The sequence below is a fragment of the Onthophagus taurus genome, chromosome 3 (genome assembly GCF_036711975.1).
Source record: "Onthophagus taurus isolate NC chromosome 3, IU_Otau_3.0, whole genome shotgun sequence".
Lineage (NCBI taxonomy): Eukaryota > Metazoa > Arthropoda > Insecta > Coleoptera > Scarabaeidae > Onthophagus > Onthophagus taurus.
In genome coordinates, this window is record NC_091968.1 from 23,911,668 (window position 1) to 24,037,584 (window position 125,917).

Genomic DNA, 125,917 nt, shown 5'->3' on the forward strand with positions numbered 1-125,917 from the left:
TATGTTTTCTCCAACAATATCTTACCTTTCTTTCGCAGTACTTAGACCTGTCAGTAATATCTAGTCTTCAGAAAGCAGTATTTAATCTCCACAAAGCAATTTTGGTCTTTAGAAAGCAGCATTTAGTGTTCCAGACGCTGTATTTAGACCTGTCGGCAGTATCTAGTCTTCAGAAAGCAGTATTTAGTCTTCTAGAAGCAGTATCTAGTCTTCTGACAAAGTTATGTATGTTTTCTCCAAAATATTTTATCTTTCTTTTGCAGTATTTAGACCTGTTAGTGTATCTAGTCTTCAGAAAGCAGTATTTAAACTCCACAAAGCAATTTTAGTCTTTAGAAAGCAGCATTTAGTGTTCCAGACGCTGTATTTAGACCTGTCGGCAGTATCTAGTCTTCAGAAAGCAGTATTTAGTTTTCTAGAAGCAGTATCTAGTCTTCTGCCAAAGTTATGTATGTTTTCTCCAAAATATTTGATCTTTCTTTTGCAATATTTAGACCTGTTAGCAGTATCTAGTCTTCAGAGGGCAGTATTTAGTCTCCACAAAGCAATTTTAGTCTTTAGAAAGCAGTATTTAGTGTTCCAGACGCTGCATCTACTCTTCTGCCAAAGTTATGTATGTTTTCTCCAAAATATTTTATCTTTCTTTTGCAATATTTAGACTTGTTAGCAGTATCTAGTCTTCAGAAAGCAGTATTTAGTCTTCTAGAAGCAGTATCTAGTCTTCTGCCAACGTTATGTATGTTTTCTCCAACAATATCTTATCTTTCTTTTGCAGTACTTAGACCTGTCAGCAGTATCTAGTCTTCAGAAAGCAGTATTTAGTCTCCACAAAGCAATTTTAGTCTTTAGAAAGCAGTATTTAGTGTTTCAGACGCTGTATTTCGACCTGTCGGCAGTATCTACTCTTCAAAAAGCAGTATTTAGTTTTTTAGAAGCAGTATCTAATCTTTTACCAACGTTATGTATGTTTTGTTCTTGATACTGACAGCAACTTCTTTCTGGGTGTCTATCATCATCTTTTTGGGAGCCTGTAACTTTGCTGTTGTGCTTATCCTGCATTGGCAAAGTTTCCGTATTGGTGATTTCCTGTGCAATAACAAGACTATCAATAAGTATTGCCATGAAAAATTATGTTTGGTTTTTCTGGAATATTTTCTTTATTATCATCTGTACATATAAATAGAAATTCACTATGTTTCGATATTTCATAAATACTTTCTGTTTCCTGATGGGTATCTACGTTTCTGCCGCATATTTTGCCATTCATCAGAACTTGAAAATTCGTCATTGATATTAATAGTGTATTGACGACTATTTACTATTTTTTTTTGTCCGTCAGATACCAATGTTTTATTCGATTCGGCTTCGAATATCGTCAGACGACCTAGTTTCAACAAATTAAGCTACAATTAATGCAATATTTTTTTTATTCGAATGTAGTACCAACTTGACAGTGGTACAGCCAAAGCTGGATATTTGGTAACTGTCCGGTATCTGACTAAATTTCGTTCCACTACTAGTTGAGTCCATTCCAAATATTTCCAAACAGTTGTATTAGAAGATTAAATTGAATAAGGAATAATTGGATTTATTTTTAGCTTGGTCGTCGGATCTCTTGGGGTTCCTTCTCCGTTGTCGCGATCGCGACAACAACCGGGGCGGCTTCTTCACATCGCAGAGGGGCGCCCAAATATGGCAAAACGCACACACATCGAAAGAAGAACTCAACGAGCTCGTCGGTGGAGGAGAGGAAAGGAGACGAAGAAACGGGCATAAAATGCGCGTAAATTTGACGGACAAGGGGAGGCAAGCGTTTGACGATCGGACCAATCGCTTCTACCAGATGCCGTCGTGGCAATAGAATAGAGACCTAGGGGGGCGCCCCTCTTCTTCGTTGCCCACCTTTACCAACAAGTTCGTAAGACAAGACGTACGACCGCCGCCGTACAGCATTTCTGGAGTTCTTGCGCGCTCTCCTCAAAGACCATATCGGGTACCGGGCTTTTCTACCACCACCATCGGGGCAAATACTCTTTTTACAGAGACGTATCTTAGATGAATCTAAAACATAATGAAAGAAAAAAAATTATTTCACTAACTCATAAAATATAAATTTATTTGAATCAATTTCTTGATGATTAATTTAAAATTTTGTATTTAAAAAAAAATCATTTAATTATTATATGATTTCTTAAAATAGATTCGTCCCTGTAAAATGTTAGCAGTTCCTAGCAGACTGCTTGGCTCTGGCGGTTGTCGTCTTGTATGCGGTGAGAGAGAGTTGAGGCACACACGGTGCAGAAAACCGAAGAGACGGGGCCGATGGACGTCGGACGCGTCCTGCATATTGAGAGGCGCTCTCAAGACGTTTTATGGCATCGGTGATTGTGAGAACCGGCCTGAAAAACGACGGTCCGGACAGAAATTAACAGCCCCAACGTGCATTACCATTGTCTTCTTATTACCGCGAGAGGCCACTTCGTACTCCCGGAGTTATTTTTACAGGGGATACGCGATAGCGCGCCAATCGCGTCGGATAAATTTAAAACGAAACGACGACGAAAGAACGGAAAAGAAGAAAAAAATGCTACGACGACGACGTCGACGACAATACATAAAAGAAATTACCACGGCGAGTTCTCACTCTCTTTCCGATCCGTGCGGACTTTCCCGGAATTCCCCCGACCTCCCTTTAACGAGTTTAAATTTTCTATCTAAAATCCGTTTCATTTAGGCTTCATTAACCGAGACCACACAGAGATGACGTTGAAATAAAACAAAGTTTCGGGGCCCCCTTGAAATAATGTCAAAATTAAATTGGCGGTTCTTCGCCATTCGCGGCACGTTCATTTCACGTCGGGAACAATGATCGTTTCGGTTATCTGGCCGACGACGATGTACATTTCGGATACGAATCGACCGTCGGATAAAAATTCGAGTCACATGCCGTTCCGGTGTAAATTTTTCGAATATGACGACCAGATGTACTATTTATCCGTCGGAGAGGCGCGGGGATCGACGCCGTCGGAATTCGAGACGCGAAGACTCTTCCAGATGGTCAAACTCCGACAACTTTGCGGACTACGAGACGATCCGACGACGACGGACAAGAGACTTTAAGGAGACAACGTGAAACAACGTTAAGAATTAAGATGGAGAAAATTAAAATAAGTTACCATCGCGGATTAACTAAAAATAAGCATCAAGATTTTATTTGTTATGGGATAAGAAGTAATAATAAGTAGACCTTAAAGTTTTTTTAATAAATAAGTTTATATACTTGGTACCAATTTCGACATACAACCAACTCTTTTTTTACACGGTCTTTTTTAACACGATTCACCAACACATTTCTTTGTTATAACACGAATCCCAAAAAAAATTTTTAATTCTAATTTTGACAGCGTCTTACAGAAACTTATGTATACAGTAACAAAATACAATGGGGGAATACCGTGGTCAGAAGTCGGTCGGTTTATGCCCACATGTTTATAACTTGGTCTACTACGGGGGATACCAGAATTTTATGATCAAGAAGAAGCTACTGAAATAAATGACCGGCGAGACGATAGCAACAAACCGCCCAGCAACAAACTTTTTCCTTTATATTTCCACCTACTTCTAGGGCCCATATCTTTGTTATTTAGAAAGATAGCGGAAAACTAAGCACACGGTTGGAAAGCTTGGTCGTTTCTCTATCTTAAACCGACTTTTCGTCCGCCGATATGTTGATAATAAGAGCAAGAAAAAATAAGAAACGCGCTGTCAATTTACCTTAAAATTACCAAACTTCACGGCCTTGTGCAGCCGTTAACAGATGGAAACTCAATAAATGGCTTATATATTTGGAAAGAGCTGACCTTGGACTATCTTATTCCGAGTTTTCGTCCGCCAATATCTATCAGCGTCTGTAAGAAAAACCCACCTGAAAAAGCCTCTACCGATAAAAACACGCAAATATTTCTTGCACTAATAACTTTCCTATTTGACAGGGAGAAAACTTTACAACAATATTCAGCTTATGGGAAATTTCCTGCTCTTTCCAACGATGTGTGACACACCGTGATCACACGTTTGCACAATCCTTTTTTCTGACTATGAACTACCTAAACCACGAATTTTTGCCGCGGCTAAACCACGCTTAGGTCAATAACTAACTCTCTTGTATGACGGGGAGAAAACTCTAGAACTATATTCATCTTATGGGAAATTTTCTGCTCTTTCCAACGGTGTCCGACGTACTTCGCTTACGCGTTTGCATACGCGTTTTTTAAATTGATGAACTGAGTTAAAATGCAAAGTTGGTAACGTTACCAGATTCAAAACCATCAAAACACAATTCAACGAGTCTAAAATCACTCAAATTCTTCCAGATTCTGATAAAATAGGTGTAACATGAAATAATCTTTCCTTTTTGAACAGTTTAACATGTTTCTAAACGTAAAACTAAAACTAGAACTAACACTAGCACTATCACTAGAACTAACACTAGACCTAGAACTAGAAACTTTCGGGTTCGCTTCCAACTTGTTTTCTGAAGAAGGTTGCAACATGGCACCCGAAACGTCAAAAATTTTTTCAAAAAACGCACGGCTCAACCCGAAAGTTTCTAGTTCTAGGTCTAGTGTTAGTTGTAGTGATAGTGCTAGTGTTAGTTTTAGTTTTATTAACACCGGCCGTGAAACCCTTCGTACTTATATGTTTTTAAACGGTTTTAAATAAATTAAGAGTGAATGAAAAATTATCTGTCAACATGAAATGAAGTTAGGATTCTCTCTCAGGTAAAACTTTGTTCCAATTTTTCCTTCATCATATAAGAAAGTTAGGTTAAGAAGTGATTGCGTTCTGCTACCTGTAGGTTGTCTTTCAGGTGCGTTTCTTTTACAGACGCTGGCAGATATTGACGGCGTCTGTAAATGAAAATTCGAAATAAGACAGGCCAAGGTTAGCTCTTTTCGAATATGTAAACCATTTGTTGAATTTCCTTCTAATAAGGGCTGCAAATTTGTCGCTATTTTTCTAGATAACGAAAATATTGGACCGAAAAGTAGACGGAAATACAAGGGGAAAGTTTGTTGCTGGGCTGAAAAACGATTGTGCAAACGTGTGATTGAGATGTGTTATATAGAGATGTGTTGAAAAGAGCAGAAAATTTCCCATAAGATGAATATAGTTCTAGAGTTTTCTCCACGTCATATAAGAGAGTTATTCACCCAAGCGTGGTTTAGCCGCGGCAAAAATTCGTGGCAGCGCGACGTTTCTTATTTTTTTTTGCTCTCATTATCAACATATCGGCAGAGGAAAATAGCGGTTTAAGATAGAGAAATGAGCAAGCTTTCCAACCGTGTGCTTAGTTTTTCGCTATCTTTCTAAATAACAAAGATATGGGCCCTAGAAGTAGGTGGAAATATAAAGGAAAAAGTTTGTTGCTGGGCGGTTTGTTGCTATCGTCTCGCCGGTAAATAAATGTACAAATGTGCATATACACTCAGCAGCAGAAGTCTGCGTACAACGAACGTAGTATGCTTTAAGCGGTAAAAAAATAGTAATAATCTAATGCGATAAACTTCAACTCATATTTTTGCTGTATTATGTAATTTATTAACAAACTGTAAGTTAATAAAATATAAACATTACTTAATAAAAAAAAATTAAACTAAAAATACTTCAAATAATGCCTATGCAAAAATCTGCGTACAGATCAAGGCGACTTCTATAAAAAATATATTAGTAGGAGGTCGGATAACCCTTACGTTATTATGGTGCCTGGTAGTTGATGACTTAACCTTTCGAGTGCACTGTGGGGTTAATATGACCCCACGACTTATTATTTTGTGTGTATTTTCTAAACTATTAAATCTTTTATTTAATAAATTTTTATAATCTTCTAGACTATAATGCTCTATATGTATCTGTAATGAATTTAAAATTTATGCGTTTCTAAAGGACAAAAAAAATTGATTGGGGTCATATTGACCCCACAGTGCACTTCTTGTACCTTTTTGTCTTAGGAAATTTCTTTAAATACTTTGAATTTGGAGCCGTCTTTAGCTTGTATTTACACAAAGGGGAAGTACCTATCTATACATTACTACTTGTGTGAATCCCCGGCCTTCCTACTTTGCTACATTCAACTGTATAGCTTCATCACAGAGCCACAGAGGTTCATCAGTTTGTTGTAAAACGCGAACCTGTACGGTAGTTCCTAACTTTGTCGTATCAATACGGAAGTTGTTTCAAAAGTCAAAATGAGTCACAGACGATAAATGGTTAAAACTATTAGAAGATGAAAATTTTCCACCGATGGATTTTAATTGTCAAGAATTTAGTGAAGACGAAGATGAAAGTGACGAGGAAAACTCAACTTTTAGTGAACATGATTCTAACTCTGAAAATGATCTAAGTGAGGTTGACGACAACCTGGAAAACGAAGCAGAAAATAATCATTTATTTATGGGGAAAGACGGTAAAACTAAATGGAATAGTTTTCCAAAGCCAACATCACGCACAAGGGCAAAGAATATAGTTTTACACCTGCCTGGTCCAAAGAGAGCTGCTAAATCGGTAGTGAAGCCTCAAGATACATTTTCATTGTTTTTTGATGGTGACATGGTAGATAAGATAGTCAAGTATACTAATATAAAAATTGAAAGTGTTCTAGAAAATCGTGTAAATTTATGTAGCTATGAAAGAAGAACAAACCGAGAAGAAATATATGCAGTGTTCGGTTTACTCTTTATTTGCGGAGTTATGAGATCGTCTCATCTGCAACTCCATGATCTATGGAATACATCATACGGACCAGCCATTTGTCATGCAGCCATGAGTGAAAGGCGTTTCAAATTTTTGTTGGGCAACCTTCGATTTGATGATATTACAACCAGAAACATACGTAAGCAAGGTAATAAGTTGGCAGCAATAGTCAATCTATGGGAAGCATTTATTGTTAATTGTCAGAAACACTACATTATGAGTGAATACGTTAAACCTACTTTTATTCTGGAAAAATTTATGCCGGCAAAGAAAATAAAAAACGCGCAAAAAACCTAGCGCATGATGTAGTCATGAATCTTACCGTTCCAATTCACAATACTGCAAGAAATATCACAACGGATAACTGGTATACATCTATACCCTTAGGAAAAAGTTTGTTGCAAAAAAAATTAACACTGGTTGGTACTTTGAAAAAAAATAAGGTCGAAATTCCCAAAGAGTTCCAAGCAAACAAACAACGAGCTGTTCATTCTACATTAGAAGGTTTTTCAGAATTGGGGAAAATGGTGTCGTATGTTCCCAAGAAAGGCAAGTGTGTGATCATTTTTAGTACAATGCATGATGATAGAAGCAAACTGGAAGCTGAAAATAAAAACAAGCCTGAAGAAATCGAATTCTATAATAAATCAAAGGGAGGCATAGATACAATAGATAAATTGTGTGCCCCGTACACGACTCAAAGAGGATCACGACGCTGGCCTATGGTAATTTTCTATTTTATGTTGAATGCTTGCACAATAAATGGTCAAGTAATCTTCAGAGATGTTAAACCTGATTATTTCAGAGATACTTCACATTCTAGACGATTATTTATACGTGAAATAGGTGAAGGTTTGGTGAGAGCGCAACTTCAGATAAGGTCCGGTATACCAAATTTGCAACCTTTGGTAAAGTTAAGTCTTGCGCGCTGTGGATTTGAAGTTCCCCCTAGACAAGAACAAAACCTTGATCAACCAGGACCACCAGCAAAACGCAAAAGATGTGCCTTATATTCACGGCAAGATGATAAAAAAACGAACCTTTATTGTTCTAAGTGTAAAACTGCAATATGTAAAAATCATTCTTATATTATATGTTCTAATTGTCATAAATAAAATATTTTTTATCTATAATGTAAAATAGACCTTAAACATTGTTCTTATAATTTGGTTTTCTCAAATAAAGTTTGTTCCTAAATAATAACAACATTCTTTACATGGGGTCATATAGACCCCGTTGTGCACTCCGTGTGACTCAAAAAGACTGTGCACTCGGAAGGTTAATGAACACCTTAACTAAAAACGGATTTAATATACAAGGGTATGCTGATGACCTGGTAATCACAATCCGAGGTAAATATGATTCAATCATAACTCAGTAACTACTACTCACCAGTACTTGGTGCAGAAGCAATGGGCTCAGCATCAATCCCAATAAAATCGAAATAGTCCCTTTCACTCGGAGAGGGAAGCTACAAATAAAAGCACCCTCCATTGAAAGCAGAACTATTAACCTCAAAACAGAAACTAAATACCTAGGGGTAATACTTGACAGTAAACTAAACTGGAACTCACACTTAGATAAGGTGAGGAAAAAGGCCATCATGGCAAACCAGATCTGCCGCAGGCTCCTAGGAAGGAACTGGGGTCTCAAACCACGAATGGCTCATTGGGCCTACGTAGCACTAATCAGACCCATGGTCGCCTACGCCTCATTGGTTTGGTGGCCAAAAACAAAACATAAGACAGCTCAACAACAGCTGGCACAAATCCAGCATGTCTTAACATAACGGGTGCAATGAGATCCTGTCCGACGGCTGCTTTGGAAGCCCTATGTCTAAATCACCTGATTGAAATTAAAACGGACCTCATACCGACGGAATACAATTTCAACCAACCGTATAAGGTCATATTTAGAAGCTGGGATGATTGGGCGAAGGGTCTAAAAAGAGGAGCCCTAGCCTGGTACACCGATGCTTCAAAGACAGTAAGATCTGGAGTAGGCATGGGCATCAGTAGACCAAATAGCCACATCAAATTGCCCCTCAGCTCGGCCTTAACAATTTTCCAAGCAGAAGTTCTTGCTATAAACTTCTGCACCGCTTTGAACCTACAGAAAGGACAAAAAGGTGCATCCATAAACATTTTCACAGACAGTCGGGCCGCCTTAAAGGCAATTCAGGCCTACACGTGTGGCTCCGCACTGATCAGAGAGTGTACCAACAACCTGAGAGAATTCGCTAGGGGCAATGATGTTACCCTATGGTGGGTTCCAGGTCACAGCAACATTGAGGGCAATGAGAAAGCCGACAAGCTGGCTAAAGAGGCAGCAAACACGCCCTTCATTGGACCCCAACCTGGATGTGGACTACAAAAAAGCCACCTAAAACAAACAATCAATAACTGGGAGGCTTCAAAGCTGGAAAGAACTTCCAGGTCACAGACAAGCGAAGAGTATGATAACTCCGTCGCAAAACAAAACCAAAGAGGTTTTATGCCTCAGCAAAGGGGATCTAAGAACGCTCTCAGGCTACCTGACCGGCTATGTGCCCCTAAAATACCACCTCTTCCACATTGGACAAGCTGAGGATCAAACTTGTCGACTATGCAACGACGAGTCAGAAACTGCTGAACATATACTGTGCAATTGCGTCGCAACAACATCTTCGGTAAAACTCCCCTGTTACCTACCGACATAAAGGTTCAAGACCTCAGGACAATACTAAGGTTCATTAAGGACCTACATTTGCCTTAAACCTTTGGAGGGCTAAAGTTACAATAGATCTTATAGGTCGCGGTAACGAGAGGGGCCGCTCTCCTCAGCCCGGCAGCAATAATAATAATAATAACCCTTACGTATAATGACCTCCCTGGATTGTACTAATTTCTTCGTGTCATCCCTAGTGATTTTTGCCCATTCATCAATCATAACACTTTTTAGCACTTCCTTCGATGTGCGAAGGAATCCTGCGTTCCAATAAATCCCACGAGTGTTCAATCGGATTTAAGTCCGGTGACTGTGGGGGTGTTTTCAATTGTTTTGGGGTGTTATTAGCAGCCAAAGTTTGGTATTGTGGGCACAATGTTTAGGGTCGTTGTCCTAAACCCAAGGTGTCGGTGCTTGGCTTCAAATTTTCCTTTAAAATGTTTATATATAGTTTATGGCCCATTGTGGATGTTATAAATGCCCCCAAACCATCACTCCACCACCTCCATGTTTTACAGTAGCTTTTAAGTTTTGAGGATCAAGAGCAGTACCGGGTTTTCTCCACACAAGTAGTTTTCCTTTAATGCCGAAGATGCAAAATTTACTCTCATCTGTAAAAAGAATCTTCTCAAAGAACTCTATAGGCTTACTTAGGTGTTCTTTAGCAAAGGCGATCCACTTGTTTTGATGTACATCTGATACAAATGTTTTTTTTCGTGCAACGTGACTGGTAGTTGGCCTTTGATAATATTCTTCTCACTGCATCTTTGCTGATTGTCTTATGAAACTGTACGTTTTCTGCTATTTTTGTTGCTGTTAGCCTAGGTTCTTTTCGTACCTGCTGCACAATGCTTCGCTCCTCTCGGTATGTTAGAAGGGATGGTCGACCCGTTCGCGGTCGTGAGACGTAGTTTCCAGTGTTTTTGTAGTTATTAATGACTCTCTGAATAGAGGAATGTGATCTGCCTACAGTTGCTCCTATTTCTCGTTCTTGTTATGTAATAACGCATCTGATGATAAAATGTTAAAGCCTTTGTTAATCCACAAATCTCTTATGCCACGAGCAATAAGAGGTAATAACATTAAACAACTTCCAGTCCATTTCATCGCGAATAAAAAGGCATGAATGACGGCTGATCTGTTTACACTTGGTTCAACAACTGCTTTGTTCCTGAAGTCCAGAAATATATGGAAGAAAAAGGTTTGGAATTCAAAATACTTTTGCTCGTTGATAATGCACCCAACATCCAAATATTCAATTGCTATTTTTACCGCCTAATACTACCTCGATGATTCAGCCACATTGGAAGAAACACTAATTAATTTAAGTTTATTGCTACCAAATCAGCAATACATTCCACAAACAATTAAATTTTAACCATACTACAATTACATATATCACATTACAATACAATACATTTTATTTCCTATCCTACCCCTCCCCATCTCCTCCCCGCATCTCCCTACGCTGCCTAGTCGCCACCACCTCCCTCATCCATTCTCTTCCCTCTGCCCCCTCCCCCAGCACCTGCTTCCAGCCGATCACCTCCTCTCTTAGCTCGTCACACTCCCTCAGTAGGTGCTCCAACGACTCCCACTCCCCCCCACATAGCCTACAACCCCTCTCATCATCTCTCATCCAATACCTATTCGCTCTCTCCTCATTGCCGCATCTGAATCTTGCCACCATCCTCTTCCCCTCCTCATCCCCCTCCACCGACAGGTACTTCGGCAATCCCTCCGTTATTATTTCCTCGTACTTAGGGTTGTACCTGCTCTCCCTTATCTGCCCCCTTCTTTCTTGCCTCTGTACATCTCTGTCCCTGCTCTCCAGCTCTTTCCACATCTCAATCCCTTCCCTCCTTCTATCATCTACCGCTTTCACTGAGTACCCCACCCTTCTGAAATATTCCTCCCTCCCTCGTTGCCCGTAACCCCCTTTCCCTGCCTTAATCTCTTTCCAGCACTCCCCCAAAATTTTACATTGAGACCTCCCTTCAACCCTCTCCTCAAAACGTACCGCCCGTTTACCCGCCTCCACTCTTAACTTATCAACCTTCACCTCTTCTCTGACTATGTACTCCGGCGTCTCTTTTGCCAACCCCAAAACCCATCTCCAATACCTAGCCTGTACGCCTTCCAACAGCCCTTGCTCTTTCCACCCCCAAAGCTCCGCCCCGTACATCATAACACTTCTAATCAAGCACTCGAATATCATCTTCCTTTTTTCCATATCCCTTCCAAATAATCTCTCTCCCCACCCCCAGACCTGCCCCATCACCTTATTCGCCTTCTTTGCCATTGCCCTCACATGCGCGCCTTCCTTGTTGTCCTCTCTAAATCTGTACCCCACATTGGAAGAAACAAATTTGACTGTTTTGGAAGCATGGAGAAAGTTAAATCCGAATATACAAAACTAGAGCTGAAACGTCTCACACAAATGAGGACTATAGAAATGAGAACCTTAAAAAGTATAAAAGGCATTACAATCTGGGACAGAGTAATGTTGATATAACGAGAGTACTCAGAGTACAGGACGTGATGAGATGGATAAAAAGTAATGTGCAAAAACCCAAAGATCAGGAACCAAGCGTCCAGTTGGAAAGCTGAACATCCTTATCATAGGAAGGAACGAGACAAAATCACCAGAACTAGGTCCTACAACAAGAAGAAGAAGACGATTTATATGCTAACGATTGATACTCAAGCAGTTATTTGCATAGATACAAGATAAAAAAATTTTTTACTAATGATTTTCTTAACTCTTTCACTACTAATTGATTTTTTTAATGGTGCATGAGTAAAGGCTAGGCGTTTAAAGTCAAATACAACAGATGAGACAAAGTCTTCAGTGTATTCAAAAATATTACCATTAGATTGTTTAGAGAGTCGCAACATCCAGAAAACATTCCGTCAAAAAGAAAACGAAGGAAACAAAATTTCCTCTGTCCGAAAATAATTGCTACATTTGAGTTTAACTTTTGTCCGAGAATAGTTGCTACACTTTGTTTTATTTCAAAGAAAGGCAAGAAATAAAGATTTAGGAAGCAAAACTATACGACTTATTTAAATTGAAAATACAAAAAAAAACAATAATTTAAACTATTTATTTGTAATACTTAATTACTGCTATTATTTAAATATTCTTGAGCCATTTTAATAAAATTTAATAGACAATAAAGTCCAATTAGAATGATTGCGTCTTAATTTCATTTTGTTTAGGTGTTTTAATTTATAACTATTACACCCTTTATGTAATAATGTACACTCCATTGCTTTTTGCAGTGAAATAAATACATTATCTAAAGTTTCTCTGCTTATACTCCAGTAGGATTTTTTCACTGCTTCAATTAATTCATCGATATTTCTTTATGGTAGTTGATGCTGAACTGATTCTATGGAATTGAAAAAACCTAAATCCAACACATTCAAATCGGAACTGTTGGGTGGTTGCGGTTTTAATAGTTAGTGAAGAATCGTTACTGTACAGATGTAGCTTTGCATTATCTTGTTGAATGTATATTGTGTTTTTCTTAGAACCAACTTGTCCCGTATTGCAGGAATTAAATTATGAAGAATCATTTTCCTTATTTCTTCTTTGTTAACAACTTCCATAGCTTTGGTTACCAAAGTTCCCTTTGGTCGATTCTTGCTGTTTCTCTTAGCTGGAGAAGAAGATGCAAATGGCCAAATTCCTAACAATCCATCAAAATACGCTTTTCTATGAAAATCCCAACGTGGACGAGCAACTGCTGCCATAAACATCACCTTTGTAATAAATCTTTTACTCTTACAAGGTCTATAAAGCTGTTCTTCTTCGGGAGTTATATAAAAGCTTCTTTTAGTTTTGGTTATATAGAACCTTTGATTATAGATAATATGGATTGAGCCAACGAGAGAGATAGCTTGCGCAAGGTGATCGAACCGAGATAGACATAGAAGCGTACTGCCGTATAATGGGTGTACTGATAGAAGTGAGATAGATATAGAAGCGTACTGACATACAATATATCTATCTTTGTTACACTTTCACATTATCGCTTTCCATCTGCGTCTATTCACCTTGAGCAACATTTTTGTTAGTAGATATATTCAGTTAGCTCAATCCATATTATATATAATCAAAGTATAGAACCATTTTTCGTCAATATGTATAGATTGTATAAAAACTTTAAACAAAATTCAATTCGTCGCTTTTTATTTTCTTCAGTTAACAATGGTTTAACAAACCTGGTGATTCTTTTTATTTCCTTTCCTTTCTTTAATCTGTCATGCAATGTACTTTTTGGCACCTTACATGCGTAAGCTAATTAATTTAATGGTAGTTCGTTTATACAAAGGAAGAGAAGAAATGTTTGCAATTTGCTGGCTATAACCTTTGACTTTCCGTCCACATCTATTTTTAAGGGAACCAACATTAATGTTAGAATTGTTATTTTTAGCTCGTAACCACAATTTGGAGATCGTTGAACGACGGCAAGAAAACTGACATTTTGTAATAAATAATGTAAGATTTGCTTACGTTGGTCGTTGTTAAACTTTCTACACTTTTTGCCAGCTGTTTGAATGTATTCCGAAATATTTTTGTCCATTTTGAATGTATAGCGGTTAAATCGCTCAAAAAGTCAAATTTGACATAAGGAAACTAATTATCACAAAACAAGTGCAATAATTAAGTAGGTTTTGGTCATGGCACACTTTGATTGTTATATTGTCTACCTTATGTATCTAGATAAATCGCTTGTGCATTTCATATTTACAATAATTTTTACATTAAACTGAAATGTAGCAACTGTTATAGGACAGAGGAAGTATAAATTTATGTGAGATAAATAAAAATAAAATAGTGAGAACTGCTCAAATACCTGGAATCTCCTTTATTGATTTGATTCATGATGATATTTTCTCTTTTAACTTGATGCAGCTTAAAACATCCTGGTTTTTACCAAAAAAAACTTTCTTGAAATAATATTTTACTTGACAGATGATCTTTATTTTCAAGAGTATCTAAATAATAAAGAAAAAATCTTTCTATAAAATATTATTTAATGATTTTCTTTCCATTTTATGTTTGATGTAAATAAAATTCGTTTTCGCACTTTAAATGGATTTATTTTTATTATTTCTCTACCGGTTTCGCTATTTGTTGGCATCATCAGGAGAATACGTCAATGGTTACAAAAGTATCTTACTTATTAGTAATTATATTTACTACTAGAATTTTGTAAAATTATTGTTAATTATAATTTTTTTAGGTTAATCCTCTCTAATCATAATTTTACAAAAAAGAAATGCCCAGTAACTTCTTTAGTAAGATGCTTTTGACGTATTCTCCTGATGATGGTATAACAAATAGCGAAACCGGTAGAGAAAAATAAAAATAAAAAATCCATTTAAAGTGCGAAAACGAATTTTATTTACATTTCTATAAAATAATTGAGGGAAAAATCAATGTTAACCCACAAATCTTTCAGAGAATTTTAACGAGATGATAAAAGTGTCCCTAAATATATTTTACAAAATCTTTGGATATCGTTTCACAACTTTAATTCAAAAAAACATTTCAGTTTATTCAAAGATCTTGGTCTGTAATTGGAAGTAAAAGGAATAATAAAAAAAAAAGTTGACCTACCGGATCGGGTTCGGTCTCTTTTCGAGAAATTCGCCTCAAAAAGAAGAAGAAAAATCGTACGAGGTGTGTTTCCAGCATGTATATGACGAATTAATTAGCTGCAGGACGGTCTCGGTTCGAATCGAAAACTCTTTTTCGACGATCGTTGCGGTTGTCCTCCCGAAAAAAAGAACATAAAGAATAAAAATAAAATAAATTAAAACGAACTAAACGGATTGAGACGTTCCGATGAAAAATTTCGGGAATTTCGTCGGCGTCGCCGTCGTTAATCGACCGTTTGTTTCGGTTTTTGTAGATTTCTGTTAAAAACTAACCCGAAATTTAAAAGTTCGTGGGATTATTTCGTATTAACTTAATAATTTTATCATTACTTACCTAAATGAGACTGGTTATAGGATCCTAAATAATAAAAAAAATTTTTATTATTAATTATTAATAAATAAACTCAATTTAAAACAATGGCACAAATAAATAATTCCACAAATATTAAAATATAAAAAAAAATTACAAACTTCCGATATCATTAAATCTTTTAAGTTTCTCAGGAAACGGATCTTTATAAAGCACCGGATCCGCGCGAAATTCCACCGATTTTAACGGCATTCGTCCAAAAGCTTTCGCAAATCGATCGACGCATTTTGAACGTTCGATCATGTGTCCTAAATCGGCTGATAACATCTCGTTATTAACACATTCGGGGCATTTAAATTTTTTCCTCGGCGCCACCTAAAAAATGATTAAATAATAATTAAATCTAAAATTAATTTTAATGTTCTAACCTTAATGGGAGGTTTATTTGTAACATTAGCCACCAAAAAATTCATTGCGATATCCTCACAATTCATATGATCGTCAACCCAATCTTTAACTTCAGAAGGCATCGAAGTCGTGTATAAATAATGCCAATATTTATGTAAAAAAGCGGCTCCAGTTAACACCATCGATATTTCATTAGTCCATTCGGATTCGTATTTCCACGATAACGTGGTGTTATCCCAAATGTGAGTTCGCGATGGGTAACCTAAAAAAAAATTATAATCTAAATTAAATGTTGAATATAAAAATATGAATCTGGTTACAACTTTGGTGACGTCACCATCGTTTCGCACGCGGTTGGTTGAAATAAAAATCAATAAAAGGTGATGAGCGAGATGCCACGAGAAATCTTATGCGCTAGAAGAAGAGATTCGAACGATGCACGTTTGTGCTTTCTCGTAAACGTCACCAAAGCTTTTATAAAGGGGATTTTGAATTTTAACATTAATTATTGCAAAAATTAAACAATTTTAGGATCTGAAAATGTTTCCTCTTTCCTTCTATTTTTACATAGTTTAGAGATAGACAAGAAAAGCATTCGCGAGATTCAATAAAGAAGCTCGATAAATTGGAGAATTAATACACACGGATGTTAGGGATATTTTGTGTGAGTGAATTTAGGTTGGTAGTGTGGTGTGGAGGTCGAAGTGGTTCCCGCGTTCGAGTAGTTTCGAAGACGTCAGAAAAGAACAGGTTCGGATAGGATTGAGAGAGTAGTTTCTCAAAAACGAAAAGTTATTTTTCAAAACGGGTTGGTTCATTGGAAAGAAGACACTTTCATTAACATTTTGGGAAATTTTCAAACTCATATTCCAAGAAATCGATTTTATACGAATTTTTAAAACTTAATCGACAAAAATTGCAAAATTCGAAAAAATTGTCAATTACTTCAAAAATTTATTTCTCAAGAACTAAAAGTGATTTTTCAAAACGGCTTTTTGCATTAAAAAGAGGATACTTTAATTAATAATTACTAATATTTCCACAAGGATCCTTCAAGAAATTAATTTTATAGAGCATTTTGCAACTTATCGATGAAAATTGCAACATCATAAATTTTATCAAAACTTCAAATATTGTTTTCTCAAAAACTAAAAGTTATTTTTCAAAACGGGTTGGTTCATTGGAAAAAGGGCACTTTTATTAACATTTTGGGAAATTTTCATACTCATATTCCAAGAAATCGATTTTATACGAATTTTTAAAACTTAATCGGCGAAAATTACAAAATTCGAAAAAATTTTCATCATTTCAAAAATTTAATTCTCAAGAACTAAAAGTGATTTTTCAAAACGGCTTGTTGCATTAAAAAGAGGATACTTTAATTAATAATTGGTGATATTTCCGCAACGATCCTTTAAGAAATTAATTTTCTAGCGAATTTTGAAAATTATCGATGAAAATTGCAACATCACAAATTTTATCAAAAGTTTAAATATTGCTTTCTCAAAAACTAAAAGTTATTTTTCAAAACGGGTTGGTTCATTAGAAAGAAGTCGCGAAGTGATTCCCGCGTTCGAGAAGTTTTGATGACGTCAAAAAAGAACAGGTTCGGACAGGTTGAGAGGTGAATAAAAAGGGTTGGAGTTAAACTAAAACTGAAATACCTTTAATAATGTATTGTTGAGGAAATCAACGTGCAAATCCTTATAATATAATGATAGGATATTGTAATGGTGGTTATAGATTAGATTATGGAATTACTGAACTAATGAAATAATCAATGCTAGAGATGTGATATTTGATGAAAACTTCGTGGGATTTTAAGAGAATTCGTAATAATGAACAAATTGAAGAAATAGTTGTTACAAGGGAAAAAGTACATACAATAAAAAGGGATAATGTAAAAAACCTGATTGAATATGAAGATAATGAAACTACGACAGAGAAACGCACTAAATCTGGTCGACAAGTTAAAATACCTAAACACTTTTCAGATTACGAATTATACAACATTTATAGTTTAAATGTAAACGCTGAAGATCCTGAAACATTTCAAGAGGCTGTAAATGAACAAAAATGGCAATAGAAAACGAATTAAATTCATTAGAAAAACTAAAAACATGGGAAGAAAGAAAGCTATAGAAACAAAATAGATGGCACAAATAAAGCAAGATTAGTGGCCAGAGGATTTCAACAAAAAGATGAAGATATTTATAAATTTATATATGTCCCAGTGGCAAAAACAAGTACAATAAAAGTAATGTTAGATCATGCAATAAAAAAAGGATGGAATATCAGACAATTGGAGCATTCCTGAACAAAATACTCGAAAGGTGAAAATACTGAGGTTGAATGATAAATTAACGTCAAAATACCTGAAACTCCTCCAAAAGCATGGAATACAAAATTCAACGAAGTTGTTTTAAAGTACAAGTTGAAACGATGACTTTATGATTGTTGTTTATAAATTGATAAGAAAATATGGTTCTTAGTTTATGTTGATGATTTATTGATAATTGGAGAAGATATAAATATAGAAGAAATGGTAAATAAATTGAAATTAGTAAATGTGAAGACATATTTAGGAGTAAATATAGTGCATATAGATAAAAGTTTAAATATAAATCAAACAGATATGATTAACTTATATGATGTTTAAAAGGAACTAAGGATTTAGGCCTTAATTAATTATAAGTTAAATAGGACAAGCAATAACTTGATTGCTTATACTGATTCTAATTGGGCAACTGATAAATCAGATAGAATCAGATAGAAAACAGAAATTTGTAGCTTTATCAGCTGCAGAATCCGAATTCATGGAGAGATTATTTCAGCACAAGAAATAATTAGAAGATTTTGATGGAAAAGCAAATGGAGTTATGCACTGCGACAACAAAAGCACAATTTTTATGGCAAATTCGTTTGAAAATTCGCAGAGGTCTAAATATATTGATAACAGAAATTATTTTCTTAAAGAATTAATAAAAAATAAAACTATTAACATGCAATATGTACCTACTGTTGAAAATGTAGCAGACATCCTAACAAAACCTCTACCAAGACATTTATTTATTAAACATAGAACCAAAATCTTTTTAATATTAACAATTACAATCGTTAATTATATAATCCATAGTTAATATAAAAAGATGTCGGAATGAAAAAGTATCCGAATGATTCTAGTTGTTGGTCTAGTGTTAGTTCTACTTTTAGTTCAATAAAAATATACAATAATCTAGCGCTGCATAACGAATAAAACTAGAACTAACAGTAACTACAAAGCTGCGAAAAGCCGGATATTCGGCATCCTCTTCGGCTGGATATCCGGCATATCTATCCGGCCATTATGGTTATAATTTCTGGTGAATTTTTGAAGTGAACCCTATATTGCCACATTATTGCGATATTTGAATAAAAATGAAATTAATAAGAAAGCTGGTAAGATATGTCAACTTATGTGGATTCAAGATACAAAATGAATTTTTTTGATGCTGATTTAACTAACGAAGCAACTCTAAAAAGAGGATACTTTAATTAATAATTGGCGATATTTCCACAAGGATCCTTTAAGAAATGAATTTTATAACGAATTTTGAGAATTATCGAAAATTTTATCAAAACTTAAAACATTGTTTTCTCAAAAACTAAAAGTTATTTTTCAAAACGGGTTGGTTCATTGGAAAGAGGACACTTTTATTAACACTTTGGGAAATTTTAATCCTCATATTCCAAGAAATCGATTTTATACGAATTTTCAAATCTTAATCGGCGAAAATTGCAAAATTCGAAAAAATTGTCGATTACTTTAAAAATTTATTTCTCAAGAACTAAAAGTGATTTTTCAAAACTGCTTTTTGCATTAAAAAGAGGATACATTAATTAATAATGGGTGATATTTCCACAAGGATCCTTCAAGAAATGAATTTTATAGCAAATTTTGAAAATTATCGATGAAAATTGCAACATCGAAAATTTTTTCTAAACTTCAAATATTATTTTCTCAAAAACTAACACATAGCGACAGTTCTGTTAGTAATCAATGTGATGATGAATTACAAGCGAAGAGAAGAAAACTAGACGAAACTGCAACAAGAGATTTTATCATATTAGGATTGTTATAATGAGGTTGCTAATGATAAATAAAGTTGCATTCAATGAACTTGATTATTATCTGCACTGTCCAACACCTAAAAGAAATACTAATTCCTGTTCCACCACTAATATATATACAGGGTGTCAGATAAAAAACGCCCCAAGCTGTAACTCTGTCGTTTACATTCCGATTTTCCAACGCCATCTTCAATTTTAAGCAATAATCAATTTTTGATTTTCAAATTGCTCGGTATGTTTTGTATGTAATTGAGCGGGAGCGTCAAGGAAAACTCGGTTTTAACGTGGCATGTTTTATTATTGGGCCACGAATTGTTTATAAAATATACGAAGGAAACCTTTGCGCTAATCGCTATTGTTGAAAGAAGCTTTGTCAGATATTTTGGATGATATCTGTTATTGGGTTAAATAATATTTATTTTCAACACACAGAGCTCCCGCTCATAATGCGCAGTTAGTGAGCCGAATTTCCTGGTAGCTGGCCTATACACGCATGGTCCAACGCGATGGCCAGCAAGATCACCCATTTATCTATTTTGAACTTCTTTTTATGGGGATATATCAAGAAAGGCGTATATACTATTTAGAATTGAACTAAATTGAAATGGAAAATTGCTGTAAATGATGCTTTTGATATTTACAGCAACATCCCTAACTATTCTAAATGCAATTAAATGCATTACTGAACTTTGTGAACAATGTGTGCATCAAAATGGTAGCAACTTTGAACAATTCTTCATGTAATATAGCAGTACAAATATTATAGTATTTTTAAAATTCTGTTTATTCCGGTATCCTAGCAACGCGATCACTTAATTTATCATATACGCCATCTATCAATAATTTATCAAGTCATTTAATAATAATATTAAATATTAATAAAAAATGTGAAATAATTCTAACTTTTGTGTAAAACAAATATAAATTAAATAGTTTTAAATAGTCAGAAATATTTTTTTTAAATTTTTAGTTCTAATTTACAGGAAACTGTAAATTTAACTTCTTCTACGACATTAAAAAAGTTTATTTTTAACTTTATTTTAAAACAATAAGAATTAGACCTGTCAAACCCTATATTTTTGTAATCAGAAAAAAATAACGAATTTAATAAGCAAATAATCAGTGGTTATTACCATTTAAAACAACGAAAATTGTCATATCTCAAAATCTAAAACAGAAAAATTTTTTTTGACTACGTCGTCAAATTCGCTGTAAAAAAGTGTCCATATAATGTCATAGTTATAATACTCCACCTATAATAGTAACCAAGATAATTGCATTTGCTGGTTTTATGATATTTTCAATTTTGGCCTTTAGGGGAAAAACAAAAGACGATAGCGCTTTAAGGCTTTTAGCATTAGCAGTTTCTCGAAAAACGAGATCATGACATGTAAGCTACTTTTCTTCTAACTCTTATTGTTTCCCACATAGCCTATTACAATGCAACAAACTCTTCTACAAGCTTTAACAAGCTCTTTAAGCATAAATAATTAAAACATTAAAAAGATAAATTAATTTGTACCGATTAATCTATCAGGAAATTCTCGCCAAACTTCATAACCAAACTCCAATTCATCAGCTGTCAACATAACAATATCATCATCAATGCTTAAAACGGCTTCAGTTTGGATTTCTTCATAAGGATAAAATCGATTTGAAAGTTTATTCGCTCGCGTTTGAATGATTTTCAGCGGTTTTTGTATTTGAGGGAATGATGACACTAAAATTAAAACATCCATGATTATTAAAAATTATTAAAAATAAGTACTAACAAGATGGTGGAGATTTTCTTTGATTATTCCAAACAACGATAACCTTCATCAAACTAGGAACTTTAGCCAACTTCTCAATGAGCACAAACAAACTTTGAACTCGATCATAAGTCAAAATAACCGCCGTAAATCCTTCGTTCCTCGGCGCTGTTATCGGCAAAAACAAAGGATTCGTTAACTTCTCTTCAGGTGACATATTCCAATCGTCATAAACTCGCCCCCATTGGGGATAAACCCGGTCTTGAATCACATCCAAAACCGTCCCAACAATCTCTTTAATCCCCTTAAAATAACTCCGATACAAAAAAAGAACTTGTTTCCTCATTCTTAATCGCCTCTCCTCGGAAATATTCGCCAAAACATCCATTAACCCCCGAATATGTTCCTCCATTATAAAAACGGCGGCTCGTTTCCAATCAATTACGTTATGAAACGGCATCACAACTCCGTCTTCGACTATAACGGGAACACAACCCGCAGCCATCGCTTCTAAAAGCACCAATTGTCCCATTCGTTCGCCACGAAAAACCAAACAAAATTTGCTTTTTTGTAAAATTTGTGGATAACGATATTTGTGTTGAGTTTCAACGTCGCAACGGCGAGTATAATTTTTATCTTCTCTGCATTCGTCTAAAATGAGAAGATCGTTGGAATGGAGTAGTTGAAGATCTTGAAGTTCTTGAGCGAAATATGGATCAATCGATATTTGAGTTGAAAGAACTAACCAGTCCCTGAAAATAAAATATTTTTAGAATTAATGGAAAAATTCAAAAATCATCAAGTAAAACCAATGTAGTTTTCCATTGGTTAGGATAGACCCCAAATTCCAGAGAACAATTAATAATATGACACAAATATGGAACAATAACAAGGCAACACAACAACAACATTTTTACACTAATACCATCACACCTTTCATTTTTAGAGGAAAGTACAGCTTACTAGAAATTACAATTATAGAATTGTATATAAGATCTGCATCACCAAGGCTGTTATTTTGAGAGGATAGGAAAAAATTGTTAATGGAATCAGCACCGCCAATGTTACTAGGAATGCCACTAGTTTTATTTTTACAAACTCCCAAAGACTTAAAGTCACCCCATAGTTTTTTTGAATTATTATGCCTAAATGCGTGAGATAAAAAGGCTTTCTTTTTACGTTGGAGTGCAATATTGGTGAAGTTACGTAGTTATTTGTAGTAAGTAAAATCAGAAGGTGAGTTAGAGAATTTAAATTTATTGTATTTCTCAATCTCATAAGAAATTTAATGTTGTCCGTAACACAAGGGAATTTAAAAAAAAAGATTAATAATAAGATAATTAAAAAAATCAACTTTATCGTTAATATTCGGCAGGTGCAAAAATTCCTGCCAACGAAGTGCCCTCAGCTGATCCAGAAAAATTTCAAAGTTAAAGTTTCTGAAGTCTCTATAAGTAATGCTTTTAATTATAGAACGATGTAAATCAAAAGACAACAAAGATAAGTGAGTGATCAGCATGTTATGTTTTAGAATTATATTAATTTTAGATTATATTAACAATATTAATATAATTCGTGAGGAATGTAATAATATTTCATCCGAATTGTGGTCGCAGTGCGTAAAACACGTGAAAAATGTCGAAGATTTGTATCGATATCTCTTAGGATTTCAGAGATACAGGCTGTTTTTCAGAAAAGGGCATTTGAAAATCTGAAAAGTTTCTAAGTTGTATATTTCAAAGAAGACTTAAACGAGATATATATTTTTGTAAAGGAAATTTTATGTTCTCGTCGAATTTGCAAAAATATATAGGGGGTGTTCCATTTAAAAAAAACATATTTATGTCAATAACTACTAAAATATTGCTTTGAGGGAAACCTAACATATTCCATCGAATTCTACATAAAAAGTTGCTTTGGAAATGTTTTAGGAAGATTTATCAATAAGAAAAAAGTTATGACTACTTTTCGAAAAACACCCTGTATTTCTGAAATCGTAAGAGATATCGATATGAGGTTTTCGCCATTAAGTTTCTTATAAAAATCAAGCCTCAGACACTGATATCATTTTTCCTCTATCTCTTATAAAAAGAGGAATTTCCCTTTAAAAGTGTCCAATTTGGCCCACCCTGTATGTACAGCGTTTTATTATTAGTGTTGACGATTCTTCTGATGACAACAAATTAGAATGCACGAAAAGTGACAACTATTATGACACTGATGAAGAATCTTGAATTAACGACAATCGCCGGTTAAAAATGTTAAATGATTCATATTTAAATAAAATAAAAAAATTACTGCCACTACTATTTCTGAGAGTCATAAAAACCACCAGAAAAATCGGAGACTATATATATATATAATTCATGTTGCGAGTCATAAAGGTATATAAAATGTAGGTATTTAAATAAAATAACTTCTTTCTCGCTATAAAAAATTAATATATTCAGAACTGATTTCGGCTAATAAGCCATCATCAGCTGAATTGTCAGATAAAATAAAAACTTAAACATAAATTAAATCGACTGTCAGTTCATTCGTCTTTGTGGTGTAGTTTTCTTGTTATTTTATCATTTTTACATAAAATTTTTAATTTATGTTTAAGTTTTTATTTTATCTTTGACGATGCCTTATTAGCCGAAACCGGTTCTGAATATATTATTTTTTTATAGCGAGAAAGAAGTTATTTTATTTAAATACCTAAATTTTATATATATTATGTATAGTTGTCACACCCGATTCAAAAAAAGGAGCATCTACATTTAAAATCACAAAGTCAATCAATGTGTTGTGATAATTTGTTGAAGGCTAAACTGTTTAATAGTAGAAATGAACCGACTGGTATAACAGTCATTCATATCTAAGCCATTAATGTTAAAATTCCCATGCAGACAAGTTGCAAATGTCTCTCAAGACGGTTAAACCTGAATGATTCTAGTTCTAGGTCTTGTGTTAGTTCTAGTGATAGTGGTAGTGTAAAACTAGAACTAACACTACACCTAGATCTAGAAAGTATCGGGTTTAATATAATCTTCGTCTGAAGACGACTTTGTCTGCTCCATGCCTAACATTTGAGAAATTCACAATAGTTTAAATGTAAATTAACCTTTACTCAAAGTGGAATGAATCGAGTGTTATAGCAGCAATTTTTAAATCTATAATGATGAGACAGAAAGATATCACTCAACAGAAGAATAGTTTCAGTAAGTAGTTTTCAGCCAGTAGTATTGTAATGTCCAAGCACTTAGTAGTGTTTTTGCAGCAGTATATAGTCTTCTGAAAGTATTAAATAGTCTTTGCCAACAATATCTAGCTTTCTTCAAGCAATTAGTAGTCTTTCCAACAATATTTAGCATTCATTAGTAGTCTTAGAAGCAGTATTCCGTCTGTCCAAGTAGGTCAAAATCTTGAACAGCAGTGTTTAGCGTTCTGGAAGCAATAGGTATTACTTTGAAAACAGTATCTAGTCAGTAAGTGGTCTTTTTCTGCAATATCTAGCATTTTAAAAGCAGTAGGTAACTTTTTGAAATAGTATTTCCTCTTTCCAAGCAGTTTTCGGTCTTTTACTAGCAGTATTTAATCTTCTGATAGCAATCATTACTCTTTTGCCAACAGTATCTAGCATTCAGGAACCAATAAGTTAAAGAGGAGGGTAGGGCATGGCTAACCCAACCCGGAATTTACAACCCACCCTCTGCTCCATGCCCAACCCGAAACTCAAAGTGGAATTTCTACATAAAATTCTGAAATAGATCAGTAAATTAGGTGGATCCTGGGTGACAAAGAATCGAGTGTTGTAGCAGCAATTTTTAAATCTGTAATGGAAGGGACACAGAAAGATATCACTCAACAGAAGAACAATTTGAGTAAATAGTCTTCAACCAGTAGTATTGTAATCTCCAAGCACTTAGTAGTGTTTTGGCAGCAGTATATAGTCTTCTGAAAGTATTAAATAGTCTTTGCCAACAATATTTAGCATTCTCAAAGTAGTTAATAGTCTTTTGGAAACAGTATCTTGTCATTCCAAGCAGATCATAGTTTCTCCCATCAGTATTTAGTCTTCTCCAAGCAGGTCGTAATCTTTTCTAGTAGTATATAGCGCTCTGAAAGCAGTAAGTAGTCTTATGGAAGTAGTATCTCGTCTTTCCAATCAGTTTGTAGTTATTTGTTAGCACTATCTAGTCTTCTCCAAGCAGATTGTAATTTTTTCCACCAGTATCTAGCATTTTGGAAGCAGTAGGTACCTTTTTAGAGAGCATATCTTTTCTCTCCAAGTAGTTATTAGTCTATTCCAGTAGTATTTAGCATTCTGACAGCATTAGGTAGCTTTTTGGAAAGCATATCTCTTCTTTCTAAGCAGTTATTAGTCTTTTCCAGCAGTATCTAACATTGTGGAAGCAGTAGGTTGCTTTTTGGAAAGCATATCTCTTTTGTAAACAATTATTACAGTCTTTGGAAGCAATAAGTAGTCTTGGAAGCAGTATTCTAAACAGTTATTAGTCTTTTCCAGCAGTATCTAACATTGTGGAAGCAGTAGGTAGCTTTTTGGAAAGCAGATATCTCTTGTAAACAATTATTATAGTCTTTTGAAACAATAAGTAGTCTTGGGAGCAGTATACTAAGCAGTTATTAGTCTTTTCCAGCAGTATCTAACATTGTGGAAGCAGTAGGTAGCTTTTTGGAAAGCATATCTCTTTTGTAAACAATTATTACAGACTTTGGAAGCAATAAGTAGTCTTGGAAGCAGTATTCTAAGCAGTTATTAGTCTTTTCCAGCAGTATCTAACATTGTGGAAGCAGTAGGTAGCTTTTTGGAAAGCATATCTCTTTTGTAAACAATTATTACAGTCTTTGGAAGCAATAAGTAGTCTTGGAAGCAATATTCTAAGCAGTTATTAGTCTTTTCCAGCAGTATCTAACATTGTGGAAGCAGTAGGTAGCTTTTTGGAAAGCATATCTCTTCTTTCTAAGCAGTTATTAGTCTTTTCCAGCAGTAGCTAACATTGTGGAAGCAGTAGTTAGCTTTTTGGAAAGTATATCTCTTTTGTAAACAATTATTACAGTCTTTGGAAGCAATAAGTAGTCTTGGAAGCAGTATTCTAAGCAGTTATTAGTCTTTTCCAGCAGTATCTAACATTGTGGAAGCAGTAGGTAGCTTTTTGGAAAGCATATCTCGTTTCCAAACAATTATTAAACCCTTTGAAAGCAATAAGTAGTCTTGGAAGCAGTATTCCGCCTGTCCAAGTAGCTCAAAACCTTTAACATTATACAATATGCTAGATATTAAAATATTTTAAAATTATACAATATCTAGCATTTTAAAAGCAGTAAGTAGCTTTCTAAAATAGTCTCCTCTTTCCAAGCAGTTTTTAGTCTTTTACTACTAATATTTAATCTTCTGATAGCAATAATTTAGTCTTTTGCCAACAGTATCTAGCATCAGGTATAGATTTTAGTCTATCTTTACTTTATAGACAATAAACAACGACATTTTAACATGAAAATCTAAAAAACAACCGTATTTCACCCGAAAATATGCGTTTTAACCAAATGTCGTGTAAAAATACATAATAATTAGGTTAGCATGGTCTTTGGAAACTTTAAAGTGATTTTTTGGTATTTAATTAAATTTAAAGCAAATTAAACATTATGAAATAAATAAAATTAATTTACCTTTGATTATGAACATTTTTGATTTCACCCAATTTAGCAAAAGGGCTAAATACTGGTAAAGAGACATCAAATCCATATCGAAAGGTGTAACTATCAAAATCAGCACCTGCAATTAAAGCTTTTCCAGTATTAATCTCGAGAGTAGTTGAAAAATCAGGAAAAACTCCAGCTAACATATTAAAAATGAGGTGATTTACCCCATTTCCCCAACTAAAACATAATAATAATAAAATTAACCTCACTTTTATTTTTTTTATTTATTTTTAACTTACTGTGATAATGTGGCTAAAACTTTCGATGTTAAATTAACTCTTAATCTCTCCTGGCTTAAAGTATCAATAGCAGGAACGAATAAACAAGCCTCATAAGGATTAGCAGTGTAATATTTTGACTCAACTATAGTTTCAAGTATTGTAAAATACTCTTTCGACATTGTTTCGGTGACAGGAATTCCTTTCTCATCAGTATATTTCTTCAAAGGATACACATAAACCGTGATTCTATCATGACCAGTCATTCCACATTTATAGATATTAAAACAATCCCAAAAGGTACACTTCGAATTCGTCGGGGCCGCTTCATCTTGCCCATTGGTTATTATCACTTCAGGGGCTGATTTTAAATTGTACAGATTCACCTTTTTATATTTCGTCGTCCCATCTGGAAAGTCGATAAATTGTAATGAGATTGTAATAAAGGAAATAAGAAGGATTATAAAGAAGAAAATGAAAAATTTTTTGTAGAGGGTGAAATCGTGGGATGAGATTTTTAAGGGTTTTGATTTAATTGGAATGGTCATTATGATTACATTTTATAATTTAGAGGTTCAAATTGGGGGTTTTTATGGATTTTAATGAGTTTTTTTATAAGGATAAGTAAATGACGTTTGACGTCACTTTTTGAGGTTATGTTAGGTTAGGTTTAGATTTTATTTATTTAATTATTTTTTTAATGCGTAATTAATTAATTTTGATAATTTAATATGTTTTAAATTAATTATTGTATATAAATTTATTATTATTATTATTAATTTATTTTTAGTTGTATAAATAAGTTTTGATGTATTGTTGGTTGCGGCTTAACCCCACTTTTGTTTAAAATAATTATTTTAAATTAATTCCTTTTAATGTTTAATTGCAAAATATTAATAATAATAATTAATTGTAGTTAAAATGGTTTTATTAATTGTTGTATATAACTTTATTATTACGGGTTAATTTATTTTTAGTTGTATAAAAGAGTTTGATGTATTGTTGGTTGCGGCTTAACCCCATTTTTTTTAAATAATTATTTTAAATTAATTTATTTTAATGTTTAATTGCAAAATAATAACAAAAAATTGTAGTTAAAATGTTTTTATGTTTTTATTTTTATTAGTAATTATTAATTAATTACAATTTGTTTTTTTATAAGGAAAAGTAAATGACGTTTAACGTCACTTGTTGAGGTTGTGTTAGGTTAGGCTTAGATTTTATTTATTTAATTATTTTTTTAATGCGTAATTAATTAATTTTGATAATTTAATATGTTTTAAATTAATTATTTTATATAAATTTATTATTATTATTATTAATTTATTATTATTATTATTAATTTATTTTTAGTTGTATAAATAAGTTTGATGTATTGTTGGTTGCGGCTTAACACCACTTTTTTTAAATAATTATTTTAAATTAATTTATTTTAATGTTTAATTGCAAAATATTAATAATAATAATTAATTGTAGTTAAAATGATTTTATTAATTATTGTATATAACTTTATTATTACGGGTTAATTTATTTTTAGTTGTATAAAAGAGTTTGATGTATTGTTGGTTGCGGCTTAACCTCACTTTTTTTTTTAAATAATTAATTTAAATTAATTCATTTTAATGTTTAATTGCAAAATATTAATAATAATAATTGTAGTTAAAATGGTTTTATTAATTATTGTATATAAGTTTATTATTACGGGTTAATTTATTTTTAGTTGTACAAAAGAGTTTGATGTATTGTTGGTTGCGGCTTAACCCTTTTTTTTTAATTAATTATTTTAAATTAATTTATTTTAATGTTTAATCGCAAAATAATAACAAAAAATTGTAGTTAAAATGTTTTTATGTTTTTATTTTTATTAGTAATTATTAATTAATTACAATTTGTTTTTTTATAAGGAAAAGTAAATGACGTTTGACGTCACTTTTTGAGGTTGTGTTAGAGGATTAGATTTTATTTATTTAATTATTTTTTTAATGCGTAATTAATTAATTTTGATAATTTAATATGTTTTAAATTAATTATTGTATATAAATTTATTATTATTATTATTAATTTATTTTTAGTTGTATAAGAGTTTGATGTATTGTTGGTTGCGGCTTAACCCCACTTTTTTTAAATAATTATTTTAAATTAATTTATTTTAATGTTTAATTGCAAAATATTAATAATAATAATTAATTGTAGTTAAAACGGTTTTATTAATTATTGTATATAACTTTATTATTACGGGTTAATTTATTTTTAATTGTATAAAAGAGTTTGATGTATTGTTGGTTGCGGCTTAACCCGATTTTTTTTTTAAATGATTATTTTAAATTAATTCATTTTAATATTTAATTACAAAATATTAATAATAATACTTAATTGTAGTTAAATTGTTTTTATTAATTATTGTATATAACTTTATTATTACGGGTTAATTTATTTTTAGTTGTACAAAAGAGTTTGGTGTATTGTTGGTTGCGGCTTAACCCCATTTTTTTTTAAATAATTATTTTAAATTAATTTATTTTAATGTTTAATTGCAAAATAATAACAAAAAATTGTAGTTAAAATGTTTTTATGTTTTTATTTTTATTAGTAATTATTAATTAATTACAATTTGTTTAATACTTTTGATGCCAACGCTATTTTAGATGTGTGTACAATGTAATGCAAAAGTTAACTTTTTAAACATAATTTATGTCACAATAAATTTAAATTTTGCAATAAATTTTCTAGAAAATAACAAATACGGCTTTAAATTTCAATGAATTTAAATAAATAAAATAAAAATCACGTACGAGGAATATTTTAGATTTAAATTTAGACTTTAGTTTTTAATAAAAGGAATTAAAGTTGTTTTAATAAAAGAATTTAATCTCGCATTTTTAGTTTTTCTTTTAAAATATACAAGCAAAGGTTGTAAAATTTGGAATGTTAAGTGTTTTGAGTGCAATTAGTGTTTAAAATGCCAAGAAAACCACTTTTTTTTTTCAAGTTAAACTCAAGTTGTGTCAGCAAGTTAATTTTTGAATTAAAGTTACAAAAAGAGTCATGGAAACGAATGTAATTTTATCAGAAAAATCGCCGAAAAAAACGGCGAACATTTTTTCGAAAATCCTTTTTATGTGAGTCAAAAAATAAGCATTAATTTTAATCTAAACAATTTTTTTTAACAGTTGGTTAATTGAAATAATTAAAAATGGCAATAAAAACGGATTATCCTCATTAAACGATTTATATACCCTCGATAATTCCGATAAATCATCGAATCTCGGCGATAAACTCGAAGATTTATGGTTAAAAGAATTTGAAAGTGCCAAAAAATCAAAACGAAAACCCAAATTAATGCGGGCTTTGTTAAAAATGTTTTGGAAAAACTATCTCTTTCACGGATTTTTAATGTTTCTCCATATGGGAGTTCTCCGTATTTTTCAACCGATCATAATCGCCGTATTAATCGAAATTTTCAACGAAAAGAATCAACAAAATCAATCTTTGATTATTTACGGAGCTTCTTTGGTTATATTAACCGTTTTAATCGCCTTTATTAACAATCACAGCAGTTTAAATTTAATGAAAACAGGAATGCAAGTTCGAATCGCTTGCGGATCGCTAATTTATCGAAAAGTAATTATTTAATCTTGTAGAGCATAAAAAATCCTTTATAATGAGCCCAAACTCGATGGGGTTATCTCAAAAAATAACCGAGATATCGAAATTAATAAAAAAATAAACAATTGACGATCGCGTTTTTTAAAATGATCGTATCTCGTTTGTTTTTTGAGATAACCCCATCGAGTTTGGGCTCATTTTAAAGGATTTTTAACGGGGTTGAAGAATTTTTATTAAAAAAGTTTAATTAATATATAGACATTAAAGTTGAGTCAATTAACTTTAAATGCACACGTTTCTGGGCAAATAATAAACATACTTTCGAATGATATGAATCGATTTGAATACGTGACGGCGGCTTTACATGTGATTTGGATACTTCCAATTAAATTGTTGTTAATTAGTTATTTTATGTGGGATGAAATTGGAATTTCCTTTTTGTCTGGAATTTCTGGGATGATGTTAATGACGGTTTTTATACAAGGTGAGGTATTATTTGATAAATGCAGTAAAACCTCGATGTAACGGACCTAGTTAGAACGCATTAAAAATTAAAAGAATGTTTTTTGAACTGTTTCTCAAGTATAAGGAAACAGAAAAAGCTTGTTGGTGTGTGTCAAAATAATATTAATCGATTGGAAACATCTTGTATATACTTGAGGAAAACGAATAAAGTTAATGGCATTAAAGGGGATGTTTTCCAGAAACTTTAAAGACTTTTGAGTATGAGAAAGCTCGATTGGTGTGAGTCAAAATGGTTCTAATCGATTAAAAATTTGATTAAGATCATTAAAGAGAAAGAGAAAATTAAAAAATAATGATTTTGATTATTTTTGAGGTGTTTCTAAGATACCAGGATATGGAAAAAAATTATTTAAGTGTGTCAAAATGGTTTTAATCGATTAGAAACAACTTGTATATACTTGAGAAAAGCGAAAAAATTTTATAACATTGAAGGGTATGCTTTGCAGAAATTTCAAAGACTTTTAAATATGAGAGAACCCGATTGGTGTGTGTCAAAATGGTTCTAATCGATTAAAAACATCACTAGAATGATTATGGAGAAAGAAAAAATTAAAAAAAATTGATTTTGATGTTTTTTAAAATGTTTCTAAGGTACCAGAATGTAAAAAAAAGATTATTTAAGTGTGTCAAAATGGTTTTAATCGATTGGAAACGCCTTGTATATAACATTATATACTTGAGAAAACCAAAAAAAGTTAATAACATTAAAGGGGATGCTTTCTAGAAATTGCAAAGACTTTTGAGTATGAGAGAATCCGATTGGTGTTAGTCAAAATGGCTCTAATTGGTTAAAAACATCACTAAGATACTTAAGGAGAAAGAAAAAGTTGAAAAAAATGATTTTGATATTTTTTAAAGTGTTTCTAAGATACCAGAAAATAGAAAAAGCTGATTGAAGTGTGTCAAAATAGTTTTAATCGATTGGAGACGTCTTGTATACACTTAAAGAAGGCGAGAAAAGTTAGTAAAATTAAAAGGGATGTTTTCCAGAGATTTCAAAAACTTTTGAATATGAGAGAACCCAATTGGTGCGAGTCAAAATGGCTCTAATCGGTTAAAAATATCACTAGAATAATTATGGGGAATGAAAAAAATTAAAAAAAATGATTTTGATGTTTTTTAAAGTATTTCTAAGACACTAGGATGTAGAAAAAGATTATTTAAGTGTGTCAAAATGGTTTTAATCGATTGGAAACGCCTTGTATATAACATTATATACTTGAGAAAACCAAAAAAAGTTAATAACATTAAAGGGGATGTTTTCCAGAAATTTCAAAGTCTTTGGAGTATGGCTATAATTGGCCAAAATGGCTATAATGGGTTAAAAACAGCACTGAGATACTTAAGGAGACAGAAAAAGTTGAAAAAAATGATTTTGATGTTTTTTAAAGTGTTTCTAAGATACCAGGAAATAGAAAAAGCTGATTGAAGTGTGTCAAAATAGTTTTAATCGATTGGAGACGTCTTGTATATACTTAAAGATGACGAAAAAAGTTAATAACATTAAAAGGGATGTTTTCCAGAGATTTCAAAGACTTTTGAATATGAGAGAACCCAATTGGTGTGAGTCAAAATGGCTCTAATCGGTTAAAAATATGACTACGATAATTAAGGTGAAAAAAAAGTTTAAAAACAAATGATTTTGATGTTTTCTGAAGTGTTTCTAAGACACCAGGACATAGAAAAAGACTATTTAAGTGTGTCAAAATGGTTTTAATCGATTAGAAACACCTTGTATATACTTGAAAAAGACGAGAGAAGTTAATAACATTAAAAGGGGTGTTTTCCAGATATTTTAAAGTCTCTTTAGTATGAAAAAAATCTAGGTTGGTGTTAGTCTAAATGGCTCCAATCGATTAAAAACATCACTACGATAATTAAGGAGAAAGATAACTTTAAAAACAAATGATTTTGATGTTTTTTGAAGTGTTTCTATGATGCCAGGAAACAGAAAAAGCTAATTGAAGTGTGTCAAAATGGTTTTAATCCACTGGAAACACCTTGTATATACTTGAGGAAGACGAAAAATGTTAATAACATTAAAAGGGATGTTTTCCAGATATCTCAAAGTCTTTTTAGTATGAAGAAACACGGTTTGGTGTGAGTCTAAACGGCACCAATCGATTAAAAACATCACTACGATAGTTAAGGTGAAAGAAAACCTTAAAAACAAATGATTTTGATGTTTTTTGAGGTGTTTCTAAGACACCAGGAAATAGAAAAAGCTTATTGAAGTGTGTCAAAATGGTTTTAATCGATTGGAAACACTTTGTATATACTTGAGATAAGCTAAAAAAGTTAATAACATTAGAGGGGATGTTTTTTAGTAATTTTAAAGAGTTTTGAGTATGAAAAAACTCGATTGGTATGAGTCTAATGGCTCCAATCGATTAAAAACATCACTACGATAATTAAGGAGAAAGAAAACTTCAACAACAAGTGATTTTGATGTTTTTTGAAGTGTTTCTAAGATACCAGGAAATAGAAAAAGCTTATTGAAGTGTGTCAAAATGGTTTTAATCGATTGGAAACACTTTGTATATACTTGCAAAAAGCGAAAAAAAGTAATAACATTAAAAGGAATGTTTTCCATAAATTTCAAAGACTTTTAAATTTGAGGGAAATCGATTAGTATGAGTCAAAATGGTTCTAATTCATTATAGACATCACTAAAAGAAGTAAAAAGAAAGAAAAAATCAAAAAAAATTGATTTTGATGTTTTTTGAAGTGTTTCTAAGATAGCAGGAAATAAAAAAAACTTATTGGTGTGTGTCAAAATAATATTAATCGATTGGAAACATCTTGTATATACTTGATAAAAGCGAAAAAACATTTCGGACACTTTCTTTCTCTGATTTTAATGCGTTTCATCGAGGTTTTATTGTATTTTTTTTAAAATAATCCTTTTATAAGCAATTTTTTAGGTTGCTCGGGAAAATTATCATCATATTTTCGAAAAAAAACCGTAATTAGAACCGAAAATCGTTTAAATTTACTGAAAGAGTTCTTAGCTGGTATCGTAACGATAAAAATGTCATCTTGGGAGACGCCGTTTAAAAAATTATTAGTTAATTCTCGAATTAAAGAATCAAAATTTTTAATTTTTACGTCATACATGACTGCGTTATATGAAACTTGTATTTTAATCGTGGAAAAAGTAGCCTCTTATTTTACACTAACCTGTTATTACTTCTTGGGGCATCAAATAACATCAGATAAAGTGTTTTTCTTATCGCAATGCCACAACGTTTTGCAAATGTCCATGGCGGTTTTCTTTCCAATGGCGGTTCAATTAGGTGCTGAATGTAAAGTGTCTATTAAAAACATAGAAGAAATTTTAATGTTAGATTCCAACCAAGAAAGTGCCGAAAAAATCGACAGTTACAAAGAAATTAAAAACACAAAAAAAATAAATAACCCAAAAATAATTTTAAAAAATGTTTCAACAAACTCAAACGGATTTACATTAAAAAACATCAACTTGGAAATAAATCCAGGGGAATTAATTGCGATAATCGGCCCGGTTGGATCCGGGAAAACAACGTTATTAAATTTATTTCTAAAAGAACTCACCCCCAAAGAAGGTGAGGTAGAAATTCCCGAAAATATTTCATTTTGTTCTCAAACCCCATGGCTGTTTAATTCATCAATTAAAAAAAACATCATTTTTAACCAACAATTCGACAAAACGCGTTACCAACAAATCTTAAAATTAACAACATTAAACAAAGACATCGAAAACCAAAGTAATCGAGATAACACTTTCGTCGGAGAAAAAGGGATGTTTTTAAGCGGTGGCCAAAAATCAAGAATTAATTTAGCCAGATCTATTTATAAAGAATCGGATCTTTACATTTTTGACGATCCATTTTCAGCTTTGGACGCGCAACTTGCAAAAAGCGTGTTTGAAAAGTGCGTTTTAAAATTTTTAAGGGGCAAAACACGCATTGTTGTTACGCACAATTTGGAGATTTTGAAAGATTTTGATAAAATTGTTATTATGAGTGAGGTACTATAAATAATTTAATTATTATTAATGTTATTAATTTGCAATTAATTTTAGGGTGGAATAGAAACTCAAGGAAATTACTCGGATTTATTAGCATCGAGAAACGATTATTTAATTTCTTCTTTACAAACTTTAAGGAGGCGATCTACTATTATAGATATCGATGTTAAGATGAGCAGAAGAAAACCATCACTAATTTCGAGGCTATCATCATTATCGCTTTTGGTAAGAGCTTTTTAAGAAATATATATCATGAAAATTAAAAAAAAATATATTTGGATGATTTTTGAAATCGTTTCAAATGTGCCAAAAAACAGAAAAAGCTTGTGGGTGTGTGTCAAAATTGTATTAATCGATTAGAAACACATTGTATATACTTGAGAAAAAAGAAAGAAGTTAATAACATTAAAGGGGATGTTTTCCAGAAAGTTCAAAGATTTTTGAATATGAGAGAACCCGATTGGTGTTAGTCAAAATGGCTATAATTGGTTAAAAACATCACTAAGATACTTAAGGAGAACGAAAAATTTGAAAAAAATGATTTTGATGTTTTTTGAAGTATTTATAAGACACCAGGAAATAGAAAAAGTTTATTGAAGTGTGTCAAAATGGTTTTAATTTATTAGAAACTCCTTGTATATAGCGAAATAAATTAATAACATTAAAGAGGATGTTTTTCAGAAATGTCAAAACGTTTGAATATGAGAAATCTTGATTGGTCTGAGTCAAAATGTTTTCAAAAGTTTGTTAGTTTGTGTTCAAATGGTTCTAATCGATTAAAAACATCTCTAAAATAGTTAAGGAAAATGAAAGAATTAAAAATAAAAATGTTGTTGTTTTTGAAACTGTTTCAAATGTGCCAGGAAATACAAAAAACTTATTGGTGTGTGTCAAAATGGTTCTATTCGATTAAAAACATCTGTAGAACAGTTAAGGAGGATGAAAGAATTAAAAAAACCGATTTTGATGTTTTATAAAATTGTTTCAAATGTACCAGGAATCAGAAAAGGCTTATTTTTGTGTGTCAAAATGGTTCTAGGCGATTAAAAACATCTCTAGAAAGGCTGAGGAAGATGAAAAAATAAAAAAAAATGATTCTAATACTTTTTGAAATTGTTTCAAATGTGTCAGGAAATAGAAAAAGCTTGTTTGTGTGTGTCAAAATGGTTCTAAGCGATTAAAAACATCTCTAGAATAGCTGAGGAAGACGAAAAAATTAAAAAAAATGATTCTAATACTTTTTGAAATTGTTTCAAATGTGTCAGGAAATAGAAAAAGCTTGTTTGTGTGTGTCAAAATGGTTCTAAACGACTAAAAACATCTCTAGAATAGCTGAGGAAGATGAAAAAATTAAAAAAAAGGATTTTAATGCGTTTTGAAATTGTTTCATATGTGCTAGGAAATATAAAAAGCTTAATGGTGTGTGTCAAAATGGTTCTAATCGATTAAAAACATCTCTAGAACAGTTATGGAGGATGAAAGAATTAAGAAAACTGATTTTGATGTTTTATGAAATTGTTTCAAATGTACCAGGAAACAGAAAAAGCTTATTGATGTATGTCAAAATGGTTCTAAGCGACTAAAAAAAGATTTTAATGCTTTTTGAAATTGTTTCATATGTACTAGGAAATAGAAAAAGTTTGTTGGTGTGTGTCAAAGTGGTTCTAATCGATTTAAAACATCTCTAGAACAGTTATGGAGGATAAAAGAATTAGAAAAACTGATTTTTATGTTATTGAAATTGTTTCATATGTACAAGGAAACAGAAAAAGCTTTATATTTTCGAATATTTCTGTACATTGATGCATCTGAGAGCAAAAGTATCAGAAAAAGCTTATTGGTGTTTGTCGAAATGACTCTAATCAATTAAAAACATCTCTAGAACATTTAAGCAGGATGAAAGAATTAAAAATGTGCTTTTGATGTTTTTTGAAGTTGTTTCAAATGTGTCAGGAAATACAAAAAGCTTGCTGGTGTGTGTCAAAATGCTTCTGGACGATTAAAAATATCTCTAGAAAAGCTGAGGAAGATGAAAAAATTAAAAAATATGATTTTAATGCTTTTTGAAATTGTTTCAAAAGTGCCAGGAAATAGAAAAAGCTTTATATTTTCGAATATTTCTCTGCATTGATGCATCTGAGAGCAAAAGTGTCAGAAAAAGCTTATTGGTGTTTGTCGAAATGACTCTAATCAATTAAAAAAATGATTTTGATGTTTTTTGAAGTGTTTATAAGACACCAGGAAATAGAAAACGCTTATTGAAGTGTGTCAAAATGGTTCTAATTGATTGGAAACTCCTTGTATATACTTGAGAAAACCGAAAGAAATTAATAATATTAAAGAGGATGTTTTTCAGAAATGTCAAAAAGTTTGAATTTGAGAAATCTTGATTGATCTGAGTCAAAATGGCTCCAAAAGTTTGTTGGTTTGTGTTCAAATGGTTCCAATCGATTAAAAACATCTCTAAAATAGTTAAGGAAAATGAAAGAATTAAAAATAAAAATTTTGTTGTTTTTTGAAACTGTTTCAAATGTGCCAGGAAATACAAAAAACTTATTGGTGTGTGTCAAAATGGTTCTATTCGATTAAAAACATCTCTAGAACAGTTAAGAAGGATGAAAGAATTAAGAAAACTGATTTTGATGTTTTATAAAATTGTTTCAAATGTACCAGGAATCAGAAAAAGCTTATTTTTGTGTGTCAAAATGGTTCTAGGCGATTAAAAACATCTCTAGAAAAGCTATGGATATGAAAAAATTAAAAAAAAAGATTATAATGCTTTTTGAAATTGTTTCAAATGTGCCAGGAAACAGAAGAAGCTTGTGAAAGTGTGTCAAAATGGTATTAGTCGATTGGAAACACATTGTATATACTTCAAAAAAAAAGAAAGAAGTTAATAACATTAAAGGGGTTATTTTCCAGAAATTTCAAAAATTTTTGAGTATGAGAGAACCCGATTGATGTTAGTCAAAATGGCTATAATTGGCTAAAAACGACACTAAGATACTTAAAGAGAAAGAAAAAGGTGAAAAAAATGATTTTGATGTTTTTGAAGTGTTAATGAGTTACCAGGAAATAGAAAAAGTTTATTGAAGTGTGTCAAAATGGTTCTAATTGATTGGAAACTCCTTTTATATACTTGAGAAAAGCGAAATAAATTAATAACATTAAAGAGGATGTTTTTCAGAAATGTCAAAAAGTTTGAATATGAGAAAACTTGATTGGTCTGAGTCAAAATGGCTCCAAAAGTTTGTTGGTTTGTGTTCAAATGGTTCCAATCGATTAAAAACATCTCTAAAATAGTTAAGGAAAATGAAAGAATTAAAAATAAAAATTTTGTTGTTTTTTGAAACTGTTTCAAATGTGCCAGGAAATACAAAAAACTTATTGGTGTGTGTCAAAATGGTTCTATTCGATTAAAAACATCTGTAGAACAGTTAAGGAGGATGAAAGAATTAAAAAAACCGATTTTGATGTTTTATAAAATTGTTCCAAATGTACCAGGAATCAGAAAAAGCTTATTTTTGTGTGTCAAAATGGTTCTAGGCGATTAAAAACATCTCTAGAAAGGCTGAGGAAGACGAAAAAATTAAAAAAAATGATTCTAATATTTTTTGAAATTGTTTCAAATGTGTCAGGAAATAGAAAAAGCTTGTTTGTATGTGTCAAAATGGTTCTAAACGACTAAAAACATCTCAAGAATAGCTGAGGAAGATGAAAAAATTAAAAAAAAGGATTTTAATGCGTTTTGAAATTGTTTCATATGTGCTAGGAAATACAAAAAGCTTAATGGTGTGTGTCAAAATGGTTCTAATCGATTAAAAACATCTCTAGAACAGTTATGGAGGATGAAAGAATTAAGAAAACTGATTTTGATGTTTTTTGAAGTTGTTTCAGATGTGTCAGGAAATACAAAAAGCTTGCTGGTGTGTGTCAAAATGGTTCTAGACGATTAAAAATATCTCTAGAAAAGCTGAGGATGATGAAAAAATTAAAAAAATATGATTTTACTGCATTTTGAAAATGTTTCAAATGTGCCAGGAAATGCAAAAAGGTAATTGTTGTGTGTCAAAATGGTTCTAGGCGATTAAAAGCACCTCTAAAAAAGCTGAGGACAATGAAAAATTAAAAAAAATAATTATAATGCTTTTTGAAATTGTTTCAAATGTGTCAGGAAATAGAAAAAGCTTTATATTTTCGAATATTTCTCAACATTTATACATCTGAGAGCAAAAGTGTCAGAAAAAGCTTGTTTGTGTGTGTCAAAATGGTTCTAAACGACTAAAAACATCTCTAGAATAGCTGAGGAAGATGAAAAAATTAAAAAAAAGGATTTTAATGAGTTTTGAAATTGTTTCATATGTGCTAGGAAAAACAAAAAGCTTAATGGTGTGTGTCAAAATGGTTCTAATCGATTAAAAACATCTCTAGAACAGTTATGGAGGATGAAAGAATTAAGAAAACTGATTTTGATGTTTTATGAAATTGTTTCAAATGTACCAGGAAACAGAAAAAGCTTATTGATGTATGTCAAAATGGTTCTAAGCGACTAAAAACTTGTCTAGAATAGCTAAGGAAGATGAAAAAATTAAAAAAAAAAGATTTTAATGCTTTTTGAAATTGTTTCAAATGTACTAGGAAATAGAAAAAGTTTGTTGGTGTGTGTTCAAATGGTTCCAATCGATTAAAAACATCTCTAGAACAGTTAAGAAGGACGAAAGAATTAATAAAATTGATTTTGATGTTTTTTGAGGTTGTTTCAATTGTGCCAGGAAATACAAAAAGCTTATTGGTGTGTGTCAAAATGGTTCTAATCGATTAAAAACACCTCTAGAAAAGCTGAGGAAGATGAAAAAATTAAAAAATATGATTTTAATGCTTTTTGAAATTGTTTCAAAAGTGCCAGGAAATAGAAAAAGCTTTATATTTTCGAATATTTACCTACATTGATGCATTTGAGAGCAAAAATGTTAGAGAGTAAAGTGTTAAGGGTACAATTTGCAACAACTTTTGTTCTAAAAGATTTTCTGTATTATGTTCTGAATACCGATTTTCTTTTATACTCTTCTAATTTTCGTATTTTCGAATATTTCTCTACATTGATGTCAAAATGGTTCTAATCGATTAAATACATCTCTAGAACAGTTAAGGAGGCTGATAGAATTAAGAAAACTGGTTTTGATGTTTATTGAAGTTGTTTCAAATGTACCAGGAAACAGAAAAAGCTTATTGATGTATGTCAAAATGACTCTAATCAATTAAAAACATCTCTAGAACAATTAAGCAGTATGAAAGAATTAAAGAAACTGCTTTTGATGTTTTTTGAAGTTGTTTCAAATGTGTCAGGAAATACAAAAAGCTTGCTGGTGTGTGTCAAAATGGTTCTAGACGATTAAAAATATCTCTAGAAAAGCTGAGGATGATGAAAAAATTAAAAAATATGATTTTACTGCTTTTTGAAATTGTTTCAAATGTGCCAGGAAATAGAAAAAGCTTATTGGTGTGTGTCAAAATGGTTCTAATCGATTAAATACATCTCTAGAACAGTTAAGGAGGATGAAAGAATTAAGATCACTGATTTTGATGTATTATGAAATTGTTTCAAATATACCAGGAAACATAAAAAGCTTATTGGTGTGTGTCAAAATTGTTCTAGACGATTAAAAACATCTCTAGAATATTAATTAAAAGAATTAATTAAATTTAGCCAAATTATTTTTTGTTTTATCTTAAATAAAAATAGACTTAATTGTTTCAGAGCACATTATCTGAAACTCAAGAAGACCTCGATGAAAAAACCACGAAAGAAGTAACACTAAAACAAGGATTTTTACCATATAAAGAATATTTAAAATCAACGGGAGGATTTATTCCAATAACAATTTTAGCATTCTTAATGATTTCGGCTCAAATTTCAAGTAGTTTGTTTGATTATTTCATAACAATTTGGTAATTAAGTTAATAAATTTAACAAATTAATAAATAACTTAATCTAAATTTATTGTTTCAGGGCAAATTCGTCTTACTCAATCATCTCAAACACCGATTTCACCTACTTTTACATCTTCACCTTTTCAATCCTTCTCCTAACACTTTTAACAACAATACGATCATTTTATTTCTTTAAATTATCCACAACAGCCGCAAATAACCTTCACACCTCATCAATTGAAGCGTTATCAAAAACTTCGATTCAATTTTATGATGAAACCCCATCGGGAAGAATTTTAAATCGTTTTTCGAAAGATGTAGCAACAATTGATACCATTTTACCTAGGGTTGTAATCGAATCATTACAAATTTTTTTACAAACAATTGGGATTATGGTCATGATTTGTTTGTGTAATTATTATTTGGTTGTTGCGGTCGTTGTAATTTTTGGGATGTTTGTGAAATTTCCCGTTTGGTATTTGGGAACTTCCAGGAAAATTAAGCATTTAGAAGGGATTGCAAAAAGTCCGATTTTATCGCATTTAGCTACTACTTTAGATGGAATCGTAACTATAAGAACTTTTAGAAGTGAGAGGGAAGTTGTGAATCAATTTGATGGACACCAAGTTAATTTTTTATCTTTTTTTTTGTATCAAATTAATTATAAATTAATTTTAGGATGTTCATACATCAGCAATGGTCTTAATGTTAACTTGCTTGAACGCGTTTAATTTATGGTTGGATTTATTGGCGGTGATTTTTGTATTTTTCATCGTTTTTGGATTTATTATTTTATCTCAAGGTTTATTAATCATTATAAATTAAAATTAGAACTAACACTAACGCTATTTTGGTTTCTGGTGTATTTTTGATAACTTCAAAAACTTTTTTTTTGATGCTTTAATCTTCCTTAAGTATTCTAGAGGTGTTTTTAATCGATTAGAACCATTTTGACACACACCAATAAGCTTTTTCTATTTCCTGGTATCATAGAAGTACTTCAAAAAACATCAAAATCGTCTTTTTTTTACTTTTTCTTTCTCCTTAACTATTCCAGTGGCGTTTTTAATCGATTAGAGCCATTTTGACTCATACCAATCGGATTCTCTCATATTCAAAATTTTTCAGTAAATTTAAACGATTTTCGGTTCTAATTACGGTTTTTTTTCGAAAATATGATGATAATTTTCCCGAGCAACCTAAAAAATTGCTTAAAAAAGGTATATTCAAAACAAAATTGCAATAAAACCTCGACTTAAACGGATTAATACGGGAAAGGAAGTGTCCGAAATGTTTTTTCGCTTTTATCAAGTATATAAAAGGTGTTTCCAATCTATTAATATTATTTTGACACACACCAACAAGTTTTTTTTATTTCCTGCTATCTTAGAAACACTTCAAAAAACATCAAAATCAATTTTTTTTGATTTTTTCTTTCTTTTTACTTCCTTTAGTGATGTTTATAATGGATTGGAACCATTTTGACGCACACTAATCGATTTCACTCAAATTTAAAAGTCTTTGAAATTTATGGAAAACATTCCTTTTAATGTTATTATCTTTTTTCGCTTTTTGCAAGTATATACAAAGTGTTTCCAATCGATTACAACCATTTTGGCACACTTCAATAAGCTTTTTCTATTTCCTGATGTCTTAGAAACACTTCAAAAAACATCAAAATCATTTGTTGTTAAAGTTTTTTTTTCACCTTAATTATCGTAGTGATGTTTTTAATCGATTGGAGCTATTTAGACTAACACCAATCTAGTTTTTTCATACTAAAGAGACTTTGAAATATCTGGAAAACATCCCTTTTAATGTTATTAACTTCTCTCATCTTTTTCAAGTATATACAAGGTGTTTCTAATCGATTAAAACCATTTTGACACACTTAAATAGTCTTTTTCTATGTCCTGGTATGTTAGAAACATTTCAAAAAACATCAAAATCATTTGTTGTTAAAGTTTTTTTTCACCTTAATTATCGTAGTGATGTTTTTAATCGATTGGAGCTATTTAGACTAACACCAATCTAGTTTTTTCATACTACAGAGACTTTGAAATATCTGGAAAACATCCCTTTTAATGTTATTAACTTCTCTCGTCTTTTTCAAGTATATACAAGGTGTTTCTAATCGATTAAAACCATTTTGACACACTTAAATAGTCTTTTTCTATGTCCTGGTATGTTAGAAACATTTCAAAAAACATCAAAATCATTTGTTTTTAAAGTTTTCTTTCTCCTTAATTATCGTAGTGATGTTTTTAATCGATTGGAGCTATTTAGACTAACACCAATCTAGTTTTTTCATACTAACGAGACTTTGAAATATCTGGAAAACATCCCTTTTAATGTTATTAACTTCTCTCGTCTTTTTCAAGTATATACAAGGTGTTTCTAATCGATTAAAACCATTTTGACACACTTAAATAGTCTTTTTCTATGTCCTGGTGTCTTAGAAACACTTCAAAAAACATCAAAATCATTTGTTTTTAAAGTTTTCTTTCTCCTTAATTATCGTAGTGATGTTTTTAATCGATTGGAACCGTTTAGACTAACACCAATCTAGTTTTTTTCATACTAAAGAGACTTTGAAATATCTGGGAAACATCCCTTTTAATATTATTAACTTCTCTCGTCTTTTTCAAGTATATACAAGGCGTTTCCAATCGATTAAAACCATTTTGACACACTTAAATAATCTTTTTCTATGTCCTGGTGTCTTAGAAACACTTCAAAAAACATCAAAATCATTTGTTTTTAAAGTTACCTATCTCCTTAATTATCGTAGTGATGTTTTTAATCGATTGGAGCCATTTAGACTCACACCAATTGGGTTCTCTCATATTCAAAAGTCTTTGAAATCTCTGGAAAACATCCCTTTTCATGTTATTAACTTTTCTCGCCTTCTTTAAGTGTATACAAGACGTCTTCAATCGATTAAAACTATTTTGACACACTCTAATCAGCTTTTTCTATTTCCTTGTATCTTAGAAGCACTTTAAAAAACATCAAAATCATTTTTTTCAACTTTTTCTTTCTCCTTAAGTATCTCAGTGATGTTTTTAACCCATTATAGCCATTTTGGCCAATTATAGCCATACTCAAAAGACTTTGAAATTTCTGGAAAACATCCCCTTTAATGTTATTAACTTTTTTTGGTTTTCTCAAGTATATAATGTTATATACAAGGTGTTTCCAATCCATTAAAACCATTTTGACACACTTAAATAATCTTTTTTTACATCCTGGTATCTTAGAAACACTTTAAAAAAACATCAAAATTATTTGTTTTTAAAGTTTTCTTTCTCCTTAATTATCGTAGTGATGTTTTTAATCGATTGGAACCGTTTAGACTAACACCAATCTAGTTTTTTTCATACTAAAGAGACTTTGAAATATCTGGAAAACATCCCTTTTAATATTATTAACTTCTCTCGTCTTTTTCAAGTATATACAAGGTGTTTCTAATCGATTAAAACCATTTTGACACACTTAAATAGTCTTTTTCTATGTCCTGGTATGTTAGAAACATTTCAAAAAACATCAAAATCATTTGTTTTTAAAGTTTTCTTTCTCCTTAATTATCGTAGTGATGTTTTTAATCGATTGGAGCCATTTAGACTCACACCAATTGGGTTCTCTCATATTCAAAAGTCTTTGAAATCTCTGGAAAACATCCCTTTTCATGTTATTAACTTTTCTCGCCTTCTTTAAGTGTATACAAGACGTCTTCAATCGATTAAAACTATTTTGACACACTTTAATCAGTTTTTTCTATTTCCTTGTATCTTAGAAGCACTTTAAAAAACATCAAAATCATTTTTTTCAACTTTTTCTTTCTCCTTAAGTATCTCAGTGATGTTTTTAACCCATTATAGCCATTTTGGCCAATTATAGCCATACTCAAAAGACTTTGAAATTTCTGGAAAACATCCCCTTGAATGTTATTAACTTTTTTTGGTTTTCTCAAGTATATAATGTTATATACAAGGTGTTTCCAATCCATTAAAACCATTTTGACACACTTAAATAATCTTTTTTTTACATCCTGGTATCTTAGAAACACTTTAAAAAACATCAAAATCATTTGTTTTTAAAGTTTTCTTTCTCCTTAATTATCGTAGTGATGTTTTTAATCGATTGGAACCGTTTAGACTAACACCAATCTAGTTTTTTTCATACTAAAGAGACTTTGAAATATCTGGAAAACATCCCTTTTAATGTTATTAACTTCTCTCGTCTTTTTCAAGTATATACAAGGTGTTTCTAATCGATTAAAACCATTTTGACACACTTAAATAGTCTTTTTCTATGTCCTGGTATTTTAGAAACATTTCAAAAAACATCAAAATCATTTGTTTTTAAAGTTTTCTTTCTCCTTAATTATCGTAGTGATGTTTTTAATCGATTGGAGCTATTTAAACTAACACCAATCTAGTTTTTTCATACTAACGAGACTTTGAAATATCTGGAAAACATCCCTTTTAATGTTATTAACTTCTCTCGTCTTTTTCAAGTATATACAAGGTGTTTCTAATCGATTAAAACCATTTTGACACACTTAAATAGACTTTTTCTATGTCCTGGTATGTTAGAAACATTTCAAAAAACATCAAAATCATTTGTTTTTAAAGTTTTCTTTCTCCTTAATTATCGTAGTGATGTTTTTAATCGATTGGAGCCATTTAGACTCACACCAATTGGGTTCTCTCATATTCAAAAGTCTTTGAAATCTCTGGAAAACATCCCTTTTCATGTTATTAACTTTTCTCGAGTTCTTTAAGTGTATACAAGACGTCTTCAATCGATTAAAACTATTTTGACACACTTCAATCAGCTTTTTCTATTTCCTTGTATCTTAGAAGCACTTTAAAAAACATCAAAATCATTTTTTTCAACTTTTTCTTTCTCCTTAAGTATCTCAGTGATGTTTTTAACCCATTATAGCCATTTTGGCCAATTATAGCCATACTCAAAAGACTTTGAAATTTCTGGAAAACATCCCCTTGAATGTTATTAACTTTTTTTGGTTTTCTCAAGTATATAATGTTATATACAAGGTGTTTCCAATCCATTAAAACCATTTTGACACACTTAAATAATCTTTTTTTTACATCCTGGTATCTTAGAAACACTTTAAAAAACATCAAAATCATTTGTTTTTAAAGTTTTCTTTCTCCTTAATTATCGTAGTGATGTTTTTAATCGATTGGAACCGTTTAGACTAACACCAATCTAGTTTTTTTCATACTAAAGAGACTTTGAAATATCTGGAAAACATCCCTTTTAATATTATTAACTTCTCTCGTCTTTTTCAAGTATATACAAGGTGTTTCTAATCGATTAAAACCATTTTGACACACTTAAATAGACTTTTTCTATGTCCTGGTATGTTAGAAACATTTCAAAAAACATCAAAATCATTTGTTTTTAAAGTTTTCTTTCTCCTTAATTATCGTAGTGATGTTTTTAATCGATTGGAGCCATTTAGACTCACACCAATTGGGTTCTCTCATATTCAAAAGTCTTTGAAATCTTGGAAAACATCCCTTTTCATGTTATTAACTTTTCTCGCCTTCTTTAAGTGTATACAAGACTTCTTCAATCGATTAAAACTATTTTGACACACTCTAATCAGCTTTTTCTATTTCCTTGTATCTTAGAAGCACTTTAAAAAACATCAAAATCATTTTTTTCAACTTTTTCTTTCTCCTTAAGTATCTCAGTGATGTTTTTAACCCATTATAGCCATTTTGGCCAATTATAGCCATACTCAAAAGACTTTGAAATTTCTGGAAAACATCCCCTTTAATGTTATTAACTTTTTTTGGTTTTCTCAAGTATATAATGTTATATACAAGGTGTTTCCAATCCATTAAAACCATTTTGACACACTTAAATAATCTTTTTTTACATCCTGGTATCTTAGAAACACTTTAAAAAACATCAAAATCATTTGTTTTTAAAGTTTTCTTTCTCCTTAATTATCGTAGTGATGTTTTTAATCGATTGGAACCGTTTAGACTAACACCAATCAAGTTTTTTTCATACTAAAGAGACTTTGAAATATCTGGAAAACATCCCTTTTAATATTATTAACTTCTCTCGTCTTTTTCAAGTATATACAAGGTGTTTCTAATCGATTAAAACCATTTTGACACACTTAAATAGTCTTTTTCTATGTCCTGGTATCTTAGAAACACTTCAAAAAACATCAAAATCATTTGTTTTTAAAGTTTTCTTTCTCCTTAATTATCGTAGTGATGTTTTTAATCGATTGGAGCCATTTAGACTCACACCAATTGGGTTCTCTCATATTCAAAAGTCTTTGAAATCTTGGAAAACATCCCTTTTCATGTTATTAACTTTTCTCGCCTTCTTTAAGTGTATACAAGACTTCTTCAATCGATTAAAACTATTTTGACACACTCTAATCAGCTTTTTCTATTTCCTTGTATCTTAGAAGCACTTTAAAAAACATCAAAATCATTTTTTTCAACTTTTTCTTTCTCCTTAAGTATCTCAGTGATGTTTTTAACCCATTATAGCCATTTTGGCCAATTATAGCCATACTCAAAAGACTTTGAAATTTCTGGAAAACATCCCCTTTAATGTTATTAACTTTTTTTGGTTTTCTCAAGTATATAATGTTATATACAAGGTGTTTCCAATCCATTAAAACCATTTTGACACACTTAAATAATCTTTTTTTACATCCTGGTATCTTAGAAACACTTTAAAAAACATCAAAATCATTTGTTTTTAAAGTTTTCTTTCTCCTTAATTATCGTAGTGATGTTTTTAATCGATTGGAACCGTTTAGACTAACACCAATCAAGTTTTTTTCATACTAAAGAGACTTTGAAATATCTGGAAAACATCCCTTTTAATATTATTAACTTCTCTCGTCTTTTTCAAGTATATACAAGGTGTTTCTAATCGATTAAAACCATTTTGACACACTTAAATAGTCTTTTTCTATGTCCTGGTATCTTAGAAACACTTCAAAAAACATCAAAATCATTTGTTTTTAAAGTTTTCTTTCTCCTTAATTATCGTAGTGATGTTTTTAATCGATTGGAGCCATTTAGACTCACACCAATTGGGTTCTCTCATATTCAAAAGTCTTTGAAATCTTGGAAAACATCCCTTTTCATGTTATTAACTTTTCTCGCCTTCTTTAAGTGTATACAAGACTTCTTCAATCGATTAAAACTATTTTGACACACTCTAATCAGCTTTTTCTATTTCCTTGTATCTTAGAAGCACTTTAAAAAACATCAAAATCATTTTTTTCAACTTTTTCTTTCTCCTTAAGTATCTCAGTGATGTTTTTAACCCATTATAGCCATTTTGGCCAATTATAGCCATACTCAAAAGACTTTGAAATTTCTGGAAAACATCCCCTTTAATGTTATTAACTTTTTTTGGTTTTCTCAAGTATATAATGTTATATACAAGGTGTTTCCAATCCATTAAAACCATTTTGACACACTTAAATAATCTTTTTTTACATCCTGGTATCTTAGAAACACTTTAAAAAACATCAAAATCATTTGTTTTTAAAGTTTTCTTTCTCCTTAATTATCGTAGTGATGTTTTTAATCGATTGGAACCGTTTAGACTAACACCAATCAAGTTTTTTTCATACTAAAGAGACTTTGAAATATCTGGAAAACATCCCTTTTAATATTATTAACTTCTCTCGTCTTTTTCAAGTATATACAAGGTGTTTCTAATCGATTAAAACCATTTTGACACACTTAAATAGTCTTTTTCTATGTCCTGGTATCTTAGAAACACTTCAAAAAACATCAAAATCATTTGTTTTTAAAGTTTTCTTTCTCCTTAATTATCGTAGTGATGTTTTTAATCGATTGGAGCCATTTAGACTCACACCAATTGGGTTCTCTCATATTCAAAAGTCTTTGAAATCTTGGAAAACATCCCTTTTCATGTTATTAACTTTTCTCGCCTTCTTTAAGTGTATACAAGACTTCTTCAATCGATTAAAACTATTTTGACACACTCTAATCAGCTTTTTCTATTTCCTTGTATCTTAGAAGCACTTTAAAAAACATCAAAATCATTTTTTTCAACTTTTTCTTTCTCCTTAAGTATCTCAGTGATGTTTTTAACCCATTATAGCCATTTTGGCCAATTATAGCCATACTCAAAAGACTTTGAAATTTCTGGAAAACATCCCCTTTAATGTTATTAACTTTTTTTGGTTTTCTCAAGTATATAATGTTATATACAAGGTGTTTCCAATCCATTAAAACCATTTTGACACACTTAAATAATCTTTTTTTACATCCTGGTATCTTAGAAACACTTTAAAAAACATCAAAATCATTTGTTTTTAAAGTTTTCTTTCTCCTTAATTATCGTAGTGATGTTTTTAATCGATTGGAACCGTTTAGACTAACACCAATCAAGTTTTTTTCATACTAAAGAGACTTTGAAATATCTGGAAAACATCCCTTTTAATATTATTAACTTCTCTCGTCTTTTTCAAGTATATACAAGGTGTTTCTAATCGATTAAAACCATTTTGACACACTTAAATAGTCTTTTTCTATGTCCTGGTATCTTAGAAACACTTCAAAAAACATCAAAATCATTTGTTTTTAAAGTTTTCTTTCTCCTTAATTATCGTAGTGATGTTTTTAATCGATTGGAGCCATTTAGACTCACACCAATTGGGTTCTCTCATATTCAAAAGTCTTTGAAATCTTGGAAAACATCCCTTTTCATGTTATTAACTTTTCTCGCCTTCTTTAAGTGTATACAAGACTTCTTCAATCGATTAAAACTATTTTGACACACTCTAATCAGCTTTTTCTATTTCCTTGTATCTTAGAAGCACTTTAAAAAACATCAAAATCATTTTTTTCAACTTTTTCTTTCTCCTTAAGTATCTCAGTGATGTTTTTAACCCATTATAGCCATTTTGGCCAATTATAGCCATACTCAAAAGACTTTGAAATTTCTGGAAAACATCCCCTTTAATGTTATTAACTTTTTTTGGTTTTCTCAAGTATATAATGTTATATACAAGGTGTTTCCAATCCATTAAAACCATTTTGACACACTTAAATAATCTTTTTTTACATCCTGGTATCTTAGAAACACTTTAAAAAACATCAAAATCATTTGTTTTTAAAGTTTTCTTTCTCCTTAATTATCGTAGTGATGTTTTTAATCGATTGGAACCGTTTAGACTAACACCAATCAAGTTTTTTTCATACTAAAGAGACTTTGAAATATCTGGAAAACATCCCTTTTAATATTATTAACTTCTCTCGTCTTTTTCAAGTATATACAAGGTGTTTCTAATCGATTAAAACCATTTTGACACACTTAAATAGTCTTTTTCTATGTCCTGGTATCTTAGAAACACTTCAAAAAACATCAAAATCATTTGTTTTTAAAGTTTTCTTTCTCCTTAATTATCGTAGTGATGTTTTTAATCGATTGGAGCCATTTAGACTCACACCAATTGGGTTCTCTCATATTCAAAAGTCTTTGAAATCTCTGGAAAACATCCCTTTTCATGTTATTAACTTTTCTCGCCTTCTTTAAGTGTATACAAGACGTCTTCAATCGATTAAAACTATTTTGACACACTTTAATCAGTTTTTTCTATTTCCTTGTATCTTAGAAGCACTTTAAAAAACATCAAAATCATTTTTTTCAACTTTTTTTTTCTCCTTAAGTATCTCAGTGATGTTTTTAACCCATTATAGCCATTTTGGCCAATTATAGCCATACTCAAAAGACTTTGAAATTTCTGGAAAACATCCCCTTTAATGTTATTAACTTTTTTTGGTTTTCTCAAGTATATAATGTTATATACAAGGTGTTTCCAATCCATTAAAACCGTTTTGACACACTTAAATAATCTTTTTTTACATCCTGGTATCTTAGAAACACTTTGAAAAACATCAAAATCATTTTTTTTTAATTTTTTCATTCTCCATAATTATTCTAGTGATATTTTTAACCGATTAGAGCCATTTTGACTCACACCAATTGGGTTCTCTCATATTCAAAAGTTTTTGAAATCTCTGGAAAACATCCCTTTTAATGTTATTAACTTTTCTCGCCTTGTTTAAGTATATACAAGACGTCTTCAATCGATTAAAACTATTTTGACACACTTCAATAATCTTTTTCTACATCCTGGTATCTTAGAAGCACTTTAAAAAACATCAAAATCATTTTTTTTTAATATTTTCATTCTCCATAATTATTCTAGTGATATTTTTAACCGATTAGAGCCATTTTGACTCATACCAATCGGATTCTCTCATATTCAAAATTTTCTGGAAAACATCTCCTTTAATGTTATTAACTTTTTTCACTTTTCTCAAGTATATACAAGGTATTTCCAATCGATTAAAACCATTTTGACACACACCAACAAGCTTTTTTTGTTTCCTTACATCTTAGAAACACTTTTAGACAATAATTTTGCTTGTACTTCAATTAATACCGGCCATAAAAATCTTAATAATCATATTTATATGAGATTTCGTTTTAGTAACATCAATAAATGGAAGTTTCGTTGGTTTGGCTATAACCCAAGGAATGATTTTAACACGAATCGCTCAACACGGTGTTCGGCAAACAACGGAAGTAATCAATCAGATAACTTCAGTTGAAAGAATCGTTGAGTACAAAACATTACCTCCGGAAAGAACTAAACTTGATTCAAAAAAATTTGATGATTGGCCAAAAAAGGGCCAAATCGAATTTAAAGATGTTTCATTAAAATATTCCGAATTCGATGGAAACATTTTGAAACATTTAAATTTCTTAGTTAATCACCAAGAAAAAATTGGAATCGTTGGGAGATCAGGAGCTGGAAAATCTTCAATCATTTCTGCAATTTTTCGAATGGCAAAAATCGAGGGATCGATTAAAATCGATGAAATCAATACGGAAAGTATCCCTTTAAACGTTCTTAGGGATAAAATCTCAATAATTCCTCAAGAACCAGCCTTATTCTCAGCTTCGGTAAGATTTAATTTAGATCCTTGGAATAAATACGAAGATTCGCAAATTTGGAACGCCTTAAACGAGGTCGACTTAAAAGGTTTAATCAGCAACTTAGACGTGGAAATTGAAAATGCTGGTTCAAATTTGAGCATGGGCCAAAAACAACAAATCTGTTTGGCCAGGGCGATTTTGAGAAACAATAAAATTTTAATCATGGATGAGGCCACCGCGAATATGGACACTAAAACCGACGATTTAATCCAAAAAACGATTAAGAAACATTTCAAACATTGCACGATTCTCACTGTGGCTCATCGATTAGAGACGATAATCGATTCAAATCGGGTTATGGTGTTATCTTTTGGGCATCTCGAAGAGATGGATCATCCTTATTTATTGTTGCAAAATAAAAATAGTTCGTTTTATAAGTTAGCTTATGAATGCGGCCCGATTAATTTAAAAGAATTAATCGATATTAGTTCGAAATCGTTTCAACTCAAATAAAATTTCAATATAAATTTAATTCTTTTATTTAAATAAACCTATTTTTGCATTTCTTAGTGAATAATGATACTGGCAGAACAATAGGTACTTTCTGCTAAAAAATTATATGAATCAGAAGACTAGATACTACTGGCAGAAGACTACATATTGCTAATAGAAGACGAGAAACTGCTGGCAGAAGATTAGAAACTGTAAGAAGAAGACTTGATACTGTTTGCAGAAGACTAGATACTGCTGGCAGAAGAATGGGGATTACTAGTAGAAGACTAGATATTACTGGCAGAAGACATAATGACGGAAGGGCTTCCAAAATACTTGATGAAGGAGGAGAGTGAGGATGGGAAAAGGCTGATGACCAGATTTCGTTGTAGTAATGAGAAGAGAGCGCACAAGTACTCGGCAGACGATGTGGAGACGCTGAAACAAACCTGTGGCAGATTTTGGAAGAGTTTTAGTACTTGAAAATTAGATACTGGTGGAAAAAAAGTAGTTATTCTTTATAGAAGACTACATGATGCTTGTAGAAGACTAGATACTGCTGGGCGAAGAATAGATACTTCTTGCAGAAGACTACATATTGCTAATACAAGACGAAATACTGCCGGCAGAAAACTATATATTGCTAATAGAAGACGGGATAGACTCCTTGAACCTGCATTACATACTAAAAATATCGTGTAGGTTTTTGGTGCATTTAGTACAGAGGATTTTAAATGTAAGGAGTAAGTAATTCAAATGTAATATAAGTAGATAATGCACCAAAACTGTGTAGAGAAAACCAGAACAAATTCTAAATGTCCAACAAGTGAAAACAAAAAATCTGCCTGAAAATAGACTATAAGACTACATATTGTTAGTAGAAGACGTAATACTGGTGGCAGAAGACTATACATTTCTAATAGAAAGCGACACACTGCTTGCAGAAAGCTAGATACTGCTGGCAGAAGATTAGATGCTGCCGGAAGAAGACTAGATACTCCTTGCGGAAGATTATATGAGTCAGAAGAGTAGATATTGTTGGCAGAAGACTACATATTGGTCATGGAAGACCAGATACTGTTGGCAAAAGACTACAAGTTGCTAATAGAAGGACTAGATGCTCATTTTAAAGATCGATATCTTCGCAACCGCTTGATAAAAAAAATTGCGGTACAATTTGTTAAAATCACTGAACATTTCTACATAACATATGTTAATTTGAAAATTTTCAGCTCCGCGGTTTTTTTTATCACGAGTTAAATGAGAAAAGTACCCGATTTTGGACGATACCGGCAACATTGCCAATTTTACAATTTTGTTTCTCAAAAACTATCTGACGACAAATTTTCAATTTTGATTTGATGGTAGCCTGATGTGTTCTTAATAAGGGGTATATTTTATTTTTTGGTATTATCAGTTCTTCAAAGGAATTGTAATTGCAGAAAATTATATGAATCAGAAGACAAGATACTGCTGGCAGAAGACTACATATTGCTAATAGAAGATGAGATAGTGCTGACAGAAGACTACAAATAACTAATTGAAGACTCACTGCAAAAGATTACATTTATCAGAAGATGAGATGTTACTTGCAAAAGATTAAATACTGCCGGAAGAAGACTAGATATGTCTTACAGAAGATTATATGAATCGAAAGACTAGAAACTGTTTGCAGAAGACTAGATACTGCTGGGAGAAGATTACATATTGCTAATAGAAGACGAAATACTGCTGGCAGAAGACTATATATTGCTAATAGAAGACGAGATATTGCTTGCAAATGTTTAAATGCTGCGTAAGAAGACTAGATACTCCTTGCAAAAGATTATATGAATTAGATACCGCTAAATTGAAATGAAAAACGTATGTTCAACGATAAATATAAGTTTTTTATTTAATTTAAGTGCGACATATGTTTCACCTAACAATTAGGCATCTTCAGGCACATCGTCAAGAAGTTATTCCAAGAAGTTGAAAGAATTCTTTTTCTTTCTTTCAACTCTTTGGAGGCAAATCTTGCTAGATACTGCTGCCAGTAGACTATATATTGCTAATAGAAGACGAGATCTCTAATTTGTTTAGGGCAGAATTTTAATTGCAGAAGATTATATGAATCAGGAGACTAGATACTGCTGGCGGAAGACTACATATTGCTAATAGAAGATGAGATAGTGCTGACAGAAGACTACAAATAACTAATTGAAGACTCACTGCAAAAGATTACATTTATCAGAAGATGAGATGTTACTTGCAAAAGATTAAATACTGCCGGAAGAAGACTAGATAAGTCTTACAGAAGATTATATGAATCGAAAGACTAGAAACTGTTTGCAGAAGACTAGATACTGCTGGGAGAAGATTACATATTGCTAATAGAAGACGAAATACTGCTGGCAGAAGACTATATATTGCTGATAGAAGACGAGATATTGCTTGCAAATGTTTAAATGCTGCGTAAGAAGACTAGATACTCCTTGCAGAAGATTATATGAATAAGATACTGCTAAATCGAAATGAAAGACGTATGTTCAACGATAAATATAAGTTTTTTATTTAATTTAAGTGCGACATATGTTTCACCTAACAATTAGGCATCTTCAGGCACATCGTCAAGAAGTTATTCTAAGAAGTTGAAAGAATTCTTTTTCTTTCTTTCAACTCTTTGGAGGCAAATCTTGCTAGATACTACTGCCAGTAGACTATATATTGCTAATAGAAGACGAGATCTCTAATTTGTTTAGGGCAGAATTTTAATTGCAGAAGATTATATGAATCAGGAGACTAGATACTGCTCGCAGAAGACTACATATTGCTAATAGAAGATGAGATAGTGCTGACAGAAGACTACAAATAACTAATTGAAGACTCACTGCAAAAGATTACATTTATCAGAAGATGAGATGTTACTTGCAAAAATTAGATACTGCCGGAAGAAGACTAGATACGTCTTACAGAAAATTATATGAATCGAAAGACTAGAAAGTATTTGCAGAAGACTAGATACTGCTGGGAGAAGACTACATATTGTTAATAGAAGACGAAATACTGCTGGCAGAATCATTATATGAATCAGCAGACTAGATACTGCTAAATTGAAATGAAAAACGTATGTTTAGCGATGAATAAAAGTTTTTTATTTAATTTACGTGCGACATATGTTTCGCCTAATAATTAGGCATCTTCAGGAGTTCAACTTCTTGGAGGCAAAATTCTTCTGAAGGCAAATTTTGCTAGATACTGCTGCCAGTAGACTATATATTGCTAATAGAAGACGAGATACTGCTGGCAGAAGACTACAAAATACTAATAGAAGACAATACCTTTTCAAATTTAAAACAGCATTAAACAAAAGTCATTTGGCAACTGTCAAATTGACCAAGCGTGTTCAATTGGGTTTAGCATTGTACTGTAAGGACCTAGCCTTACAAGTTTATGACGAAGAAATTCTTGTTCTTCAAACACTTGTTCAACACCATAATGGCAAGATATCAATGACTAAAGCCACTGAATATTAGCCATCTTGACCTCTAGTTAAGCATTGCCTAGCAAACTCATTAGGTTCGTCTCTTTTAAATGACACCCTTCTTAATTCATGATGAATCAATCCCAAGCTACTGATACATCCCATAAGATGCATATTTTCTCCCAGAGTATCGGCAGCAATAAAAGTACAACGACTTTGACTTCGCGAGATAAAGAAATTAAAGTTTGTTTCGTCTAAATTAATTATGGGCGCATTTTCATGAGGCCATCAAGGTGTTGGCGAATACATTAAGTCAGCTTAAAGTCAGCAACTCATTTCATAATGTTTTTTGCAACTGCTTAAGTGTGATTTTAGGATTTTCTTCAACTTTGAGTTCAAAAAAACGGTGTTGTTCATCTGTAATTTTTATTTTACGTTCCCTTCTCTTGATTTTTCTTCTTCTTCTTGATTTTTTACCCATCTGAACTATTATTTTTGCAACACCAAGAATTTCAGATAAATTGAGCCAAACAGTAGCAGACAGTTTTTTTGTGGACAATCATTTTGATTTTGATTAATGCCAATTTGATTATGACAGTCGCCAAATTGGTTTTGTTATGCCATTTTGAACTTAAAATGGTATAGATGCTCCCTGGAGAAGACTATTACATCAGAAGACTAAATACTGCTTGCAGAAGATTAGATACTGATGGCAGAAGACTAGATACTGCTGGCAGAAGACTAGGTACTGCTTGCAGAAGACTAGATACTGCTGGCAGAAGACTACATATTACTATTTACTGAAAAATACAAAAGTTTCCTTTGTTTTTGAATTAATTCAAAATCATTTCTCAAATAAAATTTCAATATAAATTCTTTTATATAAGCAAACCTATTTTTCACAGAAAAAATGTTTCATCGGAATGTCAATTCATTTTAAAACTTAATAATAATAATAAATTGAAAATATGTTATTTAGCTTTTGCATTTCTTATCGAATAATTGAGGCCGATAAAGTCGCAGAATTCGAACAATTCGCTTTAATATTTTCTTTAGAATTATTTTTTTTATACACTCATGGAAACTTTTCATTCGACTCAGTTTTAATGTTGAAACGATGAAAGCTACATCTCTTTTCGTAGCCTCAATTATAATCGGAAGCAATTAAGAAAGAAGATAAGATTAGATTAAAAAAAAGGTGAATAAAATAAGAAATTGTTATAAAATGGACGCTGGATATAAATTAAATAAACCGAGCCCGAAAAAAACGGCGAATGTATGTTCGAAACTTTTTTATGTGTAAGTTAGTAAAACTTTATTAAAAACATAAATAATAAATTAACTAATTCTAGGTGGTTGGTGAGTTTGTTTAGGAAAGGAATTAAAGGCAAAATTTCTTTATCCGATCTCTACACCGCTATGGATTCTGATAAATCAGAAGTTATTAGTAATAAACTCGAATATTATTGGTTCTTAGAACTGGAGAAGTCGAAAAAATCGAATCGAAAACCGAGTTTATTACGGTCAATGTGTAACGCATTTTCAGCTCATTTTATGTTGTATGGGTTATATTATTTTATTCAATTCGCACTATTACGGTAAATCAATCAACCAATAAATTCCATTTATTTAATAAAAAAAGAATTTTAGATCATTCCAACCAGTTCTCATCTCACTTTTCGTCCAAATGTTCACAACAGAAAACTTAGACAACCCCCATAAAGAATCTTACATGTACATTTATGGTTTTGGATTAATTTTTGTAACATTGTTGGTTGCTTTCTTTCAACACCACGTTTATTTAGAACTGAGTCGCGCTGGGATGCGATGGAGAGTTGCTTGTAGCAGCTTAATTTATAGAAAGGTTTGATGAAAATAATTAAAAAAATAAATCGATTTCATTAATTCTTTTTAGACATTAAAATTGAGCAAAAAATCGCTTTCAGCCACAGCTGGGGGACAAATTGTAAATTTAATCTCCAATGATTTAACACGATTTGATTTTGTGGCGCCGATGTTGCACACAGCTTGGGTTATTCCAATTCAAGTTGCTATTATAACGTATTTTATTTATGAAGAGGTTCAAGAATCGGCTTTTGCTGGAGTTGGTGCTATGATTTTATTAACTTTACCAGTTCAAGGTAAATATTTATTTAAATAAATATATCATTTTGATTACATTTCTACAGTGATCATCATCATTGCAAAGATGCAACCAATATCACTGCATTTTTATTGCAATACGCGATTTACGTGTGATGTGTATTGCACTGTGATATTGGTTGCATACTTGCAATGATGACGTCGGGTACGATAATTAATTAATTAACACACTGTATTTGTGTGGTTTATGTATGATGGTACATCAAAACAATTTAATTCGTAAGTTTTTAAAGTCGAATCTCAGATTTGATCAGCAAAAGACTTGGAATTGCTTGCAGAAGGTTAGATACTGCTTGAAAAAGACTAAATTTGGGTTTATCATCATTAGCATGACAATCCTTTTTGAGTCTAAGCCTGTTCTAAGATCCTCTTCCATTCAGACCCATTACGCATTCTGTTACGATACTTAGTATGCATAGTGCATAGGGTTCTGATATCTTCCTCCACCTAGTCTAGATATCTCAGCTTATCTTTCTATGAAGGTTACGATGTTGGGGTCCTTGTAAACAAGGTACAGTTTGAAATTACAGTGTCTCCACCATAGGTCGTTATTTAATATTCCTCCAAATATGTCTCTCAAAATTTTCTTAGTCGAAAATCGTTCTTAGTCAGTGTCCACGTTTCTGATCCGTATGTCAGCACTGGATCCACATACATACATAGATATACAACAAAAAAAAACATTTCGCAATCAGTTTAACCTAAGATTAAGGTAATAAGTCCTTGCTTCTCCCGCAAAGAAGTCCAGACCATTCTGATTCTTCACCCGTTGTGGTAAATCATTAAACCACTCCGCCACTGCTGCTGTAACACTTCTTCTCCCAATGTTTCTTGCAAAAGGCAAGATGTGTCTATTTTAGTTAGTTCTTGTATTATATGCATGCATATCGCAGTTGAAGTTAAAGTGAATGCCAGTTTCCATTGGATTATTTTTGATTTTCTATATTAGCTTCACACTATCAAGCTTAATCATCTCATGTACATTAAGCACTTTTAACTCATTATACAATGATGTAGTATTTGAGCATAGGCATAATAAATAGAAAATCTCGTTTTAATATTGACCATTACGTTTTAGATGATAGCTCATACCATTTAACTTCTTTTGTGTTAATTTTATATGCTATTCAAACGTTAATCTGTTATCTAAGACAATGCCCAAATAGGTACTATTTGTAACTTCACTCAAGCTAATACCACTGATTATAAGTTCATGACTTTTCATAGTGGCCTTTTTGTTAAAGATCATATCGCTGTTTAGTTTAATATTATTTTCATCTACTCAAGATCAAACATTGTCCAGATCACACTGAGCATCAGAAAAGACAGAGTCCATAGACCCGTTGTAGAACAAAACAGCAACACCCGCATACAAGGCAAGATCACCATGCATACAACAATTAGTTATATCATTTATATATATATTAAAAAAAGAGGACCGACGATCCCTGGGGTACTCCATACTTTATATGAGTCCTGCTGCTCCTAGTATTATTATAAAGTGTCCTGCTTTCTATTTCTTAAATAATTTTTAAAAACTCTCAGTGATGGTCCCTCAACTCCCAAAGCTTCGAGCTTACTAACCAGTATAGCATGGTCAACCACATCAAACGCCTTACACAAGTCCAAGAAAACAGCCAAAATAATTTTGCTCTCATTGAGATTTCTATAAACAAATTCCAACAATGATATAATAGCAGTCTGCAAATGAGACACTTTTTAAAATTGATTCAAATATTTTGGCAAAGACCGACAGCATAGATATTGGTCTATAGTTATCCGGAAGAGTTTTTATGCACTGGAGTTATTCTTCCTATCTTTAGGATATCGGGAAATTGACCAAGTTTTATTTCTCTATTGATAATACTTGATAAAACAGGTGACAAAACTCCTTTCAGTACTTTTGGTTTTATATCGTCATCATTCTTTTCTATATTATCAATTATTATGCTCAATTTCATCTGCAGTTGTAGGCTTAATGTACATTGAGGAATCTATCCCATAATCCAAGCTGATATTGGCGGTCGGCTTTCCCGCAAGCAACCTGTCTACAATAAAGGTGAAGTGATCATTCAGAACATTAGAAATTTCCCTGCATCTCCCTTACTGCTTACAATCTTAGAAATCCATTTATTTTCTATATCAATCGACAGGGCATTCTTAATAATACACCACTACTTGCTCGGGCATCCATCAATATCCTGAAATTTTTTATCTATATGTTGCTTCTAATAAGGTTTTTGACTTCTTTCCGTAATTTGACAAAATGACACCAGTATAATTCATTTCCAGCAAAACGCTTCGTCCTAATATACGCTTTATCTCTTTCTTTCATTTTATTCTTATCTGCTGTAGTGAACCATCCCTCACTTATATTTGTTGTTGTACTTCTCATAAATGTATTTGTGGTCATTTCAGTTTTCGGTTTGTCTAGAGTTCAACATTTTGCTTTAAGGCATCGTAGTTTACCATTTTTGATCCATACGACTGCTTTGTTAACTTAGTCATTATTTCTATTGTAAGTTTTATGTCTATCAATTTATGGTCAGAGAAGAAATGATCAAACATATTAACATCGTAACTGTAGTGCTGTTTAAAGTTAGTAAAAATATGATCCAATATAGATTTTGTTCTTGTTCGCTGATCAATTCTAGTTTGATTTAATTCACTTACTTTGTTCAAAATTTAGATATTAATTGTCTGACTAGAAGTAAACTATTTCACACCCTCGATGTTGTAGTCTGCGATTGTTGCGTTTTTAGATTGTCTTGGGCTATTGGTGTGCATGTATTTTGCCTTTGTTGGGGTAATTTTTAAACTACTCACGATCAGTTGTGCTGCTCTTTCTATAAAGTTGACTGTTTTGACCATATCTCTTTTTGATCTTGCGATTATACCCACGTCGTCTGGAAAAGCCAATATTTATACACTCTTGCTCATGATTAAATAAGAGTGTGTCTCAAGGGTGATGAAAAGGGTTGAAAAGTATGCATGACAAGACCTCTTCCTACTTTAAAATGTTGTGTTGTCTCGTTCTGAATTCTCTCTGTGCTTCCCACCCTCAGTGTCTCCCTTATTAGTAAGATATGGTCCATAGATATGTTGAGATCCTTCATAGCCTGTATTAGATATTCTCTAGATATGCTATCGTAACCGCTCTCAAAGTCGATGACGGTGGGTTTCGATCTTGAATTCTCTAGTTTTCTCAAGAATAGCACAAATATTTGATCAATTATTGATTTTAGACTTATTTATTGATTACTGACTTGATTTATTTTTGACTTAGCATATAGTTTTAGCCGTTGAGAGACGACGTTAGACAGTATTTTGTATGCCGTTCCTTGGCCTATTCTAAGAATATTGTGTCCTATGATGCTTTTTGAAAAACCCCTTTATTTCAAAGACAGTAACAACATTTTATTATCAAAAAGTACATGTAAAGTTGCTCGATCTACAATAAATGTTTGAATGACTTCCTTCAACTTGAATACAAGCATTCAATCTTCTCGTCATTTACTGCCGAATTCTTTCAAACACACCAGGGTCGTTTCTAATTGAGTTACACCCAGCAATTATAAGATTTCGCAAATCGTCAAAATTCTCCACTGGAGTAGTGTAAACTAATGACTTCAGAGATCCCCAGAAAAAATAATCCAAGGGATTTAAGTCTGGGGATCGAGCAGGCTATGCGTGTAGTCCACCTCGACCAATCCAGCATTTCCATATGTTACTGTTAAAAATTACGAGCAAACAAACTGAAATGTGGTCCATCGTGCATAAACCACATTGCAATTCTTGTCGCGTATGGTACATCCTCCAGAAATTCAGCCAGCGTTTCTGCCAAAAAGTTGTGATACACCAAGCACGCCAGTAAGTCTTCCTGGTAGAAATACCGGTCCAATTAGATAATCATCCACAAATCCAACCCAAACATTCAAGGAGAATTGATATTGAAAATTCTTTATTGTATTTCTTAAGAAACTGGATTCATCGGTAAAAAGAATCTGTGTCAGGAATAGAGGGATACAAATTAATGTTTGCAATATCCATTTACATAATGCAATACGTGGAGGAAAATCAGAAGGTAGTAGTGCTTGAACGTTATTGTCCTTAAGAATTTTCCAAACTGTCCAATGATTTACATTCAAAGTATTTGCAATTCTTCGCGTAGAACTTCCAGGATCTTCCTCTATCATGTCCAGCACATTCTGTTCCAATTGCACCATTCTTGCAGTCATTGGCCCTCCACTTCGTTTTAATGAGCCTGTTTCACGAAGATGTCGATGAATGTTTTCGAAGATTTTTCAATTGCCATCAGCAAGTCCATACATGAAATGCATGTCAATGATCTCGGCGTTCGTATAAATCATAATAGAGTGCTACACTAACTGTTAATGACACGTCAAACAGTCAAACGTCACTCAATCTAAACAAATACGATTGATGAGACGTATTTAAGTACTTGATAAACTCATTGACGTACGCCATAGTTTTATTTTCATTAATAATTTCAACAAATATCGAATATGGTTGTCGTAAATTTTGTTCGCCCTGTATCTTCGAAACAAAGTGGTTTTTCAAAAATCATCACAGGACACAATATTCTTAGAATAGGACAAGGAATAACCCCTTGAATTTTTGCCGCATGTTTACTTAACACCCTGTATACATAATAACAGTAATTTCTTAATGTCAAAACCAAGGACGTCAAAATTGCTTTTAAAACTAAATACGTTTCCATGGTTACCAATAGGTTATGTTTTAAAAAAATAGTTTTCAAAGAAATTAGAAAAAAAGTAGCCAACGAAGAAAAAGAATTAATAATTATAATGCTAGAATACTTACTTAATTGTTATAGAGCAAAAATAAATATAACGCAGTTTTTCTTTTTTGAGGTTATGTTCTTGCGAAATGACATTTTAAGTTTTTACCCAGATTTTGATTCAAACTGAAACAATATCGTTTTAAATAATAATTAATATTAAAGATATGAGTTTAATTTACCATAAAGACATAAAACACCAATAAAATAATATTAAATTATACACAAATAGTTTAATAGTTCGTTTAAACATGAATGTCAAAAAGTGAATTTTCGACAACGCGATATGATTGGTCAGAAACACAAGATGGAGGCCGACTTCCGGGATTCAGATTTAAAAATTCTAATTTAATTTCGAGTTTTTAAAATAATTTATCTTTATTATATTAAATTATTAAAACAAATTAGTAAATTCATTAATTTGCGAAAATAATAAAGAATATTAAAAGAATTAGTAGCCACCTAGCGTCGTTTATGCGAATCAGTTTTGTTTACTTTAAAACGTCAAATTAAAGTGATTGTGTTTTAGGTTATAAAATAATAATTTAATTTTTATTTATAAACGATTGTTTAATAACTTTATTTAATATTAAAATGAATATTAATTTTTTCAGGAATAATAGCAAAATTATCAACGTATCTCCGAACAAAAACAGCAAAAAGAACCGATTACCGAGTAAAATTAATGGGTGAATTAATCGGGGGGATACAAGTGGTGAAAATGTACGTTTGGGAAAAGCCTTTTGAAAAAATCGTCGAAATTGCCCGAAAAAAGGAGATAGATCTATTAACTTACACCTCATATATTCGAGGTTGTTATGCAAGCTTTGCAGTTTTTACTGAAAGAACAACGTTATATTTCTCAGTTATTTGCTATTACATTCTTGGAAATAAAATAACGGCCCACACTGTGTTTTCAATGGCTCAATTTTATAACATCCTTCAAATGTCGATGGCAATTTTCTTTCCCTTAGCGGTGACTTTAGGTGCTGAAGCTTTAGTTTCAATTCAAAGATTAGAAGAAATATTAATGATGGAAGAAAGACACAACGATATAGAATTAAGTGAAAATCCAGGAATTATTATAGAAGATTTAACAGCTTCTTGGGTTCTTGGACAACCCAATTTGATTAATTTAAATTTAAGAGTCCCCGAAGGAATGTTATGTGCCATAGTTGGACCGGTTGGTTCAGGAAAATCAACAATTTTACAATTATTATTAGGCGAATTAAGACAAGACCACGGAAGCGTTAAAATTGGGGGGAATATTTCTTATGCAAGTCAAGAACCTTGGTTATTCGTTTCAACCGTAAGGAAAAATATCGTTTTTATTCAAAATTACAACAAATTTAGGTATAACAAAATCGTTAAAGTTTGTGCTTTAGAAAGAGATTTTGAGTTATTTCCAAATGGTGATAAAACGATGGTTGGGGAAAGAGGGGTTTCTTTAAGTGGTGGACAAAGAGCCAGAATTAATTTAGCAAGAGCTATTTATAAAGACGCTGATATTTATTTATTGGATGATCCACTTTCAGCTGTTGATACTCATGTGGCTAATCATCTTTTTGATGAGTGTATTAATGGGTATCTTAAAGGAAAGACGCGGATTTTGGTGACGCATCAATTACAATTTTTAAAAAAGGTTGATCATATTATTGTTTTAAATAATGTAAGTTATAAAAAGATATTAAATTATTGGTGGTATTAAATTATTTTTAATTAGGGAAAAGTTGAAGCTCAAGGAACTTTCAATCAATTATTATCAAGCAACTCAAATTTCATGAGATATTTACAAAAACAAGAAGAGAGTCAAGAAAATGAGTTACAAAATGAAATGAATGATATTGTCTTGCAACATCGAAGAACTGAGTCGCTTGCATCAACGAAAGTAATTTTTTTTTTTGATTTACAGTACTCTAGCGATAGTGTGAACATAAAAATACAGAGGGCGGTCATACTAACGAGGGTGTAAAGTCCCTAGATTTACAAAGTACCGCGCTTTGCCCCCATTTTGGCTCGAATGTCAAGCGGGAAATTTAAAACTATGTCATTTGGTAGTTTTGGTCATTGGTTACGTTTTACGATTATACAGAGTGTTTCTGTAAGTCGAGGCATAAATTTAATCACTGAAACTAGAGACGAAATGATGACGATTATATTTCTTTTTGTTTTGTTAAAAAAGATCACATATCAAAGTGGAAATCCTATTAGTTACTAATTTACGAAATTAAAGCTTAAAAAGTTGTAAAATGAAATTAAGGACGAAGTGTTATAAGTTTACAGGTTAAAATTTAAGAATGCTCTTTTTTAACAAAAGAAATATTAAGAAACTTAGGAAAAATCCAAGAATCATCATGTGGCTTAAAAATCGATGATTTTTTTTTAATGAATATAAAAAAAAAGTGGGGCAAAGTGACTAACACGAGATTAACTTCAGTTATAAAACTTCTATTACCGTAAAACGAGGTGTATAGGGACTTCCATGTGAATTGGGACAAAGCTTTTTTTTTATGCAATATATTTTTTAGTTTATTTATAAAAGTCATTCGAAAAGCAACCACTTGTCAAGTTGACTCCTAAATATGTGTTTTAACTGTGACGCAAGATCATTAAGTTTTTTAATAAAAAAAAATATGTTATATTGAATTTTAATGGTATCACACGATATATTTTTTTCTAAATGTTGCCCTTTACACCTCAGCCGCTTTAAATGAGAATAACGGCTGAATAACATGACCGTCCCTAATCAGCACATTTCCAGGCGAAAAGGGACAACGCAGTTTTTTTAAAAAAACTATCATTTAACATTTTTTTTAAAATGCCATTATTTGGGTATGAAAAGTACACACCATGTTCGGACTTTTGCCCCACAGAAACTAATATTAAAATAAAAAGTAAAGCCGCAACATCATCATAAAGTTGGCGGACTGTCCCTATACACCACGTTTTACGGTATATGACAACTAACTTCAGGTTTAAAATGTCAACCTCAATTTTGACATATTTGTAATCTTCATTAAAAATCCTTTAAAATGAGTACAAACACGACATATTTATCTTCAATATTAATGAAGTTATGGTCAACTTCCGGTTAGAAATGTCAACCTCAATTTTAACATATTTGTAATCGTCGTGAAAAATTCTTTAAAATGAGTGCAATATTACTGGAGATATAAGCAACTTCCGGTTTGAAATGTCAGTGTCATTTTGACATATTCTTAATTTTTATAAAATGTCTTAATATTTGTCACAGAAACAAAAATGTAATAAAAAAAATCAAAAATTAAGGTTGGTATTAATATTTAAAAATTAAATTGATATCTTCATTGTTGCTAACTTCGGGTTTAATGTTTTTTATTCTAACTTTTTTGTTTTTTGAGATAAATGCGTCATGTTTGGACTCGCTTTAAAGGTCTTTTTTATAAAGAATACATCATGAAAGAACACCATGAAGTTGTCCATTTGTCTGTTATATGATAACTAACTTCAGGTTTAAAATGTCAACCTCAATTATGACATATTTGTTATTTTCATTAAAAATCCTTTAAAATTAGTCCAAACATGATACGTTTAATTTCAATATTACTCGAGATATAAGCAACTTCCGGTTTGAAATGTCAATGTCATTTTGACATATTCTTAATTTTTATAAAATGTCTTAATATTTGCACAAAAACAAAATATAATAAAAAAAAATCAAACATTAACGTTGGTATTAATATTTAAAAATTAAATTGCTATCTTCATTGTTGCTAACTTCGGGTTTAATGTTTTTTATTCTAACTTTTTTGTTTTTTGAGATAAATGCGTCATGTTTGGACTCGCTTTAAAGGTTTTTTTTATAAAGAATACATCATGAAAGAACACCATGAAGTTGTCCATTCGTTTGTTACATGATAACTAACTTCAGGTTTAAAATGTCAACCCCAATTATGACATATTTGTTATTTTCATTAAAAATCCTTTAAAATGAGTCCAAACATGATACGTTTAATTTCAATATTACTCGAGATATAAGCAACTTCCGGTTTGAAATGTCAATTTCATTTTGACATATTCTTAATTTTTATAAAATGTCTTAATATTTGTCACAGAAACAAAAATGTAATTAAAAAAATCAAAAATTAAGGTTGGTATTAATATTTAAAAATTAAATTGATATCTTCATTGTTGCTAACTTCGGGGTTAATGTTTTTTATTCTAACTTTTTTATTTTTTGAGATAAATGCGTCATGTTTGGACTCGCTTTAAAGGTTTTTTTTTTATAAAGAATACATCATAAAAGAACACCATGAAGTTGTCCATTTGTTTGTTACATGATAAATGATAACTAACTTCAGGTTTAAAATGTCAACCTCAATTATGACATATTTGTTATTTTCATTAAAAATCCTTTAAAATGAGTCCAAACATGATACGTTTAATTTCAATATTACTCGAGATATAAGCAACTTCCGGTTTGAAATGTCAATGTCATTTTGACATATTCTTGATTTTTATAAAATGTCTTAATATTTGTCACAGAAACAAAAATGTAATAAAAAAATCAAAAATTAAGGTTGGTATTAATATTTAAAAATTAAATTGCTATCTTCATTGTTGCTAACTTCGGGTTTAATGTTTTTTATTCTAACTTTTTTATTTTTTGAGATAAGTGCGTCATGTTTGGACTCATTTTAAAGGTTTTTTAATGAAGATGACAAATATGTCATAATTGACGTTGACGTTTCAAACGGGAAGTGATTGTATTTCATTAATATTAAAGTTAAATATGCCGAGTTTGGACTCATTTTAAAGGATTTTTTATGAAGTTGACAAATATGTAAAAATTAAAAGTAGAAAGTTCAAACTTTTTGGTTTTTTGAGATAAATGCGTCATGTTTGGACTAGCTTTAACACGTTAGCTGCCAAAGTGAATTTAATAGTCTTGCCAATAACGCCGTGTCCACCCATTTGGGTGGACGTGGCAGCGAACGTGTTAAAGGTTTTTTTTTATAAAGAATACATCATGAAAGAACACCATGAAGTTGTCCACTTGTTTGTTACATGATAACTAACTTCAGGTTTAAAATGTCAACCCCAATTATGACATATTTGTTATTTTCATTAAAAATCCTTTAAAATGAGTTCAAACATGATACGTTTAATTCTAATATTACTCGAGATATAAGCAACTTCCGGTTTGAAATGTCAATGTCATTTTGACATATTTTTAATTTTTATAAAATGTCTTAATATTTGCCACAGAAACAAAAATATAATAAAAAAAAATCAAACATTAAGGTTGGTATTAATATTTAAAAATTAAATTGCTATCTTCATTGTTGCTAACTTCGGGTTTAATGTTTTTTATTTTAACTTTTTCATTTTTTGAGATAAGTGCGTCATGTTTGGATTCATTTTAAAGGTTTTTTTAATGAAGATGACAAATATGTCAAAATTGACGTTGACGTTTCAAACCGGAAGTGATTGTATTTCCATTAATATTAAAGTTAAATATGCCGAGTTTGGACTCATTTTAAAGGATTTTTTATGAAGTTGACAAATATGTTAAAATTAAAAGTTGAAAGTTCGAACACGTTTTTAATAAACGATCTTTCCATACTTTAAGTTTTCGCTTCTATCCATCGATTTAATCTGCAATGGTAAAACAGGAAACCATCCTTCATTGCATCGAGGTATTTAGGTCATTAGAGATGGCAAAGATGTTAGCCAAATAAGCGAGCTTAGCCACCTAATTTACATCAAGGAGAAATTGGGCCAAATTTTGTTTTTTGCTCTGAAGGAACTCCGATAGTTCGTTTCGAAGCTCGAATACCCTTGAAACGACTTTTCGAATTGTTTCATTTATAGCCTTGTAGTATTTTGGCCACCAATTTTTATTAATCTATGATATCTTTAGTTGCAACTTCCTTTACAGTAAAAGCGTTTTTAGTGCTAGAAGTTATAATAAGTTCAGTGAATGTATGGACATCATAAACTCGGTCAACTTTCTGTAAGCTTCTGTTAATCACTCCAAAATCTCTGTCACAGGGCAAAAAAGAATGTCCTCGCAAGTTTTGACTTTCAGGCACTTTCAGTTAAGGCCATGCATGTTCTTATTATGCAGTGATTCTTGTTTTGCGCTGGATAATTATCAGAAAACAATCGGAATTCTTTTACATCAAAAGAAACATACTTTTCTATATACTCCATTATGAATGTAGCGACTTCATTAGGGCCTTTTGCAGCTACACCCTCATGGTAAATATACAAAAAAAAATTATTTGTCTTTAAGTCGTGAATGCAGAATACACTTACACTTAATTGAGATAGGTAAAAGAGATCTTGTATCTGTGGCAGTTATAGATTATGCATCTAATCAAGTGCAATAGCTGCAAGATCTCGTCGTTCTTTATATTCTGCAGTCGTTTTTAAAGCATTGTAGAACTTCTTCGCTCGTCTTTCATGAATAAGCTTTTCAGCAACTCTTTTTGCATTATCTTTTAGAGATGGACTCTTGATTTTGAGGGCTAATTCCTCACACTTGTTGTATATTAGATAACCGTATTTAATTTTTGTGCCTTGAAATTTTTTAAGAAACAACTCGTATATTGCTTTTACATTAAGCCGTGCATCTGGATACTTGAATTCCTTTCCAGAATATTGAGATTCTTTAACTGGGAATGACAAGATATGAGTTCTAACAAGTTCTTTTACACTTTCTTCAATTTCCTTTAATGTTTGTACCCCGTTTATCACAAGGAACTTCATCATTCACAACTAAACGCTTAATTCTTTTAATTCGTCCGAACTAATACCATGAATACTTGCAAATGATCCTTTATTGTTTTTTCTTCGATATTGACAAAATGTAGAAACGATTTATTTCTATTCATCCCATTTTCTTTGCGTTGTTGTCTTTTGGCTACAGTTGTAGTTTGTAGCAGCCCTTGCAGATAAATGTTTTGTTCAGACCTAGAACTAGAATTTTTTTGGGCTAAACCCAACACCGTCTAGTTCTAGGTCTAGTGTTAGTTCTAGTTTTAGTTCAATAAAAATATACAACATAGTAGTATCTTATGCTAACTAGCGCTGTAATTCGGTAACAGTTATCAGCACATAAGTTCTTTCAACACCAAACAACTCTACGTGGGAATGGTCGAAACTGTATGTTTACATGGATAACTCAAAATGACCAAAAAGTGACTTAGGTTGTTTCAGCAATAAGAGATTCAATTAAGTTTATTAGTGTTAGATATCACTTTATTAGCAATGTTCTCAATAAACTACAAGTCATCAATTTATAACAAACGAAATAACTTCCAACGCCTCACACATTCGGCTCTCTAACTCAACTCTGACTCTCTTACTAAATACTAAACTAATGCCCTTAACCGTCCTTCCCACTCCCTACTCTCTCTCTTCTTCATCTTTCCTTCTCTCTTAGCAGTATCGATCTTCACATTAGTTAAACCTAAATTATAGTTATTCATGAAGATTCATAAGACTTAAAAAAATCTGTAGGTAATTTTTTTCTGAATATTTTTTTGAGTAATTTTGGCCATAACTTTTCTTTGAATTGTATGATTTCACTTATATTTATGAAATTTTGATTTGACCATTCTACAACAACATTAAATGCTTTAATTGCATCGGAATGGCAAATTTTTTTTTCAGTGCACTCATTTTCATCTTCATCTGAAAAAGACATTTCCACAACATCTGCTGCCTGCCTCATCCTTCTCCAAATGTTCCTCATCTGCAGCATGTAGTCACCCTAACATGTGCAGTTTATGATTTTGGAGAAACCAAGTCTTCTCAATTATTGTTGAGCCAAGTTTTTTCCACGCCGCAGACAAATGTATGAATTGTATCTTTTAGTGAAATTTTACTGAGAGCTGCAGCTATTCCTGTTTCCATTGAGTACAATTTGGTAGTAAATAATTTTGTGTTCACATTATCGGCAACTTCTCATCACCAAATGTTGTACTATACACAACATTTGGTACTATATTTTTTACATTTGGCATTTCTATTTTACATTTGGCACAATTGTACCATATCTTGATTATTTAATTTCTTTAATTTTTAGAGTGCTGTGTCAGAATTTGATGCAGAAATAAATTACGAAGACAACGAAGAATCCTCTTCGATCGAAGGAACCAACCCGTTCTCAAAATACATACAAGCAGGCTCAAATCTTTGCAGCTTCATATGTTTAACCACCCTTTTAATAATCGGTCAAATCGCGACGAGTTTATGCGATTACTTCTTAACATTTTGGACGAAATCCGACGAAGCCACCCCGAGGGGGAGTTACACTTACGTTTATATTTACACAGGCGTCGTCGTCGCTTGTATCTTTTTCGTCACGTTACGTTCAATCATGTTCTTCAAATTCTCAATGAACGCATCAAAAAATTTACACAACAAAATGTTCCATTCGTTATTAAAAGCCCCGATGAGATTTTTCGACACAAATCCTAGTGGAAGGATTTTAAATCGATTTTCGAGGGATATGGGGGCGATGGATGAAGTTCTTCCTCGAGTGGGAATTGACGCAATACAAATCTTTTTGGTTATGTGTGGGATTATTGTTATGATTGGAATTGCTAATCCTTATATGGTTATTGCGGCTGTTATTTTGGGGATTTTTTTTTTGCAAATTAGGAGGTGGTATGCTTTAACGGCTAAGGATATTAAACATCTTGAAGGAACTAGTAAGTTTATGCTATAACTCATTAATTTGATTAATTAATTTATTAAATTTTAATTAGCGAAAAGTCCGGTTTTATCGCATTTAAGTGCCACAATAAACGGAATTGAAACTGTTCGTGCAAATTCGTGCGAAATAATTTTAAAATCAGAGTTCGATGAGCACCAAAATATCCACACTTCCGCTTGGTACTTAACAATAACTTGTATGGCGGCTGTTGGATTATGGCTCGATTTTCTTTGTGTTATTTTCCTCATGTGCATCGTTTTGGGATTTATCATCATGGATTATTGTAATTTTCCCATCCCTTTTAATCATAATTTTCTCAATTTTTTCATTTTTAGTTAATCCCGTTGAAAGTAGTAACGTTGGTTTGGCAATTTCCCAAGCGATGATTTTAACTGGGATGCTTCAATTCGGGGTTCGGCAATCAACGGAAGTTGTTAATCAAATGACTTCCGTTGAGAGGATCTTAGAATACACCAATATTGAATCTGAGGAGAATTTGGATCAAAAAACGATTCGAACGCAAGTTACTAAATCGTGGCCTCAACATGGAAAGGTTGAATTTAAACATCTTTATTTGAGATATTCCCCGGGGGAATCCCCGGTTTTAAAAAATTTATCTTTTACGATCCAACCGGGTGAAAAAGTTGGAATTGTTGGACGAACGGGAGCTGGGAAATCTTCAATTATTTCAGCACTATTTCGATTAACTAATTTAGAAGGGAGTATTTATATCGATAATGTTGATACATCATCGTTAAGTATTTACGAATTAAGAGAAAAGATTTCAATTATCCCGCAAGAACCCGTTTTATTTTCATCAACAGTTCGCTACAATTTAGACCCATTCAATAATTACAAAGATTCCGAGATTTACAACGTTTTAGATCAGGTCGAATTAAAAAGATTTATTCCATCTTTAGATTTTGAAATAGACGAAGGTGGCGCTAATTTTAGCGTTGGACAAAGACAATTACTTTGTTTAGCTAGAGCTATTTTAAGAAATAATAAAATTTTAGTTTTGGACGAAGCGACAGCTAATGTTGATCATACGTAAGCATTAATTACATTAAAAATTATTAAATTAAAATCAAAATCATTTTTAGGACCGATTCTTTGATTCAAACTACGATCAGGAAAAGATTCCAGTCGTTCACCGTTTTAACAATAGCGCATAGATTAAACACAATTATGGATTCGGATAAAATTTTGGTGATGGATGCTGGGAAATTGGTGGAGTTTGATCACCCGCATATTTTGTTGCAAAATCGTGATGGATTTTTATATAAAATGGTTGAAGAAACTGGATCGGCTATGATGAGTCAATTAATGGAAATAGCCGAAGCAACTTATGTTAGAGATACACGACTATAATAAGTTATTTTTTTAAATATAGTGTAATTAAAATAGGTTATTAATAAAACACAATTATTATATCAGACACTTCCTCAATGTCCATTATGGAACCATCGCGATGGATCGAGCACAAACAGCAGAGTTAAAACCCACAAAGTATTGGTATAACAGCATATGGCGTGAACTTTGGGTCGTAATGATGGGCATCATAAATAAAACGGCTTATTAAAGTATGGGACCACTGTCTTGATGGAATTTTGATTGTATGGTTTGCTATGGTCCCATAAGAAAAAGTTGCGCAAGTTATTGAAGAATGTTGTGTTGTGAAAAAGTGTCCTTGCATATCACATTATTCTAGCATATATGGCTTAGCAACCTTTGGTTTGGGTTGGGTTGTGTTTTGTGTTCGCTATTAGTTTTAAAACTAAATGTCGCCGCGCACGTGATTTAGTAGTGAGTGCGGATAAAATGAGAAAAATGTTCGAAAACATTTTTAAAGATTCCGGAACAAGGATTAATATTCATGTGCCCAAGAACTATAACACTAAGGAAGTTAAATCGCTTAGGGAGAGAAGGATTTACATTCTTGTTATCGGAAATAAAGATAAAAACATATCTTATAAAAAATCACTTTAAGATATTAAAGAAGCACTGAAATACAGTACAAAGAAACGACGCTGTTGAATATATTAAAATCACGAAGGTCGAGAAAGTAATTATTATCACAGATAAAGTCGAAGAAGCATTAAACGAAGCCTTACAAGAGTTATATAAGGAAAAATCTACAAGAAGAAGGCACTTACTGAGAAGCAGGAATAATAATGATTACTGGATAAGGGAGGCAGCTGAGCTGCTGGAAAGAGAAGTAATAAAAATCGGCTATTTAAGGTGCAGACTGAAGAGGAGAGTGGGGATAGGGAGATGTCCAAAATGTTAGGAATACGATCATCCTAGCAGACAATGCAATAGTCTCGGAGAATAGAAACACATAAACATGCCCTTTGTGTCCTTAAGTATAGCATTTTTAGGAAGGAGTTGGTGGAAGCTGAAATGCTTTTGAAGGCGAAAAAACAGTTCGGGTTGGGTTGGGTTGTATTCTAATATAATAATATTCTAAATAACTGGATCGCGTTATACATCACTTGACTAAGCGACATTCATGCTGTCTGGTAGGTAAAGGTGTAACTTATCTTAGAAAAAATTCAGAAACGACTCTACAAACTAACTGAAGTTAGTTAACATATAACAGACAAATGGACAACTTCATGGTGTTCTTTCATGATGTATTCTTTATAAAAAAACCTTTAACCCTTTACTGCATGATTTTTTATTTTTAGTAGAAAAAAATTGAGAAAGTATAAAAACATACACAAATTGATGGAAAAATATTTAAAAAAATGTATTCAAATTTTAAACAAACATATTACAAAAAAACTGGTACGTAGCAAATATGACACAGCATGCATTAAATATAACTTGCGACCATGATATAAAATATTGTCACTCTGTATGGAAGCGAACAAAACAATTTCTTTCTTTATTTAAACATAGCGCTACTTGACATTTGGTACAATATATATAAGATTGGGACTTGCAATCAGGAAATTTACAACGATTTCTCTCATTTACTCTCCATTCAGGTAGATGGTCCAGTCCGTCCCTCCGAACTTCCATTTGAGGAATATCAGTAGCTGCTCCTCGTCTCTTTTTCCGTGCAAAGGCGTCTTCAAGATTGGTTTTGGGCCTTCCTCTTTTTTTTAAAAGCCCTGGCTTCCCTGATTTGCAAAGAGCATCAGCGATGGCTATTTTGAAATCTGCAAGAGGCATATAAATATCATGTTGCCTTCTCCATAATAGCCAACTATTTACAGCACACAAATCTATCATGTGGAAAAATATTCGTAGGTACCACTTCTTGGACCTTATTTTAATGTGATAGAGGCCAAGCATAGAATCTAACATGTCCACACCTCCCATAAATTCATTATATTTCAATATACTTTGTGGACAGTCTATTATCTTGTGGCATTTTTCACTCCTGAAAAATCGTTTCTTAGTTCCTGTTGGTTGTGAGCCTACGTAAGTCGCTAGAGTTGACACAACTTTGTTGTCAAACCAAGAAACAATACTTATTTTGATATTATCCTTGATAGCAGTTTTTTCTTGAAAAGCTCCTCTTCCGCGTTTCTTAAATTCTTTTTTTGATAACATCTGACAACCTGGTACTCTATTCAAGCGTACTGTACCAAGAGGAAGTATAGCATTTTTGGTTAGATATATCATCAAGGGAATGCTAGTAAACCAATTATCGAAGAAAATTTTATGGTTTACATGCTTTGGTATTGTTTCGGCAAGCTTTACCACAACATTACTGCTTGTTCTAAGATCAGGAGCACCTGTAGGGTAACCGGAGATTCCACTTAGGATAAGTACCTTGTAACCCCATTTGTGAGGTTTGATGGTTGATCTGCTTTTAGTAGGAATAATTTGCTCGTCTACTGCAACATTTTCTTCCATTGGAATCAAACTCAATCTGTGTTGTATATTTTTCAGCAGTGGGTTTATCTTGAACAACTTATCATGCCCTTCTGAACCCCGAGGTATAAAATTTTCATTGTTGTTAAAATGAATGAAACGTTTGATTTCTTCCCATCTGTTACAGGTCATTACAGAAGAGACCGCAGGATGGCCTAAATATGTACAGCAGTAATGTTTTACTTGGGGCAAATGAATAACTGACATATACAAACAGATACCAATAAACTGTTCCATTTCATTTTCTGAAATATTTGCCGGTCGATCTATACGTTTTTGAGCGGAATATAAATTTGTTTGGGCAGTAATTTTAGATATCATTTCTTTTGTAAATAGAAACTTAAAAAACTGATACGGCGTTTCTAAATCAATAACTTCCTATGGCATATTTTGAGCCCCTGAAAACTTTATCTCATCCGGATTTTTTGTAAGGTTTCCTGTCCTCCAGATGCCTGGATTTAGTTTTTCTGCCAGTTTATTTAGAGGAATGTTTTCCTCGCTACTGTCAAAGTCTGTATCTGTTTCAGGTATTATTATATCCTCACCTAGATCAATATCTTGAGGTTCATCGTCATCGTCACTTTCGGGAACTAGAACGCGCTCATCGTCTTCTTCTTCCGAAAGATCGGAATCGTCACTATCATTATCAACTGGTATGTCTCGAACATATCTGTTATTTCCATAAAATAGCTTTACATCCATCTAAAACCACCAAAAACTTAAATGCATAGTGTCCCATATATGACTCATAGTAATTATTCGATAGAGCTTCTAGGAAAATGAACGTAATGATATAAACTTACCTTCAGATGAAAGAGAAATGAATGCACTATACACCTATATTTATTACAGACACTACAATTGCAATTTACTTTAAAAAAATTGGTCGTGAAAATACATAACCTCTTACAATAGCACAACTCAAACATGCAACAGGTTGGACACTTTGCAACGATGCGATTTTTTGATAGATAGTAGGGGATTTTTGCTGTGTATGCTTGTCACCGGTCCCAAATATGATACAGCATCCGGTTTGTGATTTATTCAATTCTAAGACTTATAAAAGTAGTTTTTTGGGTATGTATCATATATGACTCATCATGCAATAAAGGGTTAAAGCGAGTCCAAACATGACGCATTTATCTCAAAAAAACCAAAAAGTTCGAACTTTCAAGTTTTAATTTTGACATATTTGTCAATTTCATAAAAAATCCTTTAAAATGAGTCCAAACTCGACATATTTAACTTTGATATTAATGGAGATACAATCACTTCCGGTTTGAAACGTCAACGTCAATTTTGACATATTTGTCATCATCATTAAAAAACCTTTAAAATGAGTCCAAACATGACGCACTTATCTGAAAAAACAAAAAAGTTAGAATAAAAAGCATTAAACCCGAAGTTAGCAACAATGAACATAGCAATTTAATTTTTAAATATTAATACCAACCTTAATTATTATTTTTTTTTATTATATTTTTGTTTTTGTGACAAATATTAAAACATTTTATAAAAATTAAGAATATGTCAAAATGACATTGATATTTCAAAGCGGAAGTTGCTTATATCTCGAGTAATATTGGAATTAAACGTATCATGTTTGTACTCATTTTAAAGGATTATTCACGACGATTACAAATATGTCAAAATTGACGTTGACATTCTTAACCGGAAGTTGACCATATCTTCATTAATATTGAAGATAAATATGTCGTGTTTGTACTCATTTTAAAGGATTTTTAATGAAGATTACAAATACGTCAAAATTAAGGTTGACATTTTAAACCTGAAGTTAGTTATCATATAATAGAAGTTTTATAACTGAAGTTAATTTGGTGTTAGTCACTTTTCAACACTTTCTTTTCATTTTTAACGTGTTTTTTGGGTCATTTCACATTAATTAAAAAAAATCATCGATTTTTAAGCCACATTAATTTTGTAGTAACTAATAATGTGATTTCGACTTTGATATGTGATCTTTTTTAACAAAAGGAAATAAATATTAAGAAACTTGTTTGTAAAATGGGTAGGATAAGGGTGTTAATTAGTTTTTCACTGACTTAAAAGAACGAAAGAACGTTTCACTAATCACAATAACGAGTTTATTAACCAGGGTTTACATGAATTTAGAATGAATAAGAATTCAACCACTCGGTTGCGAATGAGAATTTTTTACTGACAACGAAACAAAAATTACCTTGGTAACATAGCAACGCAAAAAGAAACACATTTGATTTTTAGAATTAAATGATTAAATACTTTTAAACAAAGGGATGTTAGTCTATTTGTAGAGTCCCTGAAGGTGGCCAAGGGCCGAAACTAGTTAGACTTAAATTTTATATAAAATAGAAACCAGTCTAAAACTACAAAATCAAACTCTGGATAATTTTTTTTACGCGAAATATTATTTGTGATTAAATTTATGCCTCGACTAACAGATGTAAAACTAACACCCTGTATAATCGTAAAACGACTGACCAAGCGGATTCTGTGCTTGTGATGGCTGTCATTAGTGTTCTGTGATAAACATAGATAGGCACCAAACAATTTTCAATAGTTTGAGCCTGTCTATTCTGAAAAGTCTTATATTTTTAGAGAGATGAAAACGAAAATTCCGTTTTTCTCAACATTGTTTATTTGTCGCTTAATTTTAGTTACATTTTGATCGTTTTAGACAAATTTAAACTATTTTAGATACATTTTATTTAATTTCAGTAACATTTTGATCATTTTGAACTATTTTGTAAAATTTAGACAATTTTAGACATAAACAATTTAAAAATAAAAAGAAAAAACTTCTAAACTTGCTGTTTTTGTTAAATTTGAAGTCAAACTAGTTTCGGGACTAGCCATCCTCAGTGATAAACAATTTAGTACATGTTTGGCCAAATTTAGATAATTTTAGTTAGATTTTGATCGTTTTAGACAGTTTTCAACCAATTTAGACAAGTTTAAACAATTTTTGATACATTTTATTTAATTTCAGTAACATTTTGATCATTCTGAACTATTTTGTAAAATTTAGATAATTGTTGAGATAAACAATTTAGTATAAGTTTGGCCAAATTTAGATAATTTTAGTTACATTTTGAACGTTTTAGACAGTTTTCAACAAATTTAGACAAGTTCTAGCAATTTTAGATACATTTTATTTAATTTCAGTAACATTTTGATCATTCTGAACCATTTTGCAAAATTTAAATAATTTTAGACATAAACAATTTAGACAATTTAGTACAAGTTTGGCCAAATTTAGATCATTTTAGTTAGATTTTGATCGTTGTAGACAGTTTTTAACAAATTTAGACAAACTTAAACAATTTTAGATACATTTTATTTAATTTCAGTAACATTTTGATCATTCTGAACTATTTTGTAAAATGTTGACATTTTTAGACAAACAATTTAGTACAAATTTGGCCAAATTTAGATGATTTTAATTAGATTTTGATCATTTTATACAGTTTTCAACAAATTTGGACAATTTTAGATACAGTTTATTTAATTTCAGTAACATTTTGATCAATCTGAACTATTTTGTAAAATTTAGACCATTTTAGACATAAACAATTCAGACAATTTAGTACAAGTTTGGCCAAATTTAGATAATCTTAGTTAAATTTAGATCGTTTAGACCAGTTTTCAATAAATTTAGACAAATTTAAACAATTTTTGACAAATTTTATTTAACTTTAGTAACATTTTGATCGTTCTGAACTATTTAGACTTATTAGTTTAGACAAAGAATTTAGACAATTTAGTACAAAATTGTCTAAATTTAGATAATTTGAGTTAGATTTTGATCGCTTTAGACAGTTTTCAACAAGTTTAAACAATTTTTATTTAATTTCAGCAACAATTTAGACAATTGTGTTCAAGTTTAGCAAATTTTAGATCATTTTAGCCACATTTTAATCAATTTAGACAGTTTTGAACTAATTTAGACGAGTTTAAACCAATTTTGCGCTTTTAAATAATTAAGGACACTATAATAAATTAATTAAATAAAGATTTCTTTCTGTACAGAAAAGGTTGGGTTAGTTGCTAAGCTAAGTAGTTCAACTATTATTAAAGAGATGGCGTAAAAATTAATTTGTTTATAAAAAAAACTATAAAACCAATAAAATCTTAATAATATAATAATAGTCGTATAATGAAAAAATGTAGAGTGAAATTAAAAAATTTAAAATGAATTATAATTTTTTAATGAAATTAGAAAATTGATTTAAACAAAGAAATGGTGTTGTGATTTAAAAGGGGCACGTGGCCATTTATGAACTGGCGCCCACTGCGCGTTCTGCGCGGTGACAACACTTGCATAATGACCCAACACCGTAGGGGGTCCATACGCCCGGGAGGAGGATGGGGTGGGTGGTCCTACCGTGATGGGGCCTCGGCCGCGTTTATCCCGCACCCATTCTATGATTAATTACAACTTCATGAATATGCATATCGAAACGCCCGTTTTGGGGTCCCGTTTTGCATATCAAATACGTAGCGCTTCGCTCGTTTTTCATCGAGTTTACGAAAAATTTTGACAGTTAAACGTTACCCCCCATAAAAAAAAAATATTCGCAAATTTCGTTCGTAAATGTTAAACCAAAATTGTAGTTTAAACAAAATCTGCTAAATAAGCTAAATAAAAAAAAAATTAAAACATTTTTAACCCCCCAAAAGTCAGTGGAGATAACTAGGTTGGTATTTGTTACTCTGCGGTGTCACGAAACGCATATAAATTCATATAAACTTCCCCAAGTGGTATAAACGGTAATGCGAACCTTGCCTCGTGAAAATCCCCGGACCGCGCCGCCACCAGCGGCGGCGCCAACATAAATAATTTATTTCGAAACGCATTACACAATCAAAATTAATGCAAAGCCCGCGTGTAATCTTCAGATTTGTCTCCATGGAACGCCGCCCCCCTCTCTGAAAATAAACGGTATCCAAATTCTACCTCCCATTTTAACCAACCCCTTAGTATTCGCTTTCACCCCCCTAAAAACCCCCTTCGTCGTCGTCGTCCTCGTCGTCTTCATAATAACTCATAATTAAGTTTGGTAATACGCGTATTAGAACTTTAAACTTATAAACTTGGTACTGAATGATAAAGAGAAAAGAATTTTTAAATATAAAAAGTTATTTTGTAAATAATAATAATAATTTATTATGTTAATAACCCAGAGGGCATATATTCGTCACAGTCGAAATATATATATACAATATAAAAACATATACAGGTGTCCAATTGTCGCTAGAAGAAAATGTTTATACAGGGTGTCACACAAAAACGTCCCAAGCTGTAACTCTGTCATTTACATTCCGATTTTCATGAGCGGGTTATCAAATGAAATGATTTCATGAATACTATGATTCATGCTACAAATAAATTTTTTCCAAGGCCGTCTTCAATTTTAAGCGATTATTAACTTTTGCTTTTCAAATTGCTTTATATATTTTTCTTTATGTCATTGGATAGAGATTGTTTTTCTGAATCCACTGATGTACAATACATCCATTTTGAATATAATTTTAGTAGAGAAAAGACACCTGTATATACAGGTTGCCACACAAGAACGCCGCTAGCTGTATCTCTGTCATTTACCTTCCAATTTTCATGACCTAGCTATCAAATGAAATGGTTTGATGAATACTATGATTCATGCTACAAATAAACTTTTTCCCACGCCATCTTCAATTTCTAGCGATTATCAACATTTGATTTTCAAATTGCTCGGTATGTTTTTCTTCACGCTATTGGATAGAGTTTTTTTTTCTGAATCCATTAATGTACAATACATAAACATTAATTGTAATTGTAGCATAGAAAAACATTAAAATAGTTTCTGAACATTCTTTTAAAGTCACTTGTGTTATACTGTAGTGTGCCATGGGATAAATGAAAAACCAACTTATAAGTATCATTTACAACTGCTTGGGCATTGAAATAGCATTTAATGACTGTTATCAGTTTTGCCTATTATTTTTTTCCATGGCACACTGCAGTATTACAGAAGTGACTAAGACAATGTTCGGAAAATGTTTTAATTGTTTTTCTCTGCTAAAATTACAATTAATGTTAATGTATTGTACATCAATGGGCTCAGAAAACAATTTCTATCCCATAACGTGAAGAAAAACATACCGAGCAATTTGAAAATCAAAAGTTGATAATCGCTTGAAATCGAAGATGGCGTTGGCATTCATCAAACCATTTCATTTGTTGCCTCGTTCATAAAAATCGGAAGGTAAATGACAGAGTTACAGCTTACGGCGTTCTTGTGCGACAACCTGTATATACAGGTGTCTTTTTTCTGCTAAAATTACATTCAAAGTGGATGTATTGCACATCAGTGGATTCAGGAAAACAATCTCGAAGACAAATATATGGAGCAATTTGAAAAACAAAAGTTAATAATCGCTTAAAATTGAAGATGGCTTTGAAAAAAATGTATTTGTAGCATGAACCATAGTATTCATCAAACCATTTCATTTGATGCCTCGGTCATGAAAATCGGAATATAAATGACAGAGTTACAGCTTGGGGCGTTTTTTGTGTGACACCCTGTATATAAAGTTGTTTGGTGCTCGAAGGTGCCTAACCTAAAAATATTTTTGTTTATACAGGGTGTTGCAAAAACAAAGTATAAGGTACAACTTACTGTATTTGCAATAGTTATCAAGTTATTTATAGGACAATAGGTATAGGACATGCTTTATAAAAAAGAAACCTTATTACTTGGCGAATAATTTAAGATAAAAAAATATGAGGCATTCCATTTCAAGTTTCTGGTATTGAGTACAATATTACGAACATCCTGTAGAAGGTTACCAGATTTTGATAGGTTCATGAAGTTGCTGTAACTATGCATTAATAATCTACAAAAGATTTGCATTGTAGAGTCTTAAATAAATTGGGTATGCTTTCTTTTATAGACACGTGCAGACGGAGATTTTTTCACAAAATGTTGAATATTTCAAAAACGGTAAAATTTTGATATAGATAATGCTTAACAAAAAGTATGTCGAATTTTAAGGGTAATTCAAAAATGTAATAAAATATGGGGTGTCCCATTTAAATTTACGAAGTTGTACCTTGTACTTCGTTTTTGCAACACCCTGTATAAACAAAAATATTTTTAGGTTATGCACCTTCGAGCATCAAACAACTTTATATATAAACATTTTCTAGCGACACCCTGTAAGGAGATATCGTCCGATATCGCACTAATTGGACACCCGGTATAAGAAAGAATAAATTACTAAATACATTACATTAAACCCTCGACAAAATTTTGTATAGCCAGTACCGTAGAGAGTACTTTTCTAAAGCCAAATTGTTTGTTAAAAATATTATTAGTTTCAAAATAATTGATTTTTCAATAACATTTCAAAAATTTTCGACAACACCAGCAGTATACTAATTGGTCTAAAGTTCGAAGGATCACCTTTTTTGAATAGCGGCAAAACACTTGCCAACTTAAATTTATCAGGAAAACATCCTGTGTTTAAACACTGATTGAACAGAGTAGTAAGTACTGGGACCTTTTTTATCATGACCACGTTTAAACCAAACGCATCAACAGATTTTCCAGGCTTAAGGGCGTCAAAGGAATCCCGTACCTCCACCTGTGAGAAACCTTTCAAGGTAAAATATTCCCCATTTGTGTAATTGACATGTTCTAAGAGAAACGTAAGTCTTAATAGTAAGTCTTGATTTACAACTTGAGAACCACCTGCAGTAACCATCATACCTCGAAAGAATTCAGATGGTTTTTGATTTCCCATCTCTGAACCCGACAGGAGATCATCCAGACGTTTCTCCTCACTTTGTGACAGTGTATCAATTAAAGTTTTTTTTTTAAGAAAAGGATATAAGTTTGTGTCTGGTGGGTTATTAATCACATCAATAACTGATGAAATGATTTCTAACGGTAAATTAGAAATCACCAGATTGTATTTAGCTTTGTCATTCTGCACATTACAAATTGAAAATTTTGCTTCCACCTGAGTAAACCAGATTTCAGGTTTTGATACCCAAAAAGGTGGAAGTCGCACTGCAGAAAAATTTTGTGTATCACCAACATTGTTATCTGGCATTTTGAATGAAACCTTGTTTAATATCGAAGAATCAATGATTGAAAATTTGAAGAATATAATGTCTGACTTATGAGGAATAGAAACAATTAACTGTCACTCACCCAAAAATCAGTCAGATTTCTTCTTGTCGTAGATTTCTTTATTCCGTATTTCTGGTAAATTTTTTCTTGTCGTTTTTATTCCATGTGTATATTTCGTCTTCTTCTAATTCTTCTTCGATTGGTGTTTATTATAGATTTATTATACAGTTATTATTATATATTTTCTTTTTTTTTAAATAGTCGGGGTCACCAATTATAGAGCATATTTATTTCTAACTCTATATTAATTAATCGTATAATAAAATATTAAAAATTAAAATGGAGTATTTTATAGACTGTTTTATGTGTGTCTATTCGTTCATTTATTATTTTATAACTATAACAAAATCGCCATAAGAAAATACATTATATTGATATAACAACCCATGGTGATATAACATGATGTTTCTATATAAAAATAATAAGAGTACGTGATGCGCTACAGAGGATACTAATAATCCTACTAATCACCTACAAGTAGTGTCTGAGCTAACATTTAATCTTTTGCAAGCAAGGGGAATATTCTATTATTACTATCTCGTTTTCTGTAATCAGTATTTATCGTCTCCAAGTAGTATCTAATCACCTACAAGTAGCATCCAGGCTTTTGCTATCAATATCTCGTATTCTGCCATCAATATTTAGTATGTTGCCGTTAGTATCTAAGTTTCTGCAAATTTTTAATCATAATCATAATATATTTTATTGTCGTAATAAACCATTACTACAAAACGTCATTGAATACATAAGAAATAAAATGAAATATCAATAATACAAATATACATTTCATGGCAATTACACACTACACATTACGCATTAAGTGAGATATTCCTCTTTTTTTTATTTTCCTCTTAAACCGTTGCCTAGACAGCGCTGTCAGCTGCGGTGGTAGTTCGTTGTAGAGTTTTGGACCCCAGTAATCCACATACTTTTGCGTTGATGCAATTCTGTGGTATTGGTGCCGTGATCTTGTCAGATAGCTATGGGTTGGAGGGAAGACTGTCTCTGTTATCATGAACATGCAACAATGCCGTAAGTATATATATGCTTGGTAAGATAAGTATTTTCTCATATTTAATGTAGTTCTTACAACTTTCGTCTGTTCGCAACCCACACAGCACCCGTAATGCCTTCTTCTGTAGTCAGAAGATCCTTAGGAAATCAGATGCCCTCCCCCAGAAAAGAACATCATAGGACGCCACCGGGTGAAAAGATGCAAAGTATGACACCCGGCTGCCTGGTGAGTGGCTACTTGTTTTAGTCTTCGTATTGTAAAGATAGCAGAAGTCAGCCTAGTCTTCAAATGCACTTCCCACGTCTAGATGCATACCCAGAAATTTTACAGTTGTAGATTCCCTCCCACGTCGAATGGTCTCAAACACTATATGTTCTGTTTTTTTACTGTTTAGTTTGAGCAGATTATTATTGAACCATTCTTGAGTGGACAATATTGCTTCTTGTGATTTAGCCATCAAGTTATCCTTTGTAGTGTCCTTTAATACGATGGATGTATCATCAGCATATAAACATGTCTCTTCAAAAATGTTGCGAGGTCCAAGAACAGACCCCTGAGGAACACCATGTTTGATTTTTACACTAGACGATCTATTACCATTATAATCAACATATTGTTGTCTGTCCATCAAATAACATCTTATTAAATTTAGTTGTAGACCTCTAATACCATAAAACTGAGCTGATGGTATCGAATGCCTTGCTGAGGTCCAGCAGGTCGATCTGAACCACATTTTGCTCATCGTGTGCTTTCGTTATAAAGGCAATTACTTCAGAAACAGGCGTCATTACCGATTTGCCTGATTGGTACCCGTGCTGACTGGTCGCAAAATATTTATTGGTCTTAAAGTATTCCACCAATCTTCTTGCTATTAATCTTTCAAATATCTTGGAGATAACGGGCAAAATTGATAGAGGTCTATAATTGTTATAGTTCTTTTTATCACCTTTCTTATATAATGGCAGGACTCTCGCTGTCTTGAACTCTGAAGGAAAAATTCCATCGCTGACACATTTATTGAACATAATATTAAGATTGACCGCACACTGTTCTATTACTGACTTTATTATATTGTTTGTTAAGCCATATGTGTCAGCTGTTCTTAATTTGAACAACTTTTAAAGCCCTCTAGCGGCTAAACTAAGCAATTTTGTATATAGATAAGTCTTATCATTCTTAATCATATTCAAGTAAGAGGAATAATCGGCCATCAGAATTTATTCTTCTGCAAGCAGTGTATAGTCTTCTACAATCAGTATGCATCTTCTCCAAGTAGTATCAAATCACCAACAAGTAGTATTTATCTTCTGCCATCATTATCTCGTTTCTGTCATTAATATCTAGTCTTCTGATAGTAGTATTTAACTTTCTGCAAGTAATATCTAGTCATCTGCAAGTAAGGGAATTGATGTACCATCAGTATTTAGTCTCCTGCAATCAGTATCGATGTTCTCCAAGTAATATCAAATCACCTACAAGAATAATAACGCAGAATACCAATTAAATAAAAATTTTGTCCGTTATATTGATATTTTTTTATCAACACATACAACGTATGGATAAACGTGGTTATAATAAATGACATAGGCCCCTAGAGAAAAAAGAGTGACTGCGGGGGCTCATCCCCGGTTACTGTACAATGTCGGCAAACAAACTGTCTTTTTAACGCGGACAGATGGTGCTCATTATTGGGTAGATCGCGGGGTGCATCCCCATAATAATAACACAAAAGAATGATTTTCACAAAGCGTTTTCATGTTTACTTGGTCGCAGTAATGTGGCGTTAAATTGTATCGAGTTTATTGTTATGTCCCGTGCATTAATCTTTCTTTTAAAGTAAAATAAAATAAAATAAGGACGACGTTTTTATGTTGAAATTCTTCACCCATCAAGTGCATTTACATCTCGAATTACCCGACGGCGAAGCGAGAGATATCTGGGGGCCGCCGGATCTTGGCGGAAACGTCACATCTAATTTCTGGCTAATATATCTGGTCGGATGCCGGAGGGAAAGGGCCCCAAATCCCCTGTCGAACAACGGGCGCCGTTCAAGTTATCTTTGTATCGCACATCATCGCCCCAACTAAGCCAATTATGCGTTCGTTTGCATCGCAGTCTACGTTGTTATTGCCGCCGCTCCCATCACGTAACATGATCCTAATTTCTCCCCAATACATCTTTTTCAAGTACCGGAAATTAATCCAAAAATTATTTAAATACGTCATTATTTCGAAACGTCAAAATGACATTTCTATAAATTGACATGCAACTAACTTCATGTAATATTTAATTTTATAGGTTAATTTTAGCCAACACTTTTTTTAAAGGATTTGCTTTTATAGTAGACGCCACGAGAGCTAGCAGTAAATCATCGTTTTCCGCTCTTACAAATGCCATACGTAGTAAATTAAAATTCACAAACCGCTAGAGAGTAATGTGTGTTAGAAAGAGATAGCATTAGTTTAATATGTCTGCTGTACAATTCAAATAGCCACGTCGAAAAAGTACGTCTGTTCTTCTAAGGGATGTAACTCTATAATTATAACCTGAAATCGACATGTCTTGTGAGCGTTGTCATGAATCTGTTAGTGTTTTCACAAGCCGAAAATGAAATAATAATTAATGAATAAATTGTGAACCACTGTTTAAATAAAACTTACTTAACCCTTTGTGTCCCAAGAAGTCAAACATTTTGAAACTTTGTGACAGAATCAGACAGAATTAAAACGCTATCAAAATACACTCAGTAAAGGCCTTTGGAATAAAATTTTAGCAAAATATGCAATCCCCCTATTTTCGCATAGTCTAAGTGTCAAAAAAGATGCTAATTCAAAAATTCCTGGAAACCGTGTTTATTGAAATTAAGAAATAAAACTTATTTTAAATTGAAGCTCAAAGTTTTCTTTTTAAAATGATGTATAATAATTGTTGGGTTGGATTGGAAAAATATTGACAAAAAACATGTTGAAACAAAACTTACATTTTCGTATAACCTAAGAGTGGCAAAGAAGATGCTAATTTAAAAATTCCTGGAAGCCGTATTTATTGAAATTAAGGAATTAAACTTATTTTAAATTAACGTTCAAAGCTTTCTCTTTAAAATGATGTATAATAATTGTTGGGTTGGATTGGAAAAATATAGAGAAAAAAAATTTTGAAACAAAACTTACATTCTCGAATAACCTAAAAATGTTAAAAAGAGGCTAATTTAAAAATTCCTGTAAGCCGTATTTATTGAAATTAAGGAATGAAACTTATTTTAAATTAAAGCTCAAAGCTTTCTCTTTAAAATGATGTATAATAATTGTTGGGTTGGATTGGAAAAATATAGAGAAAAAAAATTTTGAAACAAAACTTACATTCTCGAATAACCTAAAAATGTTAAAAAGAGGCTAATTTAAAAATTCCTGTAAGCCGTATTTATTGAAATTAAGGAATGAAACTTATTTTAAATTAAAGCTCAAAGCTTTCTCTTTAAAATGATGTATAATAATTGTTGGGTTGGATTGGAAAAATATAGAGAAAAAAAATTTTGAAACAAAACTTACATTCTCGAATAACCTAAAAATGTTAAAAAGAGGCTAATTTAAAAATTCCTGTAAGCCGTATTTATTGAAATTAAGGAATGAAACTTATTTTAAATTAAAGCTCAAAGCATTCTCTTTAAAATGATGTATAATAATTGTTGGGTTGGATTGGAAAAATATAGAGAAAAAAAAAGTTGAAATAAAACTTACATTTTCGTATAACCTAAGAGTGTCAAAAAAGATACTATTTTAAAAATTCCTGGAAGCCGTATTTATTGAAGTTAAGGAATGAAACTTATTTTAAATTGAAGCTCAAAGTTTTCTCTTTAAAACGATGTATAATAATTGTTGGGTTGGATTGGAAAAATATAGAGAAAAAAAATTTTGAAACAAAACTTACATTCTCGAATAACCTAAAAATGTTAAAAAGAGGCTAATTTAAAAATTCCTGTAAGCCGTATTTATTGAAATTAAGGAATGAAACTTATTTTAAATTAAAGCTCAAAGCATTCTCTTTAAAATGATGTATAATAATTGTTGGGTTGGATTGGAAAAATATAGAGAAAAAAAAAGTTGAAATAAAACTTACATTTTCGTATAACCTAAGAGTGTCAAAAAAGATACTATTTTAAAAATTCCTGGAAGCCGTATTTATTGAAGTTAAGGAATGAAACTTATTTTAAATTGAAGCTCAAAGTTTTCTCTTTAAAACGATGTATAATAATTGTTGGGTTGGATTGGAAAAATATAGAGAAAAAAAATTTTGAAACAAAACTTACATTTTCGAATAACCTAAAAATGTTAAAAATATGCTAATTTAAAAATTCCTGTAAGCCGTATATATTGAAATTAAGGAATGAAACTTATTTTAAATTAAAGCTCAAAGCTTTCTCTTTAAAATGATGTATAATAATTGTTGGGTTGGATTGGAAAAATATAGAGAAAAAAAATTTTGAAACAAAACTTACATTTTCGAATAACCTAAAAATGTTAAAAATATGCTAATTTAAAAATTCCTGTAAGCCGTATATATTGAAATTAAGGAATGAAACTTATTTTAAATTAAAGCTCAAAGCTTTCTCTTTAAAATGATGTATAATAATTGTTGGGTTGGATTGGAAAAATATTAAGAAAAAAAATGTTGAAACAACACTTACATTTATAAGAGTCAAAAAAGATGCTAATTTAAAAATTCTTAGAAACCATGTTTATTGAAATTAAGGAATGAGACTTATTTTAAATTTAAGCTCAAAAAGAAAACATTTCTTTTTAAAATGATCTGTAATAATCACACCTAATAACCATTTATCAAAGAAATACCTTCTTGAACAACAAAATTCAACAGCACCACTTTTCACTAAACTTCTAACCTCACATCTGGATGAATAAGTTTAAAGTGTACCTAAAAATCCTACAGTGCGGATTGCGACGTTTTTTATACAGATTATTTCTTGTATACACTTGTATAGTAGAAAGTACAGACAGCTCTAAATGCGCCGAATAGATAACTACAGTTTAAAATGAGTGTTTAAAATTACCGGTACTTTAAAGTATCGTCTGGACACAAAGGGTTAATCCCTTGCGACCTGTAAATAACCTTCTAAAGTATTTGATAAATAAATAAATAATTACATAAATTTTATTATAAATTAATATTAACGATTTTTCGCTGCTTAACTCTCCTAAATTTGACGATGTTTGACATATAACCTCCATTACTAACCTAACATACATTTAAATGTATGTGGTGAAATAATCTAAGTCGTACGACCATATCTTAATTCATACCATTTTTAAACGTCAAGTCACTGCCAGCTCTCGTGGTTTCTACTATATTTAAACACAAATAATTATTTTATATTTGTTCATGTTATTAAATATAAAAAATGTTTTAAATGAAATGCACAAATGTCAAAATGACATTTGAATAAATTGAAATGTAACTAACTTCACGTAATATAAATTTTTTTATTTTTAGGTTAATTTTTCGTGTAGGTTTGTCTGTAGCTCTTGAAATAATTCTTTTACAATACCAATGAATGATATTTTTTCTGTTTAGGTATGTGCTTATATCATTATCTTCGATGTCTATTTATAAGTTATTACGTCCATGCTCTGTCCGTTAAACTTGAGTTGAGCTTTCGCCCATTAAGTAGCTAATTGATTTTGTGTCAATGATTTCTCTTTAGGTGTTAATTCAAAGATATTGATTACATCTTTATTAATTTTGTGTTTGTATAATTATAGTGTGTTAGAATTTTTATCTAATTTGTTACAACGTTCATTAGTTGGATTTTTAACCTATGCGAAGTTAGCCCCCAATTAGATAGGATTTTACATGTATAGTATTTTAATTATAACAAGAGAATCAGTCAACCGATTTCGATAAACAATGTCTCATTCGAAAGCTTAATCTTTGACCAATACGAAAGTGGAAATGCCCGATTCGAAATCTCTTTCGAATTCCGCTAAAACGCCAAAATAATGCGAAGGTACACGAAAATAACACAAAAATGACCTTTTTTTATGTAGTGATAACTCGTAAACGATGTACCCGGTGATCAAAATCTATACGTCATAGTTTCTTCTATCGAAATCACAAAATGCCCGATTTCAATTCTTTCTCGTTAACCTTGTACAGGGTGTCCCAATTTCGATGTCCGCATAGGCTATCTCCGAAACTAAAAGAGATAGAAAAAAAGTAGCTTACATGTCATGATCTGGTTTTTCGAGAAAATGCTAATGCCGAAAACTCCGAACAGCTATCGTCTTTTGTTTTTGCCCTATTGGCAAAATAGCAATATATTTATTAGCAATATATTTATTTAGCAATATATCATATATCGGCAAATAATTGTCAAAGTTTGTATTTAAAAATTCGATAACAACTCTGGCATTATGTGCTGGTACGATGCACCAGCATGTTAAGTGTCAAAGTATGACAAAACTGAATAAAACTTTACAATGAATTTCGAAAGTTATGAAAAATGTAACATGATGGAATGTTATATGTTATCAGATAAGAATGCGACGTTAGCCGCAGAATTGTATTTCACAAGATATCCGGAAAGAAGACAACCGCACGTAAGAACCTTCAGCCGGTTAGCAGAAAATTTAATAGATATTTGGTCCTTCCCCAAACCACATACAAAAACATACCAAAATGACCTGCAAGAGAAATTGCAACAAGACGTTTGACCCAAAAGCCGCTGCTCCCGAATATGAAAGAAAAATAAGTATAAACCATGCAAAGCGGGACTAACTCATTATTTACGTGCCGGAGATGTCAATCGATGATTAGAATTTTGTAGATGATATTTAAAAAAATTAAATAATCTGCTGTTTGTTCAAAATGTTATCTGGACCGATGAAGTCTCTGAGTGTTCAAAGAAGATTGGGGTTCAATGTATGGTGTGCCCTTTTAGATAATAGAATTTTGACATATAGTATCTACCATAAAAACTTAAACTCAGGGAAATACCTCAATATATTAAGGCAGCACATTGAGCCTTTGGTCGACAATTTGTCACTAAATATGTCTCAAATGATATATTTTCAATATGACGGAGCACCAGCACATAATGCCAGAGTTGTTAGTGAATTTTTAAATACTACTACCTTTGATTATATATAATATGGATTGAGCCAACGAGAGAGACAGCTTGCGCAAGGTGATCGAACCGAGATAGACATAGAAGCGTACTGCCATATAATGGGTGTACTGATAGAAGTGAGATAGATATAGAAGCGTACTGACATATAATATATCTATCTTTGTTACACTTTCACATTATCGGTTTCCATCTGCGTCTATTCACCTTGAGCAACATTTTTGTTAGTAGATATATTCAGTTAGCTCAATCCATATTATATATAATCAAAGACTACTACAAACCCAAGGACAATAGAATTTAACAGGACTGCTACATCCATTGTTGTGACAGCCTACCCGCAAACTACGTCACACCATTTTCCACGCCCAGCTGTTGTTATGGTCTATGCGTTTGCTGTGTGTTTTTAGAGGTTATATCCTAGACGTATTCATATTAGTTTTGAAGTTTTATGTTTTTAGACGTATTAATGTCTATCATATAACCTCTAAAAACATAGACAGTTATCTACCAGGCGCAGGCGTGGCAAATAGTGTGACGTAGACTGCGATGTAGCAGTCCTGTTAGATTCTACTGTCCTTGCTACAAACTTTGCCAATAATTGGAAACAATGCTTTCCCTCATACCATGAGGTTATCACCATAACAACATTAACTTTTAAATACATACAATAGTTTTAGAAAGAACAAACAAAATTGATACATTATATTCCATCATAGTATGTATAGTTATCACCATAGCAACATTAACTTTTAAATACATACATTAGATTTAGATGGAACAAAATGAATTTTTGTTAATTATTCAATAACTATAAGAAATATACCCCACAAACTATATATATTTGTTATCAGAAGAAAATAACAAATTATTTTAAGTCATAGCCAACTATGGTTTCTATTTAAAAAAATAAAGTTACGTCTAAAATCTCGAAAATAAAAGATGGGAAAAAAATTCACCCTACGCCACTGCATTCTTCGTAAAAAGTTGGCCATATAATGTTTTATTTATAATACTCCATCTTTGATAATAAGTGAGATATTCGCTATTGTCGTTTTCGCAAAATTTTCAGTTGTTGCCGATAGGGCGAAAACAAAAGACGATAGCTGTTCGGAGTTTTCGGCATTAGCATTTCCTCGAAAAACGAGATCATGACATGTAATCTACTTTTTTTCCTTCTCTTTTAGTTTCGGAGATAGCCTATGCGGACATCGAAATTGGGACACCTGTACAGCCCTCGGAATGACACCGTGTTCCGTGTGGCTCGTTGTTTATGCACGTGTGAACGCCCAAAAGTCTAGCCCTCAATATAAAAAAATTAATTTAAACTAAATCGACTATAATTAGAGAACAGTTTGCCGGATTTTAATGTTTTACATCTCAATCGAAAGTTTATGCCTGGCTAAATGCCCGATTCGAAATATTTAAGGATTTTGATTAAAACACAAAAAACGATTTAATCAAAGACATCAATTATCTCCTTAACTAATTGACCAATTTTAGTCATCAACATCTCGATCGAAAGTATGATCTATAATGAACGCGAAGGTGGAAATGTCCGATTTCAAAATTTACTAATTATTTGCTATTGAAATGACCCCGCGAATTTACCGACTAGAAGTCTAACCCTCAATAAGAAAAAATTAATTTTGATTAAATTCACTATAACTAAAGAACGGTTTAACGGATTTTAATGTCTTATATCTCAAACGAAAGCTTGCGTCTAGCTGAATAACTATGTCGAAATGCCCGATTCGAAATATTTAAGGATTTTGAATAAAACACAAAAAATTAATTAATCAAATAGGTCAATTATCTCCTCTGTTAATTGACCAATTTTAGTCATCAATAGGGCAACCAAAAATATGCTCAAAAAATGATAGTTTAAGCGCTTAAAAAATGCTGTATAAAAATCAAAATATGCTGTTTAAACATGAAAGTATGCTCTATAAAAAAGAGTCTTTTCCAAATATTCCTATCAAATTTAAAATGTAGTTGTCTTTTAAATCTGTAGGCGACGTTAAACAAAATAAAGTAGAAATGATTTCTATTTATATCTCGAGACATTTATTAGTTTGACATGTTTAAACTAAAAGACAATTAGAAAATATTGAACAATATACAAAAGACAAATAGAAAGAAATAGATAATAAAACAAATACAGATTCAACTTAAATTTTGATTACAATAAATGACAAACATCTCACCTAAATTATCAAAAAGGAAGCTTTGTCTGTTTGCACGTAAAACATTCTTGTACATTGAAAAACTTCGTTCCACTTCCACTGAAGTTATAGGTGCAAACTTAAATGCTAGTATTTCACTATCAGTGTATTTATTGTTTTTATTTCTGTAGATCCTGTACTTAAACATGTAGAAATTTCTTTCAAAATAGAAAAACCATGATTTTTTGAAATACACATACCCATTTTTTTCTTTACTGACTTAGCAGTTTCACTGTTTATTCAATTAATTAAGTCCTGAGCTTTTGTCACTATATCAACCTGTGCAGAAAGCGAAAGCCCAGTTGTTTCCAATGTTTTTATTGACGCACAAAGGAAGCCATAATTTGATGCAATGAAAATCAAATCTGATTTTATTGTATTGTCATTTAGTAAGGCCTTTGAAATTTTGATTGACGCAGCGTCCTCTTCGTCTAATGTATCAAACACATTCCTAATTATTTCGAAATTAGTTGCATAGTACTTTGCCGCTTCAATCCATGTTCCCCAGTGAGTAGTTACCGGTTGTGGAGGAAGAACAATACTAGGCGCTATTTCCTTAAAAATTGCTACTCTTGATGGCGCTTTTAAAAATACTTTTTTCACATTGGCGATAAGCCGGTCGATGTTAGTGTATGTACCTCGAATTTGCTCACAAACTCTATGAAGTCCGTGTGCAGCACAAGTCAAGTGTGTCACTTTTGGATAAAACGTTTGTATCGCCTTTGCTGCTTTTACCATGTAGGGAGCAGCATCTGATACAAAGAGTAAAATCATATCTCTGTTGAAAGTCTCACCCAAAATCTTAACAGAATCATCGAAATGTCTTGCAATAGTGCTATGATTCGCTTTATCAAGCACTGCTGTATTTAACAAAAATTTTTGTTTCGCAATCGACTCATCATTATCCAAAATACCAATGATGACATTTGCCACATATCTTCCTGTTGCATCTGTGGTTTCGTCAATTGAGAGCCACAAGAAGCGACCGTTGATACATTTTCGTATGTGTTCTATGGTATTTTGGTAAAGTTCCTTAACATACTTTGTGCGAAGAGTAGTTTCAGATGGTACTTTGTACTCTGTGTATGACTCTAGGAACGATACTAATTTTTTGTTACGCATTTTATATAGAGGTATATCAGCTGAAATTAGTGCGCTACATAGATCTTCTGCAAATTGAATATCTTTTGATTTGGATGTGGAACATTCAGCAAAAAAAGGCTGAGTAGTTTTCTTCTCATTATTTTTTTTCTCTAATTCTATGTGTTTTAAACTTGCTAGATGCTGTTTTACCGAGAATATTTTTTCGGCTGACACAGATTTGTTGCACACTTTGCAAAAAAGTACCTTACCATCAGTTTTGAATACAGGATATTCACGCACATATTGGGATAACTTTCCTGAACTTTTCGAATGTCGATAATTTAATATTCTTTAAAGAATTGAATAACTTTATGGTAACTTTATATCAAATTGCAAAATAAAATTTTGAAAATATGCATTAAAAATATTCATTTATTTCCAAAAATGTTATATAATTTGAAAATATGCAATGTATGCTCGTATAAATAAAATAAGCAAAAATATGCTCTAACAAATACGGCTCAAAATTCATAGATTGATTTGAAACAAATTTCTATCTAGTCCATTTTATTCTGGAGGGTATGAAAAAAAATATACGTTTGCATATTTTTGGTTGCCCTAGTCATCAACATCTCGATCGAAAGTATGATCTACAATCAATGCGAAGGTGGAAATGACCGATGTAAACGGTTATTTAAATGACTTCAAGTACCTACCGACTGGAAGTCTAGCCCCAAATGCGAAAAAATTAATTTTGATTAAATTCGCTTTAACTAAAGAATGGTTTGACCGATTTTAATGTTATATTTCTCAAATGAAAAGCTTGCGTCTGGCTGAATGTAGAAGATATAAACATTAAATTAACAAGGCGTATACACGCATAACATTGTATCACATGAAACTGTAAGTGCATTTTTCCGAAACATCCTTTTTACATCTGGTTAACACGATTCCTAAAAAACTACTCATTCGATTGACTTGAAATTTGAATTGCACTTTCAAATAGCATCTTTCTATCGTATGACCTACAGAGAAACTGATACGATATACACATGATTTTTTTTTTAGATAAACTTATCGATTTGAAGAACAAAATCGATTATCTTAATTTGACTAGGCGCCATTTTGCCAATAATTTTTTTTTTGCTTAGTTCTAGTTCAAACGATAATCACAAGAAACGAACATCATTTGATTTTTGAGTTTCAGATTATTTCAGGGATAGATATTGTATCAACCAGCAACTTAGACAATCCACGCACCTACTTGTACTTGGTTGAGGGACATGTAAAGATTATTTTCTATAAACAATTCTTTTTAAATAAGTAAATATATCATGAAAGCATATGCAAAAGATTAAATTGAAATACTACATAATTTGGTAGCAAAAAATTCCCAATGAAATCATTTTATTTGATACAAAAAAAAGAGACTGCCCCATTAAAAAGTTTGAATTAGATTATCGTCTATGAAGTTCTAATACCTTGTAACCCTAAAAGCATTTTTTTTCAGTAGACATAAAAGTTACACAAGGGCTTAGATACAAACATATGATTTTTAATTTTTTAGTAAATATTGTATATTAAAATTTGCAGTGGCTTACGAGTGATTAGCTTTAGATTTTTGCCAAATTTGTGGGTTAGGATATTTTATATTATTTTTACAGAAATAAAACACTATTTAGGAAAAACTACTTTATTACGAATCAATAAATTCTCTAAAAAATTTTACTCTGAATCATGTTTTAAGCTGTCATAAAAACTATGACAGTCAGTAGGTATTACTGACTTTAACAGCTGCAAATGTTGCCATTTTTGAAATTTTATTTTTCGTTTCTCTTTATACATTTGTGGCCATTCTACCATTTGAGAAACAGGTTTTTGTCGTTGTGGAAGTTCTCGCCATTCATCATCAAAATCCAATTTGTAATAAATGTTTCCATTCAGCAAATATTGGAGAGCTCTAATATCGGTGACCACAGGATCATTTGTGACCTTAAAGGGAAAATGACAGGCAGTTATAAAGAATGTTTCATAGTATTACTAATTTTTACCTTTCCAGGTCTAATAGATGCATATCTTTGATATTTCTTGATTGAGTAATCTTTAAAATTAAAATATTGCATACATTTAACTTCATATGGAAAGGGCTTCATTCTTGCTTCCTTTGTTATTCGTAGATAATCACTAGGTAAATGAATGTCTCGTCCTTTTAATTTCCTTTCGATGCAGCTGTGAACTGAGTCGCATTCCATTTGTGTGTGTCCAACTTCGAGAAAATTTCTATGTTATTATTTACAGAATAGCTTAATAATGCATTTGCTATAATATTATTTCTATTTTGGTAAGTACATCCATCACTGTAAATTATAATTGGTCCAGATTCATTCTGACAGTCTGTTGTTAGGTATTCCATAATGCAAGAAGCAAAAGTCGATGCAGTCATATCTGCTTCAGTTTCACTAAACCAAAAACACTTTGCACTTTGCTACATTATAAACTGTAAAATTGTGGCAACACAGTTTTAACTTAAAAATATTGTGCTGGCTTGGACATACGGACACACTTTTACAGCTTGTAAATCCATTGTTAAAACCCGACCTTTTTTGTTCATTTTTGCTTCTTCCTTATCTCTCTTTTTTTCTTCACGAGCCCTTTCTTTTTTACGTCTGTGCGTATTCCATTCTTTGTCTGATAATTGACCAACTTCATGTTTTGTGCACAAATCACATTTATCTGACAAGTTCATAGAATAAAACATTTTGATAAAAATTGTTCTCGACAGGGTTACTTTGTTTTCTTCTTTGCACTTAATTTCGTATAACTTAAATAATTGATTTAGGCTCCGGATTACCGTTTCTAAATACAATTTACTTGAATTTGAACGTCCATAATGTGAAGGCAACTTTTGTAAACAATCAAAAAATTCTTTTAGTAACCTCTTATCTTCCACCTTGTCCTGTCGAGTGGTTCGTTTGTTTGATTTGTAGGTCAAATCGAAGCTAGAAGTCATACCGTAACATCCCTTTTGGACCCAATCATGAACGGAATATTCACCTACAGCAAGTGTTTGAAGAAACATTTGTTTACAAACTTGCACTTTGTTCATATTTATTGTGAGAAAATATTTTAAGGAATATTTTCGCCTACTCTCAAAGCTTTTAGTATACGTTCTTTTTGTGACAGTTTTTTCTATGTGATTGATTACAAACACTTTTCGTTGATCCCAATTCATTTCACTTCAGAATTTAGTAAATATGGCATTGCGCTGAACGTCATTAATTCCTGGATTTTACTCTAAGGCACTCTTTTAATTTGCAAGAAGAACCCATTTTTCTTGCTTCTTTTGGGACATTCTGTTTTACTTTACCTTCTTTAGTTCTGCTGTACCCCATGTACGCTTTTCCTTCCAATCGACTCCTTTTTGCAGAATTTTTTGCCCATTTATCAGGTTGAGCAGTAATACTTCTTTTCCTTCCTTCCGTTATATTGCCATGATTGATATCATTTTCTGTTAATGTCTCATCCTGTTTTGTTTTTTCATCGTTTTCAGCATTATTTCCTTGCTCTTCGTCGCTATCTGATGTACCATTTTCCTTTTTAGGTTCGTAGTCATCGTCATTAAAATCATTGTTAACACATTCTTCGTCTTTTCGTGCATCTAGCTCCAACATTTGAACAACTCTTAATTCCTCAATTATATTTTCAACAGGTTACAGATGGCTTATATCCTTCAGCTCCTCTAGCTTCAAATTCGTAATTACATTCAAATTAATTAAAACGTAAACAATGTTAGGATAGTAATGCAAAATAAATAAGTGCAAATATTTTTTGTTAAATATAATAGACTTCGTTATTATACATAATAATTTAATATACTTATCGTAACTATTTCCATCACTCAGTAAATTTATAGATATCAAGTACTAGTTTAAACACACTTTTGACACAGAAATCCACACCAATATCAATTATTTTAATAAAACAATAACATTAGTTATAGCGGACACAGCCTACTACAACATTACTTTATTTTAACAATGCCTACTTTTTAATTATTTTTAAATCAAATTACCAAAATTGTTTCTGTAAACAATATTTATTCATTTTTTATTGATTCAATTAAAAAGAAACATAAAAAACAATGTACTTTTAAAAAAATACTATTTACAGTATTACAAATCGATTATTGTTTAAATAAATACCTTGTATACCACAGTTTGACTTATACCAAATGTTACTTAAGAGGTATTCAAATTTTCATTGTGGTGTACGAGGTATTATTGTTTTCTTGTTGAGGTGCATTTGGGATACGTGACGAAAGAAATCCCTTTTATCTAAGTAAATGCGTATTTGTGGATTACTAGGTGTTACTAGTACTATGTATAATTCTGTAGATGTCATAAAAATATAATAACACAATTTTGGATTTTTTGTGGGTTACAAGGCATTAGAATTTCACAGACGTTATACTAGTATTATTTGGAGTGGTTTACACTCAATTTCAAATTATTTTATGTTTTGACAATGTTGATAATTAAAGCTTTATAATTTTTCAAGCACAAAATGCAAAAATGTATTGAATAGTACCGTTTTTAAGCACAAATCCAGTGAGTAGCGTTCAGACGGAAAAATTACACCGTTCAAATCGCGAATTTTCCCGATATGTTTTGGTCAATTAATAAAATTGAAAACGACTCACCGAATAGATGTTGTTTCCCTTGGATTTTACTTCGAAGCGTAGCTGGAAAGAAAAGATAAATTAATTTATTGTGACAAAAAAAAAGAATTAATACGATACCTTCACATCCTTCAACACCCATAAAATAGCAATCCCATGATGACCTATATCACATCACTAATATCACCTAACACTTAGCATAAATATAGCACGCATTTATCACTTAATTTAAGTAATAAGTTTTATTTTTCTAAACTAGTTTATCACCCTTAAATGCCCGCATATCAACTAAAATGCGTTATTAGCGAATCAACTTCCAAACATCCCCTCCTTAATTTATTGTGGAAAGAAGGAATACTGGAGGTGAATAAACAAAAAATGTAAAGACGACGAGCCGAAGCGGTTTTAAATCGTTTTTTGGTTTTAAAACTCAACCTTTCAATAAAAAAATTACTCGTTTTCTCGAAACATTTCAAATAAAACTTACGTCATTTTACTAAAATAAAACGCACTCAATGTTTAACACTTCCTGCAAAAGAAAGTCTATCCCCAATATAAAAAAGATAATTCAAACTAAATCGACTATAATTAGAGAACGGTTTGACGGATTTTAATGTTTTATATCTCAATCGAAAGTTTGGGGGCTAGACTTCCAGTCGGTCATTCCGGTCAAATCCGTTAAACCGTTCTTTAGTTATAGTGAATGTAATCAAATTTCTTCAAATCCGGTTTTTAGGCAGGTTGATTCGATGTGCCCGGTCGTTCGCTTAGACGTAAACAACCACGTTTTCTTCTACTTTCGTTTACATTACTCCACTCTTCGCTCGACTCCTCCGTGTCGCACATATTCACAAACACTCCGATTATATAACGACGTGTATGATAATTTACAACTCAAAACACTAATTATTAGACGAACACTAAGAATTGCGTATGAATGAAATATAAAAAACGTTTTAAATGAAATGCACAAATGTCAAACTGACATTTCAATAAATATGATTGAAATGTATCTAACTTCACGTAATATAAAATTTTTTATTTTTAGGTTAATTTTTGTTAATTGAATTAATTTAATTATACCTTAATAAAAAAGATTTTGGAAATTTGATTTTATTTAAACACAAATAATTATTTCATGTTCGTTCATGTCATTAAATATAAAATACGTTTTAAATGAAATGCACAAACGTCAAAATGACATTTCAATGAATTGAAATCTATGATTGAAATGTAACTAACTTCACACAATATTTAATATTTTATTTTTAGGTTGATTTTTGTTAAATGCGAAGCCAATACTTAATTTAATTATACATTAATAAAAAAGATTTTGAAAGTTTGGTTTTGTTTAAACACAAATAATTATTTTTTGTTTGTTCATGTTTTTAAATATAAAAAATGAAATACAAAAATGTCAAAATGACATTTAAATAAATTGAAATCTATGATTGAAATGTAACTAACTTCGCGTAATATAAATTTTTTTATTTTTAGGTTAATTTTTGTTAAATACGAAGCCAATACTTAATTTAATTATACATTAATAAAGAGGATTTTGGAAGTTTGGTTGTGCTTAGCGTCGCTGGCCACGAATTAAATCAGCGAACTAAAACGGGGCCACCATAAACTTGCCGGACAGTTTTAGTGGCCACAAAGGCTCCTTTCCTTCGGGCTGTGTCCGGTCGGCGGTGGTCCGCGCGCACATAATAAAACTCAACGGAATAAGCCCGACCGACAAAGCCCCCGGCTAAGGTAAATTGCCTGCGGGGATTACTCGGGATTTGCTTAGGGGGCCTCGGCCACCTGCAGGCGCCGCGACTTCGACCAACATCGCCGCCGCCGTTGCTCCACCGTTGGACCGTTTTCTTCCAAGCCCTCGACCAGGAATTGCGACGTAATAGAGAACGCGGAAGCCCGGATTTACCGGAATAATAAGAAAGAAGTAGTTATTTCGTTTTCTACCTTTCTTTTTTGTGTTTTCTTTATTTACAACAAATATTACTTACCAAAAAGTTGTTTTCAGAATTAAATATCTTCAATCAAAATATTTAAATGTTTCCAAGAAACTTTTGCGTATATTCAAATGAAAGATTTTAGCATTTTTCCACCTCTGTCAAAGTTCTCGAGAAAATAATGAAAAAGCAACTTTGTCAGAAAATGTAAGCAAACAAGTTGTATCTACTGCAAAACCTCGATATAACCGACCCCGATAGAAGGTTTTTTAGAATAGTTTTTGGAAATATTTCAAAATGAGCAGAAAATAGAAAAAGCTCATTGGTATGTGGCAAAGTGATGCTAATTGATTGGAAACACTTCCAGTTTATTTGATAAAACCAAGACAAGTTTATAAAATTAATGGGGATGCTTTTCAGAAAATTCAAAGACTTGGAATAACCGATTAAAATGATTCTAATGTATCTAAAACTTTTTGAATTGATTTTAATGGTAGTTGGAAATGTTTCAAAATTACCAGAAAATAGAAAACATTCATTAGTGTGTGGAAAAATGGTGCTAATTGATTGAAGATACCTCCAGATTATTTGATACAAGCAAAATAAATCAATAACATGGAAGAGGATGTTATCCAGAATACAACTGTAATAAACGGGAAAAGCTTTGGATATAATGAAAGATTTGGGATTGTAGGAAGTGATGAGATGGACGAAAGCACGACATCTGCAATGGAAGGACCACGTTGGTATGATGAACTCTTGTTAGAAAAGCTGGACATGAGATAGAATAGACAAGAATATGTCTTATGCAATATGCAAAAAGAAGGAAATCTAGCACCATTTGAAAGCTTGATTCTTTCTCTATTTAAACCTTCGTCTGCCGACAAGTTGATACTAAGATCAATAAAAAAGGAAGAACTTAAAATAGCTCAAAATTACAAAATTTCAAGCCCTTGTGCAATTGTTATCAGATCGAATTTTAAAAAACTGTTATAACAGTCAGAAAGAGTGTTCCTTCAACTATCTTAATCCAGGATTTAATTGCTATTCCTCTAAACAACTTTCTTATTTGATATGGAAAAAACTATAGAAGTATATCTATCTTATAGAAAATTTTCTGCTCTTTCTAATGATGGATAACACTAGGCGATCTTGTCATCGGATGTGACTCTAATGCACGTTCAATTGCCTGGGGCAGTGCTGATGATAATGGAAGAGGTGGGACTTACCTCTTCTTGAATTCATTTTTAGCAAAATTTAGATATACTTAATCGAGGCTCTCTATTGCCATCACACTTGCTTCGATGGGTATCTCGTCCTCGATCTACAATTGGACGGATTCTAACAATGTTAGACCATAAATGGATCACTTTCGATCTTGGTACCATAAAGATTGAAAAGAACCTAAAGCGATCTTTGCTAACTGGGTGTTTGCGCGATATTAGGTTGCGTAAGCCAACTGAAAGCTTTGAAGTTGAGGAGTACCTACACATTATTAATGATTCCTTAATTAAAGCTTATAAAAAGGTTTGTCCCCTCCGATGAGAGGCCGTCTCTGGGCGTGCTACCATTTGGTGGTGTTCTGAGCTCGGCAAACTCAAAAAGGAGGCAAGAACAGCGCTTAGTAGAGCTAAAAACTCAAAATTAGACTCCGACTGGAAACTTTATAAAGGTAATTAGCGGAGTTCAAAAAAAAGCGTTCGTCATAGAAAACGGGAAACGTGGAGGAAATTTTGAGAGGAAGTTTCCTCCTGCAGCGAAGTTTCTCGGCTAAATCAGGTTCTGGATTCAGATCCTGAACGATGATTTGGTTTACTAAAAAAGGCTGATGGTTCTTATACCGACAACCTTTTGGAGAGTCTTCATCTATATATGGAGGTGCATTTTTCAAGTTTTGGGAGTTCTGTGTGCTTACGACAGAACACCAACCATACAGATGATTGGATTTTAGCCGAAAAGATCTGCAGGGAAGAAAAAATACAGTGGAGCGCTGGACTTAAAGGAGTCCGCCCTAAATATAGAGGGAGCTTTTGATGAAACAACTTACAACAGCATAATGTTCCACCGACTCTTTGTGGTTGGTTTGAGAACACTCTTAAACATAGGATAATTAAGCTTAGGGCTGGCGACGTCAGTCTCCAAGGAGGAGTTACTCGAGGCTGTCCATAAGTCCACTTTTGTGGAATGTCACCCTGGATAGCCTCTTGAAACGCCTCACTGAAGCCAACTTTACTACAGTTGGTTACGCAGATGATTTAACCATTCTCATCAAAGGCAAGTGCATAAACGAGCTTTTTGATAGGATGCAAGTAGCTCTCAAATGGATAGAGTCTTGGTGTGACTAACAAAGACTTTCTGTGAATCCTAAGAAGACAGAGTTGATTCTTTTCACACGGATGAGAAAGTTTGGCAAGCCCAGAATGCCATCCCTTGCTAATACTTTATTGGTTTTGTCAAAAGAAAATCAAATATCTGGGCATCACACTTGACAATAAAATGACATGGAGAGCTCACCTAGATAATAGTCTAAAAAAAGCGTACGTTGCATTCGGTCAATGCCGGAGGGCTATAGGTAAAACATGAGGTTTGTTATCCAAAAATGACCTCTGGATTTATACGGCTGTAATCCGACCTATGCTTACATACGGTGCAATAGTATGGTGGTCAAAGACCTTACAGTCTACATCCACTTAATAAAGTACAGAGACTTGCGTGTTTGTATGTTATAGGTGCGCTGTGGAGTACCCCCACTGCAGCCATGGAAAACATGATGAACTTAATGCCACTTCATTTGTTCATTCAAGACCGTCTGCGGGCAGCAGGAATTCTAATGTGTGAGAGAGATCTCTGGAATGAAATGGTGGAATATTCATCAATTCTGGAATGTAAAACGGACTTCACACATTTTTACGAAGAAATATCTCACCCACCCAAGTTCCACAGAAGTAGAGGTAAAAAACAGCCTTCAAATCTACACTGATGGTTCAAGTAGACGGGAAGGAGGTGGAGCCGGAGTCTTCTCGTACGATCTCCGACTCCACATATCTGAACCTCTAGGTAAAAGTATCATCGTCATACAGGTGGAGTTAATAGCCACACAACTTGCCGCTGACTGCTCTTTCTAATGGTGTGTAACACGAGTCGATCACGCGATTGCACAAATACGTTTTTGCCAAAAACTACAAAATTCACACGTTTTAGCCACCTTTAAACATTGTTCGGGTTGGTAACTTTCTTATATGACTAGGAGAAAACTCTAGAACCAAACCTATCTTATCAAAAATTTTCTGCTCTTTTTAATGCCGCATAACACGAGTCGATCGCAAGTTTGCACAAGTATGTTTTTGCCAAAGACTACTAAATTCACACATTTTAGCCACTTTTGACCCTTGTTCGGGTTGGTACCTTTTTTTATATGACCAAGGAAAAACTCTAGAACCATATCTATCTTATCGAAAATTTGCTGCTCTTTCTAATGATGTATAACACGAGGCAATCGCGCGTTTGCACATATATGTTTTTGACCAAAACTACTAAATACACATGTTTTAGCCATTTTAAAATCTTGTTCGGGTTGGTAACTTTCTTATATGACAAGGAAAAGACTCTAGAACCATATCTATCTTATCGAAAATTTCCTGCTCTTTCTAATGATGTATAACACGAATTAATCGTGCGTTTGCACAAATATGTTTATAGCCAAGAACTACTAATACATACGTTTTAGCCACTTTTAAACCTTGTAAGGGTTGGTAACTTTCTTATATGACCAGGAGAAAACTCTAGAACCATACCTATCTTATTGAAAATTTTCTGCTGTTTCCAATGGTGCGCAACAAGAGTCGATCGCGAGTTTGCAGAAATACGTTTTTGCCAAAAAATACTAAATTGACACGGTTAGTCACTTTTAAACCTTGTTTGGGTTGTTAACTTTCTTATATGACCAGGAGAAAACTCTAGAACCATATCTATCTTATCAAAAATTTTCTGCTCTTTCTAATGGTGTGTAACACGAGGCGATGGCGAGTTTGCAGAAGTAAGTTTTTGTCAAAAACTACTAAATTCACACGTTTAGTCACTTTTAAACCTTGTTTGGTCAATAACTTTCTTATATGACCAGGAGAAAACTCTAGAACCATATCTATCTTATCAAAAATTTTCTGCTCTTTCTAATGGTGTGTAACACGAGGCGATGGCGAGTTTGCAGAAGTAAGTTTTTGTCAAAAACTACTAAATTGACACGTTTAGTCACTTTTAAACCTTGTTTGGGTCGATGACTTTCTTATATGACCAGGAGAAAACTCTAGAACCATATCTATCTTATCAAAAATTTTCTGCTCTTTCTAATGGTGTGTAACACGAGGCGATGGCGAGTTTGCAGAAGTAAGTTTTTGACAAAAACTACTAAATTCACACGTTTAGTCACTTTTAAACCTTGTTTGGGTTGTTAACTTTCTGATATGACCAGGAGAAAACTCTAGAACCATATCTATCTTATCAAAAATTTTCTGCTCTTTCTAATGGTGTGTAACACGAGGCGATGGCGAGTTTGCATAAATATGTTTTTGCTAAAAATTACTCAGTTCACACATTTTAGCCATTTTTAAATCTTGTTCGGGTTGATAACTTTCTTATATGACCAGGCGAAAACTCTAGAACTATATCTATCTTATCGAAAATTTCATGCTCTTTCTAATGATGTATAACACGAATTAATCGTGCGTTTGCACAAGTACGTTTATAGCCAAGAACTACTAATACACACGTTTTAGCCACTTTTAAACCTTGTAAGGGTTGGTAACTTTCTTATATGACCAGGAGAAAACTCTAGAACCATACCTATTTTATTGAAAATTTTCTGCTGTTTCTAATGGTGCACAACACGAGTCGATCGCGAGTTTGCAGAAATACGTTTTTGCCAAAAATTACTACATTGACACGTTTAGTCAGTTTTAAACCTTGTTTGGGATGTTAACTTTATTATATGACCAGGAGAAAACTCTAGAACCATATCTATCTTATCAAAAATTTTCTGCTCTTTCTAATGGTGTGTAACACGAGGCGATGGTGAGTTTGCATAAATATGTTTTTGAGAAATTCACACGTTTTAGCCATTTTTAAATCTTGTTCGGGTTGGTAACTTTCTTATATGACCAGGAGAAAACTCTAGAACCATATCTATCTTATCAAAAATTTTCTGCTCTTTCTAATGGTGTGTAACACGAGGCGATGACGAGTTTGCAGAAGTAAGTTTTTGACAAAAACTACTAAATTCACACGTTTAGTCACTTTTAAACCTTGTTTGGGTCAATAACTTTCTTATATGACCAGGAGAAAACTCTAGAACCATATCTATCTTATCGAAAATGTTCTGCTCTTTCTAATGATGTATAACACGGCGTTTAAAAGTGGCAAAAACGTGTAATATAGTACTTTTTGGGCAAACGTACTAATTTATAAGTTTGTCAAAAAAATAGATATTTGGCAGCGGTGGGATTCGAACCCACGCCTCCGAAGAGACTGGTGCCTTAAACCAGCGCCTTAGACCGCTCGGCCACGCTACCTTAATACCTAACCTTAATACGCTCTCGCAATCCAATTTTTCTCATCTCTATTTTAAGATAATTTTTTATAGTTTTCAATATGATTTTAAGAAACAAAAAAAGATACTTGGCAGCGGTGGGATTCGAACCCACGCCTCCGAAGAGACTGGTGCCTTAAACCAGCGCCTTAGACCGCTCGGCCACGCTACCTCGATATTCTCCATGGTAACGAAACTCACGATCCAAACAAACCAAAAATTTAATCTTATCTAATGTTTAATAATAATTATCGTCTAATCGGGTGAAATTTTGTTAACGCATACTTACGAATATTACAAATGTGCGTCTACGACAACTACAGGCACGTTGTTATCGTACGAAAGCCGATCTGTCAAAATGGCAGCAGTTTCTAGTACCGTAGTATATTTTATCAGTGAGCGATTGGCCATAAAACCGTCAATGCGGTATCAGCGCGCAATTGTGCCACTAATCTGTTCGAGAGAGATGTTCCCTCCTCTCTAGCGCCACCACCGCCCCGCGGGGAGCACACATAAAACCGTACCCATGGGGGGAATGGCGCTGCCCGGCGTCGACACATGTTCGTAATTTTGACAGCAACGTCCCTGAAAGTCCATAATTCAATCTAGCGGGTTCTCGCCGTTGATTTATCTATCGACATACACACACACATACAAAGAGAGGAAAAGCTAAAATAAACAGACTTTAGGTACGGATTCCGGCGGTTCCGGGTGGGCATCGGATTACACCAGGGTTTCGTTTTCGGCTACTACTTGTTGATTTTTCTTCGGTATCCCGGATTTGATGGATTTTAATTTTAGACCCAAACTTGACTGCCAGTTGCTACCGGGAATCGATTGCTGTGGTTTAAACGCTTTATGATGACACTGAAAATAAATAAATAACAGTTATTTACGTAACTAGTTATGAAAAGACATGTCACTTTATCAATTTGTAGTTAAATAATGGAATTAATTACATCACTAGTAATGTAATGAGATAATTACATCACTAGTTATAAAAATTTTTGATTAGGTAAATTTTTTTTATTAAAATTTCTTAGTTTAAAAGTTACCTGGACATAGCGATGGTGGTGACGTTAATAACCGTAACACTAAACAACGTTAGGGACAAAGGGCGCGAATAATGGAGACAATAGGAACAATGGAGGTGGAGAAGTTACACAACAGATATCGGGGGGATCTAATCCTGGGCGGTGCTCCACTTGCAGGACAATAGGAAGATCCCGCGAACCTCGATTCCATCCGCATTTCCATTACAATAAACCAGACCCTTTGTGTTACACACACACACACATCTACTAGAAAATACAACACGGACTTTATGTACATTTTAGTCTTTCTCTCTTCCTCTGCAACCCCATTTCTCTATTCTTGTCCCTGTATACGTTTCTCGTTTTGGTGGTTGTAGAGGATGATATATTACGCCGTTTAGCGGAAACCGTTGTTGTTAGCATCGTGATATTTACGTTTCGCGGACACGCCCTTTCTGTAAACAACGATGAGATATAATGTTGTGTGCTTTGACAATTCCCCGTTCGACCCTATTGTTATTTTATTACTGTTGGGGACGTTAAACGAATTTTTTTTGTCATCTTATATTTTTTTGATTTTAAGTAAACTGCAGTTACGAATTTAATTACTTATTTGAAATATATAAAATGCAACATGTCAATATGATGATATGTTGAAAGACAAAATTGATATTATTGCAGAAAGTGAAAAGTTCAGTAATAGTACTAGAAAATTGGCTGAAAAATTTGAGTTTGAAAAATAAGTCCCACTTTAAAAAGCTGTTTGAAGAAAATTCTAATCTAGAGCAAAAGAGAAAATTTCCAAAAACTGAAGGACTGGCTATTGATCAAATAGTTTACAATTGGTTCTGTAAAGCGAGAAATAGAAATATCACCATATCTAGACTTTTATTAAAAGAAAAAGCAGTGGAAGTAGCCCAAAATTTGAAACTTTTGAGTTTTAAAGCTGGGTGGCTTGAAAAATTTTGTCGAATACATGAAATAAGCTGACTCAGTGTTGAAGGAAAACAAAGTTAAAATTGATATTGAAGAACTACTTACCAAAAGATGTGTACAATGCTGACGAAACTGGACTGTTTTATTTTGCAATGCCGAACAAAATGTTTGCTCTCAAAGGATATAAATGTACGTGTAAAAAAAACCCAGACAGAGATTGACAATTTTATTTTGCCCAAACATGGAAGGAGACAAGGAGGATCCCTTAATCATCGGGAAAAGTAAAAACCCTCGTTGCTTTAAACTTTAAAGGATCGCACATCAACAAACTTCCTTTAAAAAGGGAATGTAATAAAAAGGCCTGGATGACAACAGAGATTATGACTTCGTGGCTAAAACAATTTGACGAAAAAACGCCACGTCTCATCCCAAACTTACATTAGATCATGTAAAAATAGTGTTTCTTCCTCCAAACACTACCTCATATTGCCAACCATTAGATCACGGGATCATCAATAGCTTTAACGTAGCTTACAGAAAATCCTTAATTAAAAGGCTTTTAACATTTACAAACAACGAAAGTTGTTTCGAAGATGCCGAAAAAAGTATCAATTTGAGCAGTGCCTTAGTTTGGATAATAGCAGCTTGGAAAAATGTTTCTCCAACAACCATTTCAAAATGTTTTGCAAAAGCCGGATTCTTCGTGAATCTTGAACAAGAAGGCGATTTTGAGGAAGAGGATGAAGTTCCACTGGCCCAGCTTTTTTCAGGTTTAAAAAATATGCCGAACATAAACCTGGAAAATTTTGCGTCTATTGATTCTAATGTATTAATTGAAAATCCCAATATAGACATCAACGAATTAAGTGACGATAAAGGTAATGATTCAAATAGTGAAAGTGATGTTGAAGTATTTGAAAGTTATATAAGGAAATTTTCTTCGGTTTTATCACCCAAATTGTAAATGGTAGAAATTAATGAAATCGTACTTTACGGTGATATAAATTTATTCGCTCAACCGGTTTCGATATTTTACAATATCATCATCAGGAGTTCCTATTAAAAGAAAACAGTGAACAAAATCTTACTTAAATCAAAAAATAAAATTACATTGACATAACCTAAAAAACTTACGTCGGGCATAGGGTTGCCATATTTCCAGTGTAGTAAACCGGGACACCTACAATAGGTGTATGAGAAAACGACGACTAACGTAGTCCAGTTTACGCCCTAAGAATGATTTTTCATTTTTAAATTATAAAATACGGGTTTAAGCATAGTTTTGACCAAACTATGAACATTATTTTTTTAACAACTATTTTATAACCAATGTTTACTTGGTAAAAGAAACGAAAATTTAAATTAACAACGAAATCAAGTTTTTTTATTACTTACTACTTTTTATTACAATCAATAGAACTAAAAAAAACAACTCCAGTCTGAGATTATTCTGGAGACTCCAGAATAACTCTTTAACATATCCTAAAACTAAAAGTATGTAAGCGTATTTGTAGCTATCTGAAATTAAAGTGGACTGTTTGAAAAAAGTTAAAACCACTCATATTTCTCGGAGGATTTGGCAGCTTTGAGAAGGTCTTGTTGGCCTTGAACGTAGCTATGAAACTCGATGCAAGTTTTATTAAAATTATATTGGCAGATCAAAATATTTTGAACAGTTTCAACTGAGAGCCGGTTGCGTTCGTCAGTCCACTGGTTTGACATCATAGAAAACACTCTTTCCACGTTCGCATTGTGAGCTGGTATTGAAAAAACATATTCACACATTTTCAAAAAGTGGGAGTATTGACTTTTGTCCATAGTATTGAAATACTTGACCCACTTTTCACTCGAGCTTAAATCCTTCCACTTACTTTCTTCTTTGTCTTGCTTGTCTTTTAACAGTGTGATATTGTTTTTAAGACAAGAAAATTGGTCGAAAACTTCACTTTCTGGGAAGGATATTTTCTTGCCGGTAAAGTAAGCAAGGGTGTTTTCGATTTGTTTCCATTCAGGAACTGTGTCCAATGTGGTCCATTCAAATATGGCCAAGTGCTGGAGGGACTCACTCCATTTTCTCAAATAACCATGGGCAGTTTGGAAAAAGTCCTTGCATTCTTCTACGAACTTATCTCTGACAGTTTTATCTTCTTTGTCTACGATTTGTTTAGTTTTCAGGCCAATGAACAGGGATTCTTCTCGTTCCTTCACACTCTTCAAAGTCTCGTCCAATATTAATTTGACTTCAATCACAGAAATTTTTGAAGACTCAATTCTCTTTATTTTTCGGTGGAACAATGATAGCTGGTTGTGAAGGAACCAGAGATAGGCCTCATTCAGTGAGTTTGAGAAAAAATCTACAAGCAATTTTGAATAGAATTATGATTTCTTAAAAAATATGATTTCAAAGCTTCCCATAGGTTTAATATACGCTCAACAGCAGGCATGAGTGATACCCATCTTGTCCTTGAGTGGTACAGTAACTGTTTGTAAGTTATGCCAACAAACTCACAGAAACTTTTAAGTTCTTTAGTTCTGATGGTATAGATTGAGAAATAGTTGAACAGTTTGACAACTATTGTTTCAACATCAACAGCAAGGACATCAGCTGCACAAGAAACTGTATTGTGCAATATGTGTGCAGGATACCCAATTCCTTCTAGCTCTTTTTTCAAAACATCTTCCAGTTTTTGGAAAATGTTGTTCACTCCTCTGCGGTTCACCCCTCCGAAATTAGTATTTGTGTTATCACCACAAAACGAAGAGCACTTGTCTAGAGGAAGGTTTGCATCAGTTAGGCTTGTTAAACAATAGTTTGTTATTGTATCTGATGTTTCATTTTTTAATGAGGAAATTTTGATGATTTTACTTGTATCTTCAGAAAGATTTTTTCTGCTTTGTGGTTGCTAGCGTCGGTTGATATCTCATAAAATGGGATTTGTTCAAGTTCTGATACACAAGTACTAACTGAATGAGGAGCAAGTACGTTGTTAATTAGCGCTGTGGCTTTAGTACGTGCCGTAGATTGTTTGGCTGCAATTTTAGAATCTGAATACATTGTTGGATTCAGCTTATTTGAACAATCAACTGACTTGAACGAATGGTAATGTTTAACAATATGATATGCTGTGGTTAGCTCGGCAGCAGCTACCAAAACATCTTCTTTGGAATTCTTCTTTACAAAGAAATCAGCGATCGGCTTAGAAGAGGTTGCGCCCTGCATACCTTTTTTATGTTTGTTTGTTTTTATGTGGTCTAATAAATCAGCTCTACCACCATGACTTATGGAAATATAGCCGTTGTAGAATGAACAGTATGCTTCTTCCTCATTCCTTCCCTTCTTAATAAAAGTCCACTCTTTAGAATACTCATCGCGGAAGTGACACTTTCGTTTCGGCAACTGGTGCGGAGGTTGTTGTGTACAGTATGCTGTCTGCACGGTCGGGCGCCAGTAGTTGCCAACCTCACGCGTGAAATTTCCCTAAAATCTATTGAAAACTCCCCTACTTCTAGAACGGGACCTCATATTTTTAAAACCGGTACAATACCATGTCCCGAAGAGCTTTTTCGGGACACTGGGACTTTGATGACAAAACCGGTGACAGTCCCGGAAAACCGGGACGTATGGCAACCCTAGTCGGGCATGGTGTTTTAAAACAGATTAAGAATGTTGGTATCATTACAACACCAGCTGTAAACGATCAATTATTCACGTATAATCACACAAGTATGTTGTTAAAACAATCAATAAACCAATGAAAAATTGAAAAATGAGAAACAACCTGTGACCGGTAAATTATAAAAGTAAGCATGTACAAGGTGAAGTGTCACATGAAGTTAGCCAATAATAAAAGGGGAGCGGCAAATTCAAAAAACTAAAACATTACTTTTTGTTATACACCAAGAATTCTAACAAGCTAAAGAGATTATTCATTCAAAGATAGGTATCATATAATCACATATCCAGCACAAAACACCATCACTTAAACCCAAGAAAGATAAGCGATGTGGGAAGTTCATTTTTAAATTTTCCTGGGTTCAACAACAGCCGAATATCTAAAAATTCGTCTTGTAGGTAGATGAAGGGAGACAAGGGATAACATATAATATTATATTTAAACATATATATTTTTTAACATATAACATATATATTTTTTATTTGAAAGTTGTACGTCAAATATTACGAACATGACTGAAGTATGTGCAAAGGTGATTTTTCAAAACGGCTTGTTGCATTAAAAAGAGGATACTTTAATTAATAATTGGTGATATTTTCATAAGGATCCTTCAAGAAATTAATTTTATAGCGAATTTTGAAAGTTATCGATGAAAATTGCAACATCGAAAATTTTATCAAAACTTCAAATATTGTTTTCTCAAAAACTAAAAGTTATTTTTCACAACAGGTTGGTTCATTGGAAAGAACATGCTTTTATTACCACTTTGGGAAATTTTCATACTCATATTCCAAGAAATGGATTTTATACGAATTTTTAAAACTTAATCGGCGAAAATTGCATAATTAGAAAAATTGTTAATTTCAAAAATTTATTTCTCAAAAACTAAAAGTGATTTTTCAAAACGGCTTGTTGCATTAAAAAGAGGATACTTTTATTAATAATTGGTGATATTTCCACAATCATCCTTCAAGAAATTAATTTTATAGCGAATTTTGAAAATTATCGATAAAAATTGCAACATCGAAAATTTTATCAGAACCTCAAATATTGTTTTTTCAAAAACTAAAAGTTATTTTTCAAAACGGGTTGGTTCATTGGAAAGAGGACACTTTTATTAACACTTTGTGAAATTTTCATACTCATATTCCAAGAACTGGATTTTTTACGAATTTTTAAAATTTAATCGGCGAAAATTGCAAAATTATAAAAAATTGTTCATTTCAAAAATTTATTTCTCAAAAACTAAAAGTGATTTTTCAAAACGGCTTTTTGCATTAAAAAGAGGATACTTTAATGAATAATAGGTGATATTTCCATAAGCATCCTTCAAGAAATTAATTTTATAGCGAATTTTGAAAGTTATCAATGAAAATTGCAACATCGAAAATTTTATTAAAACTTCAAATATTGTTTTTTCAAAAACTAAAAGTTATTTTTCAAAACGGGTTGGTTCATTGGAAAGAAGACACTTTTATTAACACGTTGGGAAATTTTCATACTCATATTCCAAGAACTGAATTTTATACGAATTTTTAAAACTTAATCGGCGAAAATTGCAAAATTAGAAAAAAATGTTCATTTCAAAAATTTTTTTCTCAAAAACTAAAAGTGATTTTTCAAAACGGCTTTTTACATTAAAAAGAGGATACTTTAATTAATAATTGGTGATATTTCCACAAGGATCCTCCAAGAAATTAATTTTATAGCAAATTTTGAAAATTATCGATGAAAATTGCAACATCGAAAATTTTATCAAAACTTCAAATATTGTTTTCTCAAAAACTAAAAGTTATTTTTCAAAACGGGTTGGTTCATTGGAAAGAGGACACTTTTATTAACACTTTGGGAAATTTTCATACTCATATTCCAAGAACTGAATTTTATACGAATTTTTAAAACTTAATCGGCGAAAATTGCAAAATTAGAAAAAAATGTTCATTTCAAAAATTTTTTTCTCAAAAACTAAAAGTGATTTTTCAAAACGGCTTTTTACATTAAAAAGAGGATACTTTAATTAATAATTGGTGATATTTCCACAAGGATCCTCCAAGAAATTAATTTTATAGCAAATTTTGAAAATTATCGATGAAAATTGCAACATCGAAAATTTTATCAAAACTTCAAATATTATTTTCTCAAAAACTAAAAGTTATTTTTCAAAACGGGTTGGTTCATTGGAAAGAGGACACTCTTATTAATACTTTGGGAAATTTTCATACTCATATTCCAAGAACTGGATTTTATACGAATTTTTAAAATTAAATCGGCGAAAATTGCAAAATCATAAAAAATTGTTCATTTCAAAAATTTATTTCTCAAAAACTAAAGGTGATTTTTCAAAACGGCTTGTTGCATTAAAAAGACGATACTTTTATTAATAATTGGTGATATTTCCACAAGGATCTTTCAAGAAATTAATTTTATAGCGAATTTTGAAAATTTCGATGAAAATTGCAACATCGAAAATTTTATCAGAACCTCAAATATTGTTTTTTCAAAAACTAAAAGTTATTTTTCAAAACGGGTTGGTTCATTGGAAAGGGGACACTTTTATTAACACTTTGGGAAATTTTCATACTCATATTCCAAGAAATGTATTTTATACGAATTTTTAAAACAAAATTTTTAAAAGTGAAAAGTGTGAAAGGTCTTACTGATTACAGGTAAATGTTTGTATGTAAATAATTTTTGTAAGAGTAGTCAATAAACCAAACTTACTGATTACAGAAACAATTGGCTAGTCTCTTTCACTACCCAATAATTGACTAACTTATTGTTAGACAAATTCGAAAGCGGTTAAATTTAAGTTTAAGATGTGCTACATGAATTTTGTTTACAATTTCTAGATGAACTGAAATATGGAATAATATATAGGGTGTTTCATTAAATAAAACGTAACTTTGTTTCGTTATAACTTTTTGACTCAATTTGTCTTTGTTGCAATAGATTTTAAAAAACACTAAAACTTTTGTATCTTAACATTTTTTGCTAACAGTGTTACTTTAGGAGACATAAAAATCGATTTTAATTTTGTTGTAATACAACAAAATATAACAATTGTGTTACTTTGAGTTTTCTGGAAAATTTCCTCTTCCATGTTGAAGGTGTTTTCAATCAATTAGCGTCATTTTGCTACACCATAAATGTTTCCAAACACCATTAAAATAATTTTTTTTATTTTTGTCTTTAAGTATCTTCGATAAGTTTTTGATCGATTAAAATCTTTTTGATCCACACCAATCAGTTTTTTCCCATATTTTAAAGTCTTTGAACTTTCTGGAAAACATTCCCATTAATTTTATAAACTTTTCTCGGTTTTATCTAATAACCTAGAAGTGTTTCTAATCAATTATTACCATTTTTCCACACACCAATGAGTTTTTTCTATATTCTGGCAATTTTAAAATATTTCCAAAAACCATAATATATTTTTTTTTAATTTTTTAGCGATTTTAAGTAGTTTCAAGATGTTCTTGATCGATTAGAATCATTTTGACACACACCAATGACCATTTTCTATTTCCTAATATCTTTGGAATAGTTTTAAACGTTTCAACTTCATGTCTTAACGAGTTATTGATAAGTAATCGAAGCTGAATCTTTGTGAAAAAGCGGAAAAGACGAATTCTTTAAACGTAAAATTGTTGCTTTATAATAAGTAACAAGATAATTATTGAATCTATATTTAGGCGAATCGAATCAAATTGTAACACGGTTCATTAAGAGGCTAATTCGATGAGGATGCCGTGAAGGGTGAGTGAGCGACCCGGAAAGGGGCTATTTCCCGTGCAAACACGCATCAAGCCACGTGGCGGTCCCCCTTGGGGTTGGGTCACGTGACCGGGAGACGTTCGCGCGCCCCACGAACGTTATTGGATAAGAATTAAAAGACAATCGGGTCGGTAGCCGGCCGGAAAAATCTTGTACAAATATTATCCGAGTGTCGCGGAGATGAATTTTAAAATAGAAGGGGAACTATTTTATGAAAATTTTAATTTTATTAAACTATACTCTATTTTTTCTTTACTGCCAAGAGAACTAACACAAGACATAGGTCTTGTTCTATTAGTAAAATAGTGCCACCACAAAGTGCTATTAAGAGGTAAACAATTAGTACATCTTGAATTAATTTTTACTAATGATCCTACAAATCTAGGTGAGTTGAAATTCATTAAAATAATATCCTTTTTTTACACAATTTAACAGAAAAGTTAGGTTATGTTAGAAATTAGAACGTATTTAATGAAATATTGCTAGTTATCTATTTTGTTATAGAATATACTATTTAGTAGCTAGTGTTTAAAGAGATTTCCTTAAAACTTTCATTCTCCTTGCATTGTCAGCAAGTAATATGGATACTGTTCAAGCTGATGAATACTTGCATCATATAGAGGAAGTGACAGATACTTCAGTACCAGGCAAATAGAAAAATACAAAATTGATTACTTATTTTCACTCACGAGATTTTTAATAACTAACTGAATTAGTTTATTACTCTTGTGTTGTTATGTTTGATTTATTAATTAAAAAGCAGATGTCACAAATTTAGCTTGTTTTGTTTTCCAGGAATGCAAAAAGGTAGTACAAATAATGCTGAGTGTAGACAAGCTATTAGTCGGGAAGAAGAAGGAAGTGTTGAAATATCATCAGACCTTACTCAAATGGGTTAAAGAAGTTTTGAAAAACTTTAATACAGAGACATTAATAATCTGGTCGAACAACTGTCCATGCCAAAACAGAAATGTTATGATGGCAGTAAATTATTCCTTTCTTTTGAATCTTTGCCCCTCCTTAAAAACAGTTATTCATAAATTTCTGCTCAAAGGTTATACCCACATGGAAGCAGACTATATCCACGGTCTTAGTGAGCGAACCATAAAGAAAGAACCTGCATTGAATATCGTTACGCCATGGGATTGGCAGCAGTTAATTAGGTCTTTAAAAACTTTAATGTTTTGTATTCATCTTCAAACAAAAAATTTTCTTATTTCAATTGCGGTATGGTTAGAAGCACATCGTGGCAGCCCAGGTGTGCTTTATTGCAAAACAGAATTTACCGATAAAGAACTGAAAAGTGTAAAAATTTGTGTAGAAATTGTAGACAAAGAGTAGCATCAATTGCCCGTTATTTGCAAAACCCCAAAGGTATAACCGCAAGGAAGCATCAACATCTTTTGAAGTTGTGTGAGTGGATACCGTCTCAATTTCATTGCTTTTATAGAGATATAACAATAGACAAGAAGGAAGAAGAAAGTCTTTCTTGATTGTAACCTATTCCTGGTTGATTTGGAGTTACGATTTGTGTTTTATGCTCTTTACATGATTTTTTGTTTAGTGGTAAACAATCGTAAGTGACTTAATTTTGGTCAGGTACAATGGATTGTTGATATGTGTATAATAAAATAGTTCAATTAGTTATTTAATTAAATATTCAAAAAACCAAATGAATAATTGTATTTTATTTCTACTAAAAATATTAATAAGAGTGTCCTCTTTCCAATGAACCAACCCGTTTTGAAAAATAACTTTTAGTTTTTGAGAAAACAATATTTGAAGTTTTGTTAAAATTTTCGATGTTGCAATTTTCATCGATAATTTTCAATATTCGCTATAAAATTAATTTCTTGAAGGATCCTTATGGAAATATTACCAATTATTAATTAAAGTATCCTCTTTTTAATGCAAAAAGCCATTTTGAAAAATCACTTTTAGTTCTTGAGAAATAAATTTTTGAAATAATGGACAATTTTAGAATGTTGCAATTTTCGCCGATTAATGTAAAAGGTAATTGTAATAAAAACTTCTTACTTGCTTATATTATTTTTATTTTATATGGTACTAGTTTCGGGTAATGAACCTGCCCATCTTCAGCCAAATCTATACAATAATACATCGAAATTAGCGTTCAAGCAGAAACAGAGCACATATGAACGAAAGAAAACAAAATAAAACCAAACACTTACTGTCAACAATAAACTAAATGTAAGAATGTCTTGTTCAAAATCATAAACATATGTGTTGACGAAAATCAAATCTAGTACTGAATCAACATTGACAATTATTAAATACACTAAACCAAAAACTGAACACACGTTATTTTATAAACACGTCCCAATTGTCAGAAGATAAAATGAGGTTATGCGAATTATATGAAGTTAGCCGACAACGTTTCGAAACCGTGTCTAAAAATATAAAATTATGAATTGAAGCTTTTTAAATATGAAAATAAAGGTTTTTCATATATTTCCAAAATTTCATAAAGGTCTACCTTTTTTACATTTATGCAACAGAACTGTGTTTTCATAATCGATGCTGTGTCCTTTTTCTTCGGCATGTTTCAAGAGGTTGGATCCTTCCTTGGTTTTGTGCTCCTGTATTCTATTCTCCAATCTTCTTCCTGTTTGTCCGATGTAAGCGGAATAACACTCTGAACATTCGATGAAATAAACCCCACTCTCTTTTAGAATGTCTCTTTTATTATGATAGTTAGAAAATATATTCAGTAGATTGTTTCTGTTGGAGAATGCCAAAATAATGTTATTCTTTTCAAAAATATGCTTAGAATTGTATGTGATATTGAAATTTATAGTTCTGCAAATCCGTGGTTCTTCCTCTATTTTTACATATAATGGGTCTCTCTGTTTTAACAGTCTATTAACGAGTTTTTGTATGATATTCATGATTTCTTTCATTCATTTGGGCTCTGTTTCTGATTGAACGCTAATTTCGATGTATTATTGTATAGATTTCGCTGAAAATGGGCAGCTTCATTGCCCGAAAATAATATAAGCAAGTAAGTAGTTTTTATTACATTTGCCGATTAAGTTTTAAAAATTCGTATAAACTCCACTTCTTGGAATATAAGTACGAAAATTTCCCAAAGTGTTAATAAAAGCGTCCTCCTTCCAATGAACCAACCCGTTTTGAAAAATAACTTTTAGTTTTTGAGAAAACAATATTTGAAGTTTTGATAAAATTTTCGATGTTGCAATTTTCATCGATAACTTTCAAAATTCGCTATTAAATTAATTTCTTAAAGGATCCTTGTGGAAATATCACCAATTATTAATTAAAGTATCCTCTTTTTAATGTAAAAAGCCATTTTGGTAAATCACTTTTAGTTCTTGAGAAATAAATTTTTGAAATAATCGACAATTTTTTCGAATTATGCAATTTTCGCCGATTAAGTTTTAATAATTCGTATAAAATCGATTTCTTGGAGTATGAGTTTGAAAATTTCTCAAAGTGTTAATAAAAGTGTCCTCTTTTCAATGAACTAACCCGTTTTGAAAAATATTTTTTAGTTTTTGAGAAAATCATATTTGAAATTTTGATAAAATTTCGATGTTGCAATTTTCATCGATTATTTTCAAAACTCGGTATAAAATTAATTTCTTGAAGGATCCTTGTGGAAACATCACCAATTATTAGTTAAAGTATCCTCTTTTTAATGCAAAAAGCCGTTTTGGAAAATCACTTTTAGTTCTTGAGAAATAAATTTTTGAAATAATCGACAATTTTTTCGAATTTTGCAATTTTCGCCGATTAAGTTTTAAAAATTCGTATAAAATCCATTTCTTGGAATATGAGTATGAAAATTTCCCAAAGTGTTAATAAAAGTGTCCTCTTTCCAATGGACCAATACGTTTTGAAAAATAACTTTTAGTTTTTGAGAAAATCATATTTAAAGTTTTGATAAAATTTCGATGTTGCAATTTTCGCCGATTAAGTTTTAAAAATTCGTATAAAATCCAGTTCTTGGAATATAAGTATGAAAATTTCCCAAAATGTTAATAAAAGTGTCCTCTTTCCAATGAACTAACCCGTTTTGAAAAATAACTTTTAGTTTTTGAGAAAACAATATTTAAAGTTTTGATAAAATTTTCGATGTTGCAATTTTCATCGATAATTTTCAAAATCCGCTATAAAATTAATTTCTTGAAGAATCCCTGTGGAAATATCACCAATTATTAATTAAAGTATCCTCTTTTTAATGTAAAAAGCCGTTTTGAAAAATTACTTTTAGTTCTTGAGAAAAAAATTTTTGAAATAATCGAAAATTTTTTCGAATTTTGCAAGTTTCGTCTATTAAGTTTTAAAAATTCGTATAAAATCGATTTCTTGGAATATGAGTTTGAAAATTTCTCAAAGTGTTAATAAAAGTGTCCTCTTTCCAATGAACCAACCCGTTTTGAAAAATAACTTTTAGTTTTTGAGAAAACAATATTTGAAGTTTTAATAAAATTTTCGATGTTGCAATTTTCATCGATAACTTCGCTATAAAATTAATTTCTTGAAGGATCCTTGTGGAAATATTACCAATTATTAATGAAAGTATCCTCTTCTTAATGTAAAAAGCCGTTTTGAAAAATGTAAATGTAATAAAACTGTGTGTATTTATAGATGGATTTTTTATTTTCAGTTCTACCGGTTTCGATCAATACATTTAATCATCTTCAGGAGCAACCTAATGTAATATAAATAAAGATCATTTACTAAGGGCCGGTTGTACCACCTCCCGATAAACTATCTAACGGATAATTACCATGGATACAGCGGTTTTAACCGCTCTCATTGGCTAAGGTCCATTACTACCATCTTTTAGTTAAATTTATCTTATAGATAAACCTATCTACTAGCCAATCAGAGCGCGTAAAATAGCCGTAACCGTGGTAATAATCCCTTAGATAGCTTAACCAGAAGATGGTAGTAACGAGCCTAAGGCCTAAGGCCGATAAGATGGTAGTAATGGACCTAAGTGCGCCAATTTATCTATCGGATAAATTTTTCGGGAGTTGGTACAACCGGCCCTTAAACTATCAACATTCAAAATTTGTTTCTATCGTTACATTATGAATAAAATAAAATGAAACTCACGTCAGTAAAAATGTTTTTAAAAAACATGTTAGTTAGTTAATTAAGCTGTTATTCTCTCAATCTTGATTAAGGCTACCATGCAACAATATGCACCATGTGTTTCTTTTCTTTTATTTTTGAGGTTATGTATTTGTAGTGAAGTTAGCTGCTTTTGTACATTTTAAATTTAAATTAATATGTAAACAAAAAATTTAATCTGTATTATCGTCATTGTTTAAAATTATCTAATTAGTACCAGGTTCTGTCACTTTGTTATGTCTTAATTTTACTGTTTGTGGTGTTGTAAGGTTTGTCAAGGGTATATGATGTGGAAAATGGAAAATGGATCCGGTAGGAAAGGTGTAGATTTTAGGGTGACGAAGGGATTTTTGGTTGCCATGGGACCCAAAATGTTCCTATTGCAACCTTATAGGACATCCTCGTTCACTTGGGGTTTTTTTTAAAGGGGTGGGATTGTTAAGCTTCTGTATGGTATTAATTAAATTTCCTTGGTGTTTGTTGCATGTTTTTCTGGGGTTAGTTCTGTATGTACCGTAATAATATCTTGCGATAGAATGATGTTTTTTCAAAACATGGAACTGGAAGAAGGAACTGGAATATAGGATAGGTGTGGATTGTAGTGTTATTGGAAGGAAATGTTGGTTTCCAGGGGAAATGTTGGTTTTGAAAAATTACTTTCAGCTCTTGAGAAATAATCGACAATTTTTTCGAATTTTATAATTTTCGCCGATTAAGTTTTAAAAATTCGTATAAAATCCAGTTCTTGGAATATGAGTACGAAAATTTGCCAAAGTGTCCTCTTTCCAATGAACAAACCCGTTTTGAAAAATAGATTTTAGTTTTTGAGAAAACAATATTTGAAGTTTTGATAAAATTTTCGATGTTGCAATTTTCATCGATAATTTTCAAAATTTGCTATAAAATTAATTTCTTGGAGGATCCTTGTGGAAATATCACCAATTATTAATTAAAGTATCCTCTTTTTAATGCAACAAACCGTTTTGAAAAATCACCTTTAGTTTTTGAGAAATAAATTTTTGAAATGAACAATTTTTTATAATTTTGCAATTTTCGCCCATTAAATTTTAAAAATTCGTATAAAATCCAGTTCTTGGAATATGAGTATGAAAATTTCCCAAAGTGTTAATAAAAGTGTCCTCTTTTCAACGAACCAACCCGTTTTGAAAAATAACTTTTAGTTTTTGAGAAAACAATATTTGAAGTTTTGATAAAATTTTCGATGTTGCAATTTTCATCGATAATTTTCAAAATTTGCTATAAAATTAATTTCTTGAAGGATCCTTGTGGAAATATCACCAATTATTAATTAAAGTATCCTCTTTTTAATGCAACAAACCGTTTTGAAAAATCACCTTTAGTTTTTGAGAAATAAATTTTTGAAATGAACAATTTTTTATAATTTTGCAATTTTCGCCGATTAAATTTTAAAAATTCGTATAAAATCCAGTTCTTGGAATATGAGTATGAAAATTTCCCAAAGTGTTAATAAAAGTGTCCTCTTTTCAACGAACCAACCCGTTTTGAAAAATAACTTTTAGTTTTTGAGAAAACAATATTTGAAGTTTTGATAAAATTTTCGATGTTGCAATTTTCATCGATAACTTTCAAAATTCGCTATAAAATCAATGAAATATCACCAATTATTAATTAAAATATTCTCTTTTTAGAGTTGCTTCGTTGGTTAAATTAGCATCAAAATAGTTCATTTTGTATCTTGATCCTATCCGTTCCATCACTAGTGTTAAGTGTTAATTGACATTTAAACGTCAAAATATTAATTGTTAAATAATTTTAAAAATTTAATTTAAAAAAAAGAAATTGTATTAAAATCAAATTATAATATTTTACGCCTGAATCTTGTATTTACCAAAACTCGTACTAGGTGCAACCCCTTTTAACGTGGGGCGAGGACTTTATCCCTCGTTTTGACACGAGCATTGTTGCAGAAAGAAGATAAATGATTGTCGAATAGAACGTCACCAAAACGATATAGAATTCGCGTTGGGAAAATAAACCTCCCTTCGAACTGTTGTGGGGGGCCCCCCACAACAAGTCGCAGTCAATTTCCCTTTTTATTCATTTTATTTCTTTTTTTCAACTTCAATTTTCTTCGTTTCACCTTTTTTTTACAAAATCCAAGAATGAAAGAATAACAAAAATTGTAGAGGGGATAAAGTTTATCTCTTTCGGAGTAAATAAGAAATCCGTAATTATCTTGTGTTTGGCGTCGTACATAAAACTTTATGACCGAGGCCGTAACGCGTTTTTTTATCACAATTTGACGGTTGTCGTTAGATAACATTATATCGTATGTCGTTTTGAGTCAACCCGCGGGACAGCGGCCGAAAAAAAAGCATACACCTTCGTTCGGGGGGGATTCTTTGGGTTTATTTGCTCCCCTGGACACCTGTTATTTGTCTTCCGAGGTTAACTTTAGCCCTTTTGATGACGGCGACAAACATCTTCTTTCGGTTAATGTCACATTTTTATTACCGAAAATAAGAGGCTCGTCAATTTAGAATTTTATGGGATTTTATAAGATTCTATTCGAAATAAATTGCTGTAATTTTTAATAGTAATAAAAAAATCTTTGCTAATTGAAGGTAAAAGGCGAGAGGAGACTCTTGAATCGAGTCTCTCGCAAAGAGCCCATGGCTTAAAGCGCAGATCCAAGCTTAGCGAAACAAAGTTCCAAGATAATGCGACGGTAATCTCTGTAGATTTCGACGAGATTACCCGGGATTTATTAATGTCAAATAATATCGTCGTCTAATTAATACCTTCATATATTTTTATCGGCGCTTATTTTTTTTTTTATAGATAACTCTCCCTCAACCATCCTCAACCAATCAACATTGAAAGATAACAACCATTTTTTATCGAATGGCGTGTTTTTTTCAATATACACCATCTTTTTTTTGTGTTTATGTTACATAATTTGTAAATTACCCATAAATTTATGGGTAAAAGATAATTTTAACTTCTTGTACAACATACAAGAATAAGTTAAGTGGGGATTATGGAGATTTTGCTTCTTAAAAATAGAAATAGTAATTCAAAGACACAACACTTCACTACCACCACTACTAGAACACACGTATTATGTAGGTAAGACGCAGTCGTGTCGCAGTGGATCGACGAAGGGATGTATTCTGGAGCTTCAGTGCGTTGTGCATTTGGCCAGGATTTCAAGTAATCCTTATATATTGGACGCGGGCACGAGTCCTGCCTTAGCCCCGCTGATTGAGGTGTTTGCCGTATGCAACGTTCCGGCTCCT

General features: G+C 31.9%; 3 protein-coding genes, 1 long non-coding RNA gene and 2 other non-coding genes across 7 annotated transcripts; 2 read left to right on the top strand and 4 right to left on the bottom strand.

Annotated features, from left to right (window-relative positions):
• Positions 1-15,540: 15,540 nt before the first annotated feature.
• Positions 15,541-63,901, bottom strand: LOC111419426 (exostosin glycosyltransferase sotv). Of its 2 annotated transcripts, XM_023052226.2 has the most exons (9): positions 63,827-63,901; positions 63,668-63,770; positions 34,947-35,080; positions 27,657-28,044; positions 27,385-27,594; positions 21,733-22,463; positions 21,483-21,680; positions 15,871-16,112; positions 15,541-15,817 (listed from the first exon to the last, which is right to left on the bottom strand). In XM_023052226.2, the coding sequence occupies exons 3-9, from the start codon at positions 34,966-34,968 to the stop codon at positions 15,596-15,598; spliced, it is 2,013 nt and encodes a 670-aa protein (XP_022907994.2). In that variant the 5' UTR covers positions 34,969-35,080; positions 63,668-63,770; positions 63,827-63,901; the 3' UTR covers positions 15,541-15,595. The 2 variants fall into 2 exon arrangements, with proteins under 2 accessions (XP_022907994.2, XP_022907992.2); XM_023052224.2 differs by lacking the exons at positions 34,947-35,080; positions 63,668-63,770; positions 63,827-63,901 and having other exon boundaries at positions 27,657-28,290.
• On the top strand, positions 30,559-53,231 carry LOC111419424 (ATP-binding cassette sub-family C member 4-like). Its single transcript, XM_071195423.1, has 9 exons — positions 30,559-30,754; positions 30,806-31,256; positions 31,500-31,725; positions 34,691-35,775; positions 35,830-36,000; positions 41,534-41,724; positions 41,786-42,332; positions 42,385-42,508; positions 52,256-53,231. The coding sequence occupies exons 1-9, from the start codon at positions 30,681-30,683 to the stop codon at positions 53,215-53,217; spliced, it is 3,831 nt and encodes a 1,276-aa protein (XP_071051524.1). The 5' UTR covers positions 30,559-30,680; the 3' UTR covers positions 53,218-53,231.
• On the top strand, positions 57,744-73,787 carry LOC111419425 (ATP-binding cassette sub-family C member 4-like). The gene is made up of 10 exons (XM_023052223.2): positions 57,744-57,958; positions 58,012-58,257; positions 58,310-58,523; positions 58,575-58,800; positions 64,259-65,313; positions 65,368-65,532; positions 71,719-72,346; positions 72,404-72,634; positions 72,687-73,401; positions 73,455-73,787. Exons 1-10 carry the CDS (start codon positions 57,885-57,887, stop codon positions 73,720-73,722), a joined length of 3,822 nt encoding a protein of 1,273 aa, XP_022907991.2. The 5' UTR covers positions 57,744-57,884; the 3' UTR covers positions 73,723-73,787.
• A 23,770-nt stretch (positions 73,788-97,557) lies between these two features.
• Positions 97,558-99,969, bottom strand: LOC111418744 (uncharacterized). The gene is made up of 2 exons (XR_011640130.1): positions 97,932-99,969; positions 97,558-97,872 (listed from the first exon to the last, which is right to left on the bottom strand). It is a non-coding gene; the product is annotated as an uncharacterized lncRNA (long non-coding RNA).
• Positions 99,970-107,995: 8,026 nt separating this feature from the next.
• TRNAL-AAG (transfer RNA leucine (anticodon AAG)) lies at positions 107,996-108,077 on the bottom strand. Its single transcript has one exon. It is a non-coding gene; the product is annotated as a tRNA-Leu (tRNA).
• A 107-nt stretch (positions 108,078-108,184) lies between these two features.
• Positions 108,185-108,266, bottom strand: TRNAL-AAG (transfer RNA leucine (anticodon AAG)). The gene has a single exon. It is a non-coding gene; the product is annotated as a tRNA-Leu (tRNA).
• Between the last annotated feature and the right edge of the window lie 17,651 nt (positions 108,267-125,917).

What these genes read in the sequence shown, in the direction of transcription:
- LOC111419426 (XM_023052224.2), bottom strand. Translation starts at nt 28,183, where the DNA reads ATGACCATTCCAATTAAATCAAAACCCTTAAAAATCTCATCCCACGAT. An exon ending in GTTTTAGCCACATTATCACA is followed by an intron (nt 27,595 to 27,656) that starts GTAAGTTAAAAA and finishes ATTATGTTTTAG; the next exon opens with TTGGGGAAATGGGGTAAATC. An exon ending in AAGAAAATCTCCACCATCTT is followed by an intron (nt 21,681 to 21,732) that starts GTTAGTACTTAT and finishes TTTTAATTTTAG; the next exon opens with TGTCATCATTCCCTCAAATA.
- LOC111419424 (XM_071195423.1), top strand. Translation starts at nt 30,681, where the DNA reads ATGGAAACGAATGTAATTTTATCAGAAAAATCGCCGAAAAAAACGGCG. An exon ending in GATCGCTAATTTATCGAAAA is followed by an intron (nt 31,257 to 31,499) that starts GTAATTATTTAA and finishes ATTAATATATAG; the next exon opens with ACATTAAAGTTGAGTCAATT. An exon ending in TATCATCATTATCGCTTTTG is followed by an intron (nt 36,001 to 41,533) that starts GTAAGAGCTTTT and finishes TAATTGTTTCAG; the next exon opens with AGCACATTATCTGAAACTCA.
- LOC111419425 (XM_023052223.2), top strand. Translation starts at nt 57,885, where the DNA reads ATGGACGCTGGATATAAATTAAATAAACCGAGCCCGAAAAAAACGGCG. An exon ending in TGTTCGAAACTTTTTTATGT is followed by an intron (nt 57,959 to 58,011) that starts GTAAGTTAGTAA and finishes AACTAATTCTAG; the next exon opens with GTGGTTGGTGAGTTTGTTTA. An exon ending in TAAACATCTTGAAGGAACTA is followed by an intron (nt 72,347 to 72,403) that starts GTAAGTTTATGC and finishes AATTTTAATTAG; the next exon opens with CGAAAAGTCCGGTTTTATCG.